Consider the following 144,179-nt stretch of genomic DNA (forward strand, 5'->3'; position numbering starts at 1 on the left):
GAATAATGAGAGATTAATAGTTCCTTCTAATGAGTTGAAAAGCACAATACGATTAATTCTTGCTCACCAAGGCAGATATCGAATGTTCAGATGTAATGTAGCAGTGAGAATGTGGTATCGCGTACGGGCCAGCCGTAATGCGAGTCCAAAGCCCTCTCTCCACGCAGTGCGTCACTAGATACCTGACGGCCTGTTCGAGGCCACAGCAGGCATTTATAGTGGAAGATAGCAGAGTTCAGAATGAACGAGAGCTAGGCGCGACGTACACATGCAGCGGGATAAAGGTGGGGACGGAGGGAGAGCAGTAGTAGAGTGCCTAGCGGGCTGAGTAAGCAAACGAGGCACACGCAGTAGTGAGAGCCGGTCGTAGAAGTTGACAAGTGGTAAAGCAGAAATCTTGAAATAATGAATACGTAAGGGAGTACATTACGTACTGATGCTTCAAACATTTGGATAGGCACGTGCTTCTACCAAGAAGAAAGGGACAAATTGAAGAAGCGAACGTGCTTAACTAGACGGAAATTACGAAAACGCGAGTTGAACTATATTACTGCAGAACGAGAACTCTTAGCTATTACAGTATATACGCATTAGAGCGATAATAACAATAAGATGAAGAACTGATCACCGGGGCTAGTATTTGGTCTAAAAGCGGCAATAACGAGTGAAAGAGTCACACAATGGTTACTATTTACCCAGCAGTTTGAAATAAAGGTGAAACACTGCACCGGGAAAGACAATATTGTAGCTGATGCTTTAAGCAGAAATCCAGTGGAGAGAGAAGAGACAATCCAACAAATCGAGCAATTACAGCAGGACGAAGAACGATTAGCAAAACTAAGAAACATTAATTTATTTCAAAGATCAGGTGAGAAGTTAGCATACGAAATAACAGAACTAGAGCAGAATAATTCATATAATGACAGAAGAGCAGAAGCAGTATATCCTTATTTACTGAAGGACGGAATATTAATGAGTCACTTCATTTGCTATCTAGAGATGAGCACTTTGGGGTTAAGCCACCTCTAGCCCCCTTAAGGGTGGGAGTTAGGGGCGCAGGTATAAGAATAATCGAAGATAATGTCCAATCCATAGCTTTCGGGGTCGCTGAGGTGAATAGTGACACTTTGATTTTTTTAAAATCCAAGTTCAGCCCCTTTGTGCTAGGGGGGAGGGGGGAGTGAGATTTAAAAATAATCGAAATAATCGAGAATGGTGTCGAATCCATAGTTTTCGGTGTCGCTGAGGTGAATAGTGACACTTCGAATTTTTCTTAAATCCAATTTCAGACCCCTCTGTGCTGGGGGCGAGGGGGTGTGAGATTTACAAATAATCGAAAATAATGTCAAATCCTCAGTTTCCGAGATTGCTGAGATGAATAATAACACTCCTAATTCTTTACAGACAAAGTTAGGCCCACTTTGCGGTGGCGGCCGAGGGGGCTGTGAGATATAATAATAATAATAATAATAATAATAATAATAATAATAATAATAATAATAATAATAATAATAATAATAATAATAATCGAAAGGAGTGTCAAATCCATAGTTTATGAGTCGCTAAGATAAATAGTAACACTCCGGTTTTTTTGAAGTAAAGTTCAGCCCTCTTTGGGGTGGGGGCGTGTTGGGAGTGAGATATAAAAATAATCGAAAATAGCATCGAATCCACAGGTTTTGGGGTCGCTGAGATGAATAGTGACACTCCGGATCATTTTAGAGTTCTAGTTCAACTCTCCTTTGGGTTGTAGCGACGGGCGATGAGGTATAAAATTTAAAAAATAGTCGAAAATAGTGTGGAATCCATAGCTTTTGGGGTCGCTGAGAAGAACAGTATCACTCCGAATTATTTTTGAGTCCATGTTCAGCCCGATTTTAGGTGGGGGCCAGGGGGGAGTGAGATATAATAATTAAGGCCCCTTAGGCATAGGAGGGAGAGAAAGAATGAAAAGTAAAATGACCCAAATGTTGGAGACTATGGATGTACGTATGTGTGTATTTTCATGCATAGCTGTCAACTATATCTGGTACAAATATTTCTTACTATCTGTGAAAAATATTGTTGGGGAAAGACACCCCTGGAACCTCCAAAATAGGATGTGAAATATCAATAGAGCTAAAAACGATCGATGTTAGTGCCGAATTCATAGTTGTGAGGACTACTGGACCGATTTAAACCAAACTTGCTACGCATATGACTTACTATCAGGAGATTAACTATGTGGGGTTAAGACACCGCTGGCACCCTTATTGGTTGGCAGTGTGGGGTAAATATAACTTCGTGTGGCTATTTCTAGCCGAGTGCAGCCCTTGTAAGGCAGACCCTCCGATGAGGGTGGGCGGCATCTTCCATTTGTAGGTAACTGCGTGTTATTGTGATGGAGGATAGTGTTATGTGTGGTGTGTGAGTTGCAGGGTGTTGGGGACAGCACAAACACCCATCCCTGGGCCATTGCACTTAACCAATGGAGGTTAAAATTTCCGATCGGGCCGGGAATCGAACCCGGGACCCTCTGAACCGAAGGCCAGTACGCTGACCATTCAGCCAACGAGTCGGACAGTGTGGGGTGAGAAAAATGAATCGAAAATGGTGTCTTATCCATAGTTTTCGGGCTCGCTGAGATGATAGTGACACTCCGGATGTTTTAAAGTCCACGTTCCACCCCCTTTCGAATCATGGGTGAGTAAAGGTGAAAGAGAATGTTTCCAAATGACCGAGATAATGATATAAGTATGGCTGAATATCTGGAAAAAAACTACTGTGGGTAGGGGTGAAATGCAAAAATAATCGAAAACGACAGATATTTGAGTCGAATTCAAAGTTTTCGGGGTCACTGACATAAATTGTGACACCCTGGATGTCGGTTAAGAAAATGTTCAGTCCCAATCGGTAGAGGGGGTGCGAAGGAGTGAAGAAAATAAAATGTCCAAAGTGACCGAGTTTACGGACGTAAGTGTAGGGCCTATATATTCTAGCATATCTCTCAACCAAACATGCTACATACATTAATTACATGAAAGAAATTACTAGAAGGGTACAATTCAGCTAGCACCGCTAGCGGCAGAGTTGAATTATTAAAAAAGTACGGAAAGAGGGGTGAAATATTAAAACAATAACCAACGACAAATATGAATGTGCAGTCCATAGTTTCCGGGGTTGCTGAGGTGAATAATGACACTTCGGATATATTTGAGGCCCATGTTCGGCTAGCATTGGCATGAGGATGAGAAGGGTAGAGAAGGAAAATACCTAACCTTAGGGAAATTACGCATGTATATATGATTCTTCCAGTATAGCCCTCATTCAGTGTTTCCACACATGTGACTTACTACCTGAAATAAGTACTGTTGGAGAAAAACACCCCTAGCACTTCTAGAGGAGGAGGTGAAATATAAAAATAAACGAACACGACTGATATCAAAGTTGAATCCATTGTTCACGAGGTCGCTGAGTTGATCTGTGGCGCTCTCGATGCTGGTTCAACCGCAATCAGATTGGAGGTTGAGAAGGGGTGAAAATGACCGAGATTATGTATGTATGTGAGTATGTTCCAGAATAGCTCTCAACGAAACTTGGTACCGGTATGCATATGAACATAATGTTAAAAAACCTGTACAGATGGAACATCCGAAGCCCCGCTAAGTTTGGGGAATGGGAGGGGATGGCATGTAAGAATTTTTTTTGCAACTTGCTTTTCGTCGCACAGACACAGGTATGTCTTATGGCGACGATGGGACAGCAAAGAGCTAGGAATGGGAAGGAAGCGTCCGTGACCTTAATTAATGTACAGCCTGGTGTGAAAATGGGAAACCACGGAAAATCATCTTCAGTGCTACCGACAGTGGGGTTCGAAACTGCTATCTCCCGAATACTGTATAGTGACCGCAGCTATCGAGCTCAGTCTGTTTGTAAACAATATTGAAAAATAACCTACATTAATGTCGTCCGACTGCTTGGCTGAATGGTTAGCCTAGCGGCCTTCTGTTCATTGGGTCCTGAGTTTGATCCCCGACCAGGTAGGGGATTTGAATCGCTTGTGTTTAATTATTCTGGCTCTGGGACTGCTGGTTTGTGTTTGTTCCAACACTTCTTCATTATCAGGCAACATACTACACTACCAACCACGACAGAAACACGCAATAGTGATTATATTCCCACATATAGGATTGGCGTCAGGTAGGGCATCCAGTCGTAAAACAGGGCCAAATCCACAAGTACGACGCAGTTCGTTCCCTCAAACCTACAGGTGTGGGAAAAGTGGTAGAGGAACCTATTTTAATGTCGAATCAATTGTTTATATGTCACTGAGGTGAATTACTGTTACGCTCTGGATACCGTTAAAAGTCCACGGTAAGCCTCCATTGAGACGGTGGTCTGAGATTGGCTTAAAAGTAAATTGTCTAAAATAACCGATATTAGTGGTAAATCCACTGCTTTTGGGGTCGCAAGGACGATTGGTGGCAGTCTCAATGACGCTTGAAATCGTGGTACATCGTATCTATAGTGCGACAGCTAAATACATATAGTTATCACTTATTACATTTTGGACAGGGTCAAATACTTCCCAGTTAGTTCGAGCTTCTATAATGACAAAGTCTTACTTGAGAATTAAATAATCTAAAACTTTAAATCACACGCATTTCAATAACTCTTAAACGACATCATGGATCATAAGATATCAATCAACATTTCAAAAAAAATCTATAAGAATTCACTTCACACACAACTAACTGCTAACACAAATCTTTAAGGTAAACATTCAACGCCGGGTGCTACAGCTAGTACTGTATATAAAAATGGTTCTATGCATGTTTGTAAATTGCACATCTCCTCCTAAACCAGCGGAATAATTTCAAAAAAATTTTGAGACGAGCATTGTGGGCGTAAGCCATCTCTAGTCCGCTTAGGGTTGGGGGATCCGGTATAAAAATAATCAAAAATAGTGTAGAGTCCATAGTTTTCTGGGTCGCTGAGATGAATAGTAACACTCCGGGGTTTTTAAAGTCAAAGTTCAGCACTGTTTGCGGCGGGGGTGAGGGGGGGAATGAGATATAAAAGTAATCGAAAATAATGCGAATCCATAGTTTTGGGGGTCGATGATATGAACAGTACCACTCCATATTATTTTTAAGTCCACGTTCAGCCCTTTTTGGCATCGTGGGCGAGAAAATGTGAAAAGGAATATTTCAAGAATTACTGAGATAATGAACGTATGTGTGTAGATTCCAGCATAGCTCTCTATCAGTATTGAAACAATTATGACTTACTATGTGGAAGGGTAGGGTTGAAATGTAAAGATAATCGAAAACGACAGATATTAGCGTCGAATGCTTAGTTTTTGGGGTCGTTGAGATGAACTGTGACACTCTGGATGTCGGTTAACACAAAGTTCAGTCCTAATCGGCAGAGGGGGTGAGAACGAGTGAGGAAAAGAAATGTCCAAAGTTACCAAGTTTACGGACGTATGTACTAGCATATCTCTCAATCAAAGTTGGTGCCTCTATGAATTACATGGAAGAAATTACTAGCGGCGTACGATTCAGCTAGCACCGCTAGAGTCTGTGTTTAATTATTAAAAATACGGAAAGGGGTAAATTATTAAAAAATAAACGATTAGTCGTCTGCTCCATATTTCCAGAGTTACAAAATTGTTCAGTGAGGTTACCCGAAGGTAAAGTGGTGTTTAACACTCAAGGTTGTAAGAAAGAACACGGCCAAAACCATCATAAATTCTAAGAGGCAATATAACAACGACATCAAGTAGAGAAAGACTTTCAAAGAACAACACCAGTAACTTATACAAAACACTAAAATCTCAGACAAACGGTTACTCAGCCCCTAAACTTCACCTTCAAGGACCAGACGGAGAACTGAAAATAGACAATAAAGATTGTACTACTGCCCTTGCAAAATATTTTGATGACCTCCTCAATGCAGAAGAACCCAAGTCAAAACTACAATTTCAACACAAGGATGCCATTAAACCTGACTCCCTTCCTCCTACCAAAGAAGATATCAAACATATCATCTCTGAACTGAAATCTGACAGAGCAGCAGGCAAAGATGGCATCATTGCAGAATTATGGGAACATGCAGATGACGAGTCAATTTCCAGTATCCACAAAATCATAATTGACATCTGGACAACGAAAACACTACCAACGGATTAGACTTCAGCTACCATCCACCCCTTTCACAAGGAAGGAGACAAGATAGACCCTAACAACTAAAGGGGGATCTCTCCCCTATCAGTGACTTACAAAATCTTCTCCAAAGCATTGCTTAAAGAGTGGAAGCACAATTAGACTCCTGCAAAGGAGAGTACCAATCCGGATTTAGGAAGTGAAGATCATGCACAGAGCAGATTCTGATCCTCAAAATTATCTTTACGTCCAAAACCTCAGCACCCCATCTTATGTAGCAGTATTCGTTGTCTTCCAGAAAGCCTACGACTCGGTAGAGAGACAGTCCTTCTTTGAGACGTTAACTGAAATGAAACTGGATAAGAAGACTTTGAATCTTGTGAAGGCTACTCTAACGAACACTATGTCCAAAGTCAAATTCAGAAGGTTATCATCAAAAAGCTTCGAGATCAAAACAGGTGTTAGAAAAGGAGATAGTTTGTCACCCTTCCTTTTTAACTGTCTACTGTAGATGGCCATTCGGGAATGGACGAACACACTAGCTGACAACTCTGGATTAAAAATCGACTTGTGATACAAATTCTTATAATTTTGTTAATTGCCACCTATTCAATACAATAAAAACGTAATAAAACTTACACATTATTAAGTTGTTGATATGGTACAAGTTTCGCTCATTTTTCGTGAGCATCATCAGCCAATTATTATTGTGCCGAACCAAGCCTGCCTTGGTGATGCACTTCCTTTATTCCTACTTCTCCTTGACTGTCGCTGTCGCCATTAGCGATAACATAACCCGACTGTGACGTGAAACTTATAGTTTCTGATTGAAGATGGCGCTCTAGCCATCTGTATTTATACACAGTCTCTTTGACAGTCTGTCTCTTGCTCTCCGAGTGTTAAGTTGGTCTGCTCGCAATGCCAACAATGGAGGGATCGAAAGTGATAAACATACTGGGATTTAAAATGTGCTTCTTGATCTAAGAATTGCTATTATCGTGGATTTACTTGTTTCAAGGCTCGGCTCTCTGCTGGGAGTTATTATTTTAACTGAGGTATATATTTCGAGACTCCTGATTGCTGCTCCCAGGTATTCATTCATTTTATTTCATTTTACATGCCAGTTACAAGAACGGTTCTGTGTGATTGTATTTCGGTAGTCTTTTATCACCTGTTTTGCAGGCTCTTAATTAATTAATTCTGTGTGTTTTAAATTTTTCTTTCTTTGTGTGCACACGCGCGAGAACGAAGAGTGGTATTTACCTCTCTGTTTGTTTGGGCCTGTGTGTGTTTGGCGGTTTTGAGGCCATGCACTTCTGTTTACTCATTGTTTGGAATCATGGCTGAGCACTGGTATATTGTGTGATTTGGCGATACGTGCTTAATCCATGTTTGTCCATGTGAGGCAATTTGGATGTCCCGTGTAGCGGGCCGACGAATGCTGTAATTGCTACGATAATATTTGGATCAGCCTTGCATGTTTTGCGGCACTCCAGCATTGTATCTGTGGTGTTCGAACCAAGCTCGTGAGCCCATGATATCCGTCGCTATCCTGTGCGAAAGTATACGCCGCGTGCCTTTACATTCCGGCATGATCTGGGTCGATTTTATATTAGGTCTCTCTTCTTGTTCATACGTGTGTGTATGCGTGCCTGTGCTGTCTGCCTGTGTACGGTCTATAGTACTCTCCGTATCTCGTAATTTTAATTTTTCTTTCTTTTTCTTTTATTTTTCGTTTTAGTTGGCCGGTTTGGGCCATGTGTAGTGTGTTATTTTATATTTCTAGGCCGTTACCTGCTCCATTCTCGGCGATTACCTTTTGTTTCTGTAACTGTGGCAACACCTTCTTTCTCTTTTGCTTCTGCTTCATTGGGAGGTTGTGCTTTGGCATTGTTGTTGTGACGCGCTAGCATCGAGTGGACGCTCACTTGGAGCACGAAAGCTAACTGTTGATATGTGCGCGGCCCGTATTAGCGCGACTGTATTTTCCCTTTCGTTGTTCCATTTTCTGATTCCTTCGATAACGTGTTTCACGTCACATTATTTTTCTGAAACGAATTTCTAATTTTCTGTGGTCATACGGAAGTGCGCAGTGCGATCGTGTGTACTGTCGCCGTGTTACACGGAACTTACTATGTCAATGAACGGGATACTGCTTGAGGTTCTAATTTTCTGCATTTATGTAAGTAAAGCCTCACATTCTTGTTTACATTTTAATATTATGTGTGTTTATAATAAACCCCAGTGTTTTTTGTGTTTATAATAAACCCCAGTTTCTTTGATCCATTCTTTTATTCATGGGGGTTACGGGTTCTTGCCTTTCTGTCCTTTCGCTCCCCTTTTGTCTACGCACGGGTCCAGCTCCGAACTGTTTTAGGTCGTTCCAGTCCATCCACGGCAATTTATGAAGAGAGATGAGTGAGGTAAGTATCTGCGAGTATATGTCGTGTACTGTGTTGATATGTTATGGAAGCAGGGGAGGGGGTGGTAGAAGTGGTAGCAGAGCGTGGTTACGATCGACGGACCTCTGGGTTATGGGCCCAGCACATTTCCACGGCGCCACTCTGCTGAACGCCCTAGCGACCGTTCCGAGTCCCCTCGCTCACCCGGCCGCGTAGCAAGCGCTCTCCCTGATCAGAATGTTCCCCGTCGCACCACGGCAACTTCTATTATATGTTGGAATTGTGGAAAGGGTGGGCACATCTTCAAACAATGTAATTCAAAACCTTCTGTGAAGTGCCAGCAATGTGGTATAGCCGGCGTAATCCGCAACATTTGTCCCCGATGTAACTGAAAACGGAGAAACTAACGCCGCACCAACGTGAAGGCCCGCCGTTGGTGCCTCAAACCTTTTCTCATCGCCAAATTTGTGGACTCCCCTTTTCATCACCCTGGGCCAAAATTCACTCTGGTTCGCGTACTGTATACGCTTTGCTTGATACTGGATCCTCTAGTTGATTCGTAAATAAATCTGTGTTAGAGGGAATGAATTTAAAAGATATTCGAGATCGCGAATGTTCTATAACCTACATGTCAGCCGACGATCGTCGCATGTGTCCTAAAGAACGTACCAAAATCCATTTCAAAATTCATAACTTTTCTTGGGATTGGAATTTCAACATTGTCCCCGAACTGTCTGTTCCCCTGATCCTTCGTGCTGATTTTATGTTAGCTAAGGGATTGTCCCTTGACTTCATCAGCCGCTCATTCGCTTTTCGTTTCCGATCTAATGACAACTTTTCATTTGAGTACCCTACCAATAATTGACCGTTATGTTTTGTGCCGAAACACAGTCCTCTTATCGATTTATCTGATCTGTCCGACAATCAAGCCTCCATGCTTAACAATCTCCTAATTGATTTCCCCGAATTGCTTACCGCAAAATTAGGTTGTGCTAAGGAATTTTCGTACTGTATTAGACAGAAAGACTATACTTCCGTTAGGCACTCCCCTTTTAGTTGATCTCCACCCAAGCTTGCTGCCATGGGGAAATGCATTAATGAATTGTTGAAGGAAGGTGCCATCAGCCCCTCTAAGTCCCCCTTCAGTAGCCCCGCCTTTCTAATTCCCAAGAAAGACGGCCAGCCTCGCCCCGTCGACTATCGATCCCTAAACCGGAATGTGGTATTCGACAGCTTCCCTCTCCTGACCATCGAATCCGCTCTTCAATACTATTCTATCTTTGATTTTAAATCCGCCTATTTTCTAATTCTTCTCGAACCCTGTTTCCGAGAATTTACAGCTTTTTCCACTCCCTTTGGCTTGTACCAATTCAGTGAGGTACATATGTGCATTTCGGTAGGTGGCCGAGCGCTGAGTCGAATTCTTGATTCTGTCTTCGGTGATTTGAAATGTTCATGCCTGTCGTGGTTTTTTCTAACACCTTTGAAGAGCATATTAGTCATCTTCGGGAATTCTGCACCAGATTGAAAGGACACGGATTCACCATCAATCCTGAGAAGTATCTTTATGTTCCAAAAGAATTAAATTTTTGGGTCATGTTGTCTGTTAATCCCGACAGAGTTAAATGTATTCGTGACTTCCCCAGGCCGTGATATTTCCGTGGTGTCCGTAGATTTCTCGGCATGATTGGATTTTATAGTAGGTTCATCCCTAACATCTCTGAAGTTTCAGCCCTTTTAAATTCTCTAAAAAAGGAGAAATGTTCGATTCTTCTGGAGCGATGTTCAGGAACAAACCTTTTGTCAGCTTAAAGATGCCCTTTGTCGAGTCCCGGTGTTACACAGTCCCGACTTCAATGGCGAATTTGTCCTTCAGCGTGACGCTAGTGACATAGCCGTCTCGGCTGTACTGAATCAAAAGCTTGAGGATGATAGTCTAGCTCCTATTGCCTACTTTAGAAGAGATTACTCGACTCTGAAACTAGGTATTCCACGTATGAGAAGGAATGTTGAGCCGTAGTCCTTGGTGTCGAAAAATTCCATTCCTACCTCAATCATCGGCATTTTTGGGTCCATACTGAGAACCAGGCGTTGTCTTGGATGAGTGCAAATGTCAAAAAGTTAGGAAGAACGGATCGTTGGATTCTCAGATAGTCTTCATATAATTTTACTGTTGTACACGTCAGGGAAAAGGACAACATTGTTGCCGATTGTTTATCGCGCATGTTTGGTGGTGTTGAAACTGTTGATTGCGAGATTGGATGCAGTCCCGATAATTATCTTTCTGCCTGTCTACTTCAGAATTACCCTCTCAGTTTCACTGATCTGTCCGAGTTTCAAAAGGAAGACAATGAATGATTTCGTCTGACTGACAAACTTTCTAGGAAGGAAGCGGGTTGTGAGTCATTTGAATTGAAACAGGGACTTCTCTACCACAATTATCCTCGCGGCCACTCCTCTAAAATTTTCGTCCCTCTGAATTTAAGGCCCATGATTTTAAATTACTACCATGATTCCTATTTAGGCGCTTATCTTGGCCAATTAACGACCTTTCACAAAATTGCCCGTATCTACTACTGGCCAGACTTGAAAAAAGATGTCTTCGAATACGTCAGATCATGTGACGTCTGTCAAAAATGCAAACCAGCCCAGATTAGTCAGGTCGGTCTGCAATCTGTATTGCTGATCTAAATGAATTAGAAAACATATGCATTCATTTAGATCAGCAACACAACAAAAATAAAAACCTAAATGACGAAATTGAAATAAAGAACCCCATCTAAGTACAATTACCGGAAGTAATACAAATGCTTAAATCTGATATAAATAAATTCTATAAACATTTTAATCCGACAAAAGTTAATAGCTTATTGACGCAAACAAACTCAATTCCTCAACTTACTTCTCCTAGGCAGTCCCCTGCACAATCCATTGCAGCCATCAATGCACCGCCTACCTTCACTTCCCCTTCCCACTCCCGGCAAAACGTAAACTCATCCACACTCAGTCATATAATACAACGAGTGCAAACAGAACAACAAGTAGTTCTGAAGAGGCTAAGAGTAACACTAGACACTTACGCAGCAGAAAGAAAAGTAAGTGACAATTCTTTCGATAAGAAGTTTATACAGAATTATAATCAAAAGCATAAACATATATTTTTTATCTGTCATTACAGATATACCAACAAACCCAATTTTGAACATACGAGAACAATTCAAATTCTACATCACATTAGAAAGTGTTTATTCACCAACAAGTTTGTTCATGAACAATATTCTCGTATTGACTACATAAAATTAATGCCAATACATTTTGCACAAATGTTACCCCAGCAACACCGAGAACAAGTTAAATGTTCATAACATAGGCAATTATCAACTGTAGAAAATTGATAATATAGTTAAGGAAGTTTCTACGACAATCATACAAGTCAAGCAACATTGAATCAGTACAATTAGCCAGATTTCAAAAGGTTTTCCAAAATAATTTTGAAGGATGTTCACCAGATGAGTTTCGTCAATAAAATGTTAGACTTAGATAGATTTTAGACAAATACGTTTTAGCTTAAAGACACAATTTTATTGTTATATGAATTGTAAAATATGATTAGATTTTTCAATCAGGATTACGAGCATAATCTTAATCAAATAGAATAGATTCATGATCTTACATAACCTAAAGTAAATAATAATTGGCTGATGATGCTCACGAAAAAGGAGCGAAACATGTACCATATCAGCAACTTAATAAATATGTAAGTTTTTTACGTTCTTATTGTATTGAATAAGTGGTAATTAACAAAATTATAAGAATTTGTATCACAAGTAGATCTTCAATACGGACGAAAAATGAAATTTATAACCTGCAATTAAAAATCGGCTACAAAAAGACAAGTTAACAGTCACTTGCTTAGCCTTCGCAGATGACCTCACACTCTTAACTCCAAGTATTGAAGAAGCTACGTACCAGCTATCCTCCCTCGAACGCATTGCAGCTAAAGTAGGACTGAAGATCGCTGTCAACAAAACAGAATTTCTGACCAACATCAGAGAAGCACCCAACTTCATTTCTTTGGGGGACAAAATAGTACACAAGGCCAACTCATTCAAATATCTTGGAGAATGGATAACCGCAAATTTTAATGAGGATCTTGAAATGAAGAGTAGACGCACTAAATTAGAAAGAGCTTATCATCTTTGTAAGAACATATACAAGTCTAAATCGCTCTCCTTGAATCTTAAACTTAGATACTACCTCACCGTAGCAAGACCATCTGTACTGTACGTCTCAGAATGCCTAAACATGTACCGGAAACGGTAATTCAGAAAACTGGAATTGAAAGAGTGAAAGATCCTAAGAAGGATTATGGGTCCCATTAAAGAAGGAGACGGGTACAGAATCAGGCACAACAAGGAACTCTACAGTAAAATAGAGAGCATTACAACAGCTATGACGAAGAGAAGACTAATGTTCTATGGTCACATAGTCAGGGTGGACAGCCAGAGACTCACTTCAAGGATGTTCAACACTGTATCTAGAGAGATAGCAACAAATACCAAATGGTCAAATTTAGTTCGAAAAGACCTACAGTACCCAAACATTGATCACATTGGCATTTACAACCGAGATAAGTTCAGAAAGTTAGTCAAGACATCTGACTCTCTACAGTTACCAACAGCTAAATCACTACGTCCAGGAGTAGGAGTGAAGTGGACTCAAGAAATAAACGACATCCATAGCGCTAGACTGAAGAAATATTGGACTAACAGAAAGAGAAATGCTCACCAGATTTAAGAACCACGTGGTCCATCGTAGGCCTAAACGAAGAAGAAGAAGAAGAAGAAGAAGACTGTACAGTCCATAGTTTTCGCGGTCCCTGAGGTGAATAATGACATCCCAGATGTCTTTGAAGTAAATATTCGGCCGATATCGGCATGAGCATGAGAAGGGGAGAGAAGGAAAGTATCCAAATTTATGAAAATTACGCATGTACGTATGATTCTTCCTGCATAGCCCTCGTACAGTGTTGGTACAATTATGACTTACTATCCGAAATAAATACTGTGAAGAGGAGGAGGTGAAATATAAAAATAAACGAAAACGACTGATTTCAAAGATGAATCCATTGTCCACGAGGTCTTTGAGTTGAACTGTGACACTCAGGATGCTGGTTAAGTCCTACTTCAGCCAGAAACAGATAGGAGGTTGATAACGGGTGAAAATTAATGAAAACATGACCGAGAATATGGATGAATGTATGTATGTTCCAGAATACCTCTGAACGGAACCTGGTATATATATATATATATATTCATCAGGAGAATAAAACAGTAGAGATGGAACATTCCAAGCCCCGGTAAGGTGGGGAATGAGAGGGGCTGAGATGTGAAAGTAATGGAAAATAACCTACATTAATATCGTGCGACTCCTTGGCTGAACGGTCAGCCTAGCGGCCTTCGGTTCAGTGGGTCCTGGGTTTGATCCTCGGTCGGGTAAGGGATTTTAATAACTTCTGATTAATTTTTATGGCTCGGGGACTGAGAGTATGCGCTTCTCCCAACACTTCTTCATATTCAGACAATATACTATTCTACCAACCACGACAGGAACATGCAATAGTGATTAATGATTATATTCCTCCATGTAGGATTGGTGTCAGGAAGGGTATACGGTAGTAAAAGAGGGTCAAATTCACAAGTACGACACAGTTCGCTACCTCAAACCCACAGGTGTAGGAAAAATGGTAGAAGAACCTATATTAATGGCGAATCAATTCTTTATGTGTCGCTGAGATGAATTGTTACGCTCTGGATACCGTTAAAGTTCACGTTCAGCCTCCATTTAGACTGGGCTTAAAAGTAAATAGTCTAAAATAACAGTGATTAGTGTTGAATTCACTGCTTTTGGTGTCGCAAGGATGACTTGTGGCAGTCCCAATGACAGTTGAAATCGTGTACATCGTATCTATAGTGCGACGAGTAAAACCATATAGTTATCACTATTATATCATTGCCAGGGTCAAATACTTCCCAGACAATTCGAGCTTTAACGATTAAGTTTTACTCGAAAATTAATAATCTGAAACTTGAAATCAAACACATTTCAATGACTGTAAAACGACATCCTAGATCATAAAATATCACTCAACATTTCAAAGAGGAATTCTATAAGAATTCACTTCACAGCTAACTCTGGTAATACAAATCTTCAAGGCAACCATTCAAACAACAACCGGGGAACGCCGGGTACTACAACTAATATATATATATATATATATATATATATATATATATATATATAACCTTATCATGATCATCATCAGAAGTGTTTTTGTTCCGTTTATGCGAATTTCCGTGCCCTTGTTAGCTGAAGATTTTCCACATTAGGAAAAAGACATGTACCATTTAAAAAATGTATTTAGATTATAAGCTGGATAACGTTTCAGAATAACATAGACTAGCGGTGTAAAACAAGCAAGTACTGGAATGTGGGATTCTCCATTCAAGCTAACATTAGTTAAGTTGATGCCAATGCGGGTCAAGAAACGAGATTAATGAGATGTTAATTGCTGTATTTTTCTTCTTTAAGCATTTCCTCCATTTGCAGGTGCACATCCAGCACTCAATGAAGAAAGGTGAAGAAAGGACTGGGCGAATATATCTGCACAGGTAAAATACCACTGGTGAGATTTGCCCTTTTCCATGGCACAAGTGTCATTCCGTCTGGTCTTTTACCGTGTGAACGGCAGCAGCCGGTGTGGTCTCGTATTGAAGGAACTTCTGCTGAAATCAGATCCCTCGAGATGTTATCGTTTATAGTGGAGTGGCGTATGTGTCTGCCTTTTCTTCTCAGCCAGGGAAGGCCACGTCGATCAAAATAGACACCAAAAGCTCAGCACTGGTGAGTCTCGCAGACGGCTGCTCCCAAACGTAAAGCCACAGCGATACGGAAACTCTCATTGCAAGGATGAAAACCAAGAGAATTCGAACGTAATATTTGGAGCAATTCACGAGAAGCAGCAGCGAGGAGACGGTGTTTGTCTTGAAGACTACTAGTTGGCTGCTGCAGAAGCGAGTGGGGATGACTGATAAGAGCAACATCCCAAGCAGCTTGAATATTTCTTTTGGCAATATCAGGAAGAATTACGCCGACCAAGCTTGACGATCGAGATGTGTTCTCTTGCACGGCAGCATAGGGGTCCAGGACTGTACCAGTAGGAAAGAGAGCCTCGACAAGACGAAGAGAACCGTAGAAAGACGCTAAAAATGACGCAATCGCCATATCCACTGCACGGCCAGTGTCGAGGCTACCAGAACCAACAGGAAAAGAAGCCTGTATCCAGGCATCCTACTCAGGGAACAACTGAGGGTGGTTTCGAGCCAGTTTTAACACAAAATGGGATCCCCCCAATAGTGGGGTGTCACGCCAAGACGGAGAACAACGCAGGAAGTACATCAATCGCGGGATGAAAAACGAAGCGCTGAGCAAGAAGAAGGCCCGATGTGCCGAAACCATGGAAAGACGTGAAAAAACAATGTAATTTTCGTTGTCATTCAGCCAGTCTCCTGCAAATAGTTTCAGAGGATACGCTGTATCTAGTAGACAACCACCGTATGTTGTAAAAGATGAATTTCAGGGGAAGAAGCATTAAACTTCTCGTACAGTATCTTAGCTTGCTCCCGACGAGCGCCCAGAAAACCCACTTCACACATAGAAAAATTAACATGCAGACCAATGTTCGAACCTTGTGTGCGAATGTTATCCAGAGATGAAAGGACGAAGTCAGGTTTATCAGCAATGGTACAATCATCCTAATGCGAAATGTTTAACTCGGTATTAATGGAGTTGACAATCGATTGAAGAGTAACTTAGAAAAGAGCAGGACGGAGTGGATCATCTTGTTGAACTCTACATAGAGTTCTTCACCAAGGAAAATGTCACTATGCCGGGAGTAGCACTGATAGACATACAGATAAATGGAAGGAAGCACATTCTTCACTGCCAACATCATAACATCACGATGGAACTCGTTGAAAGCATTACGGATGTCTAATTTAACGAAAGCTTTCGGGCACACGTCAGGAGTCGAGTAATAGATATTTGCGGCATGGACCGCAGATTCAACTCCATAGGGAACACACACTCCATGTTGGTGGGGAACTAAGAAGTCTGTAACTGGTATAGTGATCCTGTAGCATAGATTTTCGCAGCCAGTCAACGCCAAACGTCACCGTGCAACAGGGCGAATTCTACCACTGTTCTTCTTCAAAGCAGTGAGTGAGGTATCGGGAAATAGTGGGCGAACCTCCAAAAGGACTCTGCATAAAGTGATGATGTCAAGAAGACCACGAAAATATCTTATGAGTTGCTCCGTAGTATCATGCCCTTGACAGTGGAGAAGGGCTTTCAGAACAAACGGACGATGGTCATCCAGATCCAGAAAGATGAAAAGAGACGGCATTAATATGATCTGTGGTCGTCACTCCAGGAATAAAATTTATATCATCGGAGGATCCGGAAGAAACACTGGACGTAAGTGGTCAGGATGTTTCTCACGATGGGGTGCCAATAGAGATGCTTCAGGCGAGGTGACATTGTCATCAGAAATAAGCAACCGAACTTCTCCCCGGTCGTCAAAGCCGGTAAGTTTCTTCTCCACGCTCTTTACCTTGACTGAACGGAGAGGATTGTGAGACTTTCGATCATGTAAAGAAGAACAAGGTGTGGCAATACGATGGACCTCATTCCTACATCGAACTCTCTGACTAACCTACGACGTAAGGTTGGTTACCTTATCTGATTTCAGAGGAACATGGAGAACAGCAAAACGAAAAGGAAGAAAATCAGTCCAGGAACTAGTATCGATGGTCAACCACACGGCGAACAACTTCACACAAGGCGTCGGCTACAGTTTAGCGAACACCTCTAGGCACACGTTGCAGAACAGGGACACCAGATTTTAAATGAAGAAGGAACGGATCAATTTCTTATAGTGACAATTTCTTCAGTTCCGTACTGTTAATGGGTATACATTTCGAGGAACCGTGTCGATTATTCTTCCTCATGTGGGGTGGCTCAGAATATCCACTAACTATACTAATATGTTACTAATAATAATAATCGCAAGACCCCTGAAACTCGCGAAGAATTTAGGGCAATAAGGACAAGGCACTTCGTTTATAGTTCTTGACTCATTACTAACGCTGTTTGTATCCTTGACAAGCGCTGCTGAAGCAACTTCATTGTCCTTCTTGTTAAGACCGTAATAACATTCTCCTTATGATGTACTCATGAAATTCGGCATGCTGTGTGAAGTTATTCTCACACAGCATTATTCACGTGGTAAAGGAGGAATAAATTGGGTTGTGCAAGAGATGATTGTGACGGTGCTATGTATTGTGCCCCTTTAAAGGCACCCAATGCGGTGGTCTTCTTTCTAGATATGTGCGCCGGCTGCTCCTGAAAATAATGACATTTAAAAATACCTACCGCCTCATGTAGACTCTTCTTCCTCAGGGGTGGTGAGTCCTTGGATCCCTCGGGTTGATGGGCCACACGTCGTTCGGAGGTGAGGAAATGAAAGATGGGGTAAACTAAACTATTAAATGACGGTACCCAAAGACTGAATTAAAATTGAAATAAATAAAATGGTTTATTTAACAAAATTGGCAAAGTGTGAAATGAAAGTAAAATGGTGTGAAATACACTGACTGACAGAGCAAATGCATCACCAAGAAGGATTGGTCAGAACTTTATGCGAATTGCAGGGTAGACTGACGTCACTGAGGTATGCTCATGATGTGAAATGCGCCGCTGTGCTGCGCACGTAGCGAACGATAAATGGGACACGGCGTTGGCGAATGGCCCACTTCGTACCGTGATTCCTCAGCCGACAGTCATTGTAGAACGTGTTGTAGTGTGCCACAGGACACGTGTTTAGCTAAGAATGCCAGGCCGCCGTCAACGGAGGCATTTCTAGCAGACAGACGACTTTACGAGGGGTATGGTGATCGGGCTGAGAAGGGCAGGTTGGTCGCTTCGTCAAATCGCAGCCGATACTCATAGGGATGTGTCCACGGTGCAGCGCCTGTGGCGAAGATGGTTGGCGCAGGGACATGTGGCACGTGCGAGGGGTCCAGGCGCAGCCCGAGTGACGTCAGCACGAGGGGATCGGCGCATCCGCCGCCAAGCGGTGGCAGCCCCGCACGCCACGTCAACCGCCATTCTTCAGCATGTGCAAGACACCCTGGCTGTTCCAATATCGACCAGAACAATTTCCCGTCGATTGGTTGAAGGAGGCCTGCACTCCCGGCGTCCGCTCAGAAGACTACCATTGACTCCACAGCATAAACGTGCACGCCTGGCATGGTGCCGGGCTAGAGCGACTTGGATGAGGGAATGGCGGAACGTCGTGTTCTCCGATGAGTCACGCTTCTGTTCTGTCAGTGATAGTCACCGCAGACGAGTGTGGCGTCGGCGTGGAGAAAGGTCAAATCCGGCAGTAACTGTGGAGCGCCCTACCGCTGGACAACGCGGCATCATGGTTTCGGGCGCTATTGCGTATGATTCCACGTCACCTCTAGTGCGTATTCAAGGCACGTTAAATGCCCACCGCTACGTGCAGTATGTGCTGCGGCCAGTGGCACTCCCGTACCTTCAGGGCTGCCCAATGCTCTGTTTCAGCAGGATAATTCCCGCCCACACACTGCTCGCATCTCCCAACAGGCTCTACGAGGTGTACAGATGCTTCCGTGGCCAGCGTACTCTCCGCATCTCTCACCAATCGAACACGTGTGGGATCTCATTGGACGCCGTTTGCAAACTCTGCCCCAGCCTCGTACGGACGACCAACTGTGGCAAATGGTTGACAGAGAATGGAGAACCATCCCTCAGGACACCATCCGCACTCTTATTGACTCTGTACCTCGACGTGTTTCTGCATGCATCGCCGCTCGCGGTGGTTCTACATCCTACTGAGTCGATGCCGTGCGCATTGTGTAACCTGCATATCGGTTTGAAATAAACATCAATTATTCGTCCGTGCCGCCTCTGTTTTTTCCCCAACTTTCATCCCTTTCGAACCACTCCTTCTTGGTGTTGCATTTGCTCTGTCAGTCAGTGTATAATAATGTGAAATGAAATTAAAATTTAAACAATTAAAAGATCTGCATTACAATAAGTTAATTATCTGCCTTAATAAATTTCGACTGAAGGTCGATTAGATTTAAGTATACTGGAGTACATCAAACCACTGTCTCCATGAGGATGACGTGACCACATCCAAACACTGGTCAGAAATACAGCCTCATTTGAATAAGTGATTTACAATAGCTTGTAAGTGTCCTCTCAAAATAAATTTGAGTAATTGATTAATTAATTAATTTATTAATTCATCCAATTGACATTGACTTTGAGTTGTCTGTCAAATATTTAACTCATATTCAACTTCAGTTGGGAAACACCCAACTCTAAAATAATAATAGAATGCACTAACCATGTGTAACAATAAAAGAAAAAGAGAGGAAAACAAACAAAACAACCATGAACATGGTACTTTATCCGTTATATAACCTTTGCCACATATTTAGACTACTCGTGGCTGAAACAAGAAAATTTATTAGAACCAAAAACCTGAGTGCTACCACCACTCATTTAGTTAGTCAAGTCTTACTTATTTAACTGTGATAGTCTGGACGCTTAAAAGACTTAAATTAATTAGGCCAAGTGCCTTAAGTTTACATCTCAAATGAAAGCGATCCCTTTACATCGTTAACTTTACCTAGTTTGCCGTTGCCTGCATTTTCATTGCGAATGCATATTTGTGTGGTACCAACTCTAGATGGAGGCAGATCCCATCGTATTTATGTGACTCATTTGCGGCATTTGTGATACAACTGCTTATTAAAGATCGCTTCATTTGCCTAACTGAAATGTAGTGGATTTCTAAGGCTTGGTGATTACTGACTGTCTTTTGGTATGAGCATACCACTACTATGGTTTTGATTATAAACTAATCGATGATCTCTTACCCTAACACATGAAATCTTATTTACATAAACGAACATGTCAATGGAGAAACACTGCTCTCAAGAAATACTGAAATTAAAAAATAACCTGACTACACCTATTTTATTTACATAAATTAAATACAAACACTATTCACGTATCAGATTCTAAAATAATACAGTGACAAAATACATACAAAGAAAGGATATCATAATAAAAATCTAGATCCCAAAAATCGCTGCTTAATAAAATTTTAAATAAAAAAATGCGCAATGTCTATGTATAAAATATTTCCCAAATTCAAATAGCAAAATTATCTGAATTTGATGGCAATCTTCTAACCTCAGACTAAAATGTCTGGACATGACCCTATTCAATCTTTACGGATAATAATTATTGGTATTACATGTCATCAATGATTATACATGACTGTCGAAACACACATTGATCGGTCGCTCTGTTCACAATTTACCTCGGACTCTAAGTTGCCTATTTACCGAGCATTTATTTTCCCTGGAAACTATTTGAAACAATACCGGCTTTCTGCCTACAACCACAACACATGTCGTCGCATATTTAACACTCTCGGTTAAATTATTCATCTCTCATTTCTATTTATTCATCAATATTCTCGACGTAGTAAGTCATAGTACGGCCTCGCTCGTATCAGGCGGGCGAAATAACTGTGTCGTTCATACATCCATTTTTACGACATTGTTCATGACATGGTCCAAATATCACATTTTCCATTTTTCAACGCAGATCATCAGGGATATTACTATTACTTTGCTCGTTATTTTGATCATCGACCGTTTCACATATTATAAAATCTCAGAGCTAACTTATCAATGGCTTCCTGTCACTAATTCCTTAACTGAAATAACGAGATTGCCTCTCAAAAACACGGCTATCGAAATGTGTAACCACGTTTACACAAAGAAATTAACTTTCGCGTATCAATCAGATCGTCGCGAAATACAAAGTATGAGAGCTACCGGAAACGGTCATCTGAATGATGATTACATAACATGAAATAAGAGACTGGATGCGCCAATAGCAAAAGTAAACATTTAAACTAGCGTGGCGGCATCTACAAAATCAAAACGTCAACAAAATACCGCTCATTACTGCAATTATATTATTATTGTCATCACTTTTAAAATCTGCACAACACCGTATGTAAATTTCTGAGTGAAATGGGATTCTCATATGTCAAAATGACTTACTACAAAAATGATCCAGGAATAAAATGAAAAACATTTACTTAAGGAAACTGCGCAAATAACACTCGCTAACACTTATTTATTATTATTATTATTATTATTATTATTATTATTATTATTATTATTATTATTATTATTATTATTATTATTATTATTATTATTATTATTACGATCCTAATTTTCACAATTACAATTATCGTGACACTATGGCATTTATATTCGGAATCGCCAAATATAATTGTCGCAGTCTCAAGTTTAACTCAAAAATGGAAATGATATCAAACTATAATTAATACCATCCAACACGTGAATTATTTACAATCCTATCAAAATTCTAAACTACATTTTTGATCATCGACTGTTCATAGTCCTACCTATTTCTATATTTACATTCTGCTCATTCACCTTATTTGTGCTGGAGGCAGGTCAGGTCATCCTCCGGACTCAGTCATGATGAATTTAGTACTCCATCTTCAAGCTGATGTTGTCCAAGAGGTTACACACGCAAACTTGATGCATTTTTACAATAGCGTTGCACACGTCCATATTTATATTAGCGCTCGCATTTTTAACACTCCTACGAAGAATATTCAATGACACTGCATTGAGCACCTGACGTGAAGTTGAAAGTCTGGACTCCACTACCTGCCTAGCCTCCTGCTGTCGTTCACCCCTCTCAGTTTGTTTGTGTAAAGGATTATTGGTTACTCACCTTCTCTGACCACAACACTGGACTCAAGGTCTTAGTGCGGCAGCATTCCACATGTGAAAACAAAGTTTTCTCCCTGTAACTGGCTTGGCTAATTCTGCTCCCAAATATCTCACTTGCAATAAGAGTTCTATGAGAGTGTGGAAAAGTTAAATGTAATGTTCCCGATGATATGTGAAGAATTTTATATAATCGTCCTCCAAAATATGACTTTTCCACGAAATTTACAAGCTACACGTGAACTAGGGAAACGTTATGCAGCTACATGTTACGAAGAAAATCGTTGTTCATTCCGGTCCTAGCACGTTATAAGTCCATTGAAGGCAAGTGTTGAGAATATAACTACCATTGTCATTTGTTAATTTAATTGCCTGATTATCCCTGCATAAACTAAAGTTGAATAAAAGTTTGTCAAAGTTTCGTTTCGGCTAAGATATTACTCACACAAATAAATACATTACTCACTCGGATGCCAACTACTGTATAAGACACTGAAGATTCTTACAAGACTGCAAATTCTCACAGGACTGCGATTCACCACAAGACTGAAAGTTCGTACAAGACTTAAGATTCACCCCAAGACTGAGGTTCACCACACTGGTGTCGTCGTTTTTGTAAACAGTCCTTCCCCACTTCGAAAATAGTTCTGTGGAAGGGATGTGGCGTAATGAACCTGCCCTTGGGACCGATTTATCATATGTCCGTAGGTTAGAATTTTACGAAATGTGTTCTAAACATTCCTAATTTTGGTCCGGTTTACGTGTTACATTGCGTTATGAGAAACGATCGCAGGTTGATTTATACGACGGCGCGCGTCACTGGCTGTATTTTCTGCAAGAGTATGGCGCCTTCCCGCCATGACTGTTCATTTCCTGGGCGATACCACTCTTCCATGTAAAATTGAAAATTTCTTATTTAACCACTGATAAACCACACATTTGCACCGATAAATCCTCAAATATTGTTTGGAAGTCAGGACACAATATTTCACAGCTACTTCGGGCACCAAATCGCGAAATACTAGCTGTAGATTCCCGCTATGACAAGACATTAAAATTTGCAATTTTGTGATTGGCTGAGACGTTCGCGCTCTTAGTAGTTTGGATTCTTCCATTTTCTGCCAAGGGATGACGGGCATTATTCGTTTCTCTCTCCCAGATTCCGATGTGCGGATTCACGTGGGAACTGGATAGAAAGTTTCCACTTCTCGTCGGCATCATAAAACATAATTGGACGTACCACTCAGGCTAGCTACTTCCTGTTCGTGCCTTAAGACGTATTCTGTGGATATATTTTCAGTCTGAACGGCGCCTGACTGTTGCGTTGTGATACTGCAAGCTTTTCCCAGCCTATTGCGGTATTCCCATATGCGAATTATTAGACATTTAATTTATACATTCTATATGCACATTCGCTTATGGGTGCAGTATGAAAGCCGATAACATTCGATAGTTCGAGTTTTTGCCAACTAGCTGATGCCGATTTGTTTTGTATTTCTGTCTTCTTAGGAGTGCAGCTTTGTAGAAGGTTATCCTCCAAGTGTATGATCAATGTCAAAGAAAAGTTAAACAAAATGGTTGCACTTCAGCCTCTAACCAATTAGAAGCATTTAACGGAAATCTCGTCACTGATGGCACAGTTAATGTAGATAACTCATGTACATGTGAAAAACTGACTTATACACCAGGAAATGTTGTTAAATACCTCTTAGAGAGTAACCATTGGTCAAGTACGTATATCGTGTATCAGAGTGGTGATATCGTTTATGACATGCCATGTTCAGCGTCATGAATTTTTTATTTTCCAGTCCATGAGCTGAGTGACTGATATATGATAATTACCTTCCTTAAACCTGCTGGTAACCGCTAAAGGTTTTCTCCAGATTGTCGGCTTTCAGCTTCCCTGGTGACAGCTGAAAGTATCTGTCATTAGTGATCCATGGCTCAAATGATGTGTTATGTGACTGTTAGGCCATGATCAGAATTTTTAAAGAAATGCATGTGTTTATCTTTAGCATAACTGGAATCTGCTTCCATAGGATTCCTTTGAAAAGTAAATTTTACACATTTCTACAGCTACTCATCTTAAGTATAGACAGTTAAGCCTTTTAGCATTCAGTCTGAAAACCCGTGTGAATGTAATAATCACCTCCACAATCCTCTATTCATAACTAGCCAACGAGGTAGAATAACATAGAGGAGCTGCATGTCTGACATCAGCGCTTCTACCAGTGGCAAGTTCATCAAGGGCACCTATGCTTCGAGTTGTCAAAACAAAGCTAGTTGGCGCGGGAACATACTGATCAGGTGAAAGGGAGACTTTGCGTGCTGATTTATCATCGTAAGTTTTAAGAAATGAAAAGTTATTTTCTCCCCTTCAAGAATGCCAGCAGTACGCAGGATGATAGGTAATGTTTCCTCTTTCCAACTTCTTGTTAGCCCACCTGTTTATCATTTGTCCCTTAGAGTTTATTTTAGTTTCCGTCTGCTGTTAGCATGTGATTCACTGAAGTTTGAAATTCAGGTTCTTTCTTTGTTTTCTCCTTAATGGTCCTGAATGCTGCGTGTCACTCTCTATGTCTTGTGCTTAGACCTTGGTTTGATGCAGGCCTATTTCAGTCAAACGTACACAAATCATAGTAAAACAGTATTTTACAACAGTTTGTGAAGTTTATAAAGTGCTAATTGTAGATATCAAGCGTATTCATATTTAAAATTAGGCTAGGGTTCATAATGGGAAAATTTAAACGTTACCTTTCACATAGTAAACCCATAACCGAGCGAGCTGACCTTGCTGCTAAAGTCGCGTATCTCTGAACTTGGTGGTGGTGGTTGTTTTAAGAGGAACTACATCTTTAACACTGATCAAAGGGAAAACATGAAATGGATCCGATGCTTCGAAAATTAAAGTTGTCTGCCATAAAGTGACAAATACAACGAAAGGCATGGAAATGAAAGACTCCCTAGTATTCCCAAATCGAAAACACTCGGGATCGGAAAAGAACAAGAGTTGACCGAGGGAGGTGGGATCGGAGAGATGAAATTGGAGAGGCTGGCAAAAGTAAGTAGAAGCAATACCTGGTATCCTCTAAGGGCTCTGTGGTCACTCGCCCCAAGTGAAGAGGCCGTGCAACCTCTTTAACTCGCCTCTTACTACAGGCAGGATTTACCTTGGTTGATTTTCCACAGTCCCAAACCACAAGGGGTGCTATGAGCTTGCATTCGGGTGATAGTGGTTTCGAATCCAACCATTGGCAGTCCTAAAGATGGTTTTCCGTGGTTTTCCATTTTCACACCAGGCTGTACATTAACTAAGGCCACGGTGGCCCCTTTTCCAATCACAGCACTTTTCCATTCCTCCGTCGCCGAAAACCTTGGATATGTTAATGCGACGTTAAACCATCAGCAAGTAGTCCAATGCTTTGAGGAGTGTCCCACCACTACTCATATGTTGGTGCGACGTTAATCAAGTAGCAGTAGTCCGGTACCGTAAGGAGTGTTAAACCATTATAGTGCTACTCATGGGGATGTTTTAGTGCGACGTCAAATAAGTATCAAGTAGTCCTATTTTCCAACATTTCACCCAGTTGTAAACTGTTGTCACTGACGATGTACGTTCTCCACAGTTTGCCACCAAGCGCCTTCTTTCCATAGGAATCAAGTCGTATAGCGCTGTCCTTGACGATTGCTGTCCATGATGTCTGCTCCTACGCTGACACTATTGCTATGAAATGGCTATGACCAGTCCATTTGTTTGGCCCTGTGCGTGTGCTGCTGCGAAACGTTGGCACACGACACTAAATACACCTCACCACCTTCTAAAGTGAAATGTGAATCATACCCTGCCGTGCAAAGGATAAAGTGTAAAGCAATGTAGTACGCCCCTCATACAGTATGTATGTATATATAATATAAGGGTTATGGGTATAGATATTTTGTTAGTTGGTAAAGAATAATACATGTCACAAGGTAAGATGTACCTTGTCTTTTAGTTTCCGTCGGAAGCATGGATTGCTCGCTTATGTCTTCGTCCTCCCTTAATATGAATGTAGCTTCTACAGCACCCATCCTCTTACGCTGTTTAAAGCTCAGCGTTTCTAGGGGCATATGGATAGGCTGCTTGAGACAGAAGAAGCTACTTACCGGTTTTATCCACGGGAAAGCATTTCTCTACGGTGATAATTGTCTTTTCTAGCTGTTAAGGTGCTGGGGAGGACGAACCCTGTGGATACGTCCTGTTAATAAAGAATGTTCCTGAAAAGCTAACTAACATTGCAATGTTAGATGTAATACTTTTCAGGTGTTTATAAACCAGCGTTTTTCATTATACCTGATACTACCGGTACACTCATAAGAGTGGGATGTGTCAGGCCCTACCCACTGACGGTAGGATGTATGCAGGTGAATTTCTCAGAAGCCCGATAACATATGATATGCTCTATTGGTGTGTAAAATCTAATTCTCTCAATATTTCCATTAATATTACGATGTGGGGGTCATGGCTGAGCTTATGAAATTCTACAGTTTTCTGTCCATCAGCCCCTAATTGTAACCACTACTACATACATCTCATTAGGCATCATAACACATGGGACAGGAAAGATAGTGACCGAGAGTTGGAATCACCTCAGGGAAAAAATAAAAAGAGCTGAGCAGCTATTATTTCTGAACAGTAATATCTGAGCTGTTTAACGGCCCCCATTTACTGTTACGGTTTCCAGAGACGTTGAGGTGTCGAAAATCTATCCCGAAAGATTTATTTTACGTGCCATTAAGTTTTATGACAAGAGGCTATCGTATTTGGACACCTTGAAATTTATGAGCGTTTTCTATGTGTGGTGTGAATAATTTAACTTATTTTGTTACTTTAGTCGTATATCCTTCTACGCAGCCTCCGTGGCTCATACGGCAGCGCGTCGGCCTCTCACCGCTGGATACCGTGGTTGAAATCCCGGTGACTTCATGTGAGATTTGTGCTGGACAAAGCGAAGGCGGGACAGGTTTTTCTCCGGGTACTCCGGTTTTCCCTGTCATCTTTCATTCCAGCAACACTCTCCATTATCATTTCATAGCATTTATCACTTATTAATAAATCACCTTGGGAGTGGCGACCCCATTGTAATAACAGCCTATATATGTTTCATTCATTACATCGCTGACCCGGTCAAAGACTGGAAAGAAGGTTGTAGGTTTTCATTTTCATCCTTCTACGCAAATACGCTCATCTTAAGATAACCTATGCGTATGGTAGTGAATATAATACAGTAGTCTCCCGTCTGTTCCCATGTTATAACACTATTTTTTCGTAATTGAAGTCCGAGTAACGTTATTGTTCCTTGACATTATGTGGAATATTGTTTTAAGCGGTAAACCAGCGACATAATCACCCCATCGTGTGTATCGTTGACCGTATGTTGCATAGGACCAGACTCGAACCATCATTAGCTTAGTTACATAGCTAGTAGGCAAGTACGACATTCCGTAAACTTGGAATTTGATTGCCGCCTTTCGGAGCGCCTAGCATGAACAGAAAACAGCTACCCAATGCACTGCGCCGCCGCCAGTATGCCAGTCGAGAGATGGTACCTACGTGAGACGAAGAGAGCTTTCTAATTTTGTAAACCCCGTTGAGATGTTGGAGAGGAAATGTGGTGTCATGTGACCATTAACAGGGTAGGTATTGGCCATTCGTGTGCCAGCTTATTTTATCGTTCAAATGAACGAGGTAGTTAATTTATTCTGTCTTCATGGAAACAGCTCTCGCGGCATTTTGATCAATGAAGGAAGTCGTACAAAAGACTGAGTTAGTTTATTATTAGATATCTTAGCAACAGCACTTCCGGCTCGAACTAGTACGTACATTTTACAATTGATGGTGCTCGCTTAGGTCTTCGTCCTCTAACATGTTGTATGCTCGCGTGAACGACCCGTTCAAAATATGAATGAACTCGTAGCAGATCTTATAAACGAGTCGTTCGATTGACTAGTTACTTCAAGGACGACCCTAATGTAGTCCTGTGTTCTGAGTGTAACGGTTGGTTTTGGATGTCCCAGATAAGTTAAGACATCTATCCTTGTACAGTAGATAGCTGGAGATAAGTAGATTATACCGGGTGTGTATGTATGTTGTATGAGTCATCAGTTCATAGACTGGTTTGATGCAGTTCCCCATGCCACCTTATTCTGTGCTAACCTTTTCATTTCTACGTAACTATTGCATCCTACATCTGCCCTAATCTGCTTGTCATATTCATACCTTGGTCTACCCCTACTGTTCTTACCACCTACATTTCCTTCAAAAACCAACTGAACAAGTCCTGGGTGTCTTAAGATGTGTCCTATCATTCTATCTCTTCTTCTCGTCAAATTTAGCCAAATCGATCTCCTCTCACCAATTCGATTCAGTACCGGTATCTCTTCATTCGTGATTCGATGTATCCATCTCACTTTCAGCATTCTTCTGTAACACCATATTTCAAAAGCTCCTATTCTCTTTCTTTCTGAGCTAGTTATCGTCCATGTTTCACTTCCATACAATGCCACGCTCCACACGAAAGTTTTCAAAAACATCTTTCTAATTCCGATATCAATGTTTGAAGTGAGCAAATTTCTTTTCTTAAGAAAACTCTTCCTTGCTTGTGTAGTCTGCATTTTATGTCCTTCTTACATCTGCCATCGTTAGTTATTTTACTACCCAAGTAGCAATATTCATCTACTTCCTTTAGGACTTCGTTTCCTAATCTAATATTTCCTACATCACCTGCCTTCGTTCGACTGCACTCCATTACTTTTGTTTTGGACTTATTTATTTTCATCTTGTACTCCTTACCCAAGACTTCATCCATACCATTCAGCAACTTCTCGAGATCTTCTGCAGTCCCAGATAAAATAACAATATCATCGGCATATCTCAAGGTTTTGATTTCCTCACCTTGGACTGTGATTCCCTTTCCAAATTTATCTTTGATTTCCTTTACTGCCTGTTCTATGTAAACATTGAAAAGGAGAGGGGACAAACTGCAGCCTTGCCTCACTCCTTTCTGGATTGCTGCTTCTTTTTCAAAGCCCTCGATTCTTATCACTGCAGACTGATTTTTATACAGATTGTAGATAATTCTTCGTTCACGGTATCTGATCCCTATCATCTTCAGAATCATAAATAGCTTGGTCCAATCAACATTATCGAATGCCTTTTCTAGATCTACGAATGCCATGTACGTGGGCTTGTCCTTCTTGATTCTATCCTCTAAGATTAGACGTAAAGTCAGGATTGCTTCACGTGTTCCTACATTTCTTCTGAAGCCAAATCGATCTTCTCCCAACTCAGCTTCAACTTTTTTTCCATTCTTCTGTAAATAATACGTGTTAAAATTTTGCAGGCATGAGATACTAAACTAATGGTGCGGTAGTTTTCACACCTGTCAGCACCGGCTTCCTTGGGAATAGATATAACAACATTCTGCCGAAAATCGGATGGGACTTCTCCTGTCTCATACATCTTGCACACTAAATGAAATAACCTTGCCATGCTGGTTTCTCCTAAGGCAGTCAGTAATTCAGAGGGAATATCATCAATTCCAGGTGCCTTGTTCCTATTTAGGTCACTCGCAGCTCTGTCAAACTCTGACCTCAAAATTGGGCCTCCCATTTCATCAGCATCAACAGCCTCTTCATGTTCCAGAACCAAATTATCTACATCTTTACCTTGATACAACTGTTGGATATGTTCCTGTCATCTTTCTGCTTTGTCTTCTTTCCCTAGAAGTGGCTTTCCATCTGAGCTCTTAATATTCATACACCTAGATTTCCTTTCTCCAAAGGTTTCCTTGTTTTTCCTGTATGCAGCATCTACCTTTTCCAGGACCATACAGCCTTCGACATCCTTGCACTTCTCCTTCAGCCATTCTTCCTTAGCTACCTTGCACTTTCTATCCACTTGATTGCTTAATCGCCTGTATTCTTTTCTGCCCTCTTCATTTCTAGCATTCTTGTATTTTCGTCGTTCATCAATAAGGTCTAGTATCTCCTGAGTTATCCACTGATTCTTAGCTGATCTTTTCTTCCTTCCTAACATTTCTTCAGCAGCCCTACTGACTTCATTTTTCATGACTATCCACTCTTCCTCTATAATGTTTCCTTCAGCCTTTTCATTTAGTCCTTCTGCAACATGTTCCTTGAAACAATCCCTCACACTCTTTTCTTTCAACTTGTCTAGATCCCATCTTTTTGCATTCTTTCCTTTCTTCAATTTCTTCAACTCCAGATGGCATTTCATGACCAACAAGTTGTGGTCAGAGTCTACGTCTGCTCCTGGGAAAGTTTTGCAATCCAACACCTGGTTTCTGAATCTCTGCCTAATCGTAACGAAGTCTATTTGATACCTTCCAGTGTCTCCAGGTCTCGTCCACGTATACAGCCGTCGTTTGTGGTGTTTGAACCAAGTATTGGCAAGGACTAAATTATGATCAGTGCAGAATTCAACCAGCCGACTTCCTCTTTCGTTCCTTTGTCCCAATCCAAATTCTCCTACTGTACTACCTTCTCTTCCTTGGCCTACCACTGCATTCCAGTCTCCCATCTCAATTAGATTCTCGTCACCTTTTACATATTGTATTAAATCTTCTATCTCCTCATATATTCTTTCGATTTCTTCATCATCCGCTGAACTAGTAGGCATATAGACCTGCACTATTGTGGTGGGCATTGGTTTGGTGTCTATCTTTACGACAATAATTCTTTCACTATGCTGGTCGTAGTAGCTTACCCGCTGTCCTATTTTCTTATTCATTATTAAACCAACTCCTGCATTTCCCCTGTTTGATTTTGTGTTGATAATTCGGTAGTCGCCTGACCAAAAATCTTGTTCTTCCTGCCAACGTACTTCACTTATACCAACTACCGGTACATCTATCTTTAGCCTATCCATCTCCCTTTTCAGATTCTCTAACCTACCACAACGATTCAAACTTCTAACATTCCACGCTCCGACTCGCAGAATGTCAGTATCCATCTTCCTGATGATCACCCCCTCTCGTGTAGTCCCCACCCGGAGATCCGAATGGGGGACTAGTTTACCTCCGGAATATTTTACCCGGGAGGAAGCCATAATTGTATTGTATTGTATTGTATTTTATTTCGTCCAACTGATCATACAGTGATATGGGACACGTCAATAATCATATTTACAGTAACAAAGGATAAAACAGTAATATACATGCCATGATAAATAAAGAGAAATATACAATGTGGTAAAGAGGCACAGATTTTAAAAAAAGTGATACATAAGTTAATTTTCAAGAGCTAAGTATTCTTCAATAGAATAAAAACAATGGTTAGATACAAATTTGAATAATTCTTTCTTAAATTTTGAACATGGTTTTATCTGCTTGATGTAGTCTGGTAATTTATTAAATAAATGTACTCCTGCATAACTCAAACTTGATTCATATAGCTTAGTTTTGTGTGGTTCTATGTGCAGACTGTGTTTATTTCTAGTATTATACCTATGTACATCAGAGTTTATGATGTAGCTGTTTACACTCTCCTTCATATATACAAGTGTATGGAAGATATAAAGGCTAGGCAATGGTAAAATAAAATAAAGTTTAAAGTATTTCATGCAACTTGTCCTCCCGCCGACACCGGCCATTCCTCTAATTATTTTCTTTTGTAACTTAAAGATGACTTCGCTATATCGTGAATTCCCCAGTAAATGATTCCATAGGTTAGTATGGAATGGACATATGCAAAATACATAACTTGGCAAGCCTTTAAATTAAAACTATTTTTCAATGATATTATCATGAAATAAATTCTACTAAGCTTTTTCCCTATAAACTCGGTATGTTTTTCCCAGGTTAATGATTCATCCATCCACAAGCCTAGAAACTTTGTTGATGATGAGTACTCAATTATGGTCTCTCCAAATGATATTGGACTAACTTCCATATTTAAATTACGGTAATCTTATGGTGAAATCTAATCACAGAATTTTTCGTTTACTTAAAATTAATTTATTATCTTCAAGCCAGCTCAGGATATTACTCACTATATTGCCTGCCTTCAATTCTAACCCTTCAGAACTTTTATCAGCTACGAAAACAGTAATATCATCTGCAAACAAAGTTAATAGCACTCCTTGAATATCATCGACAATTTGGACGATATCATTAATAAATACTAAAAATAATAATGGTTCTAAAACTGACCCCTGTGTGAACACCCTGATCTATGTTTCTGGCACAGGAATACACATTCTTAATTACATTTTTGCTCAAATCAGTACCGGTATATGATATTTCAACAATCTGTCTTCTATCCCCTAAAAATGATTTGAACCAGTCATAGGCCATTCCCCGAACTCCATACATGTATAACTTTTCTAAAAGCAAGCTGTGGTCAATTATATCAAAAGCTTTTGTTAAGTCCAGGAAAATACCTAAACATGCACCCTTCCCATCTAGTGTGTCATATATCCGTTCAATAAAGTTAATGAATGCTGTGGTAGTTGATCTATTTTTACGAAAGCCATTCTGGCAACCAGCTAATATATTATGCTTCTCTAAGAATGATAACAGTCTATCGTACATAATTCTTTCCAGTATTTTCGAGAATGCAGAGGGGAGGCAGACAGGCCTATAGTTACCAGCATCTTCTTCACTACCCTTTTTATGTATCGGAACAACTTTGGTTACCTTGAATTTGTCTGGAAATTTACCAGTGGTTAGTGACAAATTTATCAAGTAACAGAGAGGCTTGATTATGTATTGGTAACAGCATTTAATAAGGTAGTTTGAATAACCATCTAAACCAGAAGACTTCTTTTTTACCCATCTGTTTTATTATCTATCTACATCTATCAGTTCATCATTCATACAGAGAGAGCTGCATGTCCTCGGGAGGTAGTTACGGCTGTAGTTTCCCATTGCTTTCAGCCGTGTAGCAGTATCAACACAGCTAAGCCATTTTGAGTATTATTACAAGGCCGTATCAGTTAATCATCTAGACTGCCGCCCTTGCAACTACCGAAAAGCTGCTATCCCCCTTTCGATGAACCATTCGTTAGTCTGGTCTCTCAACAGATATCCATCCGATATGGTTGCACCTGCAGCTCGGCTATCTGCATCATTGGGACACGCAAGCCTCCTCACCGCGGCAAGGTCACATGATTCGCAGAGGAGGGTGTATGTATACAGTCGAGGAACGACGCACTGGTTATCGATTTGTTGGAAGCGCTTTTCGCCATTTCCGGTTCACTTTCGAAGTGGTTGGCTTGTTGTTATCAAATGTTAGTATTAATGTGTTTCGTATTGTGCTTCTCGGATTTACTGTGACAGCTTGTGCAGGTTTATTCTGTGGATTTAAGTTGTTTCTTTTAAGATTTTCTTCGTCAGGCAATTTAAGTTTCTAACGTTTTACAGTGTTTCCAAAGCTTTGGACATATTGCTAACGAAGTTGGAGTCTCAGTCTTCTACATCTCCACAAGGAGCTTGATAACATACAGTTCGCGATAGGAAATGCTTTATTGTTCAGTTTGTATTTAAGCACAAAAGAACAGCGGCGGATAATTCTGTTTTTCAGCCGACGGTAGGTTGTGTACAGTAAATATTATCCAGCTACCATTCTTAGTGAAAATACATGCAAGTTAGTTTCGACATACTACCGAATTGATTCCGAATAGCCTGCTCATGCTGTTCTAGTCTAACTACACTGAGAACCATTTAAGAGCCAATGCCTTATTCAATTCCTGGGATTGTGCGTTCTATACATGCACATTTAATTCGACGAGTAGGCCTAAGTGGTGCGACTACATACAGTATAGTACTTCTCATTGGAGTAGTGAGGTCTTCCATCACGAGTCATTAAATGTTTTGTAACAATTTGTAGGTCGCGTTGATACAGTTCACAGTTGACATTTACCAATTCCAACAAACCATTGTTAACAATCAGTTCTGGAAGCATTCTGATTTGTGTATGCTCATTAAGGTAATTTTGAAGGAGTTCATAGCCAGTTCGGTAATGTTTGTTGTAACAGACGTACAGTATATATTGTAACATAATCAATAATGATTGTAACTTTTTGGTTAAAGTTGGCATTGAGTACATGGCTATCCTCTATCATATATTTTGTTTGATCAATGAGGAATCTGGCTAAACTGCTACGGAATTCAAAATATTGTATGGTACGGTAGTTCTTAAAAGGGCTGCTAGCCTAGGTGAGGACTGTGCATCCAGAGAAGAACTATGCCTGTATCTATGTAAGAAACTGGCTTATTACAATACATAACGCACAGTGCTTACACACAGTTGTCAGTAACATCCAGGGTGATTTACATATTTTATAAGGGTGATGAATAAAACTGGGCTCTCCCCTTACTATCCCAATGTTTGTTGATTGAAAACAAAACTGAAAGAAATATATCAGAATATTCGTAATAGTGACTTACAAATTTGTATTGTATATTGTAACTGAATCACCACTCATCTTCACTCTAAAGAGAGCGAGGTTTATACTGAGCAGTACAGAATGTGCATAGCCACTAGAGCTAGAGGAGGGACAGGGTGGGGATTTGTGTCCTCACAGTGATTAAAAGCAGATAATTTGCCCTGCAAGTCGAGCAAGAAATGAATAGTTTTGAAGGTTTGGTTGTAGAATTTCTCTGTTTTTTTCAATGGGCCTTACATCATACCTTGACAGATAGGACGCATGGTAACGATGGGATAGGAAAGTGCTAGGAGTGGAAAGGAACTAGGCATGGTAGCCTTAAAGACAGTTTTCTGTGCTTTCCCATTTCCACACCAGGCAAATGCTGGGACTGTACCTTACTGAAGTCCACAGTCACTTCCTTTCCACTCTTAGCTATGACACCATAAGTTATATCTGTGCCTGTGTGATGTAAAAAAAAATTGTAAAAAATAATAAAATCAGTTGGGATATAGAGGACCCCAGTGTAGTGGTCAATGTATAGTCACGTGCTGTTAACAAGGGGTGTGCAAATTAATCCCAATCTGTGGGGGTGGAATGTTCTTTCAGTGAATTTGTTTACCACTGAGGTTCAGTTTCCAGGTAAAACTACAGGCTTGACTACAAAACAGCAATAATAGTGTTGGTTGCTCTTTTTCCAGTGCAATTTCTGTGGAAGTAATCTACATCCGAAAACTGTCTAACCAACACACTATTTAAAATGGATTTGGATGTAAAGACCAAAGAAGAACCAATCTGCTGTGAGGAATCATCAAATACGTCTTGTGTAAGTATCATTCCAGAAAACTTTATAGTAATTACAATTAAACCCTTGGCAGTCGTCTGAGTTTGACTGGTTTCATAACTCTACTTTTATCTCTTGTTCGGGATATATATGAGTATCTTGCTATGTATTGTTAAAGCATATATATATTTGCATACTAATCTCAAATTGACTAGATATTGTTTTTTTTATTACATAAATGAAGAATTTACAAGTTTTCATCTTTTATTTTGCACAGCTTGCTGAAAGCTGAATTCATTCATTAAGTATTGATGAAGAAGTGGGTTTCACTTCCTCTGTCTTTGCTTTGTAACTCTTGTCAGGGAAAATGGCAGTCTGAGTCACTCAGGTTGTGAGGGCTTGCCATCTTGTCGCGACTTGATATATTAAATCCTTTATCATCCTGATGGTATTAAATGTGCCCAAATACATCAGCTTCTTGCGGGAACAATTTCCATCATCTTAGTGTTTTTAAATCCATAAAGCTAGTTTGCATGACATGCAATCAATAACGATAACAACTTATAAGTTACGAATTTTATTATGGTCCGTATTTTCAGTTGATCAATATTGAAGGGTACAAAAGGTCCACCTATTCGATACCATTAGATTAATATTATTAAAGACTAGCGAATGTGCCTGTGCTTCGATACGGTATTCTACATTTTATACGGATTTGTCTGTAAATTATTGTAAAGGTAGTGAGTAAGATTATACTACATTGCATCTACAAACGGACTTCACCATGTGACACCTCGTTCAGTGTTCTACATGTGGTTGGTCCTAAGACATTTTCTTGTATCTCCTATATTTATGGGTTAGAATCAGTTAGTCATTGAATGGGGTGAAATTTGGTACAGTTTTCACATACTACTTTATATTTTTGATACCCATATGACACTAGAATCATAACTTTGGCGAACGTATGGCCACTGGTCATGTCAATGTGCGTGCCCAATGTCATGAATGCATCTTTCCTGTAAGTATGCCAAACATAAATTATAGTGTAAAAAGTACAAAATTAACTTAAAATGGAGAACTACAGCTCTGTTTAATGTATAAAGGATAGAAATACGACAGAAAGTCATAGGACCCGCCCACCAAAATGAAAGGTGAGTGTGCTTTCCGTTTTGCGATACGACTTACCATTTAGCCAGCAATTATCCCAAAATTAAGGTCTGCACTCCCATCAAAATTGCATCCATATTCCGATATTTTCCGGGGCCAAAAGTTATACATGTGCATAGCTTAGAATATTTCCTCAAATAAAAGAGTGTCCAGGCTTCGGGATTAGCATTCGCATGTGTACGGAGTGAAGAAAATAATACAGTTAAGAAAGTTGAAATTATTAGAAAACAGGTTAATAACTGAGGACAGCAGGATAGGACAATAATATATAAATACCAAGTGAGTGTATTGAAAAATCAATTGCCGTTCAATAAATTATGCTGATATGATTTATGTATATAAGAAAGCGGTAACAAAGAAGAAATTTAGGCGCAGGGATTCTTAGGTAAAGAGATAAGAAGATGACTAATGGTGTTATTACTGAAGCTATTCGAGGTTGGTTATAACCTCCAACGATATTCCACCAATATCCCGCAGAATGGCCGATTGTCGCCTCTCTTGTTTTCTACCCGATGAACAACCACAAATTTACAGGAATGTTGACGAAAATGGCAATATGTTACTTCCCTGGTGGCAAGCAGTCAGAGACATTGCCATGGTAACCTGTAGGTTCGTTGTCGGTCTGTCAGTCACTCAATGCAGAACATGATACCCCCAGATAATAGTAATTTTCTCCGTCTTTTGAAAAATACGGAATATAATGAACGTAACAACTTTACGTCTGATCTTAGAGGATCGAATCAAGAAGGACAAGCCCATGTACATGGCATTCGTAGATCTAGAAAAGGCATTCGATAATGTTGATTGGACCAAGCTATTTATGATTCTGAAGATGATAGGGATCAGATACCGAGAACGAAGAATTATCTACAATCTGTACAAAAACCAGTCTGCAGTGATAAGAATCGAGGGCTTTGAAAAAGAAGCAGCAATCCAGAAAGGAGTAAGACAAGGCTGCAGTTTGTCCCCTCTCCTTTTCAATGTTTACATAGAACAGGCAGTAAAAGAAATCAAAGAAAAATTTGGAAAGGGAATCACAGTCCAAGGAGAGGAAATCAAAACCTTGAGATTTGCCGATGATATTGTTATTTTATCTGAGACTGCAGAATATCTCGAGAAGTTGCTGAATGGTATGGATGAAGTCTTGGGTATGGAGTACAAGATGAAAATAAATAAGTCCAAAACAAAAGTAATGGAGTGCAGTCGAACGAAGGCAGGTGATGTAGGAAATATTAGATTAGGAAATGAAGTCTTAAAGGAAGTAGATGAATATTGTTACTTGGGTAGTAAAATAACTAACGATGGCAGAAGTAAGGAGGACATAAAATGCAGACTACACAAGCAAGGAAGAGCTTTCTTAAGAAAAGAAATTTGCTCACTTCAAACATTGATATTGGAATTAGAAAGATGTTTTTGAAGACTTTCGTGTGGAGAGTCGCATTGTATGGAAGTGAAGCATGGACGATAACTAGCTCAGAAAGAAAGAGAATAGAAGCTTTTGAAATGTGGTGTTACAGAAGAATGCTGAAGGTGAGATGGATAGATCGAATCACAAATGAAGAGATACTGAATCGAATTGGTGAGAGGAGATCGATTTGGCTAAATTTGACGAGACGAAGAAATAGAATGATAGGACACATCTTAAGACACCCAGGACTTGTTCAGTTGGTTTTTGAAGGAAGTGTAGGTGGTAAGAACGTTAGGGGTAGACCAAGGTATGAATATGACAAGCAGATTAGAGCAGATGTAGGATGCAATAGTTACGTAGAAATGAAAAGGTTAGCACAGGATAGGGTGGCGGGGAGGGCTGCATCAAACCAGTCTATGGACTGATGACTCAAACAACAACAACAACAACAAAATTTGTTTATATGAAGAGACGTTCCACATGCAGTCCACGGCGTTTACAGAAAGACAATAGTATAAGAGAAAATGGAGGAAAACCATTCGTGTTTTCTATAAATACCCAGTCTGCTCCAATATTTTTAAACGATATGCATATCATAGCTTTCCCTGGGTTGCGTATACACTAAATAAGACGTTTGTTCGAGATCTATGCAGCTGTTTTGCCGTGATGGTGAAACAAACAAACAGACACGAAAAATTAAAACCACCGATTTGGTATTGAGTTGACCTAAATCGGATAAATATCAGAAAAACTGGCAAAATAAATGAAATCACAGATAGCAGACCCCCTACAAATTTATATCTTACAATATATAAAAATGGATGTATGTATGTGTGTAAATGACACATCTCCTAAACCACTGGAGTAATTTCAATCAAATTTTGAACACTTATTATTTGCTATCCGGAGACGAGCACTGTGGTGGTAAGCCATCCCTAGCCCCCTTAGGGGAGGAGGGCCAGGGGTGTTAGGTATAAAAATAATTAAAGATAGTGTCGAATCCATAGTTTTCGGTGTCGCTAAGATGAATAGTGACACTCCAAATTTGTTACAAGTCCAAGTTCAGCCCCCTTCGTCGTGGGGGGCAAGGGGGTTGTGAGTTATAAAATTAATCATACACAGTGTCGAATCCACACTCTTCGGGGTCGCTGATATGAATAGTAACACTCCGAATTGTTTAATGTCAAAGTTGAGCCTCCTTTGCGGTGGAGGGCCAGGGGGCAGTGAGCTATAAAAATCTTAGTACGTATAAAACTGGATGGATGTAGGTATGTATGTGTGTAAATGGTACATCTCCATCTAAACCACTGGAGTAATTTCAATCAATCTTGAACACTTATTATTTGCTATCTGAAGACGATCTCTCTGGGGTTAAGCCACCTCTAGCCCCTTTATGGGTGGGGAGTCAGGGGGTTAGGTATAAAAATAACTGAAAATTGTGTCGAATCCACACTTTTTGAGACTGCTGAGATGAATAGTGTTGAATCCATAGTTTTCGGGGTTGCTGAGATGAATTGTAACACTCCGAATTTTTTAAAGTCAAAGTTCAGCCCTCTTAGCGATGGGGGCTAGGGGGGAGTGAGATATAAAAATATATCTGTCTATCTATGTCCTATCTATATATAAAATGGATGTACGTGTGTAAATGACACATCTCCTCCTAAACCGCTGGAGTAATTTCAATTAAATTTTGAACACTTGTTATTTGCTATCTGGAGACGAGCACTATGAGGCTAAGCCATCTCTAGTCACCTTTGCGCTGGGTGTTAGGGGGGTTTGGTACACAAATAATCGAAAATAGTGCCGAATCCATAGTTTTTGAGGTCACTGAGGTGAATAGTGACATTCTGGAATTTATTGAAGTCCAAGTTCATCCCCTCTTTGGATGGGGGCGTAGGTGGAGTGAGATGCGAAAATAATCGAAAATAGTGTAAAATCCATAGCTTTCTGGGTTGCTCAGGTGGATAGTAACACTCCAAATTTTTTATAAGTGAAAGTTCATCCCCCTTTGCGGTGGGGGGTGAGGGGGACTGAGATATAAAAATAATCGAAAATAGTGTCAAATCCATAGTTTTTGGGGTCACTGAGGTGAATAGTGACACACTGAATATTTTACAAGTCCAAGTTCAGCCCCCTTTGCTGTGGGGAGCGAGGGGTGAGTGAGATATAAAATCAATTGAAAATACTGTCAATTCCACAGTTTTCGGGGTCACCGAGGCGAATAGTAACACTCCGGATTTTTTTAAGGGGAGTACCTACCTCAATTTTTGCAAAAATTTGCAAATTTCATTTTTATGTATTTTAGTATTCTTTGGTATGTGTACAATAGAGCACTGTTTTTTATTTAAGTGAAATCATGTTACAAGTGCCCATAATTCAGATATTCCATGGCCCCACCCATTTACAAATGCCACACTCTCCTCTGACTGCAGGCTGGATTTTACTCTTTGATAACTTTGTAGGAAATTCAAGTACATCATTGAACGGCATAGACTATGTTGGGGCTTCTCATCAGTCGAAATCGTATGAAGAAAAGTTGCCCATAGCGACAGAAATATTCAAAATAGCACAGATGGCATCAGTACCAAAAATTGCCTAAGATTTGACAGAAAAAGAGAAAAAACTAACATGAAGTTTTCTAAGACATAATTATATAGTTTGATGTACAGATAAAATCTAGGATCTGAATACGTTTAATCCAACTTCACAATTTTTTTACAGATAATCTATTTAATCCAATTTCAAGTTATAACAATATTAGATTTTTTCAAAGTTTTTATGTTGGCTTATTATTTCGGGTTACTGAGTTTTTTGTTGTGGTTCTTGGTGCACGTATAATAAAGACAAGGAAACCTACAAACTCCATGGACTTCCAGAAGAAGTGATGTTTCTGATTAAGCCCATTTATAAGGATCTTGCCCAACCCAATTTATTAAAGAAATGTTTGCATGGGAAAACCCAAAATGTAAACGAGTCTTTTAACAGTGTTATTTGGAGCCGTGTACCTAAAAATATTTTTGTTGGATGTGAAACCTTAAAATTAGGAGTACATGATGCTGTTTTATTATTTAATATGGGAAATGCAGGCAGAATTAAGCTACTAGAACAGCTGAGGATCCAACCATAGTGGAATTCGCTCAGTGCGTTTCAAGCTTTTGATGTTCGTTGGAGCAAAATGGAGGATAAAAAGCTGTTTATAGTGGAAGCCAAGATAAGGAAGTCAAGGAGAGCAATAAAAGGAGTCCGGAGGACAAGAAGGATGAGGAATATGCAGCAGGAGGTTTCTAGAGTACATCTCAAGTAAGATTTATATAACCTAACTTTTAAAGTTAATTTTCTCTGCTTTTGTTTTCTTCTTTATATAGGTACGCTCAGTAAAAAAAGTATAAAAGATAGAAATCTGAAATAATTATCAGTGATGCTTCTGTACCTTCTCTCTGTAAAGCTACCAGTTTATTTTAGATATGTTAATATATGAGACCAGAAAAAAATATTGTTACTCAAATTTTTCATGAATAATTTTTAAATTTGGAAAAAAATTCCCAAAAAATAACTATGCATCCAATCCTGAAACTAAAGACAGCAATGTAAGGAACAAAGTTAATACAATAACACTATAAAGTTTGAAATCTGTAGTACAATGGACCTTTTACCTGAGCGAACCTAAAAATGGAGAAATTACCACTGTCAGCATAGGCAGTATGTACTCCCCTTAAAGTCAATGTTAAAACCTCTTTGCGGGGAGGGGGGTGAAATACAAACAAATCTAAAATAATGTCAGATCCATAGTTTTCGGGGTCGTGAAGATGAATAGTAAAACTGTGGATTTTTAAAAGTCCAAGTTCTGTCCCTTTTTGCGAATGAGATGCAAAAGAAATCAAGAATAGTGTCTAACCCATCGTTTGCGGGGTCTCTCAGATAAATAGTACCACTCCAGATTCTTTAAAGTCCAAGTTCAGCCCACTTTTTGGCTAGGGGGCGAGAGGGGGGAGTGAGATATAAAAGTTCAGGCACCTTTGGCATAGGGCGATACAAAGGGTAAAAAACATAAAATGAACCAAATGATGGAGATTTTGGATGTATCTGTGGATTTTCCAGCATAGCTGTCAACTAAATTTGGTACAAATATTATCTGTGAAATACTATCTGTGAAAAATGTTGCTGGGGCAAGACACACCTGGAACCCTCAAGGAAGGGGGTGAAATATAAATAGAGCTAAAAATGACTGATATTAGTGTCAAATCCGAAGTTTTGAGGACTACTAGACCAATTTATACCAAACTTGGTACACATATGACTTACTATTAGAATACTAACCGCGTAGGGGTAAGACACCGCTGGCACCCTTATTGGTTGCGAGTGAGGAATGAGAAAGAAAAAGTAATCGAATATAGTGTTGAATCCATAGTTTTTGGGCGTGCTGAGATGATGGTGACACTCCGGACTTTTTAAGTCCGTGGGTGAGTAAAGGTGGAAAGGAATATTTCCAAAATGACCCAGATAATGAACGTATGTGTGTACGTTCTAGCATAGCTCTCTATCAATATTGATACAAGGATGACTTACTATCTGGAAAAAATATTGTGGGGGTAAGAGACCCCTAGCCCTCTAGGGTAGGGGTTAAAGGTAAAAATAGTTAAAAACAACCGATATTTGTGTCGAATGCATAGTTTCTGAGCTCGCTGAGATGAACCGTGACACTCTGAATGCCGTTTAGGACGAAGTTCAGTCCCAATCGGCAGAGGGGGTGAGAACGAGTGAAGAAAAGAAAATGTCCAAAGTGACTGAGTTTACGGATGTAAGTGTGTATGAACTAGAATACCTCTCAACCAAACTTGGTACCTATATGAATTACCTGGAAAAAATTACTAGAGTGGTACGATTCAGCTAGCACCGCTAGCGGTGGTGTTGAATTATTAAAAAATATGGGAACAAGGAGTGAAATATTAAGTTAAAAAACAAAGGCAAATATTAATGTACAGTACATAGTTTTGGGGTCCCTGAGGTGAATAATGACACTCCGGATGTCTTTGAATTCCATGTTCGGCCAGCATTGGTAAGAGGATGAGCAGGGGAGAGAAGGAAAATATCCAAAATTATGAAAATTACGCATGTATGTATGATTCTTCTGGCATAGCCCTCATACAGTGTTGGTACATATATGACTTACTATCTGAAATAAATACTGTTGGAGGAAAGCACTCCTAGAGAAGGAGGTAAAATATAAAAATAAACGAAAACGTTTGATATCAAAGTTGAATCCATAGTTTACGAGGTCACTGTGTTGAACTTTGACACTCTGGATTCTGGTTAATTCATACTTCAGCCGCCATCAGAATGGAGGTTGAGATGCGGTGAAAAGTAATGTAAAATAACCGAGATTATGGATGTATGTGGCTATGTTCCAGAATAGCTCTCAAAGAAAGAGCGTACACATATGACTTACTATCTGAAAAATATACTGTTGTGGGGAAAATATTCCTAGTACTCTTAGGGAATGGGGATAAAATATAAAAATAAACAAAAACAACTGATATTAATTTCAAATCCATTTTTAGGAGGTCGAGTTGAACTCTGACACTCCGGATGCTGGTTAAGTCCTACTTCAGCCATAGTCCGATTGGAAGTTGAGAACGGGTGAAAATAAGTGAAAAAATGACCGAGATCATGGATGAGTATGTTCCAGAATAGCTCTCAACGAAACTTGGTACACATATGACCATCAGGAGAAAAAACCCTGTGGAGATGGAATATCTGAAGCCCTGCAAAGGTTGGGAATGGGAGGGGCTGACATGTAAAAATAATGGAAAATAACCTATATTAATATCGTGCGACTCCTTGGCTGAATGGTCAGCCTAGCAACCTTCAGTTCAGTGGGTCCTGGGTTTGATCCCCGGTCTGCTAGGGTATTTTAATCACTTCTGATCAATTTTTTTTTCCAACACTTCTTCACATTCAGACAGCATACTGGTAATACGTTACTTCCCTGCTGGCAAGGAGTCAGAGACGTTGCCATGGCAAGCTGTAGGTTCATACCAGGAAAATTAGGAACATAAAAATGTTGTTTATAATGAAGAGACGTTTCACATACAGACCACGATGTTTACAGAAAGACAACAGTATAAGAGAAAGTGGAGGAAAATCGTTCGGGTTTTGTCATAAACACCTAGTCTGTTCCAAGATTTTAGAACGGTATCATATCAAAACCTTCCCCGGGATGCGTATACACTAAATATGACACTTGGTCGAGATCAACCTAGCCGTTTCGCCGTGATGGTGGATCAACCAGACAAACAGACAAAGAGACAAGAAAAATAAAAAGAAGCGATTTGGTATTGAGTTGACCTAAAATGGATAAATATCTGGAAAATTGGCAAAACAAACGGAATTACAGACAGGGGAACCCAAACAACATTATATATATAGATAATAATGGACACATCCAGAAGTGTAGACCTTTATTTCGAGAGTTACTTCTTTGAAACTGTACGACCGGGCGAGTTGGCCGTGCGCGTAGAGGCGCGCGGCTGTGAGCTTGCATCCGGGAGATAGTAGGTTCGAATCCCACTATCGGCAGCCCTGAAGATGGTTTTCCGTGGTTTACCATTTTCACACCAGGCAAATGCTGGGGCTGTACCTTAATTAAGGCCACGGCCGCTTCCTTCCAACTCCTAGGCCTTTCCCATCCCATCGTCGCCATAAGACCTATCTGTGTCGGTGCGACGTAAAGCCCTTAGCAACAAAAAGAAAAGAAAAAGAAACTGTACGACATATCTACGCACGTACTTCACCATCAGCGCTCATTTCACTGTTTACATGGTTGGTCCTACGACAACTTGTATCTCCTATATTGAGTTAGTCACTGAATGGTGTTAAATTTTGTACTCCTCACAAACTCCTTTATATTTTTGATACTCATGTGACAGCAAGAATCATAAAATTTGGCTATCATGTGGCAATTCGTCATGTCAGTGCGCTTGCCGAATGTCATCATTCTATGTTTCCTATAACTGTGCCAAACGATAACATAAACGTGTAAGCAGTACAGAATTAACTTGAAATCGAGAAATACAGCTCTATTTAAGGTATAAGGGATAGAAGTACGACAACAAGTCATAGGACCCAAGTTGTAGATCTCTCCAAAATGAAAGGCAATTGTGCTAACTGTTTTGTGATAAGACTTACCATTTAGCCACCAATTATCTCGAAACAAAGGTCTGCACCATCGTTAAAATTGCACCTATATTCCGATATCTTCCTGGTCCAATAGTTATACATTTGGATTGCATAGAATATTTCCTCATAGAAAAGAGTGTCCTGGCTTCGGGATTAGCATTCACATATGTGCGGAAGAAAAAAAATACAGTTAAGAAAGTTGAAATTAATAAAAAATAGGTTAATAACTGAGGACAGCCGGATAGGACAATAATATATAAATACCAAGTGAATGCATTGGAAAATAATATGCCCCTCAATAAATTATGCTGATGTTAGTCAAGGATATAAGAAAGCGGTACAGAGGAGAAATTTAGGCGCAGGGATTCTTAGGTAAACAGATAAAAAGTCTACTCAAGGAACAACCACGACTTTACAGGAATGATGACGGAAATGGCAATAGGACACTTCGCTGCTGGCAAGTAGAGATATTGCCATGGTAACTTGTAGGTTCGTTGTCGATCTGTCGGTCACTCAAAGCAGAGCATGATACCCGCAGAAAGTAATTTTCTCTGTCGCTTGAAGGGTAAGGAAAATAATGAACCTAACAAAAGTTGTTTGTAATGAAGTGACGGTTCACATACAGTCCACGGAGTTTAGAGAAAGACAGTAGTATAAGAGAAAAAGGAGCAAAACCGTTCGGGTTTTCCTATAAACACAAAGTCTGTTCCAAGATTTTAAAATGATATGCATAACATAACCTTTCCCGGTATCTGTATACACTAAATATGACATTTGGTCAAGATCTATCCTGCCGTTTTGCTGTGATGATGGAACAAACAGACAATTAGACAGACAAACAGACACGAAAAATAAAGACCACCGATTTGGTATTGAGTTGACCTAAAACGGATAAGTATCTGAATGTTGTTCTCTGGAGACCATGGGAACACAAGAGAGGCACTGGAAGACCCCAGAAGAGATGGCTCGACGACATAAAACTGTTGGCTGGAACACGCTGGTTCCAAGTGGCTCAAGACCGAAGACGATGGAAGCACATGGAAGAGGCCTATATCCATCAGTGGATTGAAATAGGCTAGAAAAGAAGAAGAAGAATATCTGAAAATTTGGCAAAAACAAACAAAATTACAGACAGCGGACCTCCTACAACTTTATTTATATAGTTAGCTATGTGTCCGTTCTCTCTTGGCAACCAATCTGGTGGTGTCCGTGCTGATTCCACATAAGTTAAAAGGAACATGGGACATTGACTTCCCACTGAATTAAAACAATAGATCAATTCATCTGATGGTAGAGCCCCTTATTCAAGTTGTGAATGTCACCTTCAAAGCTACATATAAACTGTCTACTGGGAGACTTGGCTATACGGTTAGAGGTGCACAGCTGTGAGCTTGCATCCAGGAGATAATGGGTTCCAACCTCACTCTCGGTTGCTCTGAAGATGGTTTTCTATGGTTTCTCATTTTCACACCTAGGACTTTCCTATCCCATCCTCATCATAAGACCTTTCTGTGTCAGTGCGACATAAAGCATGTTCTAAAATATATGTAAATAAAATATTACTGATGTATTCTATTCAACAAAGCATAATTTTTAGATGAAATGTGTTCACTATACGGACAATGAATATTAGCTCCAGGATCAATTCAGGACTCACGAATACTGGTTATTATAAGGACATTGATATTGACATACTCAGTCTTTGCTGAGCTGAGCTAGTGAGCAGGCATATGTGGTAACGATCTGGAAGTGCAGGGAAAGCAGTATGGGCGTAACAGTGCATCAGTATAGGAGTGTGACTGGGCGATGGCACAGCCGGGTCAAGTGGATAAAGACGTAGTGCAAATTAAGAGTTAATAAAGGAATAGGACTGACAGATCTCTTGATATCAGCAGCTATAGTGGATACTCTATTAGTCATCGGAGGCATCAAGTTGAACCCAGGCTCATTGACATGGGATGATATGGAAAATATCAAGGAAGTTGTCCATGATGCTTCTCACGCTGAACAGTCGAGAGAAATGTTCGAGGTGCAGTATCAACAAATCAGTGATATGACGGACAGCATAACCAAAGATGTAACAGGAATAAATGCGAAGATAAGAGAATACAAGGAAGAAATAGCTATACTAAATCAGAGGATAAAGGCGCTAGAAGAACAAATTCAGGTACTTCAATGGTGAGGTAGCAAAAGAACAGAGGGGAAGAGAAGAAATATTGTTATTTACGGACTGAAGGAAACGGAAGTAGAATCTAGGATGGTATTGATGAACTGTCTTTGAGCTAATGAAAGAGAAATGAGGCATTGGTTGTACTGGAAGGGAGATAGATGATTTATTGAGATGAGAAAGAATAGGGGATGAAGTCCAGTTAGAATTTTGTTATCTTATTATGGCAAGCCGAATTTTGAATAGTGCGAGGAACTTGAAGGGCAGCAGAGTTTGGATAAAAAGGGATATGGGCAGAAAAAGCCTCCAAGAGCAAATAGTTCTACAATTCCATTTACGACAAACATGAAAGTCGAATCTACGGGTATTTATAAGAGGAAACTACTTGCCTGTCATAGGAGATACCCCGCGAGAATGTGGATGGTCAGTTATCTGGGTAATATTTTCAAAGAATGAAATAAGCAGCTGGGTCATCAGCGGAAGTGCATGGTGTAGGAGTGATGACACAAGGTATTCCAGAGTCTACGTGTGGTGCTGGTGTTGATAACTCTGGACAGGTTATTCAACAGTCTACGTCAGATCTTCCAGTGGAGTTAAGTAATGGTGGGATGAACGACGAGGCGAACCTGGTATCAACAGCGGCGCTGCATGGAGGAGCTGAGGATACTTCCAGGCATAGGTCTGTGAGTCTAAAAGACTTTTTTCAGAAGAAGGGTTCAGGGAGCAGAGTAAAAATCACAGAAGAACTAGCTGAGAAGGACATTATTTGCTCTCCGGAGGGGAGTATAATGGAAGTAGAAAGATCTAGAATGACTACAAGTAAGTCAGAGAGTTTAGAACATGGATGTAAAAATTAACTTAGAGTTAAACATATTGGCATAGTCCTACACCAGTCAAAACAATTTGGTGTGTTATTTTAGTTTCAATTTTAAATGTGTATTCAGACATTTTATCACTGGTTTAGATTTAGGTTTTACTTAAGACATACCAGTATGGAGTGTTTTATTGGTGGTTATATGTATGCATGTATTTCCAATTTGATTGGGCTGAAGATGACCGTAATGTAGCAAGGTCGAAACTAGTACCAATTATATAAGAAATAATATTAATCTATTGGTATTGAGTAGGTCGATCTCTCTCTCTTTGATAGTGATAACTTGAATTTTTTATATCCAGAAACTATGACCTGCTATATTGTAAATGTGATATTGCTAAAAGTTTAATGTTGTAATACTGTTATATTGTCAGGAGATGGAAAACATCACTTGGGTCTTTTTTTACTATTGAATTTAGGACATGAAGAGGATACCACACGTTTATATGGTATTTATAGAGTTGCGCATTACAGTGCAGTCATGTTATTTTTGAATCTTATGGAGATTGACATGGTGAAGCTTGAAATGTTTGCTCTTAAGATAGATGAAGTGGCTGTGGTACAGTCGGATATTCCCTTGCAAAGAAGATACATTCTTTCATGAATTGGTAAGCAATTTTTTTGTATTCTTTGGGCTGTCACACAGTGATGAAGTTATTGTATTTATTTTGTGGAGGGCTGATCAAAAGCAGCCTTGGTTTATAAAGAATTGCATGTGGATATAATTAGGAACAAAATATACAGAATGTCAATGGGAGATACTTGGAATGAATAGTTTAGTGTGAGAAGCATTCTGTGAGTTGTTTCAGTCCTGATTTTGGTGCAATATTTTTTCAGTAAAAGCCTCCATCGCTGAAGCAGCAGCATGCTGGCCTTTCACCACTGGGTTCTGTGGTTCAGATCCTGGTCAATCCATGTAAGATTTTTACTGGAAAATGTAGAAGCTGGACAAGCTTATATCTCAGTACTCTGGTCTTTACTGGACAAAGTAGAGGCTGGACAAGCTCTTATCTCAGTACTCTGGTCATTCCTGCAGTTTTTCACTCCTATATCATTTCATGTGTCAGTCAGTAATAATTTCCCCAGAGCAAGTCAACAAGCTTTGGCAGCCAGCACAATTCCTCTCCTCCCTGCTAGATGGCAGCTTCATTCATTTCATTCATGACCCAGTTGAATAACTGGCAACAAGCTATGGATTTTCATTGTTTCATTAACTTCCTGCAACTTGTCATTAGTATTGAACTATAAGAAATATGTGTGCGGTCTGCTCTTTCATACCTTCAAAATCTCTGTTGCCCTTTGAGCCAGTGATGGTTATTGAATGGTTTTATTTATGATTGCAAGAAGAAGCAGGTGGATTCTGTGTCTGTTTGGGATGACAGTTAATACTGCTTGGCAGTCTACAGGGAGATAAGCCTCTGTGGCTCAGATGGCAGCGCGTCGGCCTCTCACCGCTGGGTTCCGTGGTCCAAATCCCGGTTACTCCATGTGAGATTTGTGCTGGACAAAGCAGAGGCGGTACAGGTTTTTCTTCGGGTACTCCTGTTTTCCCTGCCATATTTCATTCCGGCAACACTCTCCATTATCATTTCATCTGTCAGTCATTAATCTTCACCCCAGAGGAATGCGACAGGCTTCGGTAGCCAGCACAATTCCTATCCTTGCCGCAAGATGGGTGCTTCATTCATTCTATCCCTGACCCGGTCATTTACTACAAAACAGGTTTTAGGTTTTTTCTTCAGTCTACAGGGATAGCAAGAGCATTCACTTGATGGTTTGTCTTTAATATATGGCAATCAGTAGATGGAGGAATAAGCATTGGAAAGAAACAAACAATTGTCATATCGACTCATACATAGAGAGACAGGGGAACACATGATAGAGTTTATCGATCCCAGTTCTTCTACATCCATCTCTTCTCAGTTTCCAACAAGTTCTCCTTCCCAGCTTCAGCATGAAGGTGGGCATTAACACTCATTCAGGGGCAATCTTGACAGATCTTCAGTCTTAAAGCAGGAAGCAAGTTGAATAAGGAAGAAATATAAAATAAAGATAAAATGTTAATGTTAAGGAACACGGGACTAACACGAAAGGTACAATAGTTATTGGAGTGGAACCAACAAGTGTTGCGTGAAAATGAACACGTTATAGGACAAACATAATCGCAGTTCAGTGTGGGAAGAGGTAGCAGCAGTAAGAGGAGATGAGAACGAACCGGAGAACACAAAAGGAAGACAACAATCTCTACATGTTCATACAATGTCACAGGCTTTCTCCTCACCAATCCCAATTCTACATCCCTCTCCTTTCAGCCTCTGACAAGCTGGTTTGTGCTTTTCAGCTTCATCAGGAGGGTGGGCATCAGCACTCATCGAGGGGCCTCCTTCACTGTTCTTCACTCTTGATGCGGCATGTAGGATAAGAAGAAAGGCAGATAAATACAAGAAAAGGGAGGAAACATAAGATAAAGATAAAATTGAGTTGGTTGAAAGTAGGGAATACAGGGAAATATTCAAGAAGTGAGCACTTGTTGAACAGTCAACCAGAAGTTGTGTATTTATTTCATTATGTTGTCATCAATACCTTCTGGTGCATATTTATATAGTGCCTTTATTACATCGTCTACCTCATGTTTTATAAAACTGTTTCCACCTGTGTATCTCAAGTTCAATGATTTGATATTACTTTTCTTGTGATCTGTTGTTTTTCATATCAGACTGATTGAGTTTCGATTCTGGCTCAGTCTAGTGGTATTCGAAAGTGTCGGCCTCTTTTCATTTTCTTTATATTGATGCATTGGCCTGTTTTCTCAAGATATCAATCTATGGCAGCCATGTTGGAGCAAAACATTTTCTTGGTAGTAAAGGAAGAAAACCGGCGTAGTTGATTTTTCTATTTCACGGTAAAAAGTTATAATTGATTTATCATGTTCTTCCTTCATTTATTCATTCTGCATGGTGTCGTTCCTTGTGCTGAGTATTATTTTGCACCACTACAGCACTATTGGGCTATGTGACCCCTCACTTCTATGTGTTAACAGCATATTTAGAGGCAGTGTAAGGCAGGACAGCAAAACAAAGCCCATCAGACATAAGAAATTCATCACCACATTGTAGCGGTATAATTTGTAGGGAATATGTGGAATTACCGCTACATCTGAATTTAGTACATGTGGAATTTAAGGAAGAAACTATCATTTAACTTGGCGCCATGTTATACAACACAGCAATTGGCAATAAATAGTTAATTTTTATGCATTTAAAAGACCTGATTGGACTAAATTATAGTATAAGTGTGGGCAATTGCTTCCCTATTGGACTTTTATTTTACGTTGTTGTCTATGAACTTGCTATTGAGTAGCTCCACTGCTTGATCTTCAACTATTCTGCACGGCGCTCCATAGCAGACGTTATTCAAAAACTAACTTCTGTTCCAGCGCTCGACAAGAGCAAGTGTGATGTAGCTTGTCTTGCTGCCATTGTGGCAGGCAATAATGATTTGAAACCACCATAAGGTGATTGTGGAAGAAAGGTGTAGGCCTGTATAAATGCTTTTATATGTAAATTTTGTTTATTTGGTTCTGTTTTAATTTAACACGTTGAGTGCCATGCGACCCCATTTGGGTACGTGAGGGTAGTAAAGTTTTTGAACTTCATGCCCCCGTATGGGGTCGTACGTTCGTTCTAAATCGAGAACTGTGTGAACCCATTTGGGTGCGCAGTAAGTATGTGTTTCGAAGCTCTATAAAGTCTCTTCCTGCCATCTGCTGGTCGTCTATTTAAGTATGTGCATAGCCCACCTTCCATTCCTATATTCCTGTTTTGGCGTGACCCCATATGGGTAGGTCAAAAGTGCTTTGTAGGGTGACAAAGTTATTGTCTATCTCGCGCACGGATTGTTTATGTAAGTGTGCAGTGCTGTGAGTTTCCTTTCCTTTTTTAAGCCGTTACTAGTAAATCGAACAGTAAGAGATTTATTGCAGATAGTCTGGACTACATATCGAACAAGTCTGACAATGATGATGTAGACGAAGTATATAGTTACAGTGATTTTGAACCCAGTACAGTGCAAATAGCTATCTTGCACGTTCATCCACATTGATGTTACAGTCTTCAGCATACGTATCCCCACTGTAATCCGGGTTTCCAAGCCAGCTGTAGCAACAATTATGACCGTCTTCAACGATATAGTCACTGGTTTCCCATGTTGCACAATCATCGCTGCCAGGTTCTCTTATTCAAATTAAAAGTTATACAAACAAAATTATATGCTTTTTCAATATTCCTTATCTACTATTTCTTCTTGTAATATTATTCTGTTACATCCTAATTTACCATTTCACATGATTTTCACTACTTTATATACTTACATTTTATACCAAAATTTCCTAACCTAAAATTGGAAAATCATCATTTACAAATATTTCCTGGCGTAAAATCGGTGATCGTACATTTTTACGGCTCCAGTATAAACAAGCTAACACATCTATCATAATCAACAGCGTTTAATGCGTCCCTGTAAAGGAAAAGGTAAATATGACCGAATGTCGGGACAGTAACTACTGGGTAAGTACGACCCCATATGGGGGCGCGTGTACGTGTACAGTTCGTAATGACCAATACGACCCCATATGGGGTCGCAATATTTTACCTAATATACATAATAAGTTAATCTAATATATCATAAATACATCCTCATTTCAGCGATCATTTGCTTGGTTAAGCCTGTGAACGTTTTGGCACCAGAGAGTTATTAGCTCACGGCACTAGACGGCAAGCCTTTGAAAATCGGTCTGGCATTCAACGTGTTAAACTTGTGTGTAAATTTGGATTGCAACATTATGTGTGACTCCGAGTGCCTGCAGCTGACTATAATATTATCCTTGTGAATATTTTGAACAAAATTGTATAAATGAGTACATCAGAATTTTTCATCACTAGTCTGGTGAGTGATCATCTGGCTTGATATTAACTCCAACAGATTTTATCCATGTAAACTACAGTGAATTTTTTCTGCAGTGAGTCAAACGCCAACATGTCTACCTTTAAAGATAAAAATTTTATTGTTCCATATTGAAAGTATTAACGTTAAAAATTAAATAATTGAAAAAGAGGTTCAACCTATTCAATACATAGGAAAGAAATGTAGTGATTACATTTTTATTTAATAGTAAATATAAATGGGACCGGTTTCGACCCTAGTCCAGGTCATCGTCAGCCGTAAAAACATGTAAAACAATGCGTATGAAAAAGAAAAAGAAAAAGATGAATTAAACTCTGGATCGGTATAAGATGAAACAGTACGTAATATTAAGAATGGTAGTATGGCACACGCAATGATAGGCGAAGTATCACAATGTTTATGAATATTGGAGAACAGTCAAAAGGGTCAGTTTCCACACTCTGTCAGGCACAAAGTCACAACACTATCAAATAATATATGAAGATCATAAATAACTTGAAGTCGCAGACGAATAGATTTGTAGAAGCAAACCGCCAGCTCCCGGTGATCAGCGCGGCACATTCAAGGTCATGCGCTGCGGTCTCGAACGCCAAAGTAGAATGGAGAATATCCTGAAGGTCCAGTATTTGTCTCGGTTGCGGGAAGTTAAGTACGTGTATATAGAAATATACAACGCAAATCAGTATAATTGAATGAGTACTTGTGCTCCTGCTGTTTTTTCAAGTCAACTGTTTTCCAAGAACTTAGCTGGCCCAGCGGGATACAGGAGAGCGTATCTACACGACGCCACAGAAGATGACTACCGCAGTAGTAGTCGAAACGTCTGGGAGAAGCGAGAGGAGTGGACCACGGCATAACAGCCCGGAAGAATTTTATTATATTCTCCATTCTACTTTGGCGTTCGAGACCGCAGCGCGACTTTGAATGTGCCGCGCTGATCGCCGGGAGCTGGCGGTTTGCTTCTAAAAATCTATTCGTCTGCGACTTCAAGTTATTTATGATCTTCATATATTATTTGATAGTGTTGTGACTTTGTGCCTGACAGAGTGTGGAAACTGACCCTTTTGACTGTTCTCCAATATTCATAAACATTGTGAGACTTCGCCTATCATTGCGTGTGCCATACTACCATTCTTAATATTACGTACTGTTTCATCTTATACCGATCCAGAGTTTAATTAATCTTTTTCTTTTTCATATGCATTGTTTTACATGTTTTTACGGCTGACGATGACCTGGACTAGGGTCGAAACCGGTCCCATTTATATTTACTATTAAATAAAAATGTAATCACTACATTTCTTTCCTATGTATTGAATAGGTTGAACCTCTTTTTCAATTATTTAATTTTTAACATGTCTACCATCGTTGATGTTTTAAATTAATAATTTTGAGAGACGTCTTTTGAACCATAACCTCAACTTACTACTTACAGGAGAGCTATGTTTATTCACAAATTAATGTTCAGAAATGATTTTTGTGCGATCATCTTTGAAAGACTGGTGTTTCAATTCGTCACAATTAATAATAATAGAAATTGTTTTCCGTCCAAAACTCATAAAATATAGTTGAGAGTTATGTACTGGTTCCAAAAACGTTCTTATATTTTTTTTAACTCCCAAAACTTGCTAGAGTTACAGTTAATATTGTACGGAATCTTGGTGATGTGATAAAGAGGTATTCCAAGCATTAATGATATGGAATTGTTTCAAGCCTACTGGATAAATATATTAGATGTTAAGTATACTCTCTCTCATTTGTTGGTTGTAAAGGTAAAATTCTAGGTAGATTCATTGTATTTTCTTCCTCCTATGGAGGAAAATTGCTAATTTTCTTTAAATTACTTTGCCTTGTATTTCCATTTATCTGGCATCCGGGCCTTGTATGCATTGTTATATCGATCTTGAGACCGTTAGATTGACTTATCTTGATCTTACCTATATTCTGTTGCATCTTTCATTATTGTCTATTGTTCTGGTAGTATCAATTATTGATGTGGGCTTGTTATTGTTATGTGTATATGTTTATATGGCAAGATCGAAAGGGTAATGTATTTTAAGTAGAGTTTAAAAATTGGCACTTCAGTGTTCTTGAGGTATTGTACATTTTCTTAAGTTTTTTGACGGTTCCCTCAATCTTTCAAGGCCTTAACTATGTTTGAAATGGTGCACGAAGGTAAAATAAATCTTTTGGTATGGTAATCTGAACACCCTATTATAAAACAAGGTAAAACTTCATGTATTGGTTATTTCTGAAAGATATGCAATTCTACTAGTGTTGATCACTTTTCTGTTTTTCTAGATGATTTTATTAATCTGAATTTGAGTTCATTATTTTTTAAATATTCCTATTTCTTAAAATTTTATGTGGTTAAAATGATTTAGTTTTTCTGGGTATTTCACATGAATTGCTCTATCATATTCCCCTGGATCCACCCTCTGTTGAGGTTCCTTTAACCTTGGTATTGCCCAGATTCCATCGCTTGCCAGTCCTGTGTCTGCATTTTTATCGAGGCCTACCCTGAGTAGTTGGCGTGATTTCGTGCTGGGATGGCCACTTGTCTCTTCAGTGGAAGTACTGGCTATCGAAACTGAGTTTGCAGTCTTATGCCGTCAGTTGTTCATCGTCCTTGTGTTCGATTGTTAGTACGCCACAAAATGATAAACATGAAAAGTAAGAAAATACACTAGAACAAGAAACATCATATAACCAACCTACATTCTGAAGGCAACCCAACTCTGAATATACCCAACTGAAATGAAGGTGGAAACAGGCCCATTCCCTGGAGAACAATAGATAGGATGTGAACAAGAACCATGGGTTGTGAATTATCTTTAACTGCCTTAAACTATATTTCATTGAGGGATCCTTAATTATTATTTTCATTTGAAGGAAATTCATTATTTTCATCCTACATATCAACTTATCATGAATGATATCATGTTTTACATTTCAAATTTCAGGTGGTTTATTTTGTAAAATCCATTGTTAATGGTAATGAGTGTTCTCATTTCTTCCAATTAGGTAATGGTACAGAACTTATTACAATTTATTTTGCATTCTTGTTCACATCCTCTCACTGAACTGCAAGGATGACAACACACTGGAAACGAAAGTAATAAACCTTCACCAACATGCAACAGTTGCAGAGTATTGCAGAAAGTATCAAACTTCAAATACCTAGGAGAGGAAAGGCACAGGTGCAAAAATAATTGTGCTATGCAAAAAAAATCAAGGTTTGGGGGATTCCCTCCCCACCTACTGGTGTCAGATTAATGAAAGATTGCCTTGATAATAATACAAGTTGCCCATTAAACATAAAATCAGAAAAATAAAGGAAGGAAACAATGATGATAATAATGACAGTAAGTGGGAACAAGTAGGTCCAAAAAATTGCGTGTGGCATACAATTACACATGTGGTGTCATAATCCTAAACATTCCTTGAAGAAATATTACAAACTTGCTAATGTACCCATGCTTCACTGCAGTATCCTAATTTTGATATGGACTTTTATGTAAATTACTGTACATGCAGTAAGTACCTTAGCGCTATCCGAGAAATAAAATGCGGAGGACCCCGTAAACTGTTTCCAATGTAAGATGGGTTTTGGACAGTTTTGATGATAATGGCAGGCCACATTTCCTACTGCCATTCAGAATACAGTTCAGGGGTTTGTACCATAACGGCAAACTCACTCACTGGGCACGTTGGCTGTGCGGTTAGGGGCACGCGACTGTGAGCTTGCATCTGGGAGATAATGGGTTCGAACCCTACTCTAGGCAGCTCTGAAGAAGGTTTTCTATGGTTTCCCATTTTCACACCAGGCAAATGCTGCGGCTGTAGCTTAATTAAGGCCATGGCCACTTCCTTCCCATTCCTTGGCCTTTCCTACCCCATCATTGCCAAGAGACCTTTCTGTGTCAATATGACAGAGCAAAATAGCAAACTCACTCGCCAATTGCCATTAACAATAGAGATGGGGAGTTTTCCTAATGGCAGTTACAATCGGGTTTAAGAAATTTTAAAATTTCTGAAATAAAACCAGCTTTTGTGTGGTTAGGCTATGTGAATTTGCAGAGTTCGTCCAGACGTGCCAATCGGGCTCATCAGTTGGATGGGCACACCCCTCCAAGACTCTGATTAGCAGTGGCAGAGCCACTGTATTAGCAAATAGGGATTGCCAACCTGCTAGAGGAGAAATGATTTCTCCATTTTCAAAAATATGTACTGCTAACATTCAGTCCTAGCCAGTGCATGTGGGTATTTTGAAATAAAAGCCTTGTCTCCGAGGGGTGTGATTTCCATGGAAGACTAGAGGCTGTGTGGCTGTGATAAAAATATTGAAAATAATGGAGAGCTACAGGCTGTCTGCTTACTTCATTGGTCAACAAACTATGACCCTAATGATGATGATAATAATAATGTATATTTCCAGTGCCTCAGTACCTTTCTTAAATCAGTAAAAGTTCAGTGGAAGTAATTTTCAGCTCCTTTTCATATAAATTCTTCTGTTTCAGATTAAAATGGACCAAACAGTAGAGATCAAGGAGGAACCTGTCTGGTTTGAAAGTGCGGCAAGTATATCATTCGTAAGTATCATTCCTGATTACTTTATATTGATTGGAATTCAGGTGATATTTAAAATATTTTCAGAGCTATAAGTTATGAAGTATTTCACCTGGAATATTGTTTGCTGCATAACAAGAGCCATAAACTCTCCAACTTTTGAAGGCTACTCTGTCAGATGTTTCATTGCATTCTACTATCATAGCATGACATATCTAAGTGCTTATCTGGTAGGTGTGCCGTATGTTGTCGCTGTCAGTGGCCTTCAAATGAGTGGTGATGGCATACTGAATGTCATTCATTGTTACAGGAAATAGTGGATAGTTTTTGACATTGGATCCCTGTATTCATTATTTTTCCCCATGAATAGATGAATGATTGGTTATATAACACTAATTATTTTCAGTTTAAATTAACTGAGCAGGCCCTATTTTTTAGAGAATGAGCACGTTTATTTTACCTACTGGGCCCCGGTAGTATTTCCAGTGAGTTTGAGATATCAATACCTGAATCTTGGTGCTGATTTGGGTTCCTATCGGTGCTATGGACTTTTTGTTGATTTGGTTAAACTATTACAGTAACATTTAGGTTATTGTTCATGAAAAAATAACTGATTGCAACTGATCGAGTCCTTTTCACCTAAAGTCATGTGAGGAACGAGTTTGTTATTGCAGTATTGATAATTCCATATTATCCTTTTTGGTGCCAACAGATTTACATTGACCTGTGTATGGGGAGTTTGCTAATTATTCACTTTTACTCCTCCTTTCTCCTGATTAAATAAATTTTGTAACACTGAATCATTGTAACTTTCATAACTGAATTTTCCAATTCATTTTTTGTTGTGATTTTTTTCAACCTTTTAGTTGCTTTTGTGCAATTTTCCATGATGTGTTCCCTCTGCTTCCACTTAATTTATATTCTTCTTTTTTATTGGCATAAGTAATTTATTTATGAATTTGTATACTTCCTGATTTTAAAGTTTGTCCAGCTAACTCTAAGGCCAGTTCTACATTAACCTAACGATGAACCATTCTGTTGATATTTTGTGATTTCTATTCATGGAAAACAACCAGAACATCCAATAGTCATGGAAGCCATTTAAAAAAAGTTGTGATGGAGCTATGGGAGGGGCATGATAATTATTTATACACCTCTACTTGAACAACCTATAGCTCGCTCAGGATTTTCACGGCATGCTGGCATTGCTGACGGCACTCCTGGATGTAGCTCTTGGGAAGTTTGTGAAAATAGTGTCCTTGCAATTGTAAGTACCCAGTAGTGGTCTTAAAGTATGCCTTAATTTTCTCCCCACATAAAAAAATTATGCAACCTAGAAGGGTAAGTACTCACCACCAGGTTGTTCTCAGTACTAAGTCAAATTCATCAGCCTGTGCGTTGCTCATCCAGGTAGCAATACAACTACTATTCATCTGTAAGATGGAGTCCAAACTTGTTGGAACTTTGAAATTGTAATAATTACAACTGCAATGTTTCAAGGTATGGAATAACTGTCAAAGTACTGTTGTTAAGGTTTCCTGACCCTTTGCTTTTGAGATTGCACAGGTAGATAAATCTGGGGGAGTACTATTCTTATTACCTGTTATGGTGAGGAATTTACAGGGCTCATGTGGATAGTGAGCCTCTTCATCTCGCTTTTCTGGATCTTGAGAAGGCTTTTGATTGGGTGCCACATGACCTAATCTGGTTAGCGCTACGAGAACATAGCATTCCAGAGCACCTTGTTAAGTGGGTACAGATGCTCTACATAGAACCAAGGAGTTATGTTCAAGCTGCCGCAGGAGCGTCCGATGATTTCCGCATCACTGTAGGAGTACATCAAGGCTCTGCCTTATCACCACTGCTGTTTATTCTTGTGATGGACACTGTTACATCCGATCTGCACAAGCCAATACCATGGACACTTCTCTATGCTGATGATGTCATGTTGGCTGCTGAGAATAAGTGTGATCTCCAGCGCCAAACAGAAGAGTGGAACAACCGACTAGCGCAATACGGCCTGCGCCTCAACAAAAAGAAGACAGAGTACATGACATTAGATCCTCGAGAAGTTGGAACCATCCACGTTGATGGTGAAGATCTACCACGAGTAGAGAAATTTAAATATCTGGGCTCCACACTCTCTGCCGATGGCAGACTTGCTGATGAGGTCAACACAAGGATACACGCAGCCTGGCTGAAGTGGCGAATAACAACGGGCATCACCTGCAACCGTCGGATGAAGGACCATCTGAAATCTAAGATCTACATGACTGTTATTCGTCCCGTCGCTCTCTACGGCACCGAGTGTTGGCCTGCTACGAAGGAGGTAGAACGTCGACTGAGCGTCATGGAGACAAAGATGCTTAGGTGGACAGCTGGCATTACTAGACTGGATCATATTTCAAATGACAATATTAGGAAATGCTTTGGCGTTGCACCAATCCAGAAGAAAATGCAGGAAAATCGTCTGCGCTGGTTTGGACATGTATTGCACGCAGAAGACAATACACTGGCAAAGTCAGCGTATACATTGGAAGTCGCTGGAAAGAGGCCCAAGGGACGACCAAGACAGCAATGGATCGATACAGGGCACAACGACCTGAAAGCTGTAAGACTACATCCCGACGTGGCCCGTGACCGAATTAAATGGAGACAACGAATCCATACAGCGGACCCTGCCACCAGGCGGGACAAACGCTAAAGAAGAAGAAGAAGAAGATGTGGATAGTGAGATGCTTAAATATTCCATTGAAATGAAGCATCAACTTATACTGAATTTAAAAATCAGTTAATGGCAAAATTGTTGACCACCACTTTTCCCACCATGATATTACAACACTGGTACAACCCGACCTGATTTTATGACCATAGGTACTGCAACAGCTGTATTAATGTTCTATGAATCTACAGCGATTGAAGGTATATTATAACAACCATATTATTATTATCTTTTCAGAAGTAAAGTCATGCAGGATTTGAGGAATTGGCCATGTATATTTTGTGGGAGAGTAAAATCACTGTTTCAGTCTGCCCTGCCGTGTTTGCAGACCACATGTCTAACATAACCTAGATATGAGCTAATTACATACTGTAAAACTGTTTAGTTGAAAGCTCAACCATTATTTTTCAGCATCAATTACATCAGAGTTCAAATGTTTAGTGGTTCCTCATGATGTCACATATCCCTATGGCGCTCCATAGCATTGGAATAGTAAAATCCAGTATTGAATGATTATGAACGAGCAGTAGAACACTGGAAGTTCAAAATACTCTGTTGTCTTGTTCGTCATAATAATACTAAAATAGTTCAGATTTTGCAGTTAATTATACCTTTCTGGTAGTATGAATGCTCTGAGGGAATAAATTGAATTATTTACACATCCAATTTGGTACGCAGTATTCCCTGCCTGGCCACTCATTCCTGATACCCGGCTGACAAAATATTCAAGGAAAATACTGCACTAGTTAGAGGAAAAGCTGGTAGGACAGGATTAAGTGACATGGAAAGCTGCACCATTCTAGTCCATGGACTGGTAAGCAGAGTACGTTAGTAATGACTGTAATCCATATAAATAAATTTGTATCTATACATTGATTATTTTGGCAACATTTTCTTATAATAATCCATTTTAGCTTTGGAGTCTTACCTGCCTTTTTTTGTGTTCGAGTTCTAGTAGCTGAAAAACTACAACGTATATTTGAATCCACCTTCAGAATCCTCTTATGCATGGATAGCTTTTAGGTTCAATATCATTTCAACATCGACAAATTTACGAGGCTTTTTTTAGGAAGACTGAAACAGTGATTTTACTCTCCCACAAAATATACATGGCCAAACTTATTTGAAATTTACCAACCTTACTGGATGTATGTGTCTAAAACCTTCTTCTCATGTACACTATTTTGATAGGAGGATTAATAAGGGAGACATCTTTACCAGAATGTCTTACAGTCCTTATTCCTAGAGCACATAGCCTGTGACAAACATTCTTTGTACATGAAAGGACTTTCCCTTTTATTGTAAATCATTTAGATTTAATCAGTTTTTATGTTCATATGAAACAGTAGATATGGTGTCATGATATCAAGGAATACACACTCATGGTGTGTAAACTCATTTATAGTAATTCCAAAGAGAAAACAAAATGGAACATTTACAACATGTTATTCTTCACATCCTCCCCTATTTGGAAAGAGGGGACACAAATCAAAATTAAGCATTATGGGCATCAAAATATCTGTCTGGTAAGTTCATTCACTTGCGTAAAGAATCTGCAAAAGTAAGAAGGAATTCACAAACTTAATTTATTAGGCACTTTCACTTGTTGACCACTCATGGTTACCACTACTCCATGAGGAGTCTGATGAGTCAGACTGTTCATGAGAGTGAAAGCTAACTAGGGCAGTCATCAGCATCCTCCTTCACAGTTTCAAAAGTCACTGATGTGGACTAGTCACCGCACCTGACAATGTTTTCAACCTCACAACTCTTCAACTCTTTCCCATGATACACTTCCAGCACCGTCGCTAATGGCCAGTCGATCCAATTCTTCCCATCAGCTCCAACCAGCACCACATCCCCTTCTTCAGTGTTTGTAGACATCTCATTCTGCCTCTGGATCAACTGTCGTACGTACTCTTTTCAAAAATCCTGCCATAACTGTAATAGAAATCAAAATTTCCCTGATAAGTTTACAGAATCCAGTTGATCTAGATCTAGTATTCCCATGCAGTCATCGTCTTGCAAAGTACTTGAAGGTGAAAGTTTGATGAGGACTTTGGGCTTCTCTTGCACGTAGGTAAGAGGACGGGAATTAACCATGGCCTCATACTCACATACTCTTCTCTTTGTAACACAGTGATGGCCTCCCGAGGCACATCTCAAAATTCTTTACTACCCATATCAGATGTTGCCACCAGCCACCCCACCAGCCTGGTCTGGGAGAGTTATTCCTCCACTGTATTCACTGCATTGTGGACTCTCTTTCTGTGTGGTTTTAGTTGATATTTCAGAAGAAATATCTGTTCTAGTGAAATTTGTTCCATTGTTTTTGTTGACAACTTTTGGACTTCCTCGTTGAGCGGTGAACCGTCGAAAACTCGGTAAAATCTGTTCATTTTGAAACTGCTGACCAGTTCCAAGTGCACTGCCCTATATACAGCAAATTTAAAGAGCGCAATCCATCCATAAAAGAAGTCGCTACATTTACGTTTAATAAAGAGGTTTAAACGATCACGAATATTTTTATAGAAATGGAATGTGAGGATCTCTTTCAAAACAGATAATAGAAGCACAGAAGTTATACATCAGCAAATAATATAATAAATCCATCCTCCAGGTCTGTGGTGTATAGGTTCAAATATAAAGACTGTGGCAGCGGATATGTAGAACGTAGTTTCATTGTTGGGTATAATGAACACCTTAATGCAGTGAAATGTAACAGATTCTCAGCTGTAAGCCAGCATGTCCACGATCTTAAGCACAAGTTCTCGGACATAGAGCAAGACGTTGAGATTATGGAGACGCTAAGTAAAAAGCCTAGGCGTGACATTACAGAGGCATGTTTCAAACATTTAGACCAATTTTACTATGCTAATCTTAATTTAAATGAAATTTCAGAAAAATCCAGTCTTATTTGATTTCTTAATCATGCTGCTTACTAAGTTAAGATTTTCAGGAAATTCTACCATTTCTTGAGCTCTACATAACAGATTTTTGTATCATTTTTGTCCACAACATCCCCCCCAGAACCCTCCTCCATTTTTTGCTCCATAAGCGTTTCCCCCCTGACAACCCTACTTCTCCTCCGTAACGCTTCTCCTCGCAACATACATGACACAAACAGGCCACACTCATTGTGCTGCATCTGCTGCAGTAAGTTTACGGCTGTTGAGGTGAGTTTACTAAAAACAAGTTTAATATGACAAGTTTAGCAAGTGTTTTCCCTTCGTCATTTAATGGATCCGGTATTGAACTTAGAAGCTTAGTCCGTTTAACATCTTCAGGGCAAATATTGTCACAGTTCTACTGAATCAGATAACAATACATAAGTTGTACTTTTTGCTACAACTACCACGTTTCAGAAGATAGCGTATTACTATTTTAGCCATACATAACCAAACACAACGAGTTTTCCAAGTATAAGAAAGTATTATACCTGTGGAATGAACATTTTAATAACATAAAAATTGGAATTTAGTTTTATACTATTGAACTCTAATATTTTATTTGACCTTGGAATTCAGTGCCAACGAACTGATATACAGAGCATAAAAAGTACAAAGTACTACAAAATAATTGAATCTAACTCATTCTTGAGATGAGATTTTTCACTTATGTCTTTAATGTTTTGACCCATAAGTTGTTAACTTGAAGTAACCTGGGGTAATCTTTAACTTAGCACAATGTAACACAATATATTAAGGAGTTTTGTATGAATATATTCTTATATATATTTTATGTGTATTGCCAAGATTCTCTTTACTGTTACACAGCTGATGATGGCGCCGTAATGAGGGCCAAAACTAGTACTGCAATTAAAGATGTGTTGTAAAATATTTGAAAACATTGTTTTTGTATTGAAAAAGGTGGAACCTGTAAAACATAATAAATATCTGTAATCTCAGCTCAATACTGGTAAATTAAAATTAAGATGAAGTTTCTTATGTTAAATTCTTAAGCCCACTCATACATAACTAATTTTCCAGATGTGCTTGAAAAATGTGCCTAATATATTAACTTTTCTGCAGGACAATTGTAAAATTACATCAGAGGAGATACATTTTAAAGAAGAACTCAATTCAGAGTTGGCAGAGCCAAGTGAAGCACAGGTGAACACATTTGATATAATCTAATATTTTAATGACATTTTTCTTATAATAGAAATTGTAAGAAACTGCTGAATAGAATACATTGAGCAACACCTCATTTTAAAGCAGACATTTTGAAGGTCCTTGGAAAGATTGATGGTGAGATTCCCAATATTTTGAAACGATTTTCATATTTTCTTCCAAAATTTTATGCTTGGTTATATATGGCAGCTAATATTGTTCTAAGTCCTTCCACTGCATGGCATGTGGTGCCTGGTTTCATCACTATTACTGCTACCTTATCCTAACCAGATTTGTGAATGGCTATCTTCCTTTTGTCATGTATCGAAGAGCTCCAACTCAATTCCACAAATATTCATCCAAGATATCCATCATCTGCCAAGTCTTCATTTGCCTAAACTTTTTCCCCAAATATTACTTCTAACAGACTGCTTATTTTTGGTGTCCTCATAATGTGATACTTGTATTTCAGCCTCTTCAGTATGGTTGTCTTGATGAGATGAGGTCGACAGCTCATTGTATCCCTACTCTTGTTATGCTTCAGTGAAAAGGTCAGTGGGTTTGAACCCTAATGTCGACAGCCCTGAAGATAGTTTTCATGGTTTTACATTTTCATATCGGCCGGGCTGAGTGGCTCAGACGGTTAAGGCGCTGGCCTTCTAACCCCAACTTGGCAGGTTCGATCCTGGCTCAGTCCGGTGGTATTTGAAGGTGCTCAAATACGACAGCCCCGTGTCGGTAGATTTACTGGCACGTAAAAGAACTCCTGCGGGACTAAATTCCGGCACCTCGGCGTCTCCGAAGACCTTAAAAAGTAGTTAGTGGGACGTAAAGCAAATAACATTATTATTAACATTTTCATATCGGTAATATGCAGGGGCTGTACCTTAATTAAGGCCAAGGCTGCTTCCTTTCCACTCTTATCCCTTTCCTTTGTTGTCACTATCTCTGTTGGTGCGACATAAAATGAAAATGAAAACCTACAACCTATCTTCCAGTCAGGGATGTAATGAATGAAGCAGATATAAGCTATTAGTACGGTGGGGTTGCCACTCCCAAAGTGATTTATTAATGACTGATAGATGCTATGAAATGAGAATGGAGAGTGTTGCTGGAATGAAAGATGACAGGGAAAACCGGAGTACCTGGAGAAAAACCTGTCCCACCTCCGCTTTGTCCAGCACAAATCTCACATTGATTGACCGGGATTTGAACCACAGTATCCAGCAGTGAGAGGCCGACACGCTGCCGTCTGAGCCACGGAGGCTCTGCGACATTCATGTAACCCACAAAATTTATACCATTTGAAGGTATAGATTCTCTTTTCTCTGGATAACAAAATACATAGGGCTCTACAGTACAATGGAGAGGGCACAACACTTTCTGATTTTCTGTTTGAGGTTTATTCTGAGATCATTTCAGAATAGGTGTAGCCACATGCTACACAGTCGAAAGACTGGTTTGATGCAGCTTTTCGTGCGAACTTCATCCTATTCATTTCTAGATAAGTACATCTCTGCTTTCTCTACCAAGTATTTGATTTCAGCAGAATGGTCCCATGTTACTCCCTAGATATACCATATATTTTACCCTCTCTGTCAAAATGTTGTAGACCAGAAAGATTGTAGGTGGTGTAGGTTTCTTTTTTTTCATATTGCTTTTGTTGTGTTGAGGGCAAAGTTGCAGTACTTGCGTACAGCTTGTGAAGATTGTGGAGAACACTCACTGATAAGCAGTTCAGGATTAGCATGGTAAAGGGGAGCACTGTAGTGGAAGGCGACGAGGACTTGGTACGAACATACATATCCCTTTCAGTCCTGAGAGTTTTTTTTTCTGAATTGTTCTGTGCAATGCATGTTTATCCCCGTTGTTTGACATGCAGAATCATGGAAAAATATTTTAAAAATTCCAAAATTGATCCTTTTTTCAAAACTTTACTAGCATGTTTATGCTGGTTAGACTTTGTTTAATACTACTTAACCTGCTTAGCCTAGTTAGGTGTTACATCATATTTACAAACTTAACAGTCAAAATACAAGCAATTACATTACTCACAAGTATAGAAATGATTAAAAATCAAAACTTACATGAAGAAAGAGCAGCAGTGGTGAGTATTATACCCGCCCATGTATACACAAACTCACACACAAAATCTTTTCAACATTCTTCAACTTTTTACCTTATGTTTATCCTTTGAAATGCACAAATATAAATCACATTTAATGCAACGGGTTCTGGTTTTACTTTTACAAACTTCGTACTGAAAAGAGCTATTTTATCAACATTGGGACAGTGGTCGTTCATCATTGCTTGTACTAGCCTGTAGTTTGCATTATATCTCTGTCTTACTTCTGCTGTCATTAGTGAATTTACTACCCAAGTAACAATATTCGTCTACTTCCTTTTTAAGTTCATTTCTTATTCTAATATTTCCTGCATCAGCTGGCTTCCTTTGACTTCACTCCATTACTTTTGTTTCATCTTGTACTCCTTCCCCAATACTCTGTCTGTACCATTCAACCGTTTCTCCAGATCTTCTGCAAACTGAGGTAAAAGAACAATATCATCAGCAAACTTCAGGGATTTGATATCCTCTCCTTTGGATTGTGATTCCCTTCCAAAATTTCTCTTTGACTTACTTCACCGCCTTTTCTATATGACCATTGAAAAGGAGTGGGAACTGCAGACTTGCCTCACTCCCTTGTGGAATGCTACTGCTTTCTCAAAGTTTTCAATTCTTATCACAGCAGACTGATTTTTGTGCAGTTTGTAAATAATTCGTATTTCTCAGTATCTGTTACTGATCTCCTTCAGCATCTCAAATAGCTTAGTCCATTCTACAATCCTCGGACTCCAGTTTCATAGGATTATCAGCAAGCTGTTGACTATGTTCCTCCATATCCAATCCATCGGCATGGTTGTATCACCCATCACTTCTCTTCTTACCTAGTTTTCCTTTCTCTAAACGTTCCATGATTTTTCTGTATTCTGTTTCTATTCTAGGACCTCCTTGCATTTCACTTTTAGCCATTCCTTCAAAGATGGTTTTCCATGCTTTCCCACTTTTAACCAGGCAAATGCTTGAATAATACCATATTTAATGCCGAGGTTGCTTTCTTCTCACTCCTAGCCCTTTCCTATCACATCATTGCCATAATACCTATCAATGCCGGTGCACCGTGAAGCAAGTTGCAAATTGAAAGTTATTGGACATATATGAGTGATGGAACTTTAATAGTAGAAACTATTTAATTACAACTCATCCAAAGAGATGAATGTTATACAAAGATTTACTGTCCTTCAGAGTAGTCACGAGCATTGTGTGCATCCTGTTACCAACAATGCAGAAGTCATAGGATATCTGTTACAGCACTTGTTGTGTTGATAGTTCGAATTCAGCAGTTTGCTGCCTGACAAATCTCTGAACATACTGGATCAAAGGCTGAGAAGTGGTTTCTTCATATTGGGAATCAAGTCAAAGTCTCAAGGGCTTAAATCCCAGAATTACAGTGGATGGTACAGCAACACATTGGTGGTAAGCTGTTGAAGAACATTGTGCATTTGAGTAAAACTATCACAGTCATACATGCAGATAACAATAAATTTCAAAAGCCTGGGGTTTTCACAAACTCTCAATCTTTGTGGTTTCCCATAATGATGCCATTAGTTCAATCTGCATTTCAGTTGTGGCTCATACAGTTTAGCCTATGTCTCAGGCAGTGTAACGATATGGCATAAGAAAACCTCTATGGTTACGAGCAGCGTTGTATCGTAATGTCGTGACAGACAGGATTAGAGCTTATAGGTGAGCTCATAGGAAAAGTCAGATTGGTTGGAAGGTTGTTTGGATCGTTCCCGAGCGGTTGGAACGTATAGGTTGGGAAGTTTCAACTAAGGTGCAGATCAGGAGGAAGACGAAGTGGATTCCCACGAAGTTAATATATTCTGATACTGAAGGTTGACTACAATATGTACACTATGTACAATATAGAATAAAGACTTATGTTGGCAAGTCTTGAGCGAGAAGTCTGTCTACTAGTCGTCCGTTGAAGTATATAATACTTATTATTATTATTACTGATTGCGTAATCGTCCTACCGACCGGCAGGGATTCTGCTGACAACTGGTCCGTGAAGTGAATAGTAGAAGCCCTGAATAATGGCTTCCTTGCCCTTATATAGCCTCCGGGGCCAACGCCCAATGTTCTCGAAGTTTGTCGTAACCTGCGTACGTGACTGCCTCACCTTCCGTGATTCTGGCCAATCAGAGGCCTGTATCCAAGAGACCTTTCTAGTATATTCCTACTGCGTCTATGCTGCTGAACCATACCATGTCAACATGAGTCACTTCCTGTATGACAAACTTCTCTGCTACTCAAGATTTCCTAACATGTACGAAACATGATTTCCACTCTTAACTGACTATTCAGTTCCATGAATATAATTATTTTACATCTTTTAATTATTATCAGGTACGCCCATTAGGTATGCTTATACCTGACTCCTAGCCTCTTATGACAGGCTAATTCCTAATACATCAGGTACGGCTATTCCTCCTACGTTCCCTGGGTTCGATCCTCGGAGGGAATAGCAGTCCTGGGTTCAAGTCCCTGGGAGGACACGACACCTCCCTCCCCTAGGGAGAAATGAATGCAAACATCTCTTGTATTCATTTCGCTACTGTCAAACTGTAGTCTTTACAGCTTATGATACCTATGAATTACAACCTTTTGGAGCTTACTCTCCTACTAGTGGGACTACGCTGTGCCAATGTTTCTTCCGGTAACACCCTTGATTCCGGTGTTTCTATTAATTCTAACTCTGATTGCAAATCAGGCTTACTGGGGGCCCTTCCAGTAGCCCTGTGTTGCTTAAATTGGACGGTAATGTCTTCGTCCGATACCCTTGCCTTACTGTTGGCAGTAATCACATTTTGATAGATACAGAGATTGGGGCAGCGTTCCTTGTAGTCCTCAATACACTTGGGTTTATACTTACAACTTTTACAACAGCCACAACAACAACACAATATTACTATCATTATGGTTAAAACACTCCAAGTTACAATTTGGTACACACTTACATATTTTAACGCTATATTATGCTTGAGTTCAGTCTCTTGCTGTTGCACTAAGCGTTCGACCTCGCTTACTTTCTGACTTGTCCATTTCAGATCGTTTACATGATTTAATAAGTTACCTACAGTCACTTTGTTTAACTCAGGAATCTCACTGAGTTTTATATCACTATAACTTGATTCACAACAATCATATTCCAACGCAATTTCTGGTATAATGTCCTTTTTCATGGTGGAGTTTATACTCCCTGAACTTTGTATCTTACTATCTACAGAATATACAGTACACAATTCCATGAAACTTATTATACCTAGGCCATGTAATTTTACATCACTAGTAGACTCTTTACAAATGCATGTCACTTGGGTTTCATTAGGGGATATGTAAATGTATTTATTATCATTCACAGGAATCCAAGTGAGCTCGAAAATTGGCAATACCCTCTTTTCACAGTCTTCGGGAAGGTGATTCACACCTGTTAACAAACTGATTATACAAGGTCTCTTGGTAATTACATTTCTTAGAGGAAAATTATATTTACACAACCTTTGATTGTCTTCTATTAATTTGCACTCTTGCACTTATTCCTTACCTAGTTGTGCGTAAGTTTGCTTCTCTTTGTCTAAAATTACATACTCCTTTTCTTCCTGTAGGTATACAAAATGGTTGGGGTTGTTCTTTATTTTGGTTGGGAAGGGAACACATTTATACAAGGAATATTTAATTCCGTTTGTCAATGGAAGCTTTAAAATATATACCAAAGAGTCTTTTGTTAGGTACACGCTCACTGTTGAAATTTGATATGTGAGATACCCATAACTTTCTCTTATCTCTATTGGCAGGTCATAACCTTTGGGAAATTCCCCTTGTACCTTCTTGTAAGCCTTTAAGATATCATCTGGACTAAGTATTCGTACTTGTACTAGTCCTAACCTAGCATTTATAATACTATCTAAGATTATCTGATAGTGTTCATGCAGCTGAAGTAACACACCTTGCAATTCAATCAGGTGTTTATTTAACATTATCTGTAATTCTGAATGTCGGAAGGCCTCTGAAATTTGCAAAGTTTCATTCTGTACATATGTCTTTAGCTGCTCAAAATTTTCGCTTAATTTCAATTCGTTAGTTGTGACATCATATAGCGTGCTGTTAACTGACTGAAGAGTAGATCTCACTACTACTAATTGTTCCTTGGTCGATTTTATAAGGGATAATTGTTCCTGTTCTAGCTCATTAATTTTACCTTGGTAAAATTTTGCATCCTCGTCATCAAGGGTTCCAAATAATGTTTTAGCTATGGTTCCTACTACGTTAATTAATCCCCTTTTATTTCGTTTACTGTCTAACATCCTTCCCTTAGAAATTTTCTTTATTATATCCTTTAATCCCTGTATGCGTGCTAACTGGAGCTCTACTAGCCTTATGTCGTGCTGACATGATAAGTGCATTTCTCTTTCAATATCAATACAAAGAGTCTGGGTCCTTTGTAAATTCTTACGGGCTAAATTATACATCTCGGACAACTTATTTAACTGAACGTACGTAACTAGTGTCCATTCGGTGCTGTACAGCCTTACTTCTCCCTTATCTTCAAAGTACACTCCGGGTGAGTTGTCGTAAGGAGTTATTTGTAGATCTAACGGCTCGCAGGCGGCTACCATCGTTATCAGCACCAACAAGGTCGCTGTCCTGGACATTGTGCTTGCAAATGAATACGGTCTCTCTTATCTTCTGACAGAGTAACTTCGCGCTGTCTTACGCCTAATCTCATCTTACATTTAAGTTAGATAATCACAACACTTAAGTGTTAACACATCACTATTCATTTCCGAATGACATTCGAATAACTCTACGGAGATTATTGTTTATACTGACCGCACGCTGGCTCGCGGAGCCAGGGTCTCGGGTTCGGTTCTATCCTATGAGTATGGTATTCAACTCATTTTCATCTCACGGCAATCTTCAGTATCATGAGTCCTAAGTTCGCAAGAACCCTTTCCAATATGCTATTGGATGCAGATTATGGTTCTTCTTACCTGGCTTATCCATAAGCATTCAGGTAACTACCCACCTTACGGGGTCTTCTCAAGGGGTGACTCCCGGTCGAGGGTGGCTCACCTTCTGCCTTCAACATCCTCTGATAGGAGACATAGCGTTGCCGGCTCAGGGTAACGACTATGTAATTTGAAGGTCAGAATTTTACCTTGAGGGTAACGTCTTATGGGACATACATTCCCCAGTTATTCGCTGTGCGCAGAGTGGCACAGAGTAACCGTGCATGGAGTTTGCAGAGTGACATTTGATGTTTTGGTATGGATTCATTACAATTCATGCCCCTAGTATGCTTTCTAACAACAACAACAAAACCTGGTTGTAGTTCACAACCTTTCTCTAGGTGGGTTTCTGCGCTTGCAGATATCACACCTCCTTGAGTAGCCACCGGCTCAATGGTGACATACCCCAGGTGGAATCCGTCCCAAGGGATTCACACCTCCCCATAGGGCGCCCACACTTGTGCTAAAGACTACATGTAAGGCCGCTCCCTATGAGGATCCATTTGTCGCCTCCTACGACAAGCTGGATCGGCTGTGGTGCTATTCTGGTATACAGGACTACTTATGTTGATCCCCGGCACCACACGGGGTTTTTCCGTGTGCCTTACTACAGGACTCATTCTATTCCTTCCTTTGTGAGAGCACTACCGTGTATTTGACCGTATTGTTTAATTTCTTAACACCGATTTATGACTCTGTGACTGTACCTATTCGCAATTTCCTACCTTTCATACTGGTAATTTCCTATGCAGCTATCTCTCTATCATGCCCGTTCAATAAATTACTATGCTGCGTATTAGCAATGTTCCTATTAACTCTGAACTAAATTGTAAGCCTTCTGCTTTCACTACATGAGTGAGCCTTGTGCTCAGCTCAAGACCTCGTGGGTCAAGTTTGGCGAGGGTTGACATCTAGACTCACAGCCTCGCCACTGTGGTCCTTCTGACGGGTACTGAGGATCGTGCACTGTTTGACGTCCCGTACCAATAATCCTTGGTTCTGAAATTCCTAGGTTAAATTTCTAACATCGGTATCCCTAATTTGGCACGTGACTTGACAGGGTATTTCATACTAACCTTATCAGCAGTCATCGAAAGTTCACAATGCCGTTGAGGTAAAGGGAGTGTGTTTACCGCGGCCGAAATCAGAACCAAATACAACTATTTATGCCCGTTTCTAATCAATATAGAGCTTCAATCTATTTTTATGGACAGTGGTCCGTTTTCCTCGCTTATTCAGCTCCAGTGTGCAGTTCACACCATTTACCCTTATGACCTTATAGGGGCCTTGATATGGTGGCGATAATTTTGATTTGCTACGCCCTCGTCTTAGAGCATCATTACGGAGCAATACTAGGTCTCCTTCCTTAAAGGAAACTTCGTTCTGTGATTCATCGTACCTACACTTCTCTTGCTCTTTACTCTTAATTAGAGTTTTCCTGGCTATTTCGTGACTCTCCTGGAGTCGTTGTGTTAATTCTTCTACCACATTCTGATATTCATTGTAAGTTGGCTCAGGTTTTCTCTGTAGTACGCCTGGAATATTGGCCTTTCTTCCGAATATCAATTCAAATGGTGTGTAACCAGTGCTAGTATGTTTGGTAGTATTATACGCAAACATAGCCATTGGGAGATACTTATCCCAGTCATTCTGAGAGCTACACACATAATGTCTCAGAAATTCACCTAGCACTCTATGTGACCTTTCTAGGCTTCCGTTTGATTGTGGACGGAAAGCGGCTGTGTGTACCTTCTTAATCCGTAGGGTTCGACACAGTTTCTTAAACATGTCCGCCATGAAATTCGCACCTTGATCTGTTAAGATCGTTCCTGGTATTCCAAAGATACTGATCACACTATTTATCAGTGTTCTAGCTACTGTTTCTGTAGTCTGATCTGGCATTGCACTCACGACCAGGTACTTCGATAACTGGTCCTGACAGGTGAGTATATATCGATTTCCGGCCTCTGTTAAGTCTAGAGGGCCTACGATATCTAACGAGACCTTATCAAACACTGTCGCTGGAGTGTCTGTTATAACCATTGGGGCTTTCACTTCTGGCCCGGTAATCTTATTCTTTTGGCAAGAAGGACATGAACGAATATAGTTTTCTATGTCCTTATGCATCCCATCCCACTGGATGTGGTCTTTCACCCTAGCATACGTCCTGGTAATGCCTTGGTGACCTCCGACCAGCGAAGCATGCGCTTCTTCGATTATGTCCCGTTTTTCCTGCTCTGTTAGCTCAGCCTTCGATTTGCTTGTAGCAGGCGTTCCTACCTCATTCTCAGGCTCTGTCACCTCTACCGAAGCGTCCTCGGATTCAGAGCTGAGTCTGTCTGTCTGCTTACTTTCCCCGTTCGACCTAGTGTTAAGAGTCGACGTCCTTTCGTTATTTCGTTCCCCATTGCCTGCCATGTTTGGCTCTTGGCCTTCAGAGCTAACTATTCTCACTTCCTGTTCAGAGGTAGCAGGAATTCTACTCAGAGCATCTGCGTTGCAATTACGCTTGCCCTCCTTATACACGATATCAAAATCGTATTCGGCTAGCTTAAGCCTAAATTTCAGTAGCCTAGAGGATGGGTCTCGTACACTGAAAACCCACTTTAATGGTTTATGGTCGGTCACAACTGTGAAATGACGTCCAAACAAATAAGGACGAAAATATTTCACACCGAATACAATGGCCAATGCTTCTCTTTCCGTGGTGCTGTAGTTCCTTTCTGCTTTATTTAGTGTCCTACTAGCATACGCCACCGGTAAATCCTTGCCTAGCGGACCCTGAGACAGTATAGCACCTAGCGCTTCCCCACTTGCGTCTGTGGTTAGAATGAATGGCTTCTCAAAGTCTGGGTACTGCAAGACTGGTTTTTCAATAAGTTTCTGCTTCAGTACCCGGAACGCATGTTCCTGCTGTTCTGTCCACACATACGGTACGTCCTTCTTTAGGAGTTCGTACAGTGGCTTCGCTATCTTACTATAATTAGGTATGAACCTGCGGTAATAACCTGACAATCCTAAAAATCCCTTCAACTGTTTCGTGGTAGTGGGTTGTGGAAAATCCCTCACTGCTTGGGTTTTCCTCTCATCGGGTTGGACTCCGTCCTTCGTAATGACGTGACCTAGGAATGTGACTTCAGTTCGTAAGAACTCGCACTTGTCCGGTCCTAATTTTAAGTTGGCTTCTCTTAGCCGTTCCAATACGTCTCGTAGCTTCTGGTTATGGTCATCTATCGAGCTACCATACACGATGACGTCATCTAAATAACAGAGGCACTTTATGCCTTCTAGGCCTGTTAATACGGTTTTCATTAAGCGCGTGAACGTCGCGGGACTGTCCTTGAGCCCCATGGGCATTCTTAAGTACTCGTAATGCCTCCCTAGTGCAGAGAATGCGGTCTTTTCTCTGTCTTCTGGCTTCAACATGACCTGATGATAGCCATGCGCCAAATCCATGGTGGAAAAGTATCGGGCCTTTCCTAAAGCATCTAATATCTCCGTAATTAACGGAAGCGGGTACGCTGTACCGATTGTAATGCGGTTGAGCTCACGAAAATCAACTACCAGACGGTACTTTTGCTTCCCAGAGGCGTCCATTTTCTTGGGAATCAAAAGTATGGGCGAGGACCACGGAGAAGTAGAAGGAGCTATAATTTGATCATTTAACATTTTATCGATTTGTCTACCTATCTCCTCTTTCTGAGCTTCGGGCAATCTATATTGCCGTAAATGTATGGGAGGTTGATCCGCGGGTGTCGGAATGGCATGTTGCAGCACATCCGTGTGCGTCAACTTATCACCTTCCAAGTAAAACACATCTTGGTAGGCGGTACAGATCGCACATATCTCTTCGCGATCTTTAGGCGCTAAGTGGTCTAAACGCAACTGTTCTCGCAATCTTTGAGCCCTAGATTTGGTGACGGGAGACCTGATCTCCACTTCTTCACCACTGACATTATTATTATTATTACTACTGCCATTCCTTGAGTGCTCTTGCGTTCCGCTGCTTGTTCTAGATAAGGCGGCTCGCTCGACCTTATTTACTACAGTGGGTGATTCAGCGGTCTCTTTCCCTACAGCATGAAGCTCTACCACTGGACTTAATAATCTCCAAGCTTTATCAGTAGTGTTCAACATACTGACAATAGCCGTGTAATCTTCCGACTTGGTCAAGCACTCTGCTAAGTAAACGCCCGGTCTTACTTCTTGCTTTTCAACAAGGCCTTCGGCATTATTCTTATCTACTTCGATAGCCACTATCTTTTCGGTTCGGGGTTCCAAAGTGACCCATACGGCTTCTCGTGCACCAAAGGGATATTTCTTTCCTGCTATTAGCGCATAACCGTCCTGGTAATTTAATATGCTATTATGCAGGATATCCTTCCCAATGATCCCATCTTGCTTCAGATTAAAATCATTGTCTACCAGGTGGAATTCTAGGATTTTTCCTCCTATCGGGATTCGAACTTCCCCTTTCGTGAATACTACGTCTCCACTGATGCCTTTCAGCTGGAGGATCTCCTTTCGATTCACGAAAACGTCCTTAGGTGCACACCTTTCCTTAATGAGAGATACATCACTACCTGTATCTATTAAAAATCTAGTAGGGATCTTCTGACCGGCTAAATCTATTAAGATTGACCCTTCTGTCTTAGGTAATTCTGTTGTGGCGGGACTTGATACCTTCGGGGTTGTCACAGCAGTCCCTTGCTCGTGACCCCTTATTAGTTTAACGTGTCCCGGGTATTGAACCAACAGTCTTTGCTATCATGAGACCATCGCTTACATATTTTACACCGTGTTTTATTAGGACTATTCGGCTTGTCTTGACTGTTTTGTGTTACACCAGCCTGAGTTACTACCTTCCGACCCTTTCCTTGAGGGCTAACTTGTGCCTCTTGGCTTTGCTTGTCCCTTCCTTGAGGGCTAACTTGAGCCTTTCGGCTTGGCTTGGCGGTGCATTGCCACCGCAAAGGGCCTTGCCTCCCACAGGCATAACACCGCTTACGAGTGCGTCCACGGTCCTTATTTCGTCGTGGGCACTCGGGCCTCTTATGGCCCACTTCATTGCACTCATAACATCGTATGACGGGCTCAGATGGCCCCTTACGATTTCCTGCTCCCTGCGCATGCTGGGATTGTACCCTGATTGGTACTTTCGTAGACCTGACTATCCTTACTTCACCGGTAGTAGGTTTCTCTTGGTCTTTTAATTTCCTTCTACATTCTCGCTCCTTGTGGCCTAGCTTTTTGCAGTACGTGCACTTAGGAGCCGGTGTGTCGGACTTGGTTCTTGGCCGTTCGCACTCTTTTGCGATATGGCCCTCTTGCTTACAGTTGAAGCAAGTTACCAATACGTTTCGGGATTTGCCTTGCTTATTTCCCGTTGCCTGACGTCGCCCTAAATTGCCCTTAAAGCTGCCCTTTGTAGGCACTACCTGCCAACCTTCCTTACGAGGGGTTCTAACCGGTTGTGGCTTGTATAGGGCTTCACGCTCTTCCTGAGAGAGCAGTAATGCCTCCTCCTGCCTGGCTGTACTTACAGCCTCTTCGAACGTTCTAGGATCCCTGTCTTGCACCTTGTGCTGGATCCTCCTATTTCGGAGCCCTTGAGTGAAACCGGCTATTGCTATTTTAACTATAATTCGGCGCTGATATTCGCGGCCTTCTATCGGTTCTTCCTCTAAGATCGCGTTTCTGAACATGACTACTATTTCTTCGACCTCGTGAGCCCATTCCGCCACGGAATTCTTAGTCCCTTGCTTGGACTGAAATAGTTTGCACAAATATAGTTCAAACGTACCTTGTTTGCCATAGTATTCCCATAACGCGTTCTTTGCGTTTCTCCAATTTATGATATCCCCCCGTGATAGTAACTTCTCGCGAGCTGGACCCGTTATCTTCGTTAGGATGTATTTAAAAAACAATCCTTTCTCATTGGGTCTTACCATGCAATGTGCGGCTTCTACGTTTGCAATAAATTCGCGGAGGCGTTCCGGCTTACTGCCGTCAAATTCATGACCGATTAACTTATGGCCTTCTGATGCCGATATAAACAATCGTTCCTCTGCATGCACACTACCCGTATCCGAACCTGCGTCACTGACATTATCTACCAGGTTACCCGTTACATTTGACTCTGCCATTAGTGAAGAGAAAATTATAAGCACTCACCCTTAAGGTTGATCGGTGCTGAAGATGGGCTGGATCCTCGGTCTCTGGACGCTGTCTGCTACCGCGCGCTGGGCTGGTTCAGTAGGCTGCTGTCGAGCTGCTGCTGCTGGCACCTCTCACTGGAACGGGAACTCTGCTGGGCCGTTACTTCTTTCTTGAGCTAAGCCTCTTCTGCGGGGCTTTCAAATAAATCGTCTCCTTCTCTGCTGAGGTTGTCTGCTTCCCACCTCACAGCTGCACACCAAAATTTTTTGTCTTCTGTCGTGACAGACAGGATTAGAGCTTATAGGTGAGCTCATAGGAAAAGTCAGATTGGTTGGAAGGTTGTTTGGATCGTTCCCGAGCGGTTGGAACGTATAGGTTGGGAAGTTTCAACTAAGGTGCAGATCAGGAGGAAGACGAAGTGGATTCCCACGAAGTTAATATATTCTGATACTGAAGGTTGACTACAATATGTACACTATGTACAATATAGAATAAAGACTTATGTTGGCAAGTCTTGAGCGAGAAGTCTGTCTACTAGTCGTCCGTTGAAGTATATAATACTTATTATTATTATTACTGATTGCGTAATCGTCCTACCGACCGGCAGGGATTCTGCTGACAACTGGTCCGTGAAGTGAATAGTAGAAGCCCTGAATAATGGCTTCCTTGCCCTTATATAGCCTCCGGGGCCAACGCCCAATGTTCTCGAAGTTTGTCGTAACCTGCGTACGTGACTGCCTCACCTTCCGTGATTCTGGCCAATCAGAGGCCTGTATCCAAGAGACCTTTCTAGTATATTCCTACTGCGTCTATGCTGCTGAACCATACCATGTCAACATGAGTCACTTCCTGTATGACAAACTTCTCTGCTACTCAAGATTTCCTAACATGTACGAAACATGATTTCCACTCTTAACTGACTATTCAGTTCCATGAATATAATTATTTTACATCTTTTAATTATTATCAGGTACGCCCATTAGGTATGCTTATACCTGACTCCTAGCCTCTTATGACAGGCTAATTCCTAATACATCAGGTACGGCTATTCCTCCTACGTTCCCTGGGTTCGATCCTCGGAGGGAATAGCAGTCCTGGGTTCAAGTCCCTGGGAGGACACGACAGTAATCATTTCTGTTGAATCACACTGAGCCAATTGTGATGAAATTTTTCTCATGCCCAGGTGTTCCTTCCAATATGAAGCACAGTCATATTCAGTAACCTGGTGTCTTGGGCCAGTCTACCTGACATATGACATCGACCAGTGTCATTTAACATTTCTCCTTCACTGACATTACGATGACCTGGCTGACCCATGTCTCCCTGATATTGGCGTCTCGTTGAAGGCGTGCCACTGTCCTGTAAGGCACTGCAGATTCCCCACAAGCCTCTTGAAGACCTTGAGGAAACTGTTGTGTTGTACAACCTCTGGCACATTCAATCTTTATCCAATTCCATTGTTCCTGTTTCAAAAACATCATGACAACTTTATCTTAGATTGCCAGCTAACCCAAGGCTGTGTCCCCTATGCCAGTTTGCATGCACGTGATGTGAGATGGGAAAGTCCACATAATCTGAGGTGTGTAACTAACATGTGCTCTCACAAGGGGACATTCTCTACTCATCACCACCGATTTTGCTCAAATTTATAGAACATGCAGGGCTTGGCTAGAAAGGAAAGTACCTGAAGTGGGAACTCCAGATGGCCAAGCGTGTAGAAAATAAAAAATAAAATAAAAATGTTGATGCGGCTCTCGCACCGTATAAGTCACTTACGTTAGCATGCTCGCCGAGCAGTAGTTGGTGTAGCGGTTAGAGCTGGGAGTAGTAATTCGATAGCCGTGAGTTCGACACTTCGTGTGGAGACATTTTTTTCTGTGGAGACATTGAAACAATGATATGGTTGTAAAAATGCAGTGTTTATTACCTGTGCAAGATGGAGAAATAATTGTTTCCCCTATTTCTACGATAAATATCATCCTCACACATGTAAACCATAGAATGTCAATGAATAAAGTTTTGAATTTTTATGTACAAAGTCTTTTCATAAGCACTTTAATTACAATCCCTTGTTGAAAAATTTGGCAATGAAATACCAATTTTTTACTTTTTGTATGCCTTTTGAGTATAAATAAGTAAATAAAATGAATTATTCACCTCTTTGCTTAATTGGAAAATAAATAATATAAAAGTTGAGAGGAAAAAATGAAGTCTCCACACAGGGAGTCGAACCCATGAGCACCGAATTACTAGTCCGAGTTCTTATCGCTACACCAACTACTGCTTGGCATGCATGTTAACATAAGTGGCTTATACGGTGCGAGTTCCGCGTCAACATTTTTATTTTCATTTTTATTTTCGATATGCTTGGCAATCTGGAGTTCCCACTATGGGTACCTTCCTTTCTAGCCAAGCCCTGCACGTTCTATAAATTCGAGTGAAATCGGTGGTGATGAGTAGGGAATTCCCCCTTGTCAGTGACATTATTAGATTCCATTGCATGGCATCTCTGCAGCAGTGTTTTCACTATTAAAGTTCCAATAGTCTTATCTCCCATACTTCAGTTTGCCTTCATTTTCTAGAGTTAATTAAACATAATTTCTGTTTTCATCCACATGTAGCTTACTTAATCTTCATATGCACAGTCCATTGAATTTTTTTTATAGATATATCTGGAGAATCGCCTGTTTCAAGCATGTTTCTTCTCATGAAGTTAATATAGACTTTTGTTTGAAGCTTTGTTGTTGCGAACAAATTGAGTTGCCTTTCCAGTATAAAATTTTACATTAAAGTCAATAAAATGCTACATGTGCTACGTGGCATATCGATAGATGCAGCCGATCCTGAAGAGTTTCATCTGAGGAAAATTGAGCCTTGAGTGTTTCCAGCGCAGTTTTACCTATGTATTTTGGATCCTTCATTTCTTTTTTCAGCATTTGCTACACAAGACATGGGGATTTTCTTCTCCTTTGCTGTTTGTTTTTTCAAAATATACGACCTTAGGTATGATCCTTCAACTTTAAAAAATAAGATTTTGATTGAATGTTCATTTCACTATTGCTCTAATGGTGAAATAGTGTCAGTTAACTGAATTGTATCCTTTCACCTTTGTTAGAACAGTGAAAAGTTCAATCCTGATGAAGCAAAGTGAGAGTTAATATTAACCTAACATTGCATACAATGTCAAGTGTAGACTATGCCATTTGAATTATATTTTTCTAAAATGTTGGGCTGTTCTACTCATATCTAGGTAACATATTAGGTAGTTTTAACTTCTCTCAACAGAGTCCTTTAAGACCAAACCAAAACCCAGGGTGTTACACCTCTGATGAACATTACCCTGCCAAGCAACCTCTGCTCAGCCTGATGGCCCGCAGTTTATAAGTTGATGTCCTGTGGGGACAACAAATTTTCTTGGGCATTATTCTTGGCTTATTACACTAAGGACTCTACCTCTCTATCAATTAACATCTTCATTGTTTACATATAAGCTGACTGAACCAGCAACTAGCCATTAGAGTCTGGAAATAATCCCTGACTTCTCCGAGAGACAATTCTGGGGCTTCCGCGAATGTGGTGTACTCGCTATCCATAAAAAGTGGGGCCAGTGTTGTGCTTTAAAATCTTAATGTATATCTTTTAAATCTATATTGATGAAGCCTTCAAATTGTCTAGAGTCAATGTAAACTCCAACAACTCACTATTTGTAGACCGAACTTGAACATGTTAGGCAAGCGATTGACCTTTCTCAGGTTAAGATCCAAGGTATGGTTGACAGTCAGGGTCATCTGAGGGAACACAAGAAAGGAACAAGTTCCCGGTCATTTAAGAACACATAATAGGATTAACACGATGACAGGATGTTGTGCAGAGATTATTGTTGTCCTTCAAGTTTTTCTTCTTTTGATCCCTCTTCCAGTGCTGTCCTCTTTATCGTGTTAGGAGTTCCTTTTGTTGTTCCTGTTCTTCATATAATTATGACTTGACACTTGTTTGTTTGTTTCCCTTTTACATTGGGAGAATAAATTTATATTTTTATTGTGCAACCATGCATTTTATTTTTTCAGCTATGTCATGTCTATTTATAAATGTTTATTGTAGTTATCTGTTTGCCCACATTTCTTCATTGCCTTGCGCATTTGTTCCTTACAGCCTTCTACTGATATTAAGGATGAAATATGTGTAGATGAACACCCAGTTGGTCAGTTGGTCGTCTGTTTCAAAGAAGACAAGTAAGTACAGTTTGGCTTAATTAGATTTTACACCCTCATCCCTCAACAATATGGAATTTGCCATTTATGTTTTCAGTAGCTCCCTCTGCAGATGAGAGGTGGAGTGAGCACAGGTCCATCCTGCTCATTGTACTTCACTCGCGGTCCGAACTTGTTGCTTCGATCGTGGCTTAAAATAACTCAGCCTGTAGTATCTAGCGATAAGCAGGGTGCCTAGATTGCATCACTCGGTATTTGAGCCATTACAATGATTATTAATAATACCATCCCAGTTCTTTGCTCCATATTGTAGTATGTATTCCTGGGGTGTCTGGTTGACCATGACCTTTCTGTTGGCATTCTTGCGACATGACCAGTCCAGAGGATCAGCCTTCCTTGAATTAGGCACTCGATTCTGTCTCCTTTCATATCTCTGTACATCTGTGCATTCTTCTACTGAACCCCCATTTCTTTCATTAGTGACACTTCGCATATATATTCTCTCTTTGATATTGACATATTTACTGTCGCTTTCCATGGCTTGTTAAGTTTCAAAGCCTTAGAATACACTGGCTCATATGATGGCATAGTAGATGGTGTTGTTAGGTACATTTTTAAAATGTTGTTTTGGATGGAAGAATAACGTCAGACATTTGTCTGGGATCTTTCTTATATTTCAAGGCCTGATTATTTGCAGTTAGGATACCATGTTCTAATGTGATCAATTTTTTTTTCCATATTCAGAATTTATTGTAACCTTTGAAAATCAGATCTTTGGATCCCATGGATGAAACTCCAGCAATGATCCACAGAGGTTGGTGTGTTATATTCCATAATTAGTATTGTTTTGTTCTTCTTCACTTCTCTCACCTCATTATAAACACTGCTCCATGCAGTTTTGAGATAATTAATTGTCTGATGGTCAAATGCATATTGCTCTCTGACATTTAACTTTGCCTCTTGTTGCTCTTTCTCTTTGTTCTTACGTCTTACCCTGTAAGTAGTAGCTGATTTCTGCACAATTTTGTGATCAGAGGCAATGTATGTTCGAAATGAAAAATACAACTCACTCACGCATTACAATATTCCAAGAACCATCAAATGAATAAGACTGAAATATGGTCATGAGTAGCAGGTAAGCAACCTGTTTGAGAAATGCATCCTTTTAGAGTTAAATTAAGTAAAGAAAAACAAAATTGGGGTTAATTCAAAGCGAGAGTTTGGCCTCGGCATCCTCAGTCTTCATGCTGTGTTAGATGAAACTCAAGGAATGGAATGTTTTGTTTGCAAGAATGTTATTCCTGAATATTTAAATCTGCAGCTCATCACAACAAAATAGTTCCAGATTGCAGCAAGCAGCTTTGTAGTGATATGAGTTCTCTGAGTTTTTGTGTGATGTTTTCAATGGTACAGTGGGAATTAACAGCTGAGAAAATAGAATAAAAGTACTCTTTGCCATCTTGACAGATGTATACAGATTTAGAAGTTAATAAGCACATGTTAGTAGTATCTAAATGTGAGATTAATCCTTGGGCATGGTGTAGAAGTAAAGGTTTACAGTCTGCCACAGGAATGGGTAATGGACATCCTGGGGGTGGGGGTACCGGAAAGAGCAATATTGCCAAAACCACCCGTATCATTATTCCACCTTGTGGTGTGTTCAGTTGCTCTCTGTGAAGTTGTGTAATTGAACCCAGGACCAAACTCAGAGGTCTCATTCAAATGCATTTATTTCATATGTAATTGTAAAGGTCATGGAAATCAGCTGTTTGTGACGTGTACATTTTGTCACACACTGGTTCAGGGAACATGTACAATGATTAATACATCTCTAATGTAGAAAATTAACTCGCCGTTTCAGTCATTGCCATGTTGGAAATGTAGTTTTACTCAGTCTCAGAATAATTTTTTAACATGACATCAAGCAGTGTAAATAGTGATGTTAGGAACTCAGAATCTAGGACTGCAGATAACAGGACAGTCACTGTACTTTAATTTAATGCTCACAGCCTGAAATATGTGAAGTGTAAACAGGCATTCCTGGCCACTCTTGCTGCTTAGACCCTCCAGTTGTGTGTGTTAGTGAATCCTGTCTAAATTCCTCAATCTATGACATAGAAGTTGTACCTCATTCGTACCCAGTATTTAGGAGATCTCAGGGGGAGGAAAACTTATTGCCATGAAACCCAAATTCAACCCTGTGTGCTTTGACAAGCTGGAAACAAAGGCAGAATTTGTTTGGGTGGAATTCACATGTGCTGGAAGCAAGATTCTTTAGGATCCCATGTACCGAGCTCCAAACTCCCCCAGTGACATGAGGAAGTACTACTGTCTCTAAGCTAAATATAAAATAAACGACATTGGTTCAAAGGTACCTGCAAGGCTGATGATTTTATCTTGGATATATTCTGGCAGCAAGATTGCCCTCACCTTCCGCCTATTCCCATTAGTCCATTAGCAGCAACTTTCATTGTAGCATTCTACGACCTATTCCTTGACTAATTCATTACTGACACAACCCGTATAATGAAAAGTCTTATTCTTACTAACCACCATGCACAATACTGAAGACAGAAGTAATCATCTGTTTCTCTGAACACCTAGCAGCTACAGCTAACCTAAAATACAAGAAACCACCAGTAAACAATATAATAGAAAAGTTTATAACTACAAGAAAAGCTGACTGGGAACTGCTATCATATCTTCTAAGAAGCTACCTACCCATCGTTATCGAGAAGAACTCTCTATAAATCACAAAAGATATAGTCAAAATGATATGCAAAAGAAACACTCCTTGCAGGAAATAGGATACAAGCAATCCTATATGGGACAAATATAATTGCGTGAGGAATACAACCAAGAAACTTAACCTCAAAGCATACAAAAACTGCATATACAAGATAAGTAACAACTGCAGAGACGTGTTAATACCTCAATAGTAAACACGGCATATCAACACTATGTGCATTATACTATATTGGGAGAGCAGAGGCCATTGCATCAACGTCTAGTGAGAAATTTAAAGGGGCTATAATGAGCAAGGGAAAAGTACAAATATGTACGCAGACACAGCCATTACCACCCACCCTCTCTGCCCTTTATTTCACAGAGATCAAGGTAATTAACCACCTTCAAAATACTTGACCACATGCTGCTTCTGACCTGAAAAACATACCTCTAATTATTTTAAAGTAATGCGCAGAAGCATTAGGTCCCTCGGAGCTGAACTTGGAACAAAATGGTGGGTACACATTTTTCTAATTGGACCAGGCAGATGCTGTAAGGTTTAATATTGATAGGGCCTAATGGAAGGCAACTTGTGGGACTCAGAGCCAAACTTGTAGTTCTGTACAAGGTGGTGACTTTATATCGTTTATATGGGACTAGGGAAGTGGTGTAATGCCTACCATGCTTGAATTGCATATATAGACATAATGGAAGTCGATCTCAGGGTCCCATATCTGAGCGACCACGTTGTCACTTGCTTGTTGATCGTAACTTTTTGAGCTTATAGATTTGAACTTTAGAGACTTATATTTGCTTACCATAATGTTTAAATCACTTTGAGATTAAAGGTTTGGGTGCAGAATTTTAAAAATGTATTAAAATATAGCTATCAAGTCTGTGTAGAGTAACTTAGGCTGAGTAGCTCAAGGAGCTGAGTGCTAGCCTTTCGAGTCTTGAAAACAACATTGTCATCAGCCTAAAGGGCAAATCTATGGATCACTAGACAGAAGTAATGTTGAAGCATAGCATTATTTCATGTCTTTGTAGACTAACTTAGGCTGAGAAGATGTCATCTAATTTAAATATGGGGACCGATGACCTTAGATGTTAAGCCCCTTTAAACAACAAGCATCATCATCATAAGTTCTAAATATGTTACAAACTCCCATCCATCTTCCAAGTTTGATAAACTGTTGAAAACTGCATGGTCATCGGCAATGACCAGTGGCTAATGATCAAGGGGCCATTAAGCATGAATTTATGAGCATGGGCTAATAAGCAATCACAAATGATCAGGGGCAATTGAGCAAGGGCCTATGAGCTGTTACTAATGAGTGCGGGCTAATGAGCTGTGACTAAGCATGGATTAATTAGACGTGCATTGCTCGTTTTTTTTTACATTTTATTCAAATGTTTTCTTTACCACCCAGTAAAAGTTTAAATTAATGATTGTATGTTATGATAGCCTGTACAAAAACTCAAAATCTCATGTTTGGACAAAAGTGATTAGAACAGTTACATTTTACGCATTTAGTTATCTGGCATTTTTTGATGTATTGGCTACTAATGCTTTTACACAAGAATTACATTTTGTACTTCCCCCTAAACTACCATTTCAGATAGCCTACTATTTATGGTCTATTTCTTGCTTTACCCAGCCTTGAGACCTGTTCTACAGATAGAGGTGGAGTTAATACCCGAAGAGATGGAAGTTATTATAGGGTCTGCAACATTATAGTCTACAGAAAATAAAGCATTAGGTTTAGGAGTATGAATATATCAAGGTACTCCACTGACTGTACTGTAAAAGCTATTACTCACTAATACCCATACAATGTAATTCTTGCCCTATTTCTAGAATCCCTACTTCATACTCTGTGTAATAACAATCTTGATTGGCTCTTAGCAGTTGCAAATTTTCTGTGAGTAGGTAGGGATCTTTGTAGTATATTACATGTATGTACAGTGACAGAGGCTTCTTGTTAACATTTCAGTCTACATGCAGGCAGATGATATGTAGACGAGATGTACATTCCATGGTAAATTATTTTGGAAAGTTATGCCTAGGTAGCTAGGAATGGAGGTTTCAGGAAGGGGTTCATTATTATTTAGGGTTAAGTAGAATTTGTTAGTAGGATGGCATCTACATTTAAGATTAGGAAAATGATAAATTGTTTTGCTTACATTAATTTTTATTTGTCAGAGATTGAGCTATTGTTCGAGTTCATTTAACTCCATTTGGAGACAGGATTGCAAGGAATGGTTATGGGATCCTACAGCCAGTACTTTTGTATGTTCAGCAAACTGACAATCAGGGTTGAATAACATTGATACAAAACAGGACATACCAACGTGGTGACACAGGGCTATCTTGTGTTACTCCTGTTTTAATTGGAAGGGTGTAGGATATTTTGTTATGGATATTTATTTTGGCTAGGAATCAGGTGATTTTCATTCGAAGTGGAAGGTGATGGAGTTTATATGTCAGTCTGTTGAAACTCCTTCTCAACATCAAGACTGGTAAGGCTGCGCATACTTTTGTAGGTAAATATTTTGAAATTAATGCAGAGATATGAAAGACCTAGTCATGTATGGAGTGCTGAGAACAGAAGCGAGGTTGTGACTCAGGTACGAGATGGAGTGCGTTGAGATAGGTATTGTAACAGTAAATTTGGTACTTCGGTAGAGATGAGACGCAGGGCGTGTACCAGTCGCTGAAGTGCATACAGAGGGAGAGGGTTTGTTTAAAAGAAATCCTAAAAACTTTTGTTTCAGAGTTTATTAAAAAATTGAAATTAATATCACCTCTGTACAGCGTATACAGTCGAAAACATTCCTCGTCCTATGGCTGGCGATGTCCTTGGATTCCGGCAGCTCCATTTTCCATAGCAGCGAACCACCATTCGTCCCCCGATGGAAGTTCTAGAAGATCTATTCGGTGCTTTGAAGATCCATGGCGTCAAGGTAGTCCTTGTAAATGGTGAACATGAATGAACATCGTTCAGCTCTGGGGCGAGTTAGTGCAAAGGCTGCTTCTGCACAGATGATAGAGTGTTTATAAATGCTTTTAACAGAGTCCAAACATAAATGTCTCGGTGAAATGTCACTTAATTTTGTCACGTGTCAAGTAAAAGAAATATTCACAAAATAAAGTCCACTTGGAGCTGATTGTCGAGTTTAACAGAGTTACTTAAAGTTCGTTGCACCTAATACAACGTGAAGTAATGTCACAGGACTTAGTTCATTGAAGCACTGTTCAATTTAAATGAAATAAAGATGTTCCGCTCGTGAATCAGAACTCATTCACGTATTGAAAATAATATGAAACCAAAAGACGAAATTAATTGAGTACTGACAGTCCTTGGTTCGACTGTCCGTAAACTAAATGTTCGCAGAATTGAAATACACTGTTCATTAGAATATAAATGCACTGTTCACACATGCACAGTTCACAGTTTATGAATTGGTAAATTAAATTTGATTCAAACACAGTTTATAACTTAAAGCATTTGGTACTCGGCAAGGAGCAATCAGTTCTAAGTAAATAAAATTTCAATTTCGAACACTCGAAAATGTTTGCGGGTCTTGGACACTCGTATAGAGTAACAGTCAATAAATAATGTCCAGACGATACACAATTCACCTCACGTCCTATCGGAGTAAAAGGTTGTCACAATATAAGGAAATCTGCATAAGTCCACATTCAACATGACTATATTAAAGTCCACGAACTTGAAACTTAACAGCGGCTTCACGCTCGATCACGGTACCCGCGAACTGACTGTGCGAATACTACAGTCTAGTGTGCTTATAGAAATCCCGGCCACAAACTGGTATCACATTCTGCAGCGCACTGCTGCTCATTATAACATGCTGTAACACACACTGATCTGCTGAGCGAAGCAGTACGTATTTATATTTGAACCGGGCCTCCACCTCTTGTTCCATAACTTTATAGTCTCAAGTCAGATTCACGTGAAATTTGGCAGGAACATAGCTAAAGGATTAAGTTACATGGTGATGTAGTTCAATTTGTTAAATTATTATCGTGGGAAAAGTTATTACCCGTCGAAACTCATAGAACATTCTACATCAGTCCAGGCTCTGTAGTGCGGCGAGGCATGCTGTGACGTCACCCGCTCACTACGTCATACGCGCACAGCTGTTGCTCGCTGCCTAGTCAGTCCTTCGTAAGCGGTCCGGAGCATAACACGTAAGTTTAAGATTTTTATGACGGGGACTTAGTTTGTACCACCGTTACCGGTACATCATATATACAAGGAGAGAAGATTATTTATAAGATGTTAGAACACACTGTTAGAAGACTTATTGGATGATATGAATTCAATAGAGATGGTAGTGTCCATGCATCCGGTTGTGGGGGGGGGGGGCGTTAGGGAAGAATCAGTTATGGAGAATAATAGTATTTTCTATATTTCAGAGTTGTAGGAAGGGATATGGAGCTTCTGTTATGTGCCGGTAAGTAATTTGATGTAGTCCAGGGCAGTATTCCATTATTTATATCTTGTACTGTGATAGGTGCATTTAGGTTATATTGGGAGTCAAGAGGGAAGGGGATTTAAAAGTATGTCACAGAGGATTTTGTGTTGTATCAGAATATTCTTATATTGCATCTTGGTAGGATGGTAGACATTGTGATCAGCATATGGCAAGAAAATTAATTAATTTATAATTAATTTACACTGACTGACAGAGCAAATGCAACACCAAGAAGGAGTGGTCAGAACTTTATGCCAATTGCAGGGTAGACTGACGTCACTGAGGTATGCTCATGATGTGAAATGCGCCGCTGTGCTGCGCACGTAGCGAACGATAAATGGGACACGGTGTTGGCGAATGGCCCACTTCGTACCGTGATTTCTCAGCCGACAGTCATTGTAGAACGTGTTGTCGTGTGCCACAGGACACGTGTTTAGCTAAGACTGCCAGGCCGCCGTCAACGGAGGCATTTCCAGCAGACAGACGACTTTACGAGGGGTATGGTGATCAGGCTGAGAAGGGCAGGTTGGTCGCTTCGTCAAATCGCAGCCGATACCCATAGGGATGTGTCCACGGTGCAGCGCCTGTGGCGAAGATGGTTGGCGCAGGGACATGTGACACGTGCGAGGGGTCCAGGCGCAGCCCGAGTGACGTCAGCACGCGAGGATCGGCGCATCCGCCGCCAAGCGGTGGCAGCCCCGCACGCCACGTCAACCGCCATTCTTCAGCATGTGCAAGACACCCTGGCTGTTCCAATATCGACCAGAACAATTTCCCGTCAATTGGTTGAAGGAGGCCTGCACTCCCGGCGTCCGCTCAAAAGACTACCATTGACTCCACAGCATAGACGTGCATGCCTGGCATGGTGCCGGGCTAGAGCGACTTGGATGAGGGAATGGCGGAACGTCGTGTTCTCCGATGAGTCACGCTTCTGTTCTGTCAGTGATAGTCACCGCAGACGAGTGTGGCGTCGGCGTGGAGAAAGGTCAAATCCGGCAGTAACTGTGGAGCGCCCTACCGCTAGACAACGCGGCATCATGGTTTGGGGCGCTATTGCGTATGATTCCACGTCACCTGTAGTGCGCATTCAAGGCACGTTAAATGCCCACCGCTACGTGCAGCAAGTGCTGCGGCCGGTGGCACTCCCGTACCTTCAGGAGGTGCCCAATGCTCTGTTTCAGCAGGATAATGCCCGCCCACACACTGCTCGCATCTCCCAACAGGCTCTACGAGGTGTACAGATGCTTCCGTGGCCAGCGTACTCTCCGGATCTCTCACCAATCGAACACGTGTGGGATCACATTGGACGCCGTTTGCAAACTCTGCCCCAGCCTCGTACGGACGACCAACTGTGGCAAATGGTTGACAGGGAATGGAGAACCATCCCTCAGGACACCATCCGCACTCTTATTGACTCTGTACCTCGACGTGTTTCTGCGTGCATCGCCACTCGCGGTGGTCCTACATCCTACTGAGTCGATGCCGTGCGCATTGTGTAACCTGCATATCGGTTTGAAGTAAACATCAATTATTCTTCCGTGTCGTCTCTGTTTTTCCCCCAACTTTCATCCCTTTCGAACCACTCCTCCTTGGTGTTGCATTGTCACTGTCAGCCAGTGTATAATGATCTGCAAAAAAGCAGCCTTTGTTTTATTACCACTGAGTGCAGATTTATTATGTATTATTGTTTAATAGGAGTAGGATTTCTTTATGTTTGTCAGTTGTTTTGATTTGGTCCGGTATTTGCGAGTGTCAGTCGTGTTTTGTAATTCAGTGGAACGCAGGCTTTTCTTCTAATAGCCATGATGAATGATCGAGCATGTCTAAGGGTATTTCTATGTTTGCGGAGGATATTTGGGTCATGGGTTTGAAGTTATGCCTTGTAAAGTTCATGGGAATATTTTAATAATTTGAATGCTTATTGTGGGAGAGAAGTTCGGATGGATGGGAGGAATATGGAGTCGGTCGACAATAATTAGTGGGGATTCTAATTTTTTAATTGCTTGTAATTCATGCGGTGAAGTAGATTGTTGAGTATTGCGTATTATGCCTGATATTGTTTGTCTGTATGCTACCTAGTCAGTTCATGCGTACCATATGACAGTTGAGGGATGATGGTTATGTTGGCATGAGTTTCTTAATACATTTGTTATTGTTAGTATGGCAGGGTCATAGTGATTTACCATTGTATAGTTGATCGTAAATAGCTTGCTGTTGTATATATGATGTAATGTTAATATCTGTGATAATGGCCAAGTTGTATATAAATTGTTGCTAAAGCTATTATTTGATTTCCAATTGTGATTTCTAGTTTTATGTTTTCAGATAGATATTCATTTAAAGAATGGTAATGTTGTTATGTGATGAATTTGTATAGTCTAATTGCTACCTTTCTGCGACATCTAATGGGGCAGCGTTTGCTTGATCGGCAAAGAATACACATTATCATAATGAAATTTCATTTAGTGAAAGAGTGGGCTAGGATCAAGGGGAAAGTGTGCACAATGCATTCATATCTCAGAGAACATTCCATCAAAGTGAGCCTGGAAGATCATTATCAGGACGTTGGAATGGGAGAATATTCTGGAGTACCATAGTGATGATTTTCAGAATGTTCTCAGTGGAAGTAGTGGTAAGACCCGAAGGGGAGGGTGGGGAAGGGATGTCAATTGAGGTAGAAGGTAACTGTTTTTCTTGTTGAGTGGGAGAAGGCTCAGGTTTACCCTTGCATTTAACTGAGAAAGTTGGATGAGCTTCACTGCAAGTGAACTCATTTTTGTGCAAGACCTTTAGGTGTGCTGACCCCTATGATTTGTGCATATGTTTTCATGAAGGCAATAGTAGGATGATCATAATATTGGTAGCGATTGCAGTGTCTGTGCTGTGGTTGAGATGACCAAGAGGCATCTATAAGATGTCGCTTCGTGTATATCAGCACACCATCTTTCAGTAGATTGTTGCTGTATCGCAGAACAGGATGCGCATCAGTGAGGTGTGTCCATTGGAATTCCAGATCCGAATGGCCCAGAATATTTGATGTCCCTGTTGCTGAAGATGGGCACCGATAACATCCTCCATGTAGCTGCTGTTGACGCCATATGCCACCAGTGAATAGGCGGAGGCTGGACATGAATATGGTTGCTTATGCCACGTTGTTGAGCCAGGTTCTTTGCTGTAGGGTGCATCCAAAATTAGTCAGTCTTATTTTGTTCACTTGGATTGTGCAAAAAGGTCTGGATATTTTGAAGTTGTGCTCATCTTTGCTCCACTGAATTTTTAGGTGGTAATCTCATGTGGTGTTGAGCAGAAGCTTGGTGTTTGTATTGTAGATTGCAGTTGTCTGGCTGATGTCCAGGTTACGATTTCTCAACTTCACTATGTAGAATGGGGCAGGAAGTCCGGTGTTAGTTGCTGTGCCATGCTTTGTTGTATTTTGTGTGGCAGTGCAGTGATATTTTGCTGCCTCTGCTTAGCTCTTGATATTGTCCTGACTCATTGGCTGAATGGTCAGTGTACTGGCCTTCAGTTTAAAGGGTCCTGGGTTCGATTCCTGGCCGTGTTGGGATTTTAATCTTCATTAGTTAATTCCAGTTGCCTGGGGGCTGGTGTTTGTGCTGTCCCCAGAATCCCTGCAACTCACACACCACATGTAACACTATCCTCCACCACAATAACATGCAGTTACCTGCACATGTCAGATGCCACTCACCCTCAATGGAGGGTCTGCCTTAGAAGGACTGCACTCAGCTAAAAATAGCCACACAAGAAAAGATTCCCTGATATTTTATGGCTAAATCCCGATGAGTGGTTTGCAGCTGGTAAATGGAACTGTACTAGAATATCACTCTCTCTGATGTTGACAGACGATATGCCACCATATTGACTGATAGTGGCATCTATGTACTGCCAGTCAAGGCAAGCGGGATTTATTCCTCTTGACGAATAGCAAGCTACTTACAATGATTTTTTTTTTTTTGGAGAATCATTGTCTTCCAGGCTCCTGGCCTACTTTCTTGCGTTCTCCTCCATCACAATTTTTTGTCCTCATAGTGGTTGTGGTGTGGAATTTCGAGACGCCATGGAAGAAGCTTTTCCTGCAGGTGTTAGATTTCTTTTTAATGGTGCTCTCTGTTGGTTTTCTGTTGTAAGTTTGTGTCACTGCTCATCATTGGCTTGTCATACTACTCAATAGTCGAATCTTGTGAAGAACTCATCCTCTGTCAAAAGATTATATGAAAAACCAATTGCTAAGTGAATATGACTGTTAACACATTTATCTGCAAAGGAATTTGTAGTTTTTGGGATTCAAATCTGTCTCTGAACTCAGAGATTCAGGGTTTGATTCTTAACATTGGTGACAAGGAAAGTATTTATTTTAATCTGAACGGATGAAGTATAAGTTTTAACAGAATTTCTGTTATGTTTATTCAAAAAGTGTTTAAGTTCAATTGTCTGTTAAGAGGTCAGAGAGATATATCTGAAGGTTAGTCATGTTTGTAACAGGAATGGGTACTGAGTAGGAAGAGGTTATGCACTACTCTGACCATAAGGTGGTCAGAGGTTATTAAGTCTTTGAGGAGGAGGAGTTTCACACTACAGTGATGTTATGTTACCAGCTTGGTGCAAAAAATGTGAAAGCACTGTAAAACTATCTTCAGAACTTGGGATTCGAACTTACCGTCCCTTGAATGGATGTTCTTGGCTATAAGACCTGCTCTGTGGAGGAGAAAAGCACACCAGCTCCACGATGCCACATTCAGCATTGAGACTCCAAGCTAAGTTCTATGGTTTATCCTAAAGTTCTTTCTAATCTTACTGGGCATATGGAAGACATTAAGGCATTGTCAGTTGAATCCACTGATTGTTTTGGATTCATGATCATTTTTTATCATCATTCATTTTATATTCTTGTCAGTGAATACATTTTGGTTTTAATTATTTTTTCATTTTGTTAAACGTTGTACCAAGGAGGCCTATTACCTAGCTGGTAGGCACCTTTAAAATGAAAAATATCATTGTAGTTATCATCATTTGTAATCAGTGACCATGTTTAGTCCTACTGTGTGAGGAACACCAGCGGTCTGAACCGCTTGTGATTAGTGCCCTTATGTGAGAAACACCATTGGCCCATGTTTCCTGTGAGTGTTGCCATTATGTGTGACATGTGATGTCACTAATTTATCTGTGATTAGTACCACTATATGAGGAACGCCATGGGTACATTACCTGTAACTTTTACTACTATATGGGGAAGGCCATAGTTCTGCATTACCAGTGATGAGATTTTTGAAACCTTTCAACAACAAGTATCATCTCTGGAAATAAGGCATTGTGAATTGGATTCAGTGATTGCTTTGGATTCACGATAATTTTTCCATCATTCCTTGCATGAATTGTAGGTTCTGCAAACTTGAATATCATAGCAATTCTGATTTTTAAGTTCAAACAAGAACATTATCACTGCAAATTGTGTGGGAAAATACCATTATTATCTATGTTTTTCTGCTTGTCACATGTCTAAACAATGTAAGCGACACAAGTGCCCCCAGTTTAATTGACCACAAACTTGTTGGTTTGTAAAGAACAAGCATTCTCTAATAAGGAAACAAAAGTTACGAGCTCTGCAATTGATTCATTCACTCAGATATTTTGCTAAACTCATCCTGTATAACAGCGAAAGACAGTTTAGGATAGATTGCACGAGTTTAAGCTTTGTTGGGACTGGGGGAGTCATTTGTGTGTAGTGTCTTGTAGTCTTGAACTGAAGCTGGGCATTTATACTAAGACTTGTAGGATACCTATAGTTCATTCAGATATGTGGAAGATCCACTTACAACCTTGTTTTGTTCTCTAATGTGTCTGATTATCTATGGAAGTTGAACTGTTCAGTTGTGAATAAGACCACAAACTTTGCACAGCAAATTGACTGTTCCAATTTGTATATTGCTCATGACGTCATTTTATGTGCTAGTATATTTAGTCGCCTTCTACTGACATCTGCTATGAAATTGTGTCTTCTGTTATCGTGCCTAGGAAGTGTTACTCCATCTTGTTAGATGGCCAAATTTGGTTGGGTGTTGTCAAGCACCATCCTCGAGTTTTGACTCCAAGGTTTGCGGTGCCAGCCTAGTTCTCTTGAAGCAAAATTGCAAAGATTATGGAAGCTTGAAGGACCAATCAACCATTTCTTACACCTGAATAAAGGGCTTTTGAAGGACTTTTTTAATAATAATCAAATGGGTGATTCTGGCAGGTTTGTTGGCAAATTTCCTATTCATCTTAAAATGTCTCCTCTGAGTCAAAGCAAATCTTGTTCAAATGTTCAAATACATTGAAAATATGTTTGCTAGGTTTCCAGACTTGAAATAGCAGTATGTCATTTTCATGCATGAATACAGTGAACTTTTACAAACAGAAATTGCATCCCTCGAGACATCTAACTCATTAAAGTTTAACAAACCCCATCATTTTGTGCTCAATAATTCTAACAAGGAGTTAATTTTTTATGGATGTTGTGAGTCTTGAAATGGGATAGCATTGAATTCTCTGATAATGGTTGACCCAAAAAATCAGCCTGATATGCTGTCTATTGTTTTGATGTTCAGAAATTATCTTGTTGCTTTTTTAGCTGATATTGCTATAATGTACAGAAGTGTTTTATTACATCCTGACAACAGGAGTCTTCAGAAAATTATGTGGCATGAATCCTCTGATGAATAGAACAGCGTCTACCACCTTCCTACTCTTAAAAGTTCTGCTGCCTTTGTTGCTATGAGATTTCTAGTTCAGCTCGCTGACAAATACAGAGAACCTCATCCCATTGCATCTGCTTCTTTTTGTATTGACAACCTGTTAACAGACACTAGCTCATTTCAAGGGGCTGAGTTGCTTCAGTCAGATTTTTCTATTCTCCAGAAGCCTTGTCTATGACCCTGTAAATGGTAGAGAAATCTTGTCAATCAGTAACATCACTAAGGATGAAGCTATTAAAGTTGTAAGGTATTGTTTTGCATCCCAAATGGGATGAGTTGCAGTTACAAATAAACATGGGGAAAGCATGTAAGGAAGTCACTAACAGTAACATTCTCACTATTATTGCTACCATATTGGACTCTCTTGAATTATTTGGATGTGCTATGGTTTAGTGCAGACTTACACAGCTCCTTATCAAAGTAAATTTTTTAATTATCACTTAGGGTCTTCATCTGAAATTACTGAGATTTCGAGTGCTATGTATAAACTTGTAATATAAAAAGGGACAATTTGGCACATACGTAGTGTTTGCTTTTCTATATTGAAATTGAGTTTGTCATATTACTAGTGTTCTGTGTTTTGTAGACTTGAGAATGTTGCATTATTGACCGGAGCTCAGTCTGATGTTAGGCCAATCCATCCCACTAGACATTGTCGTTATGACTGTTGTAGGAAGTTTCCTCACAAATCTGCTTTTTGTAGGCACCGGCATGCACAAACTGCAAAGAGTCCGCAGTTAAGTGAGGATCACGTGCTTAACCAGTCTGGAGTGAATCCACTTTCTTGTCATCAATGTGGTACTTGTTTTACAACTAGTTCTAATCTTAGACAACACCTCATTACCCATACTGATGAGCGTCCATACTCCTGTTATCAGTGTGATAAACGCTTCTCCAAGAAATATAATCTTCGAATACATCTGCTCTCTCATACCGGCGAACGTCCACATTCCTGCAATGAATGCGGCAAGAAGTTTTGTCACAAGTCAAACCTGAAAATTCATTTGCGCTCACATACTGGAGAGCGTCCAGAGTCATGTGTTCTGTGCGGTAAGCAATTTACTCGCAAGTCGTGCCTTCAGCTTCATATGCTTGTACATACTGGTGAGCGACCATATTCTTGCTTTCATTGCAGTAAGAAGTTTACACGAAAGTCTCACCTTAATCAACATTTACTTTTGCATACTGGCGACCGTCCTCATTCCTGTGTTCAGTGCGAAATGAAATTTTCCCAAAGGTGGCTTCTTAAACAGCACTTACTAAAACATACTGAGGTGGCGATTCATTCTTGTGCTCGCTGCGGTATGAAGTTTAATTACGAATCTCGCCTTCAGAAACACATCTTAACACACACTGATAAGCGTCTTCATAGTTGTGTACAATGCGGTCGTAATTTTTCAAGCAAATTTAATCTTCGGCAACACCTATTCACCCACACCGGAGAGCGTCCTTACTCCTGTAAACAATGCGGCAGGAGGTTCTTAAAGAGGTCAAATCTGAAAGAACACATGCATATCCACACTGGTGTGCGTCCATATTCCTGTGACATATGCAGTAGCAAGTTTTCTCACAAGTCAACCCTTCGAAATCACGTGCTTAGGCATACAGGTGTGCGTCCTTACTCCTGTAATCAATGCAATAAAGGCTTTCCTTTCAAGAGTTTTCTTCGACTACACCTTCTTACACATACTGAGGAACGTCCACATTCCTGTGAACAGTGTGATAAGAAGTTTTTGCTGAAAAGCTACCTACGAAATCACATGACTAAACATACTGGTGTGCGTCCACATTCCTGTACTCTGTGCAGTAAGAACTTCTCTCGCAAGTGTAGACTTCGACAACACATGCTTGCACATAGGTAGATCGCCTACATTTTGTGAACAATGCGGAAATAATTTTTTTTACCAAGAACACAAGTCACTGATAGCGTCCATGTTCTTATGATTACGAGGGGACGTTTGCAAAATTTGCATCTTAATAAAAGAAATGTTTTCCCAGAGTTTTAAAGGTAACTTGATAGAAATTTATATGCATGGTTATCATTGTTGTGGGAATTGTGCGTTCATTTTGTGGTGATCACTTAAATGGTACTATTCTAGGAGTAACAGTTGCCGTATTTGATACATAATATCGAAAGGATAATTTAACGGTGGTTTGGTAAGTAATTGTTAACCTTTTAGAACAAATTGAATTTCACGGACTAACTTCTGAAAAGATATCCCCCATAAGGTTGAAATATTTTCAGTAAAAAGATTTTTGCATAAAGTTTTCGTAATAATAGTTTACATTGTCATACCAGTTTTCATTACTATATCCTGAAAAACGTAGTAGGAACTGTATATTTAACCTTCAAAAATTTTGTTTACGGACGACTTGAAATAAAGTTTTGAGATCGATTACATTGTTTTATTATTCACCTAATGAATTCGTGCAGACCATATCTGTATGTCTCAATTTCCTCTTCCACCACAGTTCTTTCCTTTTTGAGTTTCTCCTTCGATACGCCTTGGTTTCTAATTTCATCAGTGTGAACTCAACTGTATCAATTCGCCTGTCATCTGTGTCCCTTAGTACAGACACTTCGAAAGCTCCTGGCTGCAATCCTGCTGTAATCAAATTCTTCATCCTCACTATATTTCCGTCGCTAAACAATAAGTTACGCTGCTATTTCAGCCCATTTGCAGAGTTGGGACATTGATTCGTATAAGGGAGTTGAAACTCTTCTTAGGGTTCTGGGTTCTGCCATACAAACACTTCTGTAAGAAATAGGATTGGCCAGAACTCAAAGGTATGTTTTATTAAATTCATGACAGATTCTGGTAGATTATGCTTGTGGGAAGAAGCTGCTCCCGCTTGCTCAGGTTGTTTGATTTTACACCATGGAATATTACATAGGTTATAAATTGGATTTTGGTCAATTGACAGTGTGTGAAAATAAATGGCACAAACCGCTGTTTGCATGTCATATTTTCAGAGTTCTCTCTCATATCCTTCTCATAATATACCTGCAAAGTGTGTATTGGCATCTCCGCAGGGTTTTTTGACCCTGAGTCACTTCCTCAACTATAAAAGTCTTCTCCCATACTCTTCTGAATATAACCAAAATATTCAAACTTTTCAGTCATACAATCTGGGTCAAAGGTTCACATTCTAAAACAGTTTTGAACGAACTGGAGTCACCATCACCAAGGTATTTCACATACTTGACGCCATATTTTTCAACACTTCATTGAAAAATATGTTTCAACCCATTGGCTCCATCCCATCACAATTTAGTTCCACAGCTTCCTGCACCGACGATGTCAGATTATCCTCAAATTATTTCTCGAGGGTACTGAAGAGTCCCCTGTTCGTATGAGTTTAACATACAGTTGGGGGTGACACAAAACAACACCTAACAGCACATTTTTACATTCACTTTGCTAATTCCTGTCACAGTTGCTCAGTTCACAAACACCATAGAACTTGCTCTCTATCAGATCAAGTATTTTGCCAGTGTCAGTGCTAATGACTGATGAAACACCACAACGCGATACGTGCCCACGCTTCATCCATGTACCAGCAGAGGAAACACACAAGTCAGTAACTGAAACATCAGATTTGTTTCCAGATCACTGTTTAGTTTCACAGCTTCCTGCACTGATGATGTCAGGTTATCCTCAAATTCCTTCTCGAGGGTACCCAAGAGTTCCCTGTTTGAGTTTACCTTGCAGTTGGGAGTGGCAAGTTCATAATTCACACAAAACAGGTTGGTAGGTTCCCATCCAACACCTAACCTCCTCATTACATTGCACAATCTCAGGTTTGTTTCATTAGTCCTGTTATTCACATCACGTTCTAAATCAACATCTGAGTGACAGCTGTGACAGTGCAAATGAAACCTACAGACTACACCAATCTTCTCTTAGTCATCATATAACTTCAAATCTCGCGCACCACAGTTAGCACAAGAACAAGCTGAACGAATAGCTTCTGACAGAACCCTCAAATCTATACCCACTTGAGAATTTATCTTCTGTCTTGTATTCATCGATCGAAATAACTCGATCAAATTTCGTCCTGGCAGCACTGGATTTCTTGCTTGGTGTACTACGCTTACCGGTACCTTGTTCTGTAACTTGCCCTGGTACATTTCGATTTCTTTGTCGTAAACACAGTAAAACGGTCCATTTTTTCTTTCTTAAAACGTTCACCACGAGGCATAGTGTTACTTTGGATAACACAGAACTAAGAAATTGAGCACTTAATAAATCGGTTATGAAGCCACAGCAACACATGTATATAAACACCTTGTCAACAGCGGAACCGGAAGAATGTGGAAACCATAATTTTCCGCAGCCTTCTTGATGACAGGTATCCATGGAAGAAAGACAAACACGTGGAGGTGCTCCGTAAGAGTAATGGAAGCAAAACTCTTCATAGAGAAGTGGGTGTGACAGTATAAAAGCAGTCACAGAAACTGATTTTTCTGACATTTACAAATAGTATTGAACTATAATATTTTGGAATTAAAATACTGGCTTCTTAAGGTATATTATGAGCAAATAAAAACCTATTTTTACTCTTTTTACGTACGTCCCCCTTTAGTGGCCATAATAAGTTTTCTCAGCAGTCGCACCTTCAGTTACACATGCTGGAGGCGTCTATATTCCATGTAATCATTGTGGTAGTATGTCTTCTACCAAATCTAATCTTTGACAACACCTGTTTAACATTCTGGAGCGCGTTCAAATTCTTTAGATCAGTTCGGTAATAAGTTAATCTTTTACAGCACAGGCTTATGCATACAGGTGAGCGTGTCTATTTTTGCTAGGAATATCGAGAAAATAAGTATTCTCTTCGAGAACATAAGCTAAGGCATACTGTAAGTTACGCAGATTGTTTGTAAAATCTTTCGTCAAAATACTGAGTTGAATATGCATTATGGTTATGTATACTGTGGATCACAGGTACCATATCTTGCGTGAATAAGATCGCGCTTATTAGGCACTTATTTACACGTAAGGTAGTCGGTTCACATCACAGTGTTCAACGCAGTATAAATATGTCTACCGAATCTAAACTTCGAGAGCAGTTGTGGTAAGAGTTTTCGTGGAAAAGAAACTGAATATACAGTGCAACTTTTAGAAGGACAAGCATACACACTCCTGTGGTACATACATAATTTTCGGAAAAACTTATACGTCCATAATGCATGCCACCATACCGTCGTATCTATTGTGGAAAAATGATCTGTGAAGGAAAAGAACTCGACTAATGAGACACTGCTTAAAGATATTTTAGAGTCTCCTCATTTTTGTGGTGAACGTTCATCATATATCTCACTTCAAACAAGCCTGCTCACTCATACTGTTGAGCGCGTACAAATTTGTAAACAATGTGTTAGTAAGTTTGTCAGGAAATCTAAATTTCGAATGCACATGGTCACATATATGGGAAAATGTTAACATTATTATTTTCAATGAGGCAAAAGCTTTATTGAAAAGGCTAGTCATGGAAATCATGCGGTGGGTCATCCAAGCTACGGACACACTGTTGATATTAATACTATGGTAAATTTTCTAAAGCGTGTAATAAAACTTCATATGCTGACATATGCTGTGAAAAACATTGTTCTTCTAAATAATTTTGTAGAAATTCTCACAACCTCTCTCACTCTTGTAACGAATATGGTATGTGGTTCATTATACAGACAAGTTTCCGTAAACACCTGCCCACTCACTTTCAGAGGATAGCCACTTCGGTGTAATAAGTAGGAAGAACACACTCGCTGACACTGATGAACGAACGAAGATGTTTCCCCCAAGTCTCATTTTTGGACAGACCTGGTAGCTCACTCTAGTGGGCATCTACACTGATGTTTTGTATCATTGGTCGTTTGTTCATTTTGAAAGGAAACGCCGAAGGAACACATGGTTAGACACTATTTGTAACTCCCATGTTGTTTCAACGTTATTTTCACCTGTAATTGTGATGAGAAAGCGATGCAGTTCCGTATCGTAACGTTTAGCACTGTTAGCTGCCGTCGTCGGGGGTCCGGGTGCGATTCCCGGCACTGCTGCAAATTTGAGAGTGGCAGGAGGACTGGTATGTCATTAGAATGGTACATGCATCTCACTTCCGCCGGGTGTGTGCCTGAAAGAGCTGCAAAACCTCGGGATGAAGACACGACTTTACTACTAGTTGTTATCTAATAGCGTTACCGTTAGTCTTTTTCTCGCACTTGTGCAAGGTGTCATTGGGTCTCACTGGCCCGTCCCGGCCGTTGACGTACTTAATTCTGCCCATCCATAGCAATGTACACAATAGTAAATTTTTAAGTGTTACAATCGTCGGTGTTACCAGTCCACTAACTCACTTGTCGAACTGCACATTTCTCATGTATACAGTGCCACGTTTTTATAACAGGTCCTTCCTTAAGCAACAGTCAGGCTGTGCGGCTCATTAACATTATTGTTATTATTAGATAACAATTTGATCTCTCTCTGGAGAAGTGTCTTAGAGATTTACTGCGCCTGAAAATTTGTTTGCTCGGTAGGTTACTCTCAATGCCTTTCTGTCTACTTAATGTGGAGTACGGCACAGAAGCACAAGCACGCAACTCTTCTTTAAATATTTATTTTTCTTTTAGGAAAGGACATAAGAGGAGTAGGAACCTTCATACTGCAGCAAACAAGAATTTGAAATGTTACAGAATTTGAATTCATGTGCAAAAAGCAACACAAATGCGACGGCAACTTGCAGTATATGAGCATTAGAAATTATAGGTCCACCTTTTCAATACCGTGAATGTTTATTAATATGAATATATATCACATAACGTTTAAAGAAGATTGGTACTAGTTTCTACGCTCATTGCGCGTCATCATCAGCCAACGAATCAATTGAGCAAAATTCAACTTTTCTGATAGCAATATATAACACACGATAGCACCTACAAGATAAATGTTAAATTATGACTAGTTAAAATATAAAACATATGACAGCAAATACAAGAATTAATGTTAAAATTTTAACTATAACAAGTTGAAACAATGAAAGCAAATCAGAGAAGGTAACACAATTGTTAAGGTATGAGACACGAGAAAATAGTCCAGCTTGAGCTTTGTAGAACATAAGGTGTATCTATATACAACACTTGAATGCAACTTACTAAGGCAAATTTTAAATGTAACGTTAAAATGATGAGGGTATGGTGCGTATGACCATCTAAAACACATGACAGCACATATAAAGTCACTGTTAGATTATAACCAGTTGAAATGAAGAGGTGCGTCTGACCGTAAAATATAACATTTTTGAGAAGGTATCCCAGGTGTTGAGTCTTGATAAACAAGAGAATAGTCCAGCCTGAGGTGCATAGACCATAAGGCAACATATGCTATTAGTGGGAAGAATAAACCTTGTTCTCTTAATCTGCGGTAATTAACAGGCTTAATTAAGGTGGTTTCGAAGCCAAAATTGTGGTCGTATGAAGATCATAATTTGAATCAACGTCACGATTCTCAGTTCAGTATGGAAACGTGGAGACCTGACGAAAAGATTGAAAGCCAAATTGGGCGTATAAACGTACATAGCCAAAAGAAATATAAGGGAAAAGAGGCGAACTCACCTTGAGCAGCGTGATGGCATAGATGTTGAAAGGAGAGGAGCTGGGCTAATGAAGAGAGCAATAATGGAGGCCGAGTAGCGGAGGAGTATTGAAAAGGTGGACCTTTGAACATTTTCATTTTACTGTAATCCCAGTTCAATACGGAACAAATGAAGTTTCTAACATTCAGTGTAATTTCATGTCACGTAAAATTTGCGTAATATGCTCAGTAACTGATGGTGACTCAGAACATCGGCCAGTAATTGTAATTCTCCTCAAGGAGCTCAAAGTCATTTTCTACTTTGAACTTGTTTACAAAGTAATTCAGAATGTGTGGTGCAATGGCTGTTCACTCTTTTATTAACACCCTACAAGATCCATTATTTATTACTTCTCAAGCTGCGTTGCATTCATTTTAGAATATCGAATCATTTCGTCATTGCAATTATTTTTACATACTCCTTTCATACAATATTTTGTTAGATTTCCACCGCCCTTTTTCTACAGAAATACCCCGATTAGCTGTTCAATAAAACAGTTTCGAGTCTGATTACTTGCAAGGCTGGTAATGTAGTTTTTAATCGTAAGCTTTTTACTCCAGTGCTACGGGTTTCTTAATACCTTTGTTTTTCTGGGCGACATTCTTTTGAGGAGGAGCTTAAATTAAGTTTAAATATTTCAGTCTTGAAATGTTATTATGTTTCTGAGTTTCTTTCTTCCATAGAGATTATATTTTAAAGTGATTTTATTTTTCTGACTGATCATCATGGAATGTTTGATTCGTTTTCTAAATTAAGTCATTTTTGTCGGCTGAACATTAAGCAAATATGTATGAACAGTCGTGATTAGTAATATTTACACCGCATTAAAATAACTAATACTCCTTTAAGCAATCCATCAACCATGAGGTCATAAATCAAGTCAATTACATTTCAGGTAATTAGGAAGATTAAATGGCCACAACGAATTGTTAATGATTGATATTTACAGATTTATGTAGATCACCTTTACTACTGTCCTAAATACAAATGATTATTACTTACCTGGTTTCCATCTTGTGGTAAACATCGACCTCGTAGAGCCCGCCATTGGTGATCAGTACTCCATGGCGATAATATTGACTTTTAGGGAAGTTCATGGGTTCCTATGTGATGTCAAACACCATACTAGTAAAGCTCTATTCTTGATGGGTTGGAAGATGCGTCACTGCTTGCTACATAAAAATTGCGGTATTTAGTTATTGTTCAATGAACACTTCTCCGAAATAGCGGGCCGCACGAAAGTTAAGGTGCACGCTTACCGCGCACGAGACACTAGCTGAAGGGCTCCTGCTTTGAAAGATTACCAATAAATGATTGGTATGCTTACTTGCCTGACTGAAATTAGTCTGTGCACACATAAGCAGACATTAGTTAACGCCTAATGGTCTTAGCTCGTCGAATCATAAGTAGATATTCCTTAGCACAAATGTTATTAGCTAGTCTAGTTCAGCGCCCACAGTAACGGTTGAAATTAACATTGAATATTTGAAATGCAACACGCACTTCTAGAAACATCGCTGGACTCAAGATAAGAGAAGCATCGCACCCTCTTATTTTGAAGTCACAGCCCTCTAAACCAACGCGGGGTACATCCCTGGCTAAGAAACATATCTTTCTGAGGTCAACCGGCTTTCTGTTAATGGTTCGTTGTAGTTTACTAGCTTCCACCAGAATGCTGAACTATTGCATAGCTGTATAAACCGATGGCCTAGAACGAATGAGTTACAATTCAAAATCCATAATTTTCAAGAGGAGAGTTTAGAGTTTTAGCAGTTTACAGCATTGCCACTCAGAAGTAGACGTGTTACATATTTTTTAATAAAATGGGTTTGTGCACGGTTCTTACTTTTTGCTATAATCTGGAAAACAGTTACAACTCTAAATGCAAGCCTTTTGAATTAAGAAAAGCGACGAATTTCAGAACAATGAAAACCGTTCGAAGTGCTTGCTAAAATGAATACATTAGATTAGAGGTTGCATGGTTAACATTGACAGAAAAATTTCTAAAATGCATTTTGTGAGTTGTAACCCTTTCGTTCTCGTCCACTGTAATTATATCTTTGCTGCATTGCCATTTTATTTCGCCCATATTAGGTACCCGTGCCAGATACAAATCAGTTTGTTGGGTTTTCCAACGTTGAAGCATCTCGTATTTTACACCTCACAATTGGAAATTGTATATCTCCGAACAAATTGAACAAGTCTCTGTTATTAAATTACCGTTTCTGTTTCGCTTGCGCGTTTCTCTCTCACACAGTGGGGCTTGACGCGCCCTACTCTTTGTTTACCTCGGTTGAGAAACGGAGCCTTCCCTCGTGGTGGGCTACTGGTTCACAAACAGGTGAACGTAATCGGCGCGCTAAAATCACTCAATATTAGGTCCTGGAATCGTTGTCTGGTAGGGATTAATGTGTTTATGAAACTTCTATAGATCAGACTATTTTCCTTTGGTGAACAACGACATTTACTTCCTTTGCTTCTATCCAATTTTCGCGTTGCTAATTAGTAAGGAGATTCGTATTGAATTGTCCGCGTGGCTTGGGGCTCTGATACAACGATGAAAGGTACCATCTCATCGTATAGTTACAAGATGAGGCACTTGGCTTAAAGCTAAGTTGTAATACGCATAACATATCAGTAAAATCTCACAAGTTATTCATTGAATGCTGGAGATTCAGCTGCCATTAAAATCGTGCAATACCTGAGTTCAATCCCAGCCGTATCAATAATACACGAAAACATACATGTTTGTTGTGGAAATATGATGGCCAATGTTATAGATAACATGAAAGATGAAACGAAAATATTAGAATATAGGAAAATTGCGCAGCGTATTCCTCATCCTGGTCAGCCTGTACATACTACATGATTATCTTGAGTTAAATCTGAATTATGCAATCCATTTACTCATTAAATTCTGAAAATTCAATTGCCTTTACAATGCTATAACGCACGAGTTCAGAAAATGTGTATGAAGAAGGTCGATTATCGAAATTTGCCTTTACCTATAACGCGACTGGAGACATCTATTACTCCAATTAACATAATTGAGAAAGAAGAGAACAAATAACATGACACTGGAGATGGCAAATGTTGTGTGTGCAGTATGGTCAAAGAAGAGACAACCTCTTCAATTAGAGTAATGGAATATTCACTTTTATAAATTTAATCGAAGTATGAGTCTTGTCTTGCCGGAGTTTTTCTCTGATAATGTACCTACGTACGCAGCTATAAATCGTACTTTCTCACTATGATGGGGAAGGTAACAGTGACACTGTTATGAATTCGAGGACCGTACAAACAAGATCCGTAAGAATGAAACATAAGTGTACTTTATCGAGATATTTCTCCTACTTGCACTCCGGAGTTCACTACATTCGTCATGTAACACCCAGGTCACGCTTAACCTGGAATGTTGAGGTGTGCGGTCAAGTGATGATTAACAGAGAATGGGTTATTGCAACTTCGATATTTTGCAGTGAAGGTATGTCAACGTATGTGTTGCCAGACGACGAAACTTCGAATGAGAAAATAATATTTTGGTTCGTTCCTCACCGATGCTGATGAGTCTGCGTGATTCACTCCGGTGCACTTCCCAGCGTTTGATAGGTATGATTTATGGGTTGTTTTCTTTATTTAAATAGGGTCTTTGAATGATTTGCTCACATACGAGACATGGTAACTACTTTGTATATATTAATCCTTACTATTTAAATTGGAGTAGCACTAGGTTGTTCATTATCGATCTATTAATAAGAGTTCTAATTCAAACATTTAAGGTTACAATAAAAACAAATTACTCCATCCCACTATAACAGCCATAAAGGCAATGGAGTGAAGAATAAACGTATGTATTTTCCTTTCAAAACTATTAAATATTCTGCCGGACTTAACGGTTCAGACGGTTGAGGCGCTGGCCTTCTGAACACAACTTCGCAGATTCGAACCTGCATCAGTCCGTTGGTATTTAAAAGATATTCTGATACGTCAGCCTCGTGTCGGTAGATTTACTGGCACGGAAAAGTATTGCAGGAGTAAATTTCGGCACCTCGGCGACTCCGAGAAGCGTACAAGTAGTTAGTGTGACGTAAAGTCAATAATATTATTAAATAATGTTACACGGAATAATTATATTTAACCACGGAGCCCGGAGTTGAGATGCGAAATATGCAAACTCAGGATCAAATCCTAACAGCTTGCCACTCTAATAGAAGGGCGGGGCGGGTTCTAAATAACCTCGTCAGCATTTTTACGCTAAGTCAGAACCCGACTTCCGTGACCCCATGGCCACGTGACAGTGACGTCACGGCCACGTGCTATTGTTTACGAACAAGGCCACGTGTTCTTAACAGATGACAGCTGTTTGACAGACCCTAACCTTACTTACTTTTTATTCACGTGGGCGCGGCTAACCTCACTTCTGCCATCTTGACAGGTTCTAACCTCGTTCATTTTTGACGCGGAATTTGAACGATCCTAACCTCACTGCTGTCACCTTGACAGATCCTAACCACGTGCACTTGTTTGGGGCGGATTTTGAATAATTGCGCATGGCTAACCTCAGAGACGGGACAGAACCGAGTGCTGTGACGCGTAAGAGTGCATGGCTGACCTCAGGGAATAATTTGCTTTGTTTAATACGGCGGAGAGTGTAGAGACCTAGTCCTCCTTACCCAGCTCCCCTTACCAAAATAGGGGATGGGTGAGTGAGAGATGTGCTCCCTCCCTCCCTGTCCATAGAGGTCTACCGCTTTGGCGAAGAGTCGTCTCTACAAAGTATGGCCCCGGCTAAGATGCCAGAACACGGCCGCCTCTCACGAGGCGACCGAGTGTAACTGCAACTAGCATTTGTACTTAGACCATTGTTGAGCGTTTGGGGAATGCGCAGATCCGCATGCAGTCCACGCGCGTTGAGAGGCGATTGTTGCGTATTCTGGCAAAAAAATATAAACGCATCTCGAAATATTTCGATTGTCAATGTATGCGATAATTGAGCACTATCGTAATATATAAACTCATCGCGAAATGTTTTGATTTTCGATACGCCGGCGATAGTTGAATCTCTGGTAAAAGACAATGTAAGCTCATCTCATAATTTTTTCGAATGTCGATGCCCGCGAATCTTTACGGGACTTGCCCACACATCACATGCTTTTAACTGCTATGTGCTGCGGAATTTTGAAAATGAGAACGACTCTGTCTTTACTACTGTCATGTTGACGGAACTTAGTCACCGTTCCTATCACCATCATAGAGAGTCCTAGGGACCCTAGTTTTAAGGCTAACTGCCCTTCTTAACATGCCCCTTCCCGACACCTTATTAGAGGGGGCATAAAGACTCTAGTTTTAAGGCTAGCTGCCCTTCTTAACATGCCCCTTCCCGTCACCATCTTCGAGGAGCCTAAGGACCATCGTTTAAGGCTAGTTGCTCTTCTCGCCTTGCCCCCTCGAAACACCATCTTAGAGGGGCCTAACCTCAGAGGATTACAGGTTTAAGGCTTGCTGCCCTTCTCGGCGGCCTAAGGACTCTTTTTAAGGCTGGCTGACCTCGACATGACCCTCTCCCCGACATCATCTTGGTAGAGTCTAGCCTTACCTTATAACGAGATGCCCCTTCCCGACGTCATCTTGCGAGAAACACCTTCCGAACCTCATCTCATTTGCCTGATGTGAAAACAGAAAACAATGGAACGTTCCGTATCCGACAGCGTGCGTCACGGGGGTCATCTCAATCCCTCCTCCCCTCCTAATACCCTTCGTCACATTTTTACTGTTATCTGACACAGTTTTTACGGACAGATGCCCTCCTGCGATAGATGGCCCTCCTCCTCTACTATTTCTGGAGGAAGCCTAACTACACCGTCGCTAAGGCTTTACGTCATCATCCGACGCGTGACCTCCCCTCCTGAACAAGACAAAACATGTTGTTAATCAATCCTATTACATAGAACCGGAAAATGCATTGTGCTGTGCCCCTCCTCCGAGAAGATCATTTTTTATGTCTAGAACATAATTATATAGTCCGATGTTACCTTACAGTAAAGATTTGAATAATCAGCATACATTCCCATCGTGTTCTGAACAGAAAAACTTACCTTGATTGTATGATAGGAGGATGGCGCGGTACCCTGGTAATAAAAACAATAGAAACTGACATAAGGGCAGATGATGTTTGCGTGGAATAAAACTACCCTCTCCTTATTTCGCGAATATATCATCGACTTTATGACGCAAAACGATCGTCATCGTACCAGAATAAAATTCATGGATTCGAACACTGATTTCTCTCTGTTCAGCATTCGAATAAAGAAATTTCTAATACATGCGTCACATGGATTTCAAGCCATCATCTCTATGATCAATACAAGAATAAAATACTACCTCACTGCTTATTTCGTGTGCTGTCTACACTTGACTCAAAATAACATTAACTTTATGACACGACCACATAAACACTATGAAAATCTCTTTCTCGATTACTGGGATGGATTGGAACACTGATCCATCCGCTGAGTGTCAGATTAAAAAGAAAATCTCTATTACTTGCAAACAGAAAAATCTGTATTACAGATATAGATTCGAACTTTGATCTCTCTGATTTAGTCACTGTTAGAGAATAAAATCATGGTTTTCAACCCTTTTCTCTATGTTCATCGTCAGAATAAAAAATCTCCAATACATGCAACACATGGAACCAAACCCTCTTCTCTCTGATTAATCGTTGTATAAAAATACCAAACACATAACGACTCTTTCTATATTACTGGGTTCGATACGAACACTGATCTCTCTGTTGAATGTCAGATTTCAAAACAAGAAATCTAACACATGCAACAGAAAAATCTGTATCACAGTTATAGATTAGAACTCTGACCTCTTTCTGATTTAATCGCCGTAACAGAATAAAATCATGGATTTCAAATCCTTTTCTCTCTGTTCAGCGTGAGAATAAAGTATCTCAAATTCATGCAACAAGTTGAATCGAACCGTGATCTCTCGGATTTATGCTAGAATAGTGATACCTAACTCCTTATTTTGCATGCTGTCTATGCATGATTCATGACACAATCACACAGTTTCCGTAAAAAAGATATAGGCATGGAATCGAACACTGAAACTCTCTGATGTGTAAGATGAAACAGACCATACATGTTAACAAACGCACTACTTTTTTGATAGTACCCTTCTTTGATACTATACCCACACAGCACTCTCTAAAACCGAACACACACACAAAATACGGAATTGATTGTAGGACAAGCAAATTCTGTGAGCTAGCCCTTACACACGTATATTTATTCACTACGCGCAAACACACACGAGTTTTAATTCTCTGCACTCTTCATTCACAGATATAGCAATTTAATTTTTAGTATTTAATTTTTATTACATGAGATACTTACATGTGAAAATGGGGGATATTAAATGAACTAGCCACACTGCGAGATTCTGCCTGCTTGTCGCTCCCTGGCATGATCGGATGTGATATCTCATCATACGTGGATAGGACCTGACCTTGCCAGGACACTAGAAAGGCAGACCCTCCATTATTATTATTATTATTATTATTATTATTATTATTATTATTATTATTATTATTATTATTATGTATACATTGCACTTATCATTATAATTGCCTTTTGATTTTCATAATATGTCTGTAGCGAAAATAGCACTTGACTTACCAGCCTGGTGTGAAAGCATCTTTAGTGGCTGACGACAGTGGGATTCGAACCCACTAACTCCCAGATGAGGACTACTCAGCCTCCGTGATCACAATTAAGGAAGTATCTAACTGTGAGAAAGCGGCACACGGTCAAAAGAAACCAAGAATAACAGCTGACCAGGGTTCGATTCCTGGCGAGGAACTATCTAACTGTGAGATAGCGGTCCCCTGTCTAGAAAAACCACGAATAACAGCTGTAAGGTCTTATAATGCTCACCACACGACACCTCGTATTCTGGAGGCCTTCGGGGCCGAGCAGCGGTCGCTTCGTAGACTAAGACTCCTTCGGAGCTGTAAGCCACACACTATTTAAAATTAAAGGATATTCTAGACCCACAAATATTATTATTGTGTTATTATGTTATTATCATCAGCATTATTATTATCATGATTATTAATATTGCCAGCCTACCTCTTACCTAGATATCCGGGTCCGATTCCTGGCGAGGAACTGTCTAACTGTGAGATAGCGGTCCTTCTGTCTAGAGAAACCAAGAATAACCCATAAGGTTTCATCACGCTGACCACGTGACATCTCGTAATCTGCAGGCCTATTCAAAATTTTAGGACATTCTAGACCACGCCAATATAATACTGTTATTATCATTAGGATTATTATGTTAATAAGTAGTAGGGTTCAAACCCACTGTCTCCCGGATTCAAGCTCATAGCTGCGTGCCCCTAACCACACAGACAACTCGCCCTTATTTTTAGAACTCACAAGTCGCCAACGGAGAGTCAATTTAAAAGACCTAAGCCTAACTGCATGGGCAACACGCCCCCCTGTTCAAAGATAGATGACCAGCCTTTCCTTATTATGACACCACCGCGCGTCAAGAAATAACAAAATTTATTTTTATTATTTCTGCCACTTCAATCACGAGTCCAGAATTCAGTTTAATATTGTCTTGTACAGAGCCCACATCCTGTCAAGCTTATCAAATGTATGTACGAGTCAGCAAATGCAAGCTTCCTGTGTGCCTTCCCTGAACGCTTTACGAAATGACCAAGTATATCTGTGTGTGATAAATTAAATACATATCCAGTAAAATGAAGTAAACCTTTTCGTCAGACAGTTCCTTAATTGTAATCAGGTACGCCACGAACCAGCCCTCAGGTCGTGGTAAAAATCCTTGACATCGCCGGGACTCAAACCCTCGGCCTCCGGGTAAGAAACAGACAGTAATAAAAAATAATGATAATAATAATATCAGTATTATATTTGTGTTGTCTAGAATGTCCTTTGTCGCCGTCAGCTCCCCCCCCCCCTACAGTTGAAGGTAAAAATCTCTTGACGTTGTTAGGAATCGAACCCCGGGATAATACAGTGTATTTGTGTACGTCTCCGTACAGATCTCACGTAAAGTAACTAGAGGGGAATTTGAACAAAGAAATCCAGCAGTGTGCTCTGTAATTGCCAATGACCTTGTCGTGGAGCGACGAGCAGTGTGGCTCGTTCATTTTCTATGGCTTCTTGCAGAGCACACAGCCGCATACAAGAATCTTAAAATGCGATTTAATCTTCCCCTTTTCACATGTATCACAGGTAATCAAAATTAAATACGAAAAATTTAAATGGCTATATCTGTGAATGAAGTGTGCAGACAATTAAAACTTGTGTGTGTCTGCGCGTAGTGATGAAATATACTGTACGTGTTTAAGGGTCGTCTCACAGCATTTGCTTGTTCTACAATCAATTCCGCATTTTGTGTGTGTGTGTGTTCGGTTTTAGAGACTTCTGTGTGCGTATAGCATCAAAGAAGAATACTATCGAAAACTGAGTAGGGAAAAAGGCCGGAGCAAGCGCAGGGGCTAATGTACAAGATGGCCGTCACGGGCAATCCATCTGTAGCTACGCGCTACGATCTCTGACACCCTGAGAATAGGGTGTCGTCATCTTATAGAAGACTGTCGAAAGCAGTTAGTAAAGGGTACCTGTGTTGAGAGAGCATGGGTTAGCGAACTCGGGGTCTTTAGCTGAGTCTAGCATTATGTGTTCTAAGCTGTTGTCTTGGCCAACTCTTGTAGGACACTTCATTCCGAGGTGGTAGGGTCGAGCAGATTAAAGCTCCTCTAGGGACACACTTGCCTCAGGTAGGAGCCGGGCAACTTGTGCTGTTGTTGTGTCTGCATTGGCGAATTTGGTGTCTTTAGCTGAGTCTAGACATGTTATGTGCTAAGCTCTCGTCTATCTAACCTTTGACTACAGTAAATGTGGAGACATGTACATTTCAGCAGAAAAGAATGACATCCCGAGCTAACCTGTATTTCCCGATCTGGTGTAGTGGAGGAATACCGACAATATGTTATGACGTAAGACACCTAACTTGAAAGAACTCTGGGTTTAAAGCTACAGGTTCGCATTGGCGAACTCGGGATATTTTACCTGAGTCTAGGCATGTTGTGTACTAAGCTGTCCACTATCTAACCTCCTTGGCCAACTCTTGTGTAGAACACTTCCGCCCTAGTGGAGCAGAGTAAATGCAACTACTAAGGATTCGAACGTAGAGTTGACATAAATTCAAAACTGAAGAGCTTAAGTGCAATTAAAATATCCTCACCTGATTGAAATATGTGTATGGTGAAGGTGGACTGACTACAGTAAATGTGGAGACATGCACATCTCAGCAGAGAGAAAGAATGACATTGCGAGCTAAGCTGTATTTTTCGATCTGGTGTTGTAAAGGAATGCGACAGTGTGTTATGACGAAAGACACGTGATTTGGGAGAACTCGGAGTCTTCAGCTACAGGTCAAAGCTTGTTAGCGGTGATGTTACTACAACTCTCGCCACTATGTTGACATCACTCCGCTCAGATCCTCATGTCATGAGGTGGGGTGAAGGGCTAGGATTGCATCAGTGGTGTACTGCCAGTCGTAAGGGTGAATAAAAGGTAGGGCTATCTCATGGGAGAGCTGTGCTAGGACACAGGGGTGTATAGGCATACACAGTCCCTTAAAGAGGCATTCCCTAATTACTTCTTCTTCTTCTTTCTCTGTTTACCCTCCAGGCTCGGTTTCTTCCATCGGACTCAGGGAGGGAACGCACCTCTGCCACCTCAAGGGCAGTGTCCTGGAGCTACAGACTCCGGGTCGAGGATTAAACTGGGGAGGATGACCAATACCTCGCCCGCCTGGCCCACGCGTTAACCTCTCAAGACCTAACTGAACTAGGGGCTCTTAACTTCAGAGCGTGATTTAGCTGCTAAAGGACCTAACGCTGAGTCTGGCATTAATTATAGTTGTTTAACTTTCTTCGATTAGGGCATCGAGGGTTTAGCTAGGTACACGATTTTTACCCTTCTGACTTGAGAACAATCTTCCTCTCATCGCCACGAGTCTTCAGGAATCTGCTGATTGTGTATCCGGTTACGCTTTGTAAGCAACACAGCTGCCGCAGAGATGCATGAACGAAATATCGGACCCCAGCAGACTTCAACTCTTTGACTTTAAGCACAACTCTTCATCTGTTGGCACAAAGGGGTCTATAGCTGAGTCTGAAATAAGCCTAACTCTACAGAGCTACTCAATAAAGCTGTGTTAGATTACTGAGCTGGGCGATACCGCCTCGTCCTGTGTTTGCTGTGCACTTTTGTATATTTTGAGCGTATGATCCCTTCAAACTCTCTCTGCAATTTAGAGACAGCCAAAATCTGTGTATGTGCGACGATTCGTTGCAAATGCCTCTCCAGAATATACAGACTGTCTCCACAACTTCAGTTGAATGTACAGTACAAAGACGACGCGTCACAACAAGTTCTTCTTACAATGTTGCGGCAACATTATTTGTATATATGCGAGTAATTTGCACCGCTGCAGGAACATACTTGTGTTACTATCCTCGACACTTTTACATGCTGGCCAGAAGTCAGAGGCGCATCAGGGATGGTGGACGGAGAAACAGTCAATATTATTGTTATTATTATTATTATTATTATTATTATTATTATTATTATTATTATTATTATTATGTGTCTTTACGTTCTTCGTTCGTTTACCCTGCAGGGTTGATTGGTTTTTTCCGTGGACTCAGCGAGGGATCCCACCTCTACCGTCTTACGGGCAGTGTCCTGAAGCTTCAGACTTTAATTCGAGTGATACAACTGAGAATGATGACCAGTACCTTGCCCAGCTGGCCTCGCCTGCTATGTTGAACAGGGGCCTTGTTTCTGGTTGGGAATATTGCAAGGAATTGACAAGGAAGAGGGAAGGAAACGGTCGTGGCCTCAAGTTAGGTACCATTCCGGCAATAGCCTGGAGGAAAAGTGGGAAACCACGGATAACAACTTCGAGGGTGGCTGAGGTGGTAATCGAACCAACCACTAGTCAGTTGACTTCCAGAGGCTGAGTGGACCCCGTTCCAGCCCTCGTACTGCTTTTCAAATTTGGTGGCAGAGCCGGGAATCAAACTCGGGCCTCTGGGGTTGGCGGCTAATCACACTAACCACTACACCACAGAGGCGGACTAATTGCCAATCAATGAATAAACTCTTGGTATCATAACGTAATGCTTATGCACGTAAAATCGGTATAAACTCTATACCTCAACAGTAGGTAACAATGTAGACCCTGTCCAGGCAGACATTCTGAGCCTTTCACCATTGTAACGCGAGCAGCCGTCTACTGTGCTATTCATGAAAAACAAAAAGGAGCCTATTAACATAAACCGACTGCATTATTGAAACTGTTCGTAAAATTAATAATATCTTTCTTCGTTTAAGAGGAGTTAAAATCTTCATTTAATTTGTCTTCTTATGAAAAGCCAATGGCGTCCGGTAAACATATACGTTATATTTTTAAAAATGCAATCGCAGATCACCACTCTCTAACGCCGAGATTACTATTGTATAAACACACTTGACAAGCAAACAGATCAGACAATTGAGGTATTCAAGAAGTTATGAAATTAAACTCACTTGAATAAGAATATTTTCAATCACATCCTCGCACATATTTCGAAACTGGTATTCACAGCAGTGACGACACCATCATAACTTCAGCTACAGAAAATTAAAACATTTCACAGTTTCACCAACGGACATTTTGTAATTGTATAGTCATGGTTTTCACAGAAATATGCTGAGACTAAATTTTTGTTTTCTAACTTAAACAGCCTAACCTAAACTGGATGAGCAATATTTAGCAGATATTTTACCGTCGTCGAAGTTTTACAGTTTCACTTGCTTACTGAGCGTAGGTACACTAACGACAAACGAGAGAAAAATATTCCTCACGACGTATACCACTTTTATATTCACGAAGAATGCCACAAAACTCGCGAAAATTACCTTAAATCGAATAGGAACGCTACACAAATTCACAATATACCACCATTACAGGCAAACACACTCATACAAATACTAAATGTTTGTACTTCGCGCTTGGCTTCGTGTTCATGCTGGGCAACCTAAATATTTTTCCGCGTGTATCAAAAAACATCCTCTACAAGCGCCATCAATGAATCGCTCCCAATAACTTCATGCATGCCAAAATCCAAAAATAAAATAAATACATTTATTACAATTGGTTTCATAAAATGCCTATTTTTATAAGCAAGACTATATACAAGTGGCTATACTATTTTATATTTTACCCTCCGGTGTGCGGCGCTGAACATTTCGAGTGTTAGCTATTACAACTAAAGTGCACCCAAAAAAGCTGCTTTCCCGCCGTAAGATGCTGTGAATCTGGAGCGAGGTCAACAGCTATCACCCCACCTCTCCAAGAAAAGGAGGCTTAAAGCACACACGTCAACCAAGCTGAGGTGGCTCCCTTTCGCGCCAACAAAGGAACTTATCTCAGAGACCTGAACTGCTTTCACGACGGCAAAGAAACTCAGCTCGCTGGAGAGTTATGGACTGCAGTAAAGTGAACGTGTTGTCGAGACAGCTATACTTGCCTTGACTTAGCTGTGTGCAGTTTTTTTACTTAATAAAGAATCGGTCAAAGCAATAAAAATGTTAATATTAAATCCTTTTCCCCAGCAGCGCTGCTGTAACTGGGATTCAGTGCACGCCACTGAGAAAAGGAATCACTTTGGGACTACGGCCCGTAAATATGACTACCTTCGAAGCCGTAGATATTAAGATTACGGGAGACTCAAAGCCAACTCTATTGCACCCACAAAGGAGGCTGTATCATTTCCACCTCGTGCCAGGGCCGGGTATAGAATGCAGGATGCCTTAAGTCATATTCTAAATTAAGGAGACCTAAAAGTAAAGAGCCGGCCCGCGGTGTAGTGGTATCGTGTCTGCCTCTTACCGGAGGCCCCGGCCAAGATCTGATGGCTGGTTCGAGGTACAGTCACCCAACTTGATTATAACTAGAGAGCTATCTGAGGGTGGGACAGTGGCCCCGGTCTAGAAAGCCAAGAATAAACGGCCGAGTTGATTCGTCGTGCTGACCATAATATGAACCCTCGTAATCTGGCCTTCTGTCTGAGCAGCGGTCGCTTGTTGGCGGTGGAACTTCGGGGATGTTGCGCCATGGACTTTGCTTTGGAAAAGTAAACAGAGAAGGAATTAACATCCCTGCAAGGCTCCTTTGCTTCCAGCTAGTTGTTCCGTCCAGTCCCGTGCCTTTAGGACAGTTGGGAAATGTACGTATTAACAAATGCTCCTCATAAGGCATTTGTAACAATATTAACTGACTCTATTTATGACAATCAATACAAATACCTCATTTTGATGTGTCTCAGTGTCTCAGGGGGATGGGGCTAAGTGGAACTGGTTCGCAGTGCGAGAAGGGTTTTGAGTAGTTCAATGGTGGGGGTGGTTTGTGAATTTGACTGGTGTACGGCAGGAGGGATGAAATGAAATGGCGTAGGCTTTTAGTGCCGAGAGTGTCCGAGGACAAGTTTGGCTCGCCAGGTGCAAGTCTTTTGATTTGACACCCGTAGGCGACCTGCACGTCGTGATGAGGATGAAATGATGATGAAGACGACACATTCACCCAGCCTTCGTGCCAGCGAAATTAACCAATTATGGTTAAAATTCCCGACCCTGCCGGGAATCGAACCGGAGACCCCTGTGGCCAAAGGCCAGCACGCTAACCATTTAGCCATGGAGCCGGATAGCAGGGATGAGGTTGAGCGCTAACAGCGACGGGATTTTTTGTTGCGATTGTTGTGGAGGTCGGAGGTGCTTGCTTGCAATATAGTGGGCTTTGATAGCTTTTTTGATGAATGGACAGCCGGGATATAATGCAGCATGTTGGCTTTTACATTTGTCGCATTTGGGTTTATCTTTGGGAACAGGGCAGACAGAGTGATGATGATGATGATGATGATGATGATGATGATGATGATGATGATGATGATGATCACCACATCTGTTGCATCTGGTTTGGTTGGGACAGTTTGCTGCTGAATGGTTTAGCTGGAGGCAGTTGTAACACATCAATATGAGTGAAGTATGTCGGCGAGGTTTGTTTCGTTTGGCACGGGTTAGATTCCGGATAGTGATAGTAGTTTCATTGGGTATGGGAGGAGGTGGTTGTAGTGGTGTTGTGGATAGTGCTGATAAAGTGGTATTTGTAGGTTCAGGTTGGGAATGTGGTGGGTCAGTTTCTATTTCTTGCTCAGTAGTGTTGGGAGTGGTTTGTGAGCCGCATTCACAGTAGATAGGACCATCCTCCGATGTTTCTTCCTCTTCTTCGATGTCTTCTAAGGCTTCCTCTTCTCTTACTGCTAGTTCTTCTGGTTGGCGGTCTTTGGGGTCTGGGGGTGTATAGGTTGTTAGTACAGGAATGCTGTCAAGGGCGCGAATTCGGTCTATGAGGTCCTGGGCGTGATATGGTTGGAGTGCGGTGGCCAGTAGAATATTGTTGAAAGTTTCTTCAATTATAGCAACATGGGCAGGAATGAGATCTTTTATGGCAAGGGGAATGCTGTATCGATTTAAGGGTATAGGTCCGGGTACGCTGAGAGGAATGATAAGAACTCTGGATTGCAGTGTGGCGGGGTGCGGCGTGCAATCTAGGACGTATGTGTATGGATCTTCAAAATTATGTTCATCAATATTCTGATTTTTGGTTGGCTTGGTATCGGATTTTCTGGTAGGTGATGGTGATGGGGATCGAGAGGGAGGGGATAACTGGGTTGTTTTCTTGAAATTTGCATTACTGCGGGTTTAGCAGTTCCTTGCTGGGGTCGAACAGAGGGCCGGCTACTCAATCCACCGGTCTTGTTCCCAGTTCTTGACTTTTGTGGCATGTTGGGATTTATTTGCCTGGAGATTAGTTAAGGGGGATTGGGAAAGGTGGGGCTGAAATACTGGAAGGTCAAACGCACAGGCGGACCTCAATATTAATTCTCAACTGGTTGCCGGAGTCGTGTCAGGCTAGTTTTTCGAGTGGATTACGCCACAGGCAAGGCACGAGCTCAGGACACCAAGCTGAAAGACAAATGCTCTCGTGCTACCCTTGGTGGTAGCTGCTGGCTTCTTGATTGGTGGAGCTAGCAGTGACTCTGCAATGGGGACTGGCAAGGAGCGCAGGCGGTCCTGGTCATAGAGTTAGTAAATTATACACTAGAGGTAGCATTGGCGCCACCGTCTACGAGAGAATCAGTGTAGCCAGCGGAGCAGCTCACTCCGCTATACTCATCAATGTAAATAGGGGACTTTTAAAACTGTGTGGATACAGATATGGTTTAAAATGCTTACATGTAAACATTCTCAGATATTACAGTATACTTGCGATGCTTCTCTCCAGTAAAAAAAAAAGCCCTAAAAGCATAAATACAGGAGAAATGCATCATAAAAGAGCATGGTGTTCAGGTGCAGTTAAGAAACACAAAATCAATATACTGTTCATATTAAGTCTTCTAACAACATAGGTTTAGAAGGAGGGCACGTATATTTCGCTATCTTTTTTGTAAATCACCAGGACTTTGGCATAGTTCTGGCCAACGACCGAAAATGTCCTCTCTTGTACGAAGCGGATGAGCGAGTTTTTAGGCCTAAAAGCGTTGGTGAGATTTTGGGGTAAAGTAGACAAAATATTGTTATCGCTGGTTTAGACGCTGGCTTTCTAAACCCAAGTTGGCAGGTTCGAGACTGGCTCAGCCCGATGATACTCGAAGATGCTCAAATATGTCAGCCTCTTGTAGATAAATTTACGGGCATATGAAAGCACTCCCGTGGGAAAAAATCTGACACCTCAGCGTCTCCGAAAACCGTGTAAGTAGGTAGTGGGACGTAAAGCCATTATTATTATTATTATTATTATTATTATTATTATTATTCGTTTTGGCCTACTAGGGATCACGGGACTCGTCTTAACTCTTAGTTAAGGTCTTCTGCTTTTTCTTGGCCCAGTATGATTTCATTTTCTGATTATTCTTATTATAACTATTATTATTATTATTATTATTATTATTATTATTATTATTATTATTGTCGCTGTTTTCTAAACGCGATTACAAATGGAAATACGACACTCGGTTGTGGTTTCAGACTATTATGGAGATTTTATTTAGCTTTTCCTGAAATGCATGAATTGCTTTAAGATTTTAACTTATAAAATGACTTCCGTTAATGGAAAGGGAGAGTGGTAAATTACATGATTGAAGAGAACTGAAAAAATACTTATAATAATATTTACAATTTGTTTTACATCCCACCGACACAGTTAAGCCTTATGGCGACGATGGGATAGGAAAAGACTAGGCGTGGGAAGGAAGCGCCCGTGCGCTTAATTAAGGTACATTCCCGACATTTACTTGGTGTGAAAATGGGAAACCACGGAAAACCATCCTCGGGGCTGCCGACAGTGGGGTTTGAACCCACTATTTCCCAAAAGCAAGCTTACAGCTGCGTGGCCCTAACCGCGCGGTAAACTCGCTTGGTCAATATTTTATTATGCTTAATATCTCTATATGACATTTTAGGGAATAATCTTGACGGAAATAAAGGACTCAGATGTTCACACGGTGCAGGACATCTATAATAGTCTCTACATTTTAAAATCTGGTAAGGTATGAATGGGGACTGCTACACGTATTGTACGAAGGGAAAGCAACAAACTGTATATACAGAAAATATATTCAATAGCTTTGAATGCTATAAATACACGCAGAAAGTGAGAAAAGAAGCACAATTCCAGGCTATCATGCACATCTTTTCTTATTTTCTTTTTTGTCGCACCGACACACATAGGTCTTACGGCGACTATGGGACAGGAGAGGGCTAGGGAACGGCTGTGGCCTTAATTAGGGGGTACAGCCCCAGCATTTGCCTCGTGTAAAAATTGGAAACCATCTTCAGGGCTCCCGACAGTGGGGTTAAAACCCACTATCTCCTGAATGCAAGCTGACAGCTATGTGACCTAAAGCCTACAGCCACTCGCTCGGTATCATGCACATGATTTTTCTGGATACTCGGTTTCATCGAAAGGAAAATGTCATCCCTTATATTTCCTAAAACATTAATTTCAGTCTTCAAGGAAAGATCCAAAGAATCTCATTCACGCCGACAGGGCAATCAGTCATTAAGTCAGCCCACGTAGGCCAATTCATATAAGTGTCACACAAAGTATTATTTTATACGCACGGAAATGAATTTCAAGGAAACGTACCTGTGAAATGATACGCCACTGCCCTTTATGAACTTCTCTATGCAGCCATTAACTGCACAGGAGACTGGCATTTTCCTTCAGAGAAGTATATACTAAAATTTAGCGGGAAGCTCCAGTACTGACAGTGCCAAACAATCCAGCTTTTGCCAAACAGCGCGCTCGTTCAACTTCGCACGCGACTGCAGCGCCAATGCTACCTCTAGTGTATTATTTACTAACTCTATGGTCCTGGTAGAGTATATCAGGAAGGTCGGACCGCGCTGTAAATCTGTTGCACTTTGCCTACTTGCTAGGCGGTGAGCCGGGGCTGATGAAGCTACACTTGTCGGGCGGCGAGCTGGTAGTCGGGGTTACCAGTGGAGCCCTTCGGGGTTAGCTCTCCGAGGTGCTCTCTTGCTGGGCTGCTGTGTGCGTTGTGCCTGTGTGTGTGTGCGGAACGCTCTGCCATCTGTTGAATAAATTTGGAAGTATCTAGCAGTGATCGGAGGAAGTGTATAGTCTCTGGTTTGACAGGTGGTAATCAAACATGGCTGCTTGCAGTGACGTTCCTAAGGATGAATATCACATGTATCGGAATATTAATGAAAGTGTTGGTTGTTTAGTACAGAATTAATTACGGGTTAGGGTAAGCCTTCGCCTGCAATTATTGGAGTGATCAGTTAATGACTTGATTTTATGATTACTCAAATTTGGTCGAACTTAAGATATCTATCAATGACTCATGATTCATTTACAGGTGATTCCGGAGAGAATAAAACAGAAATGAAGCAACTCGGTCCAGTAGAACGGACAGACGGATTTACCAAAGCTGCTTTTAGGAAACTCTTTAGAATATATACACATTCTGTTCTATAAAATATTTTACATGAAACTAACACTGTTCGGCGAAATACGTGTGCACGAGGTGGAAACTCCTATGCAAACCGTCTGCGAGCTTCGGCTGTGTATTCGTCGTTGCTGAACACAGCAGCCATTGCCGACATGTAGGCAGCAACAGCCTAGTACTATGCGGTAGAAAACGAGGTTCACTGATGTAATGCGTTTCATTGGAAGAGTAGCGCTGAGCAACATGCTGCGAATGCCCGCCCGGTTGTTATCTCTTCATATTCCGACGCAACCTGCCTTGTGGTAGTAGTGCCCCTGTGAAAATCAGTCAGTAGACATCCCATTCATCATTAGTGCATGCGGGACATTTATAAGTAGAATGTACGGCGCTCGCTGGCCGCCCGCTACGTACGTGTGCTAGAGTCACAAAACCGTAACTTTATACTAAAAAATTCTGTATCCCAGGCTTCCGATGGAAACCAGTAGGACAAGGTAATCCCTACCTAGCGCATGTTGCGACATGTATTTTTCTTTACCAACTAACAAAATATCTATATCCATAACTCTTACATTCTGTGTAATCTTACGCGTGTGTGCATTTCTTCACCGCATTATTTGCAAAAATGTCGCTTCTTTATAGCTTATCACATTACTGTTATTACAATAACATTTTCGTGTTTATACTAAACAAGAACGTTGTATCTTTACTCAAGCTATTTATTCTTGCATTTATTTCACTTGTATTCAGAATGTGTAAAAAGCAGTAGCTATGTTGGGATGGGAATAATAGATGAAGTGGTGGGAGGTGTTTCAACAAATGTACTTTTGTTAAGCATTTTATATATAATGTATATTATTATTAACTTCCGTAATCCGCACGAGTCCACCACTCTTACTTTCAACCAAGAACACCCATTTCCTGAAATTATGTATTCTATACCATCCAGACTCTCTGGAAATTTGAACACCTATCAAAATACAATTCTGGATGAAGACCTACCTTAACGGGCATCGCCGAAACAGAAATGCTGGCTACGCTACTGAGTAATTGATATATATCGCACGGAACCAGAAACGGGGAAAAATGATGACATGAATTTTAAGAACGTGTTATTTTCTCTGTAAAGTAAATGACAAAATATTTGAAAGGCTACAAGTCATTAAAAATAATATTGTAATATGGCTACTGTACGGGAAACTGCGTGTTACTGTACGAGTTGCATTGTCTCCGAGACAAGGAAATTAACCATTCAATGTTCAAAATTACCGATCCGGCCGGGAATCGAACCCGGCGCACTATAAACTGTTGCTGACTGCAATGAACATTCAGGCAACCAGATATTGAACATGATGGGAGCTAAACATAATTTCGAATTCCAGCCTCACCTAGTGATGATCTCTAAGCTAAAAATAATATATTTTCCGTGCGAACTTTGGAATTGTTAAAGCCCAACCTCAGTTTCATTCTGTGAATTAATTGTAACTCAGTAAGGTGTTTCTCAGGTAACTGTAATGCACCCCGATTACTGCCTCTACAATATCCGGTCTCGTTGGACTTCACATCCACTGGTTAGCTATTCCTACACTTGTAAACATGATTAAAATTTGTTTTGTGAGTTTGGCATTATCCACCCTCATTAGGTGTCAAAAGAACATAACTTCTTCTTCCTGAATCTTCCAGACATTATTTTGAGTTTCATTATGTTTCTAAAGGTTCTTCATTCCTCCTGTGTGTGAACTCCCCACTTTCAGTCTTTAATGGGCCCCAGATTTTTCTTAGTATCCTTTCTACATTTTCTCCAGCTCTTCTATTTCTGCTGCTTTTATGGAGAACAGACACTCTGCAGCATAGAGTCATTCTGCTGTCATTACCGCCTTTGGGTGCCTGATTTTTGTGTTGATGGAGAGTATATTCTTATTATAGGTGCGTTTTGTAATTTGGTAAGCTTGTTCCAATTTTCTTGCTCTTGATTGTATTTGCATCTTAGTCTAGACCAGGGGTCGGACACCTGCGGTCCCCTGGTTTACACAGATATGGTCATATTATACTGAATAAAACACGTCAGGTATCCTGTGATGTCAGAGAATCATAGAACAGGTATCTTTTTTTTTTGCTAGGGGCTTTACGTCGCACCGACACAGATAGGTCTTATGGCGACGATGGGATAGGAAAGGCCTAGGAGTTGGAAGGACGCGGCCGTGGCCTTAATTAAGGTACAGCCCCCAACATTTGCCTGGTGTGAAAACGGGAAACCACGGAAAACCATCTTCAGTGCTGCCGATAGTGGGATTCGAACCTACTATCTCCCGGATGCAAGCTCACAGCCGCGCGCCTCTACGCGCACGGCCAACTCGCAGAACAGGTATCAACCTCCTCCAAAGCGGTGATGTGTATTAAATCGAGATTTTATTAATAATTTCATTATTTATCAAAGTTAAAATGTTTATATATTAGAAGTTAGAAAGTAAACTGATGACTACTTTAGTATTTATTCTCTTTTGTTGTGTTCATAAGGGCAAGCATGATGGTTCTCAAATGTGTGGAATGGGTACCAGTGTGGTAGTGATTTTAGCAGCTTTTCCACCCACTTGCTCTAGTAAGACCGGACATGTACAGGCAGTGGCTGGGGGTTGTGGGAAAGCAGCACGTAGTAAGATGCCGCCCATGACAGAAGTAAGCAAGCCATTATTATTATTATTATTATTATTATTATTATTATTATTATTATTATTATTATTATTATTATTATTAAACGTACATTCAAAATAATGTCTGCTGGACAGTACCTATGAGGAGAATGTCGGAAACACAAGCACTTAAACACGAAACATGTCATTTTTTTATTTGATAATGTGTTTTTAACAGATGTTTCGTAATGTAATATTTATATTGCACGTGTGTGTTCCACAGACTGAAAACCTTTTAGGTTACATTGAAAGCTTCACTCGACATAAAACTCAACTCATTCCTGTACGTTAGATGTTTATTAAAGAAAGTACTGATCCATTTGTAAATTCTAGTTGATGTCAAGTATGTACATATGGTATGTTTGGGGTAAAACCCAGAAAGTACTGTTAAGTTCTCGTGATCGTGTATTCATTTAAAAAAATAATTTTGAGTCAGCCAGTAGTTGTCGTAGTTTAAAAGCAAAAGCATACCCAGAACATTTCAGCGAGTATACTTCTCACTGAATGTAGCTGTTCACAATCCCTGTGAAAGCTTGCCTTTTTTAAAGTCCACCATTAATTGTACTGGGTAATGGGTACAAGTAAAAAATATATGGCTTAGTTAATAGGAAGTTTGAGTAGGTAATGCGGAGTACAGCCTACAGTGGTGGTGATCTCAATGTGTTTGCTTATGTTATACATCAGCAGCAAAATATTTTGTGGCATTTCTAGTGCCAGTATATTTGGTTCATTTAAGCAAATTGTGTCCCTTACTCCTTACGCACTATGCAACTGAAACCTGTTGAAGCATGGGAGCTTGAAATTTGTTGATAATTGCAAATAATAACAGACTGAACCGTGTAATGTTTAAGGACCTGACAATTATCAAGGTAATCACTCATACAAGTACACAACTTTGTTTTTTGACAGTGTCTATATTTTGGAAGCTATCGTAATCAGCTGAGCTTAACAAAACGGACTCTGAAAAAAAAAGCTTTAATATTACCAACATTCTATTAATATAACAAAAAATTGCGAAGTTCTCAGATATCAAAAGCATATACAAAAAGAAAGTGTTTGTTTGCTGAGAGTGGCTCCCAAACTAAACATTGGAACAGTTTATCAACGTAGGTACCCTTGAACAACAACTCCTGGGCAACTTATGTGTTCTATGAAACTACATTAGTTGTGATCAAACAAGAATGTAGTACTGAGTCAAGAACTGCACATTTTCTAGAATTATTGTCTGGGGAGTGGAAAATAATGAATATTTAGAAAGTTTTTGTCTCTCGGGGAAAATCAACTGATCATAAATATCTCTCAATATAATTTTGATGGTATCCTAGCAACGGTGCAGGTTGTGATTTGAAGTAATGACGGATGACCATGGCCTGCGCAACTCACAAGGCACTGATACTAGGTAGCATTATGTCACACATTTTGAGATAGAATCAAGGTGCAGTGAGCTCGCATTAGCGATCAACAGTGTTCGGTACTCCCGCACAAAATTATGTCTGTCAGTTTTCAGACCAAATTTTTTGTACGGGAACGAAAGCTGGGTGAATTCAGAGTAGAAGTAACAGACATGAAAGCAGCGAGAACAATAAATTGTAGAAATAGATGGGAACAATGGCAGGTAGGTACTCGGAGAAAGGGGATGAAGACTAAGTTAAGAATGAACTCTTATCGATGAATCCGTATGCTATAGCAGCTTCAGTGGTGGGGCCATGTGAGGCAAGTGGAGGATAGGTTACCTCGGACGTGATGGGTAACAGAAGTACGAGACCAGGATGGCAATCGTTAAACTCAGTGTCCAGTGATTTAAAGACAAGAGGTATAGAACTAAAAAGGCCACAGAGCTAGAATAACACAGTGAGGCGAAAGCGCTTACCGGCTGAAGCTAATTGAAAGTACGTACGCAATGTTTTCTGTGGTCACATAATCAATGGGACGTGGTTCTCGAATGACGCAAACTGTTGAAAATAGCCATTATAGAAGCACTAGTGCCAAATTAAAGACCGTTAGTCAAAAGCTTAGAGCATTTTAATCATAGAATGCGAATAGCGCCACTTCATCTTCGTTGCGACACGAGGCCAGCATCACGAACAGCTTATTGTAGGATAGTTCGAAAAGGATATAAGAGAAATCGTCATAAACATATATACGATCACGCCACGAAATCGGAACCCTGCTTGGCTGTTGTGGTTAAGCAAAAGTTACAATTAAAACCGTGGACATAAATGACTGTTTGTGACGGAAATCCTTAAATCGAAAGGGACCTACGATAGGTTATAACATCATTCCGATCATATTGCATCCCGCATGGTTAGCACTATAGTGGTTGGACACTCCTCACGGTATCGGACTAACACATGAGTAGCACTATAATGGTTTAATGCAGGGGACAATCCTCACGGTATCGGACTACTTCTTACTTGTTTAACGTCGCACTAACACATGACTAGCACTATAATGGTTGGTCACTCCTCACGGTATCGGACTAACACATGAGTAGCACTATAATGGTTGGACATTCCTCACGGTATCGCACTACTTGTTACTTGTTTAACGTCGCACTAACACATCCAAGGTTTTCGGCGACGGAGAGATGGAAAAGGGCGAGGATTGGGAAATGGATGGCCGCGGCCTTAATTAATCTATAGCCTGGTGTGAAAATAGGAAACCAGGGAAAACTATCTTTAGGACAGCCGACGGTTGGATTCGAAACCACTATCCCTCGAATGCAAGCTCATAGCACACCTTATGGGTTGAGGCGGTACAACAACCAGGGTATCTCCTGCCTGTCGTATGAGGCAGCTAGAAGGGGCCGCACAACCTGTTCACTTGGGAACGTGGATTAGTGACCACAGGGCCCTTAGCTGAGTCCAGGCATTGCTTCTACTTACTTGTGCTAAATCCTTCATTTTCATTTACACTAGTCGACCTTCCTTGGTCAACACTTGTTCATATCCGACCCCAACGATATTAAGGTTGAGAATACTAGGGAGTCCTTCATGCTCATGTCTTTCGCGGCATTTGTCTCTTTATCGCAGGCGTCTTCAGTTTTCGAAGCATTGACCCCTTCCATTTTTCCCTTTGATTAGTGTTAAGAGTTGTATATCCTCTTAAAGCAACCACCACCACCTCTACCAACATCACCATCACCACCAAGCTTACGGATGGCGGCCTTATCATCAGGGTCAATTCGCTCGATACTGGGTTTACAAGGTGAAAGGTAACCTTGAAAGTTGTCCCTTTTAAGTATTAATGCGACTGACATCTACAATAAACATTTTATGATCTTCACGAACAGCTATACTTCCTGTACGTTTGACTGAAATAGGCCTACATCAAACCAATGCCCAACCACAAGATACAGAGAGTGACACACAGCCTTCAGGTCCATTATGGAGAAACAAAGAAACAACCTGAATATCAAATTGCAGTGAATCACATACCAACAGCTGATGGCAAACTTTCAGGCAAAACAAAACTCTACGACACTTCTTCAGAGAGAGATAAATTTGTTATTTAATAATAACAATACTGTTACTGAGCTACTCATCGCGGCTGTTGTTTAAGGAAGGACCTGCTAGGAAAACGTGGCACTGTATACACGAGAAATGAGCGGCTTGGCGCGTGAGTTATTGGATTGGTAACACCGACGATTGTACCAATGAGAACATTTACAGTTGTATATACCGATATGGATGGGCCTTTGTCAGAGTGAGTTAACAGTAGAACAATAGGATAAAAATCGTAATATGAACGGCCGGGACATTTTTGCACGATGAATCTAAGGGTGTAGCCTTTCCATAAAATATTTTTGAGTTGAGGAATTCCTGAGAAAACGTTGAAATATACCATAAAACAAAATAGGCGCTATCGATAATGTCGAATTATGTGTTCCTTTGAGTGTACTTAAAAGAGGAACAAACCACCATGATACACAAGATCATCCGAAAATGAGACTTGTGGGAAAACGTTTTTAATTTATTTATTAAATCGGTTTGATCGTTTCTTCAGTGTTAGCGTGTGTGTTGTTCTTAAAATAAGACTTCTAAGAAATCCTACTACCGCAATTATTACAAAGAAGCGGTTATTCTCGAGTGAGCGAGCAGGAGTTTCCAAAAACTAGCCTTTATAATGAACCACGTACCACATTCGTTACAGGAGTGAGAGCGCCGTGTGAGAACTTTATAGAAAATTCCTTAGTGCAGTGTGAGAAAGACGTATGAGAACTTTCCCCGTTCAACAGCACAACTCAGCATATGTAATGTTTAGTTAACGCCTCGGTAAATTTACCATCACACTGACATCAACAGTGTGACTGTACCTTGGAATGACCCAATAAAGCGTTTACCTCATTCGTAACAGTAGTGTGATATTATCAGGTATAAGTGAGCAGGTGCAATCAAAGATTCGATTTCATGAATGACTTATTTCAACATTCTTTACAAATTTGTAGGTGCCCTACAGTGTGAGTGAGCAGATGTGTTTGAGAAAGAGATGTCAGGGCAAATTTCACGACAAGAGTGCGGAGGCTCTACAATATCATTAAGGAGACGCTCTTCAAGTATGTCCTTTTCACGAAACCTCTTACCACAGTAGCCACAATAATGTAGGCGCTCTCCAATAATCGCAGAAACATGTTAACAAAAAATAGATTTGGTAGAAATATATTTAGAGCCTCCATAGCTCAGACGGCAGCTCGTCGGTCTCTCCCCGCTGGATACCGTGGTTCAAATCCCGGTCACTCCATGTTAGATTTGTGCTGGAGAAAGCGGAGGCGGGACAGGTTTTCTCCGGGTACTCCGGTTTTCCGTTATCTTTCATTCCAGCAACACCCTCCATTCTCATTTTATTTTATATCACTTTGGGAGTGGCGACCCTATCGTACTGTTAACCTATATAGAGTTCATTCATTACATCCCTGACCTGGTCAAGGATTGGGAAATACTTTGTAGGTTTTATTTTCAGAAATGTTTTTACCACATTGAACTCAATGGTTGGACGCTCACCAGAATGTGTAAGTAAGTGTCTAATAAGTGCGGTCTTCTTCACGCTACCTACGATGCACGGTAAATAGAAGCAAAGTGCTTATTCAACTCATTCTCTTGACGAAAGCTTTTACCTAACTGTTCTCAACAATGTGGGCTACCTGCAGTATTTATTTACCGTCTTACTAATAAACGGTGTATAACTTTTATACAAGGTTTATACACCGTTTACGCGAAATTCGTTACCAATAAACCGTATATAAGCCTCCTGTGTATACATCTGTTATAGTTATTCACTGAATTGCTTATACAGTCCAGGACCCTTGTATAAGCGTCGTACAGCAGCGAGTAGCGGAAAAAGAAACGAGTGAGCAGTTTATTTTCGTGGTATTTATTGTCGACAGTAATATAATCGTTGTAAAATATTCGACTTATCCATTTAACATTGAACACACGTTGAAAGAATGATTATAACGTTGATCTTCACGATATTTTAAACATAGAAGACATACGGTACCGTACACCATTCAGAGGTTATGGAAGCTAGACATCTTCGTAAAGTAAAACACTTTAAAGAGACGGAATGACAATGAATAACTATAAAAGAAATGATGGTTGGGCATATTTTAGTGTAAAAATATGTTACAGCTTAATAGACCTTTGATATTGCGAGTTTTTTATACACTATCTGCCCCTACAAAGATCTTTCTTAATTGAGTACCTACCGTATACAAGGGGACATATTCCTCGAGATAAAAAGTGGCATAACTTGAAAACCATACGCAATATGATTTCCATACTTTGTAGTTGAATACGATGAAATGTGATGTATAAATGCCTAATAGAAACTTCTTTGATCTAACCTTTCGTTTAGCTACAAAACAGGTTTTCCTTTCTCCTTAAAAGTAAGGATTTTGGAATGTGTACCCTTTTCAACTCGCCGGTTCAATTACAATTGCTTACGTTTTCGGAACTACCCCAGTTAGGAGCTTTTGACATTTTCTTAAGCTTTTCCATTTCTTTTTTAGCGTCCATTACACAAGGAAGCTGAAGAAATGTTGATATCAATATAAGTCAATTTCCAGCTGTCTCACGGAATGACAATGAATAACTATAAAAGAAATTATGGTTGGGCGTATGTTAGTGTAATAAGGTGTTACTGCTTAATAGACTTTAAATTGCGAGTTTATTATACATTATCTGCCTCTCCAAAGATCTTAGATCTTTCTCAAATTTGAGTATAAAAAGGGACATATTCCTTGACATAAAAAATGGTATAACTTGAAAACCGTACGTAATATGATTTCCATACTTTGTAGTTGAATACGTAGAAATGTGATGTATAAATGCCTAATAGAAACTTTTTTGATCTAACCTTTCGTTTAGCTACAAAACAGGTTTTACTTTCTCCTGAAAAGTAAGGATTTTGGAATGTGTACCCTTTTCAACCCGCCGATTGAATTACAATTGCTTACGTTTTCCGTACTATCCCAGTTAAGAGCTATTGATCTTTTCTTAAGCCATTCCATTTCTTTTTTTGGCGATCATTACACAAGCAAGCTGAAGAAATGTTGATATCAATATAAGCGAATTTCCAGCTGTCTCACTTAGTGTTGCCACTGCCTTTTCGATATGCCGTGCTACTGTGCGACTTTCCGGAAAGTTTTGCTCGTAGATAACCAGCAGAAGCGATCATAAAGGCGGTGAACGTGCGAAATACGTCAGTGAACTACAGGAAGAGATTCCTACTCCTTGGAACGAGTGTATACGTGCTGTGTAGTAATACAATGCGTATACCTCGTTTATTAGTAAGAAAAATGTAAAACGCTTATACAGGGTTTATTCACTGTATAACTAAACAAGAGTTAAACAACGATATAAGGACTTTTTATTAGTAAGACCCTTATTGTCTACCTACTTATTGAATGATGAACATAACAGCCTTTCGCAAAATTACAATATTCACGATATACTTTTTTCTAAGGGCTTTACGTCGCACGGATACAGATAGGTCTTATGGCGAAGATGGGATAGGAAAGGCCTAGGAGTTGGAAGAAAGCGGCTGTGGCCTTAATTAAGGTACAGCCCCAGCATCTGCCTTGTGTGGAAATGGGAAACCACGGAAGACCATCTTGAGGGCTGCTGAGAGTGGGATTCGAACCCACCAACTTCTGGATTCAAGCTCATAGCCGCGCGCCTCTACGCGCATGGCCAACTCACCCGGTCACAATATATAGTACAGTACAATTAATAATTACTCTACTACACATTAAATGAAAAACCAATGAATACAATGAATTAACCGAACACTCAAAAGTTGGTAATACAATAAAATATACAGATACTACAATAATTATATTACAGTGGTGCCTAACACACGTTCAGTATACTGTTAAATTATACAGCACCCGGCGAGTGGCCGCGCAGTTAGGGTCGCGCAGCTGTGAGCTTGCATCCGGGAGATAGTGGGTTCGAAACTCACTGTCGGCAACCCTGAAGATGGTTTCCCATGGTTTTCCATTTTCACACCAGGCAAATGCAGGGGCTGTACATTAATTAAGGCCACGGTCATTTCATTCCCACTCCTAGGCTTTTCGCATTCATCGTAGCTATAAGACCCATCTCTGTCGATGCGACGTAAAGCAAATACAAAAAAAAACATATACATCCTGTCTTAAAAAGAGAACAAAATAAACGTGACACATTTGCAAAATAATGTTCTATAAAGAGAAATAATGTGTTTAATTTATAGGTCATTTAAAACTGTGTATTCAAATAGAAGAAGGGAAATAAAAGAACTATAAGCAGAAATAATATTCAACAGTATGTTCATTATGGGAGAGTACCACACGCCAATTCAAAGTTGGTTTCATTCATGAAAAAGATATCCAAGTTAGGTGTGTTTAATTTATTAAAAATTTCAAAATTTTATTAAGAGAATCCTTATGGCCTTCTGTGTGACATTTCTTAATGCAAAATAATTTCTTGAACTTTCCAGACTTCCGGCGAATATACACTGGTATACTTCCGAGTAATTCATCATCATTTTTTTACTGTTCAATATTTCATACAAAAATAACATCATGTACTTTTACGTCGTTGCTCCAAAGCTTTAACATTGGGGAGTAGGGCAGAAATGTCGGGTACTCATGTGACTGTTTCCAGTACACGTACTTAAGAACTGCTTTTGTATTGTATAAATTAATTTCTTGTACTTAATGTCTGAACAACTCCAGATAATATAACCATAAACTAGGTCCTGTCTTACTAATGAATTGTACAAAATAAATAAAGTAGTACGTTGAAAATTTAACGGAATTTGAAATGCGAAACCCAAGTTCCTATAGGATTTATTAACTATATGTACAATATGACTTCCAAATTTAAAATCAATAGTGAAATGAACACCTATATTCAACCTTTGTTTAACTTCTTCCAAGACGGAACCTTTGATGTAATAAGTATACCCGATGTGCTGGCGACATCTTGTAAATGATATTTTAATACATTTATGTACAATGAATTTAAATTTATTTTCTTTACTCCACAATGATATATCAATAAGATCATTTTGTAAATTCTTACTGTCATCACTGGTTTTAATTAAAGAAAATACTTTGAGATCATCGGCAAAGAATAACTCTTCAGAATTAGACACAACACTTTTGTTTATATATGCTGTAAATGTCCTAGATTTGATCCCTGGGGTACAAAGCATTGGCTATAAAATTCTGAGATGAATATCCCTTATAACAGATATATTTTTAACTAGGTAAGTTCTTATTAACGACTAAAAGCCCTAAGAGAAATTCAAGGAATCTATTTTCTTCAAAAGTATATCGTTATCTACTTCGTCAAAAACTTTTTAAAAGTCAGTAAATACATCTACTTGCCTTCTCTCGTCGAAATGCTTTGAAATATACTCTGAAAAATGGATTAAATTTGCGGTGGTAGAATGCACTGACATGAAATGATGTTTACGAATAGAAATAATAGGTTTCCATTTTTCATTATATGTTCAAAATGACTACTTTGTAATAGCTTTTCAGCAGTTGAAAATATAGTTCCCGATCTATAAAGAGTGATTAAGCTAAGGTCACCAGTTTTGGGAATAGGAGTAATTATCGGATATTTCCAAGCAGCAGGAAAAATCGAAGACAAAACAGACATACTGAACAGTAATGCCAATCGATACAGTAACTTATCTTTGCATACCTTGAAAATAAATGGAGGAATACTATCAGCTCCTGATGATTTTGTCAGCTTGAATTTCGTTTTTTGCTTTCTACATCACATTCTAGTCAGGAGAAGCAAATCCAACTGTGCTTTTGAATTACCATTTGAACAGAACGCTTTGTATGATGGTAGTATTTTCTGTGTACAATTTAGACACATATTCTGCATAACAATTCCAAACACTTTCATTACTATTGAACACTTTACCATCCAAATTCATCAATTAAATTTTATACCGGTGTTTTCTTTTGTTTTTATAAAATTCCCGAATAAATATATGTTCATTGGTAGTCCTAATTTAATACTTTCAATGTATTGTTTGAATGCAATATTCATTTCCGTCTTAAGATTTGCATATAATTCCTTATACATAATCAAATTAGCATTATTTTTCCTTTTATTTTCCTAATCTTTCCTTTAAGCTTCAATTTACATATCAAATCGTTAGTGAACCAGACTGGATACCTCCACTTTATAGTACTTAGTTTTTGGAATGCATTTATAAAAATTGAATAGAACTTAATGCAAAATGCAATTACAGCTGGATTTACATCATCACAATTTAGAATATCATTCGTTTTCTTACGTGAGCAGAATACACAGGCGTATAAAATCTGGTCATTTAAAATTAAATCTATTTTCAAATCCATGAATTTCACTTGTTTAATTTTCTGTATATTTGAATGAGTCTAACAAACGAGGATGGTGTTGGTCAATGGGAATAAGTACCTCGATTCTTCGCTCACATCAGCTGTGTCTGTATTTGAAAGCACAAGGTCAAACGTTCTTTCATTTTACTACGTACATAATTGATTTTAAATTAAACAAGTGTAAATACTTAAGTAATTCTTTTTTATTTTTATTTTTTGCTAGTTGCTTAACGTCGCACCGACACAGATAGGTCTTATTGCGACGATGGGACAGGAAAGGGCTAGGAGTGGGAAGGAAGCGGCCGTGGCCTTAATAAAGGTACAGCCCCAGCATTTGCCTGGTGTGAAAATGGGAAACCACGGAAAACCATTTTCAGGGCTGCCGATAGTGGGGTTCGAACCTACTATCTCCCGAATACTGGACACTGGCCGCACTTAAGCGACTGCAGCTATCGAGCTCGGTGTGTAATTCTTTAAATCTTGTTGCTACCTTGACTCATATAATTGCTGCCTGTCATTTCTGGCAAATGAAAATCACACATTGTAATAAAGTTCACTGTAAATACACTTCTGATTTGAATTAGGCTTTCAAAGAAACTGTAGTCTCTCAGGTCTGAAATTGGTGGAAAATAAGCTACACAAAAATGTCACTTATATTGTTACTAAGGAATGAAATGCATAGTGGATAATAATAATGTGATTTGCTTTGTATCCCACTAAATACTTTTATGGGTTTTGGGTACACTGAGGTGCCGGAATTTGGTCTTGCAGGATTTCATTTATGTGGCAGTAAATCTGACATGAAGCCGACGTATTTAAGCAGCTTCAAATACACCGGTCTGAGCCAGGATAGAACCTACCAAGTAGGTGTCAGAAGACCAGCACCTCAACCACTCAGCCTAGCAGCATAGTAAGTCCTTCAACTAGATTTATTCTTTCAGGGATGATACTATTCATTACACCAATCAACGACCCTCTACCTCTACTCTTACTAGCGGGCTGTATATTCCTGTCCAAACAATGTACATAATACCTATTGCCAAACACTTCCGAATTATAAATAGAATAAAAGAGCCATGTTTCAGATAATACAATAAGATTGTGAGAATTTCACATCACATTGTTGTATAATTTTTTCTTTGACCCGAGACCTCTGACATTCCGGTAATAAATATCATATCTGACGTTAATATATAAGTTTATTTAAATCACTTTCGCGTTGAATTTTAATTATTTGTGAGCCATCTTCTTTTCCAATGAAAATTTTTCCATTCCTGATCCAGAGGTATTTTACGTTTTTGGAAATCTTGACTTCCCTAGCTTTTGAAAACAGTTTCCTGAGAGCAGTACAAATATTCTCGTTTGTACAGATAGCATTGTTAAATGTGTGGCCGATATCCAGTGTAGAAAAGCTCCTTTTTATTCTCTTTTGATGGATAATTTCTTCCTTGAAAGGCCTACGGCAAAATCTAACTTTTACAGTGGAGGAGGCCGAACTGCTGCTGTTACAGAGATCATGGCTAGCATGAATGTTAGTTTCTTCAGTACTGACATTGAGTGCTCTGCCAGAGCCACCATATTTTCACTCATATTTTCATTCTGTTGATGGGGATCTCAATGGATTTTCCAGGTGTTCACCCTGGAATATTGTTAAGTCAGTAATCCTCTCTCTTAGAATTTCATTCCTGTTTTTCTACTCATTATTTTTATTTGTCAGGGAATTGATCATGAAGAGGAACGTGTCAAATTCCCTCCCATGCTCAGCAATCACAGCAGAATTACTGGCCAGCTCTTCATGATACAGTTATAAAGATCAGCCCATTTCCTTTTCCTGTATTTTCTTTGTCCTTAATTTTTTGAATTCATTTCCTTACATACACCATTTCATTCCTTAAATCTCTGTGTCAGCATTTTCGGCTTCCTCATCTCTGCTAGAAAAGCATCCTCAACACTTCCACTGGCCACCGACTGCCCTGAGGTGATTATTTTCTCCTTTCTTCCGGCTTATGCACTTAGCATGCGATGTTCATTTACACTCAGACCACTGCAATGTGTTGTAGAATATAGTACTTATGAAAAAATTTATCACTACTTTCATAACAAGACAAGAGATGCTCTTAAGTATGGGTAAGCAGGTGTTGCCGATGCTTAGACTAGGGAGAAAATGTCATACCTCCGAATGTGGACGTGCTAATGTATTTTTAAGCATGAGTTGCCGAAGATTAAGATATCCTGAAAATAACATTGAAATATACCATACAACATGGGCGATACCGATAGTGTCTAATAGTGTGCCCCAATGCTACCAATGATTCATAACATCAGTGTAGATGTTCGCTAGATTGAACTTCCTGATCTGTCTGAAATCGTGACTCATAGGATAACGTTTTTTATTCATTTATAAAAAAGGTTTGATCGTTCTGTAGTCTTAGCGAGTGTGTTCTTCTTAAGACAGAGACTTCTAAGGTACCTAATACCAAACATCTTACACAAAAGCGGCTGTTCTCAAGAGTTATCACTGGAAGCTTAAAGCACAAGAGAGCTGAGGCTCCAGAATATCTTTTTAAGCAGTTCCTAATTGAACGCGCTCTTTCCACGAAACATCTTACCACATCCCTTAACGAGACTGACAGCGCTGTTCAATATGCCCAATATTGTGTTAACGAAGATAAGATTTGGTAGATAACGATGAGGATGCTCACAAATATTTGTAACTAAGCGTGTGATAAGTGCGTTAAGGTACCTTAAGATATACGGCATATATAAGCAAGTGCATATTCAATTCAGCATTTTAATGTAAGATTTTGCCACACCATCTCAAAAATGTGACCTACTTTCAGTACGCCTGAGCATGTGTTGTCGAAGAGAATACTTGCAGGAGTACAGAACACATCATTCGTAGCAAGATCATAGGTAGTGGCACTGAAGTTGTTTATTAAAAATCTTATTACGGCATTGGTTACAGGGCCGTGGACGCTATCCATCGTGAATAGGCAGGTGTTGTCGAAGATTGGACTTTGTAGAGAACTTCTTATTGCACTGATTACAAGAAAAATCGCGCAGTCCACTATGTTTTAGCATGTGTTGCCGTAGAGTAAACTTTCTAAAAAACTTATTGCCACATAGACCACAAGAATGCGGACGCTCTTGGGAATGTTTAAGCATATGTAATCGGAGATTGTGTTTTGCAGAAAAGCTTTTACCACATTGATCACAGTAAAGGGGATGCGCTCCAGTATGTGTAATCATGTGTGATTGAAGATTACCCTTCCGTGTAAACTTCCTATCGCACTGGTCACATGAATGGGAGCGGTCATTAGTATGGGTAAGCATATGTTGTCGAAGATGTGACTTGGTACCCAGCTTCCTACCGCATTGACCGCAGGCAAAGAGATGACCTCCAGTATGTTTAAGCATGTGTTGCCGAAGAGTAGACTTCCTGGCAAACTTATTCCCGCATTGACTACAAGAATGTGGACGGTCGCCAGTATGTGTCCTAACATGTACCCGAAGATCCGATTTTTCGGAGAACTTATTACCGCATAGATCACAAGAATATGGACGTGTTCCAGTATGGATAAGCATGTGTCTTCGAAGATGTGCCTTCTGTGTAAATTTAGAATCGCAGTGGTTACAGGAATGTGGACGCTCTCCGGTATGAATGAGCATATGCTCTCGAAGATGCGACTTAAACGAGAACCTACAGCCACATTCCTCACAAGAGTGCGAACGCAGTTCAGTGTGTGCGTGCAAGTGCTTTCGAAGAGCAGATTTCTGGGAAAATGTATTACCACATTCATTACAAGAGATTGCCCATTCACTAGGAGCAAGAATTGGCATTTCATCTGAGTGAGAGAGGAGGTGTAGGTTGCATTCATTACGAGCGGGCAAAGTGCATATTAGCTCACTTCCTTCTTTCAATATCTGGCAGCTATTACCACATGTATCCACTGTACCTCCTGTCAATAATGCAGCATTCCGAGGTCTAGAAATAACACAAAAGTTATTACTTTCCCGAGTAAGATCATCAACTCAAATACAGTATCCAGAAGCAAAGTCTATATACCAAATTTCATCCTTTCATATTACAAAATAATACATAGAACTCCAAATCTCAATTACTTCATATAAAGGCTCCAACAGATAATATGAAATAATTTTCAATTGGTAAAGACACTGTATGATAAGTGTGCACCTAACTACAGCACATCCAAACAATTCAATGCGGTCAAATGTGGAAGCGATAAATATGAGGATATTTCTCTTAGTGATTTCATTATGTGCTTTCTTCATTTTTATTTGTAACTGAAACTCATCACATTTAGGATGCCAAACAATCACTAATATTTAAATAGCTTCATCCTTAGTGAGGTTACAGGTTGATAAGTTACCTCTATCATGTACAGGGACATTATCAAAGGCTTCTGGACTATTCGACGTCCACTTTATGAGGTACACGTGTACTATAAAGCACGAAATGAGTTTCTGATTGAAGGTCGTTAGCTTTATCAATGACCTAGCACCTGTAACAGGTCGTCAACATTTAGAAAGGAGCATGCAATGGGGTGTGCTTCTTTACGCCACACAATTTTCTGACTCCTGTGGTCGGGATGTATTAAAAGACATCTGTACTTCTTAGGTTATCTGTACATCTTACTTATCATAGGTAATATACTCATTACATTCCTCGCATGGTTGTACTAACACAGGTTATGTAGACACATGAAATGTCACACATAATGGCACCAATTACAGGCAACACAGGCCAATTGTGGTCCTCACATAAGGGAACTACTCACAAGGAATTCATACCAATTTTTGTTCCTCACATAGTGGGACTAAACAGAGTCAATGATGATGATATTTCTTGTCTAAAGGGGCCTACCAGCTAAGTTATCAGATCCTAGTGGAATGAGGTGCAACAAAATGAAACAAATGATGATGAAAAATGACCAAGAATGGAAAACAATAAGTAGATCCCATTGTCAATGCCTTAATGACTTCAATACTCAGTGTAAGAACTGTAGTATAAATCATGGAACATAGGTTAGAGTCTAAATGCTCGATGCTGTATCAGCCTTTTTTCATCCCATAGTCGGTGTGCTTTCCTCCTTCAAAGAGTGGGTTACCAACATGGTATAGTTAGATAGTTTTAGTGTGGGTTCACAATTTATCACCAAGCTCATTAAAGTAACGTTATTGTAGCATAAATCACCTCTTGCTCACAGACCTAGCAGCATTTGAACTCCTCTTTATGGCCAGAGCAGTGTATGACCTCTTCCTACTCAGTACTCATTTCTATTACAAAGTTGAGTAAACTTCAGATTTATCTCTCTGACCTCTTAGCAGAAAATCAACCTGACAACTTTTTTGAATAGACTTAACAGGATTGCTGTTAAAATTTTGACTTCATCCATGCAAATGAAACTAAATGCTTTCCTCACCACCACCATTAGGTACGAAACCATGAATCTCTGAGTTCTGAGATAGATTTGAACCCCAAAAGCTACAAATTCCCTTGAAGATAAATGTGTTAACACTCGTATTCAATTAGAAATTTGGTTTTCATGTAATCTTATGACAGAGAATTGGTTCTTCATGAGATTCGAATATTGAGTGGCATGGCAAGGCAACTATGAGCGGCGACACATCAATTTGAACAGAAAACCAACAGGGAGCACCATCAGTAAGAAATCTATCACCTGCGGGAAAAGCTTCTTCCATGGCGTATGGAAATTCTACATCACCACCACTACCATGCTAGGGGCTTTACGTCGCATTGACACAGATAGGTCTTGTGACTATGATGGGATAGGAAAGGCCTAGGAGTTGGAAGGAAGCGGCCATGGCCTTAATTAAGGTACAGCCCCAGCATTTGCCTGGTGTGAAAATGGGAAACCACAGAAAACCATTTTCAGGGCTCCTGATAGTGGGATTCGAACCTACTATCTCCCGGATGCAAGCTCACAGCCACGCGCCTCTACATGCACGGCCAACTCGCCTGGCACCACCACCTTGAGGACAACAAATTGTGATGGAGGAGTATGGAGTAAAGCAGGCTAGAAAATGCAACACAGTGATTCTCCAACCTCAAATCATTGAATGTAGGTTGCTAATGCTCCAAAGGAATACATCCCACTTGCATTGACTTGGAATACATATACATGACTGTCAGTTAATCAGGCTGCACTTCATGTGCCAACATCAGAGTCATATTCTAGCACAGTTCCATTTATCAGCTGTGAACTGCTCATTGTGATTTATACCATTAAATATCTTTTATTGCTATTTGTTTTATGTCACACCGACACAGATAGGTCTAAGGGTGATGACCACTAAATATCAGGAGCTTAGCAGAGACAGAAAAAGAAAACCCTGCACTGCAACACAAAGTACAACAATGCAGTGGCACAGCAACAAACACTGGTCTTCCTGCGTCATTCTCTATAGTGAAGTTGAGAAACCGCAACCTGAATATCAAACACCCGATCGCAATCTACAATATAAACACCAACATCTGCCCAATGCCACATGAGATTACCTCCTAGGAATTCAGTGAAGCAATGATGGCCACACCATGAAAACCTCTAGAAATTTTTACACAGCCCTAGGTAACAAAAGAGGACTAGTGCATTTTGCATGCATGCTGCAGCACAGAACCTGCTTCAACAATGCGGCACATCCAGCTGCCTCCAGTGGTGGCATGTGGGGTCGACAGCATGTACACAACGGATGTTATTGCTGTCCATTTTCAGCAACAGGGACATCAAATAGTCTGGGCCATTCGGATCCAGAATTCCAATGGACACACCTTGCTGATATGTATCCTGTCCTGGTATATGGCAACTATGAATCAACTGCTGAGGAATGGTGTGCTGATCTACGTAAAGCGACATTACATGGAGGCTTCTTGGTCATCTTGACCACAGCGCAGACACTGTGATCGCCGCCAAATCTATGACCATCTTATAATTGTTTTCTTGAAAATGTACATGAGATTTTTAGTGGGAGACACACCTCAAGTGTTAACACAAAAACAGGATCATTCAAATGCAACACTTGAGGTGAAGCTCATCAAAATTTCACAGTTAAATGGAAGGATAAACCTCAGCCTTCTCCCACTTAACCAGAAAAAGAGCTACCTGTTACCCCTACTGACTTCCTTACCCCACCCTACCCTTCCACGTTTCCCCTTTCTTCCACTGAGAAGATTCTGCAATCATCACTATGCTGCTTCAGAATATTCACCCATTCTAACATCCTGATGTTCTGTATCAGATCCAGCTAGTGGCGCGATTGACATTCCAGACTCAATTTGACAAAAATTTCTCTGGGACATGAATGCACTGTACATTCTTACTGCATGATCCTAGTTCACTGTTGTAAATGGAAGTTCATTATGATAATGTGTGTTCTTTGAGAGCCAAGTGACTGCTGCCCTAAGAGATGTCATGGAGTGATAACAATTAGTATTCATAAAGCCATCCCATCACAACAGTATCATTCTTTGAGTTAATATCTATCTGAAAACATAAATATAGAAATCACAATTGGAAATCAAATAATAGCTTTAGCAACAATTTACAAAAAACCTGGCTATTTCCCACCTCACAAATTCGTAGAATATAATGATCGTAAGTACACTACCTATATCATCACTGATGTTAACATTACATGATATCCACCCTACATCAAATACGATCCCTGAGTTTCCAATCCTCAGTCCTAATGTAGCAACAAACTGTGACATCACCATGCTACCTTCCATGGGAAACGACCATGTCCCTACCCTACTAACTATAACAAATGTACTAACAAACCCATGCCAATGTAAAAAACGCCTCCCAATAGTCATACGGTATACATGAACCGACTGGGTAGCATACAGGCAAACAATATCAGACATAATAAGTAACACTGAACCACATACTTCACTGCACGAATTACAAGATGAAGATAAGAAATTAGAATCCCTGCTAACTATTGCTGACCGACTCCATATTACTTGCAACACATCTCATCCATCCATATCTCCCCTTTCACACTAAGCACTCCAATTATTCAAAAATATTCCCTTGAACCCATAACCCAAATATTCTCTACGAACATAGAAATACTCTTAGACATGCTCAATTACTTGTCAAGGCTATTAAAAGAAAAGCCTGGGCAAATAGTTGCACTGAATTATCCAACATGACGAACACTCCCAAATACCAGACCAAATTAAAACAACGGACAACTATAAAGCAGTCCTACCCCTATTATCCAATAATACATAACAAATTTGGACTCGGTGATAATAAAACAAAGACTGGCATTTTTGCAGTTCATTATAATGTAATTTCTTCACCACCTTCTGATCCGAAAGTCTACCATACCGACCACGATGCAATATCTGAATATTCGGATATCGTCAAAAATCCTCTTTGCCTTACCTTTCATTCCCCTCCATCTCTTCACATAAAACATCCCCTAAATGCTCCTATTATGGTAAAAGATAAAAAAGACACATCCAAGGCAAAAAATCACTCCC

The 144,179-nt window shown here is 40.0% G+C and overlaps 1 protein-coding gene across 1 annotated transcript; it reads left to right on the forward strand.

The window, feature by feature from the left end:
- The first annotated feature begins 33,852 nt into the window (after window positions 1-33,852).
- Window positions 33,853-96,304, forward strand: LOC136885064 (uncharacterized). Its single transcript, XM_067157460.2, has 6 exons — window positions 33,853-34,074; window positions 35,614-35,738; window positions 57,971-58,042; window positions 64,773-64,853; window positions 82,299-82,378; window positions 96,262-96,304. Exons 2-6 carry the CDS (start codon window positions 35,673-35,675, stop codon window positions 96,302-96,304), a joined length of 342 nt encoding a protein of 113 aa, XP_067013561.2. The 5' UTR covers window positions 33,853-34,074; window positions 35,614-35,672.
- Window positions 96,305-144,179: the final 47,875 nt, after the last annotated feature.

The sequence above is a fragment of the Anabrus simplex genome, chromosome 13, assembly GCF_040414725.1.
Source record: "Anabrus simplex isolate iqAnaSimp1 chromosome 13, ASM4041472v1, whole genome shotgun sequence".
Taxonomy (NCBI): Eukaryota; Metazoa; Arthropoda; class Insecta; order Orthoptera; family Tettigoniidae; genus Anabrus; species Anabrus simplex.

Bases quoted from the DNA above. Each gene is read 5' to 3' on its own strand.
- LOC136885064 (XM_067157460.2), top strand. From the start codon at position 35,673: ATGGATTTGGATGTAAAGACCAAAGAAGAACCAATCTGCTGTGAGGAA. The intron at 35,739-57,970 runs GTAAGTATCATT...CTTCTGTTTCAG, and splicing joins AATCATCAAATACGTCTTGT to ATTAAAATGGACCAAACAGT. The intron at 64,854-82,298 runs GTGAACACATTT...TGTTCCTTACAG, and splicing joins CAGAGCCAAGTGAAGCACAG to CCTTCTACTGATATTAAGGA.